Genomic DNA, 121,896 nt, shown 5'->3' with positions numbered 1-121,896 from the left:
ATAGGTCATAATAGATAACCATATATATTAAAATGGAAACATGAAAAAGTCTTAAGGAATTTTGAATAGATACAATCCATTTGTTCACTCAAGGTATCAGGAAGTTTGGCATTATCCTGGTAAAAGTGCTAGACCAGTAACCAAGGGTGGGGAGTTCAAAACTACTACATGCACCCTGGCTGAAAATATATGACAGTCTGTTCTATAAATATGTACAACATCAGAACTGCTACGAGGAAGTTCTATACAGTCCTATCTGTGGACTGTGAGGTGGCCACCATGCCAATGGGTTTTGGATCGAATCTACATTTTCCACTGGAGGAATAGAGTGGGTGACACTCATCATTCCTGTATAGCCACCTCCCTACCACTGCTCTCAATTGAGTCTGGCTCACTGAACTGCCTCATTGAAGGGCCTCATAGGGTTTACAAAGCTGTAAATCTGTATGGGAAAATATTTTCTAATCATTCTTCTACTGAGCAAAGGATAGTTTTGAAAAAACAGCCTTTCAATTATTAAGTCCAAAAGTAATTCAATAGAGCTGCTTCCTGTGCTGCAGAGAAAATATGACACTATATTTTCCAGGATCATGAAAATCAAGGGTTTCACAAGTAACTCTCTAAACTTAAGGATCAGTTTCTGTCATATAATGCTTCTCAGCTAACAAGTTTACTTAGGGCTTGCTTTATGTCTCTATTTCTAAGACTATAGATGAAAGGATTCAGCATGGGTGTGACTACAGTGTACATCACTGAGGCAATTGCAGTGGCCCTGGAGTTTTGGACAATAGCAGCACTAAGATAAACCCCTAAAGCTGTACCATAGAACAAGGAAACCACAGAGAGGTGAGACCCACAGGTGGAAAAGGCTTTATACTTCCCTCCAGCTGATGAAATTTTCAAAATGGAGGACACAATATTCATGTAAGAGAAAAGGATCCCAGTGAATGGAACAACACCCAGCAGAGAAGTTGTAATGTACATCACTAAGTCATTGAGGAATGTGTCTGAACAAGCAAGTTGGACTACCTGGTTGACTTCACAGAAAAAATGGGAGATTTCCAATTCTGTACAAAATGTCAGTCTCAAAACCATCAAACTTTGTAATAGAGAGTCCAGAAGAGCCAACAACCAGGAGGCCAGAAGCAGAAGGCCACAGGATCTTGGGTTCATGATGACCATGTACTGCAGAGGGTGACAGATGGCCACAAACCGATCATAGGCCATTACTGTCAACAGTAAGTTGTCTAAGCAACCAAAAAGAATGCAAAAATGCATCTGGGTGATGCAGTCTTCATACGTAATTACTTTGGTCTGCATCTGGATGTTCATCAGCATCTTTGGGACGGTGTTGGAGGTGAAACAGATGTCAGCAAAGGAGAGGTTGGAGAGGAAGAAGTACATGGGTGTGTGGAGGTGGGAGTCTGTGGTGATGGCCAGGATGATGAGCAGGTTCCCAGTGAAGGTGACCAGGTACATGGAGAGGAACAGTCCAAAGAGGAGGGGCTGCAGCTCTGCCTCCTCTGAAAGCCCCAGAAGGATGAATTCTGGAACATGAGTGTGGTTTCTTGGTTCCATGTGGCTGATAAAATTACTGGGAAAGAGAAAGAGCATTGCAAACTCTGCCATAAGCTTGTAACGCCAGTTTAAGGGATCTGCTGTCATTTCTATTTTAAACAAGTAAGTAATTCATCAATCCCTCTTTATATTGTTAGCCCTCGTATTCCTGAATCCCATGTGCTGAGCAATCTCTTTGATGCTAAAACTGTCTACTTGTTCTTTCTTCTAATACCATCTTTCCCCTAAAATATTATATTTCACTACAAATTCCTTAAAAGTTTGATTGTTCATTCGACAAATATGTTTAAGTAATTATTTTATGCTGAGTATTCTGGAAATTTGTGGATATTTCTGTAAAAAAATAATATTTTCCCTTATTTGACAAATAGTGAACAACTGCAGTTAGTGAACAGCACAAGATGCAACTCTTGGGCCCTTCCCTCCCAGATGAAGAAGAGTGATGGAGCTGAAAGCCACATGGAAGCAATGGGTCCAGTGGACTGGTGGAGCAGGCCAACATCTGTCATGTCTTCAACTGAGCTCTCCTCATTGCAACAAGAATCAGCCACACAAGATTAAAAGGGCAGGACTTGCCCAGGAACAAAGTTAGAGGGTTAGGAAGAGGGGGAAATGAGAACAGGAAACACAAAGAGGAAGTGGGATAAGCTGTGGTACATCAGGGAATTGCAATGCACGAGTTAAATCAGAATGTGTGGGATTTGTTGAGTGAACTGCTGAATGTTGGTCAGATCTGTAAACCTTCACTTAATTCAGAGTAAGACATAATAGAGTTATGTCTTAATAGAGTTATGTTTTACTTATAACAAGAAATACTACTTCGTATCATCACTTCTGATAAAGAAATTTCGAACAGGAAATTTGTGGAAAGTTAGGATGTTAGTGATGAGAAGATTATTTTAGGCAGATACAGAGGTTGTGCTGCTCCCCTGACACAGAAGTATTCCTCACCCCAATGGACAACAAGGTGCACGGTGCAACTGATGTGCAAGAAAGGAATCTGGTTTGAGGTTGTAGTTAAAAGTGATGGGAATAGGAAATCAGATGGTTCTGAGGTTTTAAAAGACTCCAATATAAGGTCCTTAGACATATATTATTTTAATATGCATTATTACATCACTCCACATCACAACATGTCCTATCGTATTACACTGAGACCCTAGGTGGTACAAATGAGCAAGCCCCGTCTGACCAGCTAAAAGACTGACTTGTATCATCAATCAGAAGAGCTTCTAAAGGCAAGCCTGTTGATCTGCTTCCCAAAGGTCACAGCCTCAGAAATCCTCTACCAAGTTCTACTCTGCACATGTGGATTCATCTAGAGTTGGAATTGACTTGCTGACAGCTGACAACCTCAATAGTGTCCCCATTTGATATATTAGATGGCAGCTTAAGGTGTCTGCTCAACGTGTGTCTCATTTACTGATAACTGCTCCTGCTCTCTCCACGTTCATCCATGATGGTGTCTTATGCCCCTGAGGCTGAGCCAAATCAAAAACATAAAAGCACTAAAAGAAGTCAATTTTCCTCTCCTATGAGAACTGAGTTTCGTGAGTCAATAGTGCAAAACCAGGTGTTTGGGTATTTCAAAGATCAGTATTTCCTTGACCTGAGATTTTATTTGCGGCCAATTTCTGCCATGTGATAGAAAGTCAGTCTTCTGAGTGGACGGAAGGAAGGAAGGAGACAAAAGGGGAAGAAAGGAGTTTAGTACAAGCTATGTAAGAAATAGGGAAAAGAAGGTTATATTACCTTTTTCTAAACCCTACAATACCCAGAAAAGTAAAAATAGTGGAATTACCCAACTAGACAAATATTTTAGCATGCATGATTTAAATTAATTCCTATGCTCACATTATAAATATATTAAACTATTACTAAGTTATTGAAATATTTACATATAAAAATGGAAGAGAAATCAAAGAATTTCAATTAATTACTTTTCCAAAATTCTGTTCATTTAGGAGTCATTATGAAATTCAACATAGTGGTTGTTTACTATGCTAGTGACATGCTCGTGGATTCTACAAGCTTTAGAAAAGTTATGATATAAATTCTCTATAATCTCTTTCAGAAAGTAAGAGCAGAGGGAGTATTTCCTAACTCATTCTGAGAAGCTAGCAGTACCCTAATATCTAAACCAGGAGTCCTGATAGGGTAGTAGATTACTCACTGGCCTGCAACAGCAAAGTCAGCAGTTTGAAACGACATGGAAGAACGATAGACTTTCTACTCCATAAAGCCTTGGACACTCATGGGGAGAGTTTATGCCTGTCCTGTAGGGTCTCTATGAGTCAGAATAGATTCAAAGGCAGCAAGTAATATCACAACCAGATACAACTACATAACAAAAGAAGATGATCACTCAATAGTACTCATGAACATAAATGCGAAAGTCTTCAACAAAATACTAGCTAATTGAATCCAATAATGTATGACAAGAATAATATACTACAACTAAGTGGTATTTATTCCAACCATGAAAGTTGTTCAAAATTAAAAGTCAGTTCATGTAATATCCTATATCAACTAGCTAAAAGAAAAAAAGACAATACAGAAAAATTTAACATCAACTAAAGAATAAACATACAACCAAATCACAATAAGCATGTGAGAGCATTCAAAATTATCACTTACATTTTAATGTCCATCCCCCCAAAAAAAGTTTTAAAAAGTTTAAAGAGTTGACTTGATAGAGTACATCCATAAAAACTTACAGTTAGGGTCGTGTTTAAAGCTGAAAAATTACACATTTTTCTTTGGTTTCATAACAGAGCAAGGATATTCTCTCTGAACACTCTTATTTAATTGGAATTCCTAAGAAGCACAATAACACAAAATAAATGCATAAATGAATGAATATATATATATATATACATATATATATATATATACAGATTGGGAAGAAAGAAATAAAGCTGTGTTGGTTCATAGTAGACATCATTGTCTATGTAGAAGAAATCATATCATCTGTGAATGATAGCTTCATCTCTTCTTTCCCCAGTTGAATTCCTTTAATATCTTTCCTTTTACTTATGCTGTTAGCTAGGACTTCCAGTATGATGTTGAATAACAAAAAGGGTAAGTGGCATCCTGTCTGCTCCCCCTTTTCAGTGGGATTGTTTTAATCTTTTCTCCATTCACTAATACATGGTTGTTGGTATGACTTACATTCTTTTTTTTAAAAAAAACATTTTATTAGGGGCTCACAGAACTCTGATCACAATGCATACATATACATCCATCAATTGTACAAAGCACATCTGTACATTCTTTGCCCTAATCATTTTCTTTTTTTCTTTTCTTTTTTTACATTTTATTAGGGGCTCATACAACTCTTATCACAATCCATATATATACATACATCAATTGTATAAAGCACATCCGCACATTCCCTGCCCCAATCATTCTCAAAGCATTTACTCTCCACTTAAGCCCTTTGCATCAGGTTCTCTTTTTTTCCCCTCCCTCCCCGCTCCCCCCTCCCCCACGAGCCCTTGGTAATTTATACATTGTTATCTTGGGTATGACTTGCATTCTATTGAAGAATTTTTCTTCCATTCATCTGGTCTTAAATGTCTTACACAGGAATGAGTCTTGGATGTTGTCATATGCTTGTTCTATAGCTACAGATATTATCAGGTGGTTCTTATCCTTTTCCTTGTCAGTGTGGTCAATCATGTTATGGACCTTTGAAATATGAACCGTCCCTGCATCTCTGGAATGACTCCCACTTGGTCACAATGAATTATTCATTTTATATACTTTTGTATTCTATTGGCCACTATTTTGGCAAGGAGTTTTGCATTGGTGTTCACTAGAGATATTGGTCTGTAGTTCTCAATTCTTGTGGGCTCCTTGCCCGCTTTAGGTATCAGTGTTATACTAGCTTCATAGAAAGTGCTCGGAAATGTGCCATCCCTTTCTGTGTTCTGGAAGAGATTGTGTAGGATTGGTGTCAGCTCTTCCGTGAATGCTTGGTAAAATTCTCCTGAGAATCCATCTGGCCCATGGGAATTTTTTAGTTGGTAGTCCCTAGAGAACCTTATCTATTTCTTCTATTGTATGGCCTGTTGAGGTTCCCGATGTTTATCTGGGATAAGCTGGAGAGGGATAGTTTTTCCAGGCATTTGTCCATGTCATCCAAGTTGTTAAATTCGTTGGAGTACAGGCCTTCATAGTACAGTGTAATTAACCTCTTAATTTCATTAGGGTCCATTGTCAATTCCCTTGTTTCATTTTTCTTTCTTTCTTTTTCTTTTTTTTAAGTTGTTAAGGATTTTATTTTAATTGGATACACAATTAACATTCATGGAAGCAGCAGTCAAGGAATCAAGCAATCTTACATTGGACCAATCTTCTGCCTAAGAACTATTTTAAGCAGTAAAGAGCAAAGATGTCATGTTGAGAACTAATGCGTACTCGATCCAAGTCGTGGTGTTTTCATATACCTAATATGCATGCAAAAACGGGACAATGAATAAGAAAACTACATTTGAATTATCTTGTGAAGAATATGGAAAGTGCTATGGACTGCCAGAAGAACAAAACAATTCTGTTTTAAAAGAAGTATAGCCAGAAAGCACCTAGGAAGCGACAGAGGCAAGACTTTGTCTCATGTACTTCGAACATGTTGCTATCAAGGCAGGACCAGTCCCTGGAAAAGGACATCACGCTTGGTAAGCTAGAGGTCGAGAAAAGAGATGGAGACCTCAGTGACACATCAGCAGCTACAATCACATGAATATAACAATTTCAAGGAAGGTACAGGACCAGACAAGGTTTAATTCTGTGGCACATAGAAGTGCTAGGAATTGGAGCCTACTCAACAACAGCTCTAAGGAAAAACAGCTCCAAGGAAGATCCCGTAGTGAATAACCACTTGGCTAAAAGTCAAGGAAGAATAATAAAGAAAGAAGGTTATTAGTACCTGCTGAGCCTTCATAACCAGTTGTGCTAACAAAATCTGTCCAGTTTTACCTGCATTTCCGCTATTGCCTTCTATTTAACACATGGTATTATATCATTTGTTTTTTATTTCAAGGTGACCATTACTACACTGGTTCAAATTGAACAACATTCTATTTCTCACAAATAACTTCAAATTGCTTTTTCTCAGTTCAATAAAGCCCTTTGAATTTTAATCTTATTTTCTTCCTTTTTTTAAAAATTTAATCTTATTTTCCAGGGCATTTTACAAACTTGTACAGGAAGTACCATATCAGTCTCCATACAAATGAACTTTTATCATCTGGACTCTTGTTCATTCTTGCTGTCTTGCTTGAACATAAATGTTGGTAATGAATTCAGTAAAATTCACAGACATTACATGATTAGGTGATTAAAATATATAATAGTGCATAACTACCTTTACTTTTTTCCCCAATGGGTGTATTCTTTATTATATTTTCTAATTCATCATTTTGAAACCTCCAGCACATAACATGATTAGTTAAATCAGTATGCAAATATTTTGTGAACTATGCTAACCATTAAAAAGTACTTAGAGTATTTATGATTGATACGGGTAATACAAAAAGATACGCTTGCTGCTGAACACAGGATGGAAAGAAACAATTATCAGAGTAATAGGAAAAGAACAACAAAAAACAGTTTCTAGCATTTATCTTGCGGGTTTGTGCTATAGACCATATATGCTGAACACCTGGCAAAATGCTTTTGATACATGAATAGAGTTAGTGCTCATATAAATTCCTGGGAGATTTCTTTGAACTTGCCAAAAGTCACAGTGCAAATGGTAAAGCCAGGCTATCACAAATGTGAGCAGTCTGACTTAAGAGTCTACTACCTTATCCTTCTATAATTTTAGGAAGATTGATCCTTGTTATTATTTTTTAATAATATTATTTTTTAAAAATTTTAAAAATCATTTTATTTGGGGCTCGCACTACTTTTTAAAATCATTTTATTATGAGCTAGTATAACTCTTACCACAATCCATACACACACATCCATTGTTTCAAGCACATTTGTACATTTGTTGCCATCATCATTCTTAAAACATTTGCCTTCTGCTTGAGACCTTGGTATCAGTCCCTCATTTTTCCCTCCTTCCCCACTCCCCCTCCCTCATGAACCCTTGATAATTTATAAATTATTATTATTTTGTCATATCTTACACTATCTGATGTCTCCCTTCACCCACTTTTGTCCATCCCCCAGGGAGAAAGTTATATGTAGATCCTTGTAGTTGGTTCTCCCTTTACCTCACCCTCCCTCCACCCTCCAGGTATTGTCACTCTCAGCACCGGTCCTGAAGGGATCCCTGTCCTGGATTACCTATGTTTCCAGTTCCTATCTGTACCAGTGTATATCCTCTTGTCTAGCCAGATTTTAAAGGTATAATTGGGATCACGATACTGTGTGTGTGTGTGTGTGTGTGTGTGTGTGTGTGTGTGTGTGTTGGGGGGGGAATTGAATAACTAGAGGAAAGTTGCTTGTTTCATTAATGCTACACTGAACACTGACTGGCTTGTCTCCTCCCCATGATCCTTCTGTAAGGGGATGTCCAGTTGCCTTCAGATGGGTTTTGGGTCCCCAATCTGAACTCCCCCTCATTCACAATTTGATTTTTTTTGTTGTTCTTTGATGCCTGATAACTGATTCCTTCAACACCTCGTGATCACACAGGCTGGTGTGCTTCTTCCATGTGTGCTTTGTTGCTTCTGAGCTAGATGACCGCTTGTTTACCTTCAAGATAAGATCCCAAATACTATATCTTTTGATAGCTGGACACCATCAGTTTTCTTCACCACTTTGGCTTATGCACCCATTTGTCTTCAGTGATCATGTCAGAAAGATGAGCATCGTGGAATGCCAGTTTAGTATAACAAAGTATTCTTGCATTGAGGGAGTACATGAGAGGAGGTCCATTGTCCATCTGCTACCTTAATGCTAAACCTATAAAACTATACACATAGATCTATATCCCCATCCTCATATATAAATATATTTACATATGTGCATGCCTTTATTTAGGCCTCTACAAATGCCCTTTGCTTCCTAGTTCTTTCCTCTATTTGCTTTTACTTTCGTCCTGTCCCACTATCATGCTCAGCCTTCATTTGGGTTTCAGTAATTCTTCTTGGTTACATTACCCTTGATGACGTCCTACCAGGCCCCCCACACCCTCATCACCACCTATTTGGATCACTTGTTGTTCCCTTGTCCCTGGGTTTGTTAACACCACTACCTTTCCCTCAACCTCCCCCTCTCCCACTTCCCCCTGGAACCATTGGTACTGTTGTTTTCTCCTCAAACATTTGTACATTTGTTGTCATCATCATTCTCAAAACTTTTGCTTTCTACTTGAGCCCTTGGTAGCAGCTCCCCATTTTTCCCCTTCCTCATGAATCCTTGATAATTTATAAATTATTATTATTATGTCATATCTTACACTTACCGACATCTCCCTTCACCCACTTTTCTTTCTTTTTTTTTTTTTTTGGTTTGTTTTGTTTTTAAAGAAAGATTTATTTGACAAGTTTCATTTAGCACAATAAACCTAAAAAGTAAATCACAGAATAATGAGATTTCAATCATGGCCTCAGAATGTCATATAAACACCAAAACCAAAATCCTAAGAGTATTTGTATTGTATCTAATTTTTCCTATAAACTTAAAAAAAGCCCAAACACTTAAATTTACATGCCTTGCAGATTATTAATGAAACTAGAATTAAAACATGCCACCTGTTTCACTTTTTAATTGTAGACACAGCTCCTATGCTTGAGTTTTGTTTACAAAAAAAGGCATGCCTTTCAACGTGCACTCAGTGCTCAATGGCATGTGGTCTCCGAGCAACATCTAACACACCTGAACTGCTTTCACCTGCATACGCTACTGCTTAGGCTCATTTTACAACTCACAAAAAGCTGAAACTTGCTTAACAGTTAGAGTTTACTCAGACGTGGTTGTTACACCTAGATGCATGTTTTGCGTTCAAAAACAATCCTTATTTCCATTTAGAGTAAGCACAAATCACAAGCTTGTACTGTGAAACTATTAAACTGACCACAAGTCAGCGATCAGGATTACAATTCCCACCCACCACTCCTACTGGACATGCTAGACATCCCTTCCTTTCCTCCCATCGAGACACAGCTTCCATGACTGTAGTAGCTGCTATTCACAGTGGCAGTGGGTTTGGTGGCCGTCAAGTCTACTTGGACCCATCCTGACCCTGTGAATCCATCTGACTCTGACTCTGTGATTCGTCCTGACTCTGTGAGTCCATCTGACTCTGACTCTGTGAGTCGTCCTGACTGTGAGTCCATCTGACTCTGACTCTGTGAGTCGTCCTGACTCTGTGACTCTGTGAGTGGTCCTGACTGTGAGTTCATCTGAATATATGACTCTGTGAGTGGTCCTGACTCTATGACTCTGTGAGTCTGTGAGTCGTCCTGACTCTGTGAGTCCATCTTTACAAGATCAGAGAGCACCACCTTTCTCCAGAGGAGCCGTTGGTTAGCAAATCAGTTCATTGCTTCTCTCTCTCTCTCTCTCTCTCTCTCTCTCTCTCTCTCTCTCTCTCTCTCTCTCTCTCTCTCTCTCTCTCTCCGTTTTACACCACTCCCTCCACACACACCCATGACAGGGCTGAACAAATTTTGTGGGAAAATAGAATTAAAGCATGTCAAACTGAAAACCAATTCCCTCTCTATTTATTCATTCATGTATTCCTACTATGTGACTGCAAGTTGCGCCATGGGGACAGCTCAGTCTCAGGAGTGATGAGTGTCTAAAGGATACAGTGCCCAAAGTCTCTATGAGATCAGTAAGCCCAGATTACTAAGAAAGTAATTGTGAATTTCATTCCACCTTTGTCTCTTACTTTACCCAGAACCTCCTCTTGTGATTCTATTTGGTCTGGAGGGGGACCTGGGCCCCATCTAGTTCTTCTGGCCTCAACCTTATGGAGCATGAGGTTTGTGCAATTGGTTAGTCATAATATTTTTCATGTGTCCCACATATATCTAAATCTACATTTATATATTTACTGTATATATCATATAGTACCAGATTTTATATCTATAGTTTGTACGTATCTAATCTATCTGTTGAATTGTCTGTCTATCAATCTCTCGGTCATGTATCTATCATGTGTGTGTATCTGTGTGTGTGTGTGTGTGTGTGCGTGTATGGGTACGAAGAGTGTATATGGCCTGAATATAAGAAAATATTTACTACATGATCTTTTACCGAAAAAATTGCTGACTACTTTTAGGATAGATAAATGGCACTGGAACAAGGACATGGACGGGGAAGAAGCTCAGGAGAGAGAGGGATCACTGGTAAAGGCCTCCAAAAACATCAGACAGGGTGGGATCTCAGCACGGATGCAGGAAGAGGGCCTTAGGAAGGGAGGAGCCCTTGGCCCTTGTGGAGAGCAGGGCAGGAGGGCCATGTGGACGGGTGGGGGAAGTAAGCAAGGATGGCTATGAGTGTGAATGCATTTATAAGGGAAATCAGGACGTTGAATTTCTGATTGCTGGTGGTCATTTTTCTCTTTGAAGTAGAAGTCTTTTGCCTTACATCAAGGGAACGGTGATGAGAACTGAGGAAGGAGGGGACATTTGGAAGTCCTCGTGTGGGAAGTTGACTAGGGATAGGATCCGAGATCCCCAGGGGGCACGGAAGGTTTTGTTAGAGCAAGAATTTGTGTTGATTCCAAGATGAAGGATCTTGGGGTCTCATTTACCTGGAGGAAAGGAAGAATGGAGAAGAGACAGGGTTGGTTTGCTCATAAGAAAGGATGCTTTGGGCTTTGAGCAGCAGATGCCTTAACTCAAAATGTCTTAATAATGGTCGTCTCGTGTAGCATAAAGTCCAAGGCTTAGTTCAGCAACACAGCAATGTCCTAAAGCCTCAGATTATTCTAGTCTTTCTGTTCTTTCTTCTTTCATTTTCCCAATATGTCTTACTTCCATGTATCTTATTGCTCTATGACAGCATCCCAGAATAGGAAATCCTGGGCTGCTCCTTGGTTTTATCTTTGTCTTTCTCAACTGAAGAAATATTTTTCAGCAGATGTATCTTGTATCTCATTGGCTAGAGCTTGTCCAGATGTTCACCTTCAAGACATCTACAGAAAAATGGAAAATCACCACGGTTAGCTTAAACCAAAGTCACATGTAACATATGGCAAATCTGCTGCACAAAACCTAGTGAAAATGTTCAAGAGCAAAGATGCCTCTGTGAGGACTAAGCTGTGCCTGCCCCAGGCCTGGGTGTTTTCAATCTCCTCGTAGGCATGTGAACGTTAGACAGTGACTAAGGAAGACCAGAGAAAAGTGAATGCACTTGAATTACGGTTGGGTGAAGAACATGGAGAGTATCACGGACTGTCAGCAGAGCAAACAAATCTAATTCCGAAGAAGAAGTACAGCCAGAGTGGGGGTAGCCTTGGAAGTAAGGACAGCGAGCCTTTAGGGCATATATTTTGGACATGTGATCAGGGGGAAGCAGCGTCTGGAAGAGGACACCGTGCTGGTAAAGGAGAGGATTAGTGAGCAAGAGGACGACTAGGAGTGGATGGACACAGTAGGTGCAACATTGTGCTCGCACAGCCATTGTGAGGACAGCGCACTATGGACAAGGGTTCCATTCTGCTGAACATTCACTATAAGGCAGAGTCAATGGGATGACTCACAGCACCGGCTTAAACTGGGATTACTCAACCTCAACACTGTTGGTGTTTGGCGATGAATACTTGCTTGTGGCTGGGAGATGGTCCACATTGTAGAATGTATAACAGCACCCCTGGCTGTCCCACTGGATGGAACATTGATCAACTCGATGCCAGTCAGGCCACCATTCCCAGTCATGGCAACAAAACAGCTCAATGCCAAATGTCCTTGTGTATTTTCCCTGTGGGCAAATCACGTCCCATTGATAACTGATGGCTTAGACCAATCTCAGTGGACCCTTTTGGCCCAGGCACTTTCCTGTCCCACCTAGGAGACTAATCAGGGTGGCTGCCAAGGTGACAATCTGCAGTGCTTGCCATTGTCAGATTGAACTGAATGGCTGTAAGTGATGCTGAAGATGTAGCATGGTCCGAAGGTAGGAAACGGAATCAGAAAAGGAAGCAAAGAAGGTGGACATATAGCAGTGAGTTCCTTGCAGTGGTGGATCATGTGATCTAGGGTGAGTAAGAGAGGAGGTGAAGTCAAGAGGAAGCTCATAATTTGGGTGAAATTGATAGTTCAAGGGGCTGGATGAGCCTGCAGAACACGTTTAGGAGAAACGTCAGAGCGCAAAGAAAGCCTGAGCGGTGGGCTTCCTATGTTACAAAAAGATGAAATATTCACAATGATCCAGGTTCAGCATTGCCTGAGCACAACCTGCAGTGGGAGCCTGCAGCGGAGAACAAACTTCTATGGAGGTAAAGATCGACTATTTCCATCATGCCTGATATGTATAGTGAATTCATTCATTCATTCATTCTTCATAGCTCCAATTTAGGACTTCCCTCCAGGAGTTTATGACTCACTGTCTGGCCCTTTCCCAGAAAAGCATAATTTTTACCTTACGTGTTGCCTGTTTACACAGCTGACTTTCCTTCTATATCAAGTTTCCAGAGGAACAGAGCCAGGAAATTAGACAAAGGTCAAGTTTGCCTATAGAGAAGGAGAAAGGATTCCGCTAACTCTTTATTCACAGACTGTGCCTAGACAAACAAAAAACCCTTAAGAGATTCTTTTAATTAAAGCTCATGTATCTATTTTAGGGAGACTCATAGCTTTTTAATATCTCCCCCTTTCAAAGATATACTCATCTCTGAGTTTCCCAAGGTGAAGCAAACCTAAAAAAGAAACTTCCTTATTTCTTAGTGGAGAACCAGCGTGTCAGTGGAGAGTGGGCAGTTTGGGGAGTGATTGCGGATTATCGGGGGGATTTTTATCAGCTACAGTCACTTGTTAGCATCTCTGACAATTTCACCCTAATTGAGAAGCACTAAGTCCGATAGTCATAAATGAAATTGTCTGATAACCTGACAGGATCTCAACCTTTTCTCCTGGCACCTCTTCCCCATGGTCCTCATGGACTCATAATGAACGCATGGTCCCTCTGCTGCAGCAGTCCAGTGCTAGCTCCTAGCTGTGAAGCCAGCGGTTGAGTCAGCAGTGACAGTGTCAGAAAGGAGCCGGTGAGCTGCTGCCGTCAACACCGAAGCCTGGAAAACCGTCCAGAGCGCCCAGAGTGTCTGTCCTACAGTGTCGCTGTGAGTTAGAACAGCTGGATGCTGCACAAAACAATGACTTTCTTTTTCATTTATTAAACGATCATTTTATTGGGCGCTCTTACAAGTCTTATTACCATCCACACATCGATTGCTTCAGGCATGCTTGTACCTATGTCGCCATCATTCCTTTCCAGACATTTACTTTCTATTGAGTCCTTGGAATCAGCTCCTCCTTTAATCTACCCCTCCCCCCCACCCTCATGACCCCTTGATAGATTATAAATTATTATTATTTTCATATCTCACACTGACCTCTGTCTCCCTTCCCCCATGTTTCCTGTTGTTCTATCCCCTGGAGGGGGGTGTATGATTATGTGCTAATCATTTCAATCAGCTCCCCTTTTCTCCCCTTCTTGCCCCTACTACCTACTACCCTTCTAGTAATGCTGTTTGCCCTCCTATTCCTGGATTCCATGTGTCGTGACCTCCCATCTTTTTTCTATACCTGTGTTCATGTTCCGGTCTAGTCTGAATTGAGAAACAGACCTGGGGTCATGACAGTGTGTGTGTGGGGTGGGGGTGGGGGGTGGAAAGCCTCAAGGAACCAGAGGAATAGTGTGTGTTTCATCTATGCTTTACTGCACCCTGGTTGACTCATCCCTTCCCTGTGGCCCCTCTATGAGGGAATGTTCCATTGTCTACAGATGGGCTTTGGGTCTCTGCACTGATCTCTCTCATTCTCAACAATATGTTTTGGTTTGTTAGCTTGTTGTGTGTCTTCTGACGCCTGTTACCTGGTCCTGATGCCTCCTCATGACTGTACTGGCTGCTGTGCTTCTTCCATGCAGGCTTGTTGCATCTCTGCTGGATGGCTGCTTGTTTAACTTCAAGCCTTTAAGACCCCAGATGCTGTGTCTTTTAATAGCCGGGCACCATCTGCCTTCTTCACATTTGCTTATGCACCCATTTCGTTTTCAGCGATTGTGCCAGGAGGGTGAGCATCTCAGAAGGTCAATTTGTTAGAACAAAGTGTTCTTGCATTGAGGGAAGTTATGAGCAGAGGTCCAAAGTCCACCCACTACTCAGTGTATTGTCATATACAATGCTGTCATAAGTACATAAGCCAATACCTATATTTTTTGTGGATTATGTATTTACATATAAAGCAACCACTTTCTAAAGAAGGAATAGATGTTGCCACAAAATGACATCAATGTAGCTTTTCACTGCTGAGTAAAATCAATTCACCAATTATCTTAAGAAACATCGAAAGTGGTTGATTAGACTTCTCCATGTGCACAAAGTATTCTATGGTGAGCAACTGCGGTGAGCATATACTCAGAACACAGGAAATCAAGCTTTTTGAAAATTTTGGCAATGTTATGACCTTTTCTGTGGAGATTTTATGGATTTGGACATTTGGAGCTCTGCTTGCTCATTCACACATACCTTGTTTGAGGTATTTTATGTTTCCTCCCCAAAGGGCAAATAAGAAAAAAACTGTGGGGAGATGTCTCTTTCAGAGCAGGCTGAAAAGTCATCCCTTGGTACATGGAGTTTGAGTTAGCTCAATGGCCGAGTGGACAAATACAAGCAACAGTTCCAGTGGGGTCCCTTTTCTAAGAGGGCTATTTCTTCTCAGGAAAGCCTCACTGTTTGCTGCATGCTTCCCCTCTATGTAAGTAGAACATCTGTGATGGGATCCCTTTCCATGATATCCACTGCCTCCCCTGGGCTCACACCCACCTTTCTACAGGATACTGGGGGTCTGGAGAAGAGTATTTTTATGCTCTGCTACCTCTAGGCTTAAAACCCCCACCCTGTGGGGGGTCTACTTTAAATGGACACCGCACAGTGTTGGTCATCTATTACCTCTGTCTCTTTGTATCATGGAGACGTAAACACAAGTCAGCATACTGTTACTTAGCATAAGTACAAGGGAAATACTGGTAGTTAGTGACCCGGGAGACTAACTGAGCATCTCCATGGTAACAGTGAGAGTGACCGACCAGGGAGGTGTTCAGGACAAGAATATAACTCTCCCTTTTCCGCTTTGTGAGAGGGGCTCAGTACTGAGAGACAACATCAGAGGCACCAAAGGGGTGAAACACTAAGCTAAGTCACAAGTCCTCTTACCTTGCTGGGTTTGGAGTCAGGGCAGCTCTGCTGGAAAGCGTGTTGATCTCCATCTCAGACTTGGATTCCACGATCCTGCTAAACCACCCTCGGTACTGTTTCCAGACCTAGAGAATCAAGGGAAACACCCACAGCGTCTCCATTAACAGTGGTGAAGATGAGAGAAGCCAGCGAGTCAAAAAGAGAAGAGACTTATTATTTAAAAAACCCACTTTTATTATATTACATAAAGACCCCTGAGTGGTGTGAACTGTTTGGGCTGGGCTGCTCCCTGAAAAACTGGGGTTTGACCCCCCCAGAAGTTCTTCTGAGGAAAGACAAGTTTGCTTCCAGAAAGATTATAGCCAAGAAAACCCCATGGAGCTCGATTCTACCCATCCACACATGGGCTTTTCAGGAATCCGAGTGGACTCCGCAGCAATAGTTTTTTATTGGTTTCATATTATATAATACAAAAATATATATAAATATAAAATATATAAAAATTATAAAATACAAAAAAATCTACAAAACATGCAGATGAAAAGTAGGAAAGCAGAAGTAATATGTTGTAGACGCCATTGGGTTGGCTCCAACCCACAGTGAACTTCTACACAACAGAACAGCACACCGTGCGGCCATGCTCCATCCTCACAATTGTTCCTCTTCCCAAGCCCGCTGCTGCAGCCGCGGTGTCCATCCATCTCCCTGAGGGCCTTTCTCCTCTTCGCTGCCCCTCTCCCCGACCCTACGTGATCTCCTTCTCCAGGGACCGCTCCCTCCTGACAATATGTCCAAAGTATGTAAGGCGAAGGCTTGCCATCCTTGCATCTAAGGAGCCCTCTGGCCATATTTCTTCCAAGACAGTTCGGTTTGTCCTTTTAGCAGTCCATGGGACTTTCAGTATTCACCTCCAGCACCACAGTTCAAACGCACCGATTCTTCTTCAGTCTCCTTTATCCAGTGTTCAACTTTCACATGTATATGAGGCGATGGAAAATACCATGGCTTGGGCCAGGCACACCTCAGTCCTCAAAGTAAAATGCTTGCTTTTCAATACTCCAGAGAGGTCCTGTGTAACAGAGTTATACAATGTCACACATCTTTTGATCTCTTGAGTGTTGCTTCTTATGAACAATGATCGTGACACAATCCATGACAATGTCAAACCTTTCACTAGTGACCACAATGGTCCAGTTGCGAGGTTGTTGGCCTGTTTTGCATGGAGTTGTCATCCATACTGTGGATTTCACATTGAGGCTGCGATCCTGGAGCTTCATCAGCAAGTGCTTCCAGTGCTATAGGGTTGTGATGAGTTGGAATGGACTTGATGATGGTGAGCATTTCTGAGTGCCGAGAGGTAGATTTTGGGGGACACTTGGAACAAGGTGGTGCTGGGGCTATGAGGGAGAAGAAAAATGTCTGGGAAAAGAAAGGTGTGTGTCCTTTCAGGCTGTCTGAGATGTGTCTGTCCTTTCAGGCTGTCTGAGAAATGCATGTAAGGAACTTGAATAAAGTTGTATAAAACATTAAAGAGAAAAAAGGAACTTGAGTGCTTTTATGTTTCTTTTGGTTGCTGGATGATGTTTATTTGGCCCCTCTACCTCCTGGTTGGGGCTGTGTGAATCCCCGCTTCATAAGGTTTCAGTCTTTATAACATGATTTTTAATAGTTGCATTGTACCAGGTTCTGTACAACACACTCATAGCAACACTAAAGACAGAGTCGAACTATGAGTTGCTATGAGTTTGTAGTTTTTCAAGACTGTAGTCTTCATGGAAGCAGACTATCACATGTTTCCTCCATGGAGAAGTTGGTGCGTTCCAATCACCACTTAACCACTGCGCCTCCAGCGTTCTGTTCTCATTCTGCAGAAGTTGCGTAATATAATGAAATTTAAGTTGAGGTGTGCCTAGGAAATCAATAGTATACATTGGAGTTCCATTTTCCTTAGGGGTTAAATTTCAGAGCCAGCATGTTGTCCAATTGATCTGGGCCTGCCCCTCAGGAAGGAACTATGTTTTTAGGAGCCTGATCCCAATGAGTCCAAACAGTAAGTATTTCATGAGTGTTGGAACTTATGGTTTCTTTCTGTTATTTGCTGCAGACAAATGAATAGGCCACCCGTTAGCCACATAGAACCAGAAATAAAAATACACATCTTTAAAACCTAGCTGCTTCCCCGATGTGATGCCTTAGAAAGTGGAAGAAACCGAGGGAAGAGAAGGAGTAAGTCTTTTGCATAGTGCTCCCTCAGGTGTGTACACTGATGGAGAAGAGCTGCTTGCACGTTTCTTTGGCTGCTCATGTCAGATATAATTGCTTGTAAAGACATGCATGAGTGGATAGAAAGAAGCATGGATAAATGGATAGGTATGTAATAATGTAAATATTTTGGAAAACCACCATCGCTTCAGGTCAATTTTGACTCACAATGACCCTGTAGGGGGGTTCCGAGGCTCTAAATCAGGGGTCCTCAAACTACGACCTGTGGGCTACATGTGACTCACTGAGAACATTTATCTGGTCCGCCGGGTGTTTTTCCCCCTTTTGTTTTTTTTACTTCAAAATAAGATATGTGCAGCATGCATAGGAATTTGTTAATAGTTTTTTTTTTTTTTACCATAGCCTGGCCCTCTAAAGAGTCTGAAGGACAGTGAACTGGCCCCTGTTGAAAGAGTTTGAGGAGCCCTGCTCTAAATCTTTACAGATGCAGAAAGTCGCACAAATATGGCACCTTGTTAATTATAGCGTCTTGGAGATTATGACACAACTTTGTTGCCTTTCTTTTATATTTGAAAGTAAAGATAATAAAATTCTGGGAATTAGCTTATTATATGATTTCACTATAGAACAAGTAGAATGTATTAGTTAGAAGATGATACCAACACTTGAAAATTTGTTTAAGAACTCATGTTACTGAAATGTTCAAAAGTTTATGCCCACACGATTAAATTGTATGATATGAGTTAAATGTTAGTACAACTGTTGAAATTGAATAATATGTCAATACAACCATTAAAATGATAAAACACACATTTAGTCCTTCTTCAGGTGTGAACTCATCATCCTGGCTGAATTTTCAGCAAAAAGTAGACAAGGGAGCAATAATCCTAGGGAAGTATGTACACCTTAGAAATATCAACCACTTGAGATAGAAAAGGCAGCATTTGCCCAAGGACAAAGTTCAGAAGGGGTAGAAAATAAATAGTAATGGAAGCAGAAAAAAACAGGGAGAAAATGGAGTAAGTGATGTTACATCACGGGGACTGCAATCAATGACATGAAACAAATGCTATACGACACGTTGAATGGAAAACTGACATGCTCCGCAAACCTTAACCCAACTCATAATAAAATATCTCAAAAACTAGTTTTCTGAAAGTAAAAAAAGAATTCATGTTTAGTGCTGTGGTAAATTGCCTTATCGATCTTATTCCTTCACATTTCTGTAGCAGTGGTACACTTGTGTCCTAGCTGCATGGTGGGTGGAACGTTCTTGTCTTTTGGGTACTGAAAGACCCCTGGTGGCAGACGGGTTACCCATTGGGCTGCAGTCTGCATGGTCAGCAGTGAGAAAGCACCAGGAGCTCCATGGGAGAAAGAAAGGTTCTGAGACAGTGACAGTCTCAGAAACCCATCGGTGATGGCTGTGTGTCAGTATTGACTCTGTAGCAGTGCGTTTTGGGTTTGGTTGATTTGGGCTTGATCATGTGACTTGCTTTGGCCAACAAGATATGAGTAGAGGGGATGGAAGCAAAATATTGAAATGGCTGTCCCCAGTAGGGCCTGTCTCCTTGTAAGCTAAGCCAGGCCAAGCTCAGCCAAGATCAAGATTGAGCCCCAACCAACCTGTACACCCAAGAATGAGAACAGTAAAATACCTGTCATTTAAGCCATTGACATTTCGAAGATTCTTGTTACACAGCAAGAGTGATTATTACAGATAGAAAAGCTGAAGGCAAGCACGACATTTCTTGATACAGCAATTAGTTACTTTCTGAACACATCTTACCATCAACAGCATCTTAAATTAGAAGGAAAACAGTAGCATCTTATAGAAAATAGTGCTTGCATACTTTTTTTCAAGCCCATTTTACAATTTAGAGAACACAGCTTTAAGTGTTTCATTGATATCTGTAACTCCAAACTTTTATTAACTTTAAAGAAATAGAGGTCAATATTTACTTGCTGGCTGAGGAGGCAGTAGACCAGGAAGACGAAGACTCCTTGTAGGCTGTTGATGATGGTGAAGACGTAGGCCATGACCCGGGCAGCTGGGCCCACTTGCAGGATGCCCAGAAACCAGGTGCAGCCCAGAATGAAGAGCTGAGCTGTCGCTTTGAGTGTCAGCATCCTGAGTGGAGTCAGAAATGATGACGTAAAAAACCTAATACACTTAAACATTAGCTACGATTAGCTAATTATTGGCTGAGTTAAGATATTCTTCAGAAGCTCAATTCTTGGGATTCTTATAGAATTTAAGGGGTCATAATTGGTGTATTAACAGACCTGAGTTGGCTATTTTTTACAAAGAAAGAGCGCTCCTGTTGGGTAGCAGAAACTTCGGATTTTGACATTCCCTCCGCACTCCCCACCTTCTTTCCAGTGTTAAGTCCCTTCTACCTCTTAGTTTTATTAGAACACATAGTTTCCATGTGAGAGATGACTTTTCCCAGACTCCTTTGTAGTTAGGTGTCGCCATGAGACTAAGGTTGACTAACGTGGCCTGTGCAATGTTCATGTCATCTCTGCCATGGATGAGATGCGGACAAAAACAGTACTCCGGGCTTTAGCAGAGCAACAGTTGGAAAGAACCCCCTGAGCGAGTCCCTGGCACCCTCTGTGAAGCCGTGTCCCTACCAGTTCGGAATACTCCCGTCTCGATTTGTAACATGAGAGTGAAAGAAGCTCCCATCTCACTCTTTTGGGGCCTCTTTGCCATAGTTGCTTAACCTGTATTCTCGTTTGTACAGCTTCTCATTAACTAGGACCGTGGGAGACTATAGTGGGAGACTATAGTGACCTTGCTTGCCTCTGGCCTGGCTGTGGGGGGCGTGTGTGTCCGGAAATGGAGGAGGGAGAAGCATCGAGGAGGCTACATCAGAAAAGGGGTGCGGGGGGAGAAGTAGCATCTGTCTCATCTTACTTTGTGTTCTGGATGGTTGAGACTTCACTGTTGAGAGAGGAAAGCTTCCTGTGTAAAATCCACAGGACCAAGAGGAACAGTATGAAATTCACCTGCACGGGTGATAAAGAGCGCAGAAGGCAAGTTAGATCTGCACCATGTCAATTGGCAAACGTTTTCAGATGCATTTATAAAAACAAATACACAAACAACAAAGCAGTACAAAGACTTCTTATGTACAACCAATCACCTCATGGGATTTAGCTTCTTGATTTAGCAGCTTAGGGTCATATCGCAGTTCCAAGGGGGGCCACTTAGTTAACTGCTCTAATGGTGTGTTTAATGATCATGTTCTACATATCAGTCCCTTCGTGGTGCTTGTGGCCTTAAAAGCTCAAAAGAGGCCATCCAAGCTATAGTGCTCTCCCTGGTGGCACAGAGGTTAATGGTTGAGCTGCTCACCACAAGGTTAAGCCATTTGAATGCAACAGGCGCTCCAAGGGAGAAGGGCTTTCTACTCCCAGAAAGAGCTACAGCTTCAGAAACCCACTGGGGTGTTCGGTCCTATCCTATGTGGCTGTTTTGAGTCACCAGTGACTCTGTGGCAGTGAGTTCTGACTGAGCCACCTGGAGCAGCAGCAGATGAAGGTGAACTAGGGGTTGGAGATGGAACTGGACTGCAGATCTAATTGCCTTCGTGAGCGACCAGCTCCTTCGCCAAGAGGCCAGACTGAATGGTGCCCAGCTATCATTGCCAAACATTTTGATCAATGCTATCATTACCGAATAATCTTGATCGAAGGGAGGTGCTTGTGAGGGGGAAATGTAGAACAGAGTTTCACATTTGAAATGGAATCCACGCTTTCTGGAGCCACAGAGTGAATGAACTGAAACAATTCCCCAGAGATCATCTTTAAATCAAACTTATCCCCTGGGGTCTTCTTAAATCCAAGTAACAATTAATTTGAACTCTTGAAGAGTGTCCACCTTGAGTATTGAGCTCTTTTAAGAATTATCTATGTGGGGTCCAAATGACAGGAGTGGATCGGGAGATTAGGTGGGAAATTTGGGGGTCAGTGAGTTTAAGTTAGTGGGGGAGAAACATATCAGAAAACTAAGGGGGGCAGAGAATAGTTACATAATTTGAAAAATGCAGTCAACATCACTGAATTGTTCATGTGGAAATTATTGAATTGGTCTGTACACAGTGTATACACTGAAGTCTGGTGTATATTCTCAACAACAGCTAAAATATATTTTCATAGTACCATGTCCATAGTGAGTTCACACACTTGAACATGGGTTTGAATGGTAGTAGGTGGAAAATCATACCATATATTTGAGAACATTTGTGTCCCTGATACAGCCCTGCACCCAGAACGCGTGGAAGCCACATACTCACTCACACAGATAATGGCCAAGACAGGGCCAAGGAAACCCCAGATGAATCCTTGGTCCAGGTGTAGCCAGCAACTGGGAAAAACGAGAAAGTGACCAAGGAGAAATCAGAGACTGTGCATGAACTGAACCTAAAGTGACAACCTTCCCACGGCGGAGTACTGAAGACAGTGGTTCACACTCCCACGTGACAAAGTCAGCTGTTATCCAGGCAGCGCAGCTCACGGAGACCCATGGTGTCAGGGTGGGATGCTCCTCTACAAAGTCAGCTGTTATCCAGGCAGCACAGCTCACGGAGACCCATGGTGTCAGGGAGGGATGCTGCTCCACAGGGTTTCAACAGCTTACTTTTCAGAGGTACATCAGCAGGCCTTTTTTCCAAAATGCCACCAGGTACCGACTTTCCCTTCAGCAGCCGAGCCTGCTAACAGTTTGCACCATGCGGGGACTCAGTATCTGTACTGTGCTAAGTGTTGTGTGGTGAAGTCCTCGTGATGGATTGGCTTGTGTCACTTTATAGGTTGATGTTCCTCATTTCTATAAGTGTGAATGTGCCCTTCTTTGGAAACACGGACTTTGAAGATGTCACCAGTTAGCATAAAGCCTTTCTAGAGAAGCATGGACCTAATCCACTGTGAGCGGTGTCCTTATAAACAAGGAGAGAAGACACCGATGCGCCATGTGACAAAAGAGGCAGATATATTGATGTAGCTACAAGATATGCCAAGCATGGTCAGGAACCACCGGAAGCTGGGAAAAGCAAGAAAGGATCCTTTTCTAGGACTTTTGGGGAGAGTGCGGCCAATACCCTGATTTTGGCCTTCGGGCATTCAGAACTGCGAAACAGTGCATTTCTCTTATTAAAAGTTGCTCGCTTATTTGCAACAGCAACTTTAGAAAACTAATAGAGTCGTGTGAATTCTCATAGCAGCCATGAGAGGCTGGGCCAATGCGGGTAAATTATTATCCCTCTCTCTCACGTGAGGGGGCTGGGATTGAGAACTCAGGGCTTCAGAGCCTGGGAAGGACAGAGCTGAGATGTACATCAAACTCTTCCTTGAGGACCCCAATGGTGACCATCACCTGAGCTGCCCCCTTTGGGAAAGGGCTTAGGGCTTTTATAAAGGAGAATGTACATTGGAAATACACGTACAGTCCAGTGACCGTCATTAACACCACTCCCCAAAAGCTTCAGGCAATATAAGGAAATGTACAACTGTCCATAGCCCAGGGTGGAATTGCTTTTACCGGGCAGAAGTTCCATAAAGGTGAGGCTTGGACGCTGCAGAAATGGCCACAATCATGGCTGGGACTCCGTAGCCCACAGGGAACATGAGCTTCCTCATGAATCTGCTCACACTGGAGTAGTTGACCACCGTCAGGTTTCTCGCAGTGAGGAAGAGGTTCAGGCCCTCCAGTAGCATCCAGGTGAAGGCAGCCAGGTAGAGGTAATGTAAGGAACCAGCGATGATGGCGCACAACACCTAGGGGAGGAGGGAGAGTCATCAGGGGGGTCTATCATGGTGGGATGCAGCCCAAGAGCCTCTCTTTCACCTTGACATTGACCTTAGAACCCTTGACATTAGACCAAGGTCTTCAAAAGTAAAGGTTGTTGATAGTTAAAGCAAACATTTCCCACCTTGGCATGAACCTTTCAACTCTCCCTGGACTGAGGAACGCTTACCAGGGCATCAAGAACAGCACGACTCCATGGGCCCTGCATCTCATGGACAGGACAGGGAGGCCTTTGGGACATTGCCGTACCTCAGACTCAGTTTGGTCAATCCCAGTGAGGAAGAGGAGGTGGGCCAGGAAGAGGCAGAGTGAGAGCTGCAGGTGGATGGAGGTGCTGGTGTTCTGGATGGCTTTGCACAGGAGGAAGGTGAGGGCTGCCAGGAGCAGGCAAAGCAGGGAGAGGCCCAGCCCCACGTAGGTGATCACAGTCAGCACAGGATCCTCCTCCTGGGAGCAAAAAGGCATTCGCATGTAGCCTCCTTGCTCTGAAATGATGGTTCCCCTCGTAGGATAACTCACTCAAAAAACCCACACCCCATCAAGTGCATTCTGACACATATCATCCTTATAGGACAGAGTAGAACTGCCCCTGTGAGTTTTGAAGGCTCTAAATAGCTATAGGAGCAGAAAGCCTCGTCTTTCTCCCTGGGAGTTGCTGGTAGTTTTGAACTGGTGATCCTTGGGTTAACGGCCAATGTGTAACCCACTGTGTATGCCACCAGGGCTCCTTGTCTCTCAGTGATGTATCCCAAACACAGCAGGGAAGCTTGATGATGGAGTGTGTGAGAAAAGTCTTTTGGACTAAATTTTGCTCCCGAAGAGATTTTGAAAGAAAGCCCTATGGAGTAGGACCATTCCATGATCCTCTCCAAGTTCCACCCATTTCTCAGCCACCTAGACTTGGACTTGCCAGAGCAAGCCAGAAGTGTCCCTGAAAGCTACACTCAAGTAATAACAGTTGAGAAACTGGTAGAAAAGTACTCCAGCAACCTTGCTCTCAGGTGAGATGACACTGTGGTGCATGGTCTGTTCTATGACCAGAGTGATTCAATGGGATGAGCCCAGTTACATAGGATGATGTTAAGTGTGTGTGTGTGTATACACACACATATATATGGATCAAGAGTTAAAATGGCTTTGCTAAGCTAAGAGCCAAACAAAAATCCGTCATAAGGTTGTGTACAAGAAACAATAGGTGCAAGTAGAATCAAAACTCTGGCAAGTTTTCCTTATCAGCACCAAGTAGCACTTGTCAGCAATACTTATCCGTAATACTTGGCAACATTCATCCAATTGAGCTTAGATTTCAGTGACCAAATTCCCCCAAACAAAAGGAAAACAAAATGTCATTAATGAGCCAAACAGTGTAACCTTCATTTTTGGGGGTGCCCTCTGTTTAGGAACAGCTCTCACACAATACATCCTGGTAACCCCAGCAGACTTACTGGTCAAAGCTTTTCTTTGACGGTGGTGACTTGCCCTTTCACACTCTCTCCACTTCCTTCGGCTCCATCTCTTCCCTTCTCTTTGGCTGATAGGGTCTGGGATCATTTCCCAGACAGACTACTTGCCCTCAAACTTACAAAAAATGGAAGTTTGTTGCTTTTGAGTCAATTTTGACTCATGAAACTCTAAAACCAACTCACTTCCTGTGGTAGTTGCATAATCTGGTGCCAATTTGAGACTATTAAGGGCAAATGGGTGGAATTTAGCCTGTCAATCAGGTCACAATACAGAGATAAATAGCTTGCTGGAGGCTGGGCACACAGACTCTTTGCTTGATATTCCTGCTGCCATGACACATGGAGCTATGCTAGCGCCATGGAGTTGGAGGAGCCACGAAGACCCACACCAGCACTGAGATGCTAATACTGCCAATGGATCCACAAGACCTTCCACCCACTGGCCTGTGATCTTCGTGTATTTGACTTCATTGACTGTATTTTGTGAGTCTGAAGAGGACTTTATAGATTGGCATTGGACATGTGGCCTAATTCCAGACATATGGACTTGATCTGGACTGGGCTGGGATGTTTTTTCTCAATGTTCAACTGCTCTTATATATAAAGCTCTTTCTTATACACATATGCATGCTTGTGAATTTTTTTCCTAATCTACCCAGAATGACACACCAACCCTATGTAGAACAGAAGAAAGCACTATTCTATCCAGCACCATCTTCACCATTGTTCTTATGTGTGAGTACTGACTTAAAAAATTCAAATATTTCAAAATAATTTTTAAAAAGGAGCTCAAATATTTAGTTCTTAGAGAACCCTACTCTGGTTACATGATATAAAGTTATATATTTCCCCCGTCACTCTAGTCACTTGCTTTTAAAATTTATTATTATTTCCTTTATAGTACTTACTGTTTTCTCAGAGTTGCTCACAAAGTATGTAACAGAAGAATTAAGCATTTACACTTTACCTGGCTTGTGATGGCAATGAGGACAGCGAAGCTGGACAGGTGGGTGGAGTTACATACAGTGTGGCTCTCGTTCACGGCTATCAGGAAACAGCCATCCGTGGTCCAGTGGCCACCTTCTCCTGAGCTTTCCCAGTAGACACAGAAAACCTTCTTGCTATTGGGCTTCATCTGAAAATAAAATGAAATAGAATCTTCTTCCATAGGAGGGATGATTCTCCAAGTCCACGTCTGCCTGGTTGCCCCGTTGAACACTGTGGACGAGGTGTCACCCGGGTGATTTTGATTTCAAGTGAGCCTGCTGTTTTGGCTCAGACGCTCGCCACTGTAGGGGCAGCTCTGTTGGGGTCTGCATAACTGGAAACACGGCTACAACTTTCTTGGAGCCAGGATTTTAGGTTTCATTGATTGTAGCATCTTCTCCCCCAAAGATTCTCTCAGCCAGCCCGATTTCCCTGGTCTCTGTACACCTACTGTGATCCCGACACCCACAACACAATATTCAAGGACACAAGGACAAGGTGGTATAGGGAAGAAAGGTCCTGAGGAAAGAGAGTAGAATAAGCTTCCATCTGATGTCTTTGTTCCCTGGCCTTCCAGAGCATCAGTCCAGAGGGCCCAGACTACGATCGGATGCTCTCTTGTTTGGGGCCTGATTTCCTTTGATCACCCACTGGGCCGTTCCCAGATTACTTATCAGGCAGCAAGTCTGATGACACACAAGAAAAATCCCAAACCTAGATTTTATGTTCTAGGGAGAGGAACCCTACATGTCTCCAGGGAACTGTTTTTAACAGAGCCCAAGGGAAACGAAGCCGACCAATTCTATCGTATATGCGTCTGGCTGTTCTAAGAGATCAGACAGAGAAGGAAAAAGGGAAATGGATTAAATGAAAGTTTTTTTGGTCACTGAGTTTCATCTCAAAACCCACTGCCATCAAATACATAAATCCTGACTCAGCAACCCTACAAGACAGATGAGAACTGCTGAGACCATAATTGTTGACGGGTGTAGAAAGTCTCATCTTTCTCCGCACAGTGGCTGCTGGTTTTGAACTGCTGACTTTGTGGTTTGCAGCCCAATATGTAAGCTGCTATGCCACCATCAGGCTTCTCTGAATCTCAAGTTAAATCACACACATTTATGAAGTACCTGTAGACAGAATAATTGCATCTACTATGTTTTTCAAACAGCATCATGTGAGCCACCTATTAATTTAAAATGTACACTGGCCACATTAAAAAAGGTAAGAAGAAACTAGTGAGATTAATTTTCAGAGTACCTTTTGCTTAATCTGCAATCTTCAAAGTATTCTTTCTAATGTGTAGATAACATTTAAATTATTAATGAGTTATTTTACATTCTTTAAAAAATATATTTGAGTTTTCAAATCCGGGGTGTGTCTTACACTCAGAGCCTATCTCGGTTTGAATAGCTATGTTCCAGTGCTCCAGAGCCAGAGAATTTGTGGTTGCCATTCTGGGTGGTGTAGTTCTGGAAGCACTCTCTGAGACATGTACAAGTTTTCAGTCGACCTCCCTGAAACCCCAGCAAGACCACACTGCAGTTCTGACCCACCTTCGTGTGCCGGAAACTCAGAGTGACAGACTTGGAGGAAGAGGTGTTTCTTTGGGGTCCAATGGCAGCACTCACTACCTGGGAGTTCAGGGAGAGTCGACTGCTCTCATTCATCTCTTTTGAAAACGTTGCATTGATGATGTCCCCCAGAGAAGCATATGAAATAAAGGCAACTGCATTGAGACCTGAGGAAAGAAACAGTGGTTCACCTTTTCATCTGTCCTTCCTGTCCACCACCCCTTAAACGGGACCTGGATACTCTACACTTGCCAAGCCTCCCCGATCTCCTTCTGTGCTTAGGGGCTGCCCACGAAGTTCAAGCTTTCGTGCATGCTCTTCGTACTCAAGTCCACCTCCTCCTACAAGACGGGGTCAAACCAGTTCATCAGCTCTGCTGCTCCCGTCTCTGAATGCCCACATCACTGACCGCCTATATCACTGAATGCCTATATCACTGAATGCCTATATCACTGAACGCTCATATCACTGACCGCCTATATCACTGAACGCTTATATCACTGAACGCCTATAAAGCCTGTATCACTGAATGCCTGTATCACTGAACACCTATATCACTTTCTCTGAATGCCTGTATAGCTGTGCCAACTGACTGCCTCATGTAAACTTAACCCAATTTTCCCCACAGACTATAACCCTCCTCAGGGCCGTGACTGGAGAGGAGACTTCATTTTGGGAGGACAGGGCTGCCAGCATAGTGCCAGCCATACAGTAAAAGGTTAATTTTAAACAAACACCTTTTCTCTTCTTCAAACAGTTTAAAGGATGCTTCAAGCATGCAGAAAAATATACCAAACAAATTTAGACATTCTATACTCAGATGTAAGGATATTTACATTTTGACGTCTTGTCTTCAGAATTCTTTTCAAAAGAATTGTTTTAGATATGAAATGTTTAGAAGTGAAATGTTTAGATATGGCTCCTATTACTTTGTTTCTCTTTCTTCCTTCTCCAGAGGTAAGCATAGAATTCAAATTGGAATTTAGCCTGTGCATGAATGCTTTCATAATTTTACTATGTGTGTTTACAAAATGACACATAATGCTTTATGTGTTTCAAACATGCCCATAATTTTGTGTATCCTTTTGCAACTTGCCTTTGTCACGTTAACTGACAATGTCATCAGGATTTGGCCCTACTGCTACAAGCAAATGTGGTCCATTTTTTCAACTCCTGTGGAGTCGCACATGGCTTGCTACACCGCCATTTATTATCAAATTAAATTAGAAAATTTGTGTGATAGAAAGAACAAAATGAAATTCCACAAGTCTTATATAATTCAGCTACTGTGAGATAATCGGTGTTGAACTGGATGTAAAACGCTATATAAATCAATATACATTTCCAAATATACATTATACATTACATATAGGGAAGTCATCTGAGATCTAAAAATGGGGAGACGATGTCACTGGGTGTCTTCGATAGAGAACAGAGCACTGTCCAGTAGGCCTCCTGGGAGGATCAGATTCTGTCGGAGTTTTCACCCTTGATTTTCTATTGCCAGGTTATAACTCTGTAGGCACGGAGGCGGGTGTGTAGGAAACTAATAGAAGTGTGAACAGTTCTCTCTGGAGGTGCAAATGCATTTTGCTTGGTAGATATGTATATGGTTTCTTTCTGTTCCAGAGAAAAGGTAACACCAAATATTCCATTGTCCTACAGAATATTAATCAGTGTTGCATCAGTTAGCGAAGTATCTCAACAGTCCTCATTGTCTCTCTATGTATATATATGAATATGTATTTTATCTGTTCTTCAAATTGCTAGTGAATTATTCTTTTTAAAAAAAACATTTTACTGGGGGCTCGTACAGCTCTTATCAAAATCCATCCATCCATCCATTGTGTCAAGCACATTTGCACATATGTTGCCATCATCATTTCCAAAACATTTTCTTTCTACTTGAGCCCTTGGAATGGGCTCCTAATTTTTCCCCTCCTTCCCTCTCTCATGAACCCTTGAGAATTTGTAAATTATTATTACTTTTTAATGTCTTACACTGACCAACGTCTCCCTTTACCCACTTTTCTGTTGTCCACCCCCCTGGGAGGAGGTTATATGTAGGTCACTGTCATTGGTTCCCCCTTTCTCCTCCCACCTTCCTCTTACCCTCTGGTATCGCTACTCAAAATTATTCTTAACATTTTACTGGTTGCCTCATTAATCGGTGAGTTGTCCATGAATATTGACATGCAGTTATTTACATTTTCTTGAGATTCATGGTTTTATCTTGTTGTAGAAGGATATTTAAGTGTAACATGTTGCTGTTGTGAGATGCCATTGAATTGGTTCCAACTCACAGCTACTCTGTAGACAACAAAGCAAACAATAGTCCAGTCTGGCACCATCCTCACATTTGTTTTTATGTTCATCGTTGCAGCTACTGTTTCAATCCCTCCAGTCGAGAGCCTTCCTATTGACCTTCTCTATGTTGCCAAGCCTGACGTCCTTCACCAGGGACTGATCCCTCAGGATACCATGTTAAAAGTATGGGACATGAAGGTTTTCCATCTCGCTTCTAAAGAGTATTCTGGCTACGCTTCCTTTAAGACATGTCTCTTCTTCTGTCATTCCATAGTCAATATTCTGCACCAATACCATCATTCAAATACGTCAATTCTTTATATATTGCTCATCTTTTACGTGAACATGACGTCATTGAAGATACCACATCTTGGTTCAGATGCACCCTAGTCCTCAAAGTAACATCTTTGCTCTTCAACACCTTAAAGAGATCTTGTGCAGCAGATTTTCCCAAGGGGATGATTGATTAATTTATTGACTACATTTACAAGTGTTGATCATCGTGGATCCAAGTGAAATGAAATCCCAAGCAACCTTAATTTTATCTCATGATCATGACCTCACGATCATATTACTTATTGGTCCAGTTGTGAAAGCTTGTGTTTTCTTTATGTTGAGGTGCGGTCCATACCGAAGGATGTAGTCTTTGATCTTCATCAGTAAGTGCTTCGAGTTCTTTTTGCTTTCAGCAAGCAAGGATGTGTCATCTGCACATTGTCAATGGGGCGCCTTCCAATCCTGATGCTGTTTTCTTCATATGGTTCAGTTTCCATCTTATTTGCTTAGCGTACAGATTGAATAAGGACAGTGAAAGGATACAACCCTGACACACACCATTCCTGATTTTAAGCCATGAGTACCCCCTTGGTTCTGTTTGAATGACTGCCTCTTGGTCTATATATGAGTTCTGCATGAACATAATGAAGTGTTCTGGAATTTCCATTCTCTTCAATTTTATCTATAATTTGTTATGATCCATAGAGTCAAATCCCTCTCCTCAGTCAGTGAACCCCAAATAAAAATTTTTTTTCTGGTGTTCTCTGCCTAAAGCCAAATTCCTTTGGAGGTCAGCAATAATCTCCCTCATTCCTTCTGAAAATTTCTGACACCTCCATGTCCTTGGACTGCTGTGACTGTTTTAAAATTATCTTCAACAAAATTTTACTTGCAGGTGTTATTGTGATATTAATGATAGTGTCTAATAATTTCTGCATTATGTTGAGTCACCGTGTGATATATGTCAAAGCACTTCATGGAAAAATTGAATGAAAACAAAATGTAATTTCCTCACATACTCTCCTCATCTCTATGTATGTATGTACGTTGCCGATATTTGCTGCCTTTGAGTCAATGCTAACTCAGGACAATCCTATGTGTGTAGAGTAGAACTTCTTTACAAAGTTTTGAAGATTATGAGTCTTTGGAAGCAGATCACCGGGCCTGTTGTTTGAGACACCTGTCAGTGGGTTCGAACTGCCCAACTTTTGGCTTAACTATTTGTAACACCCAGGGTCCAGGTGTATAATATATATTCACACACTCTCTCTCATTCTCTCTCTCTCTTACACACACACTTCTATAGGGAGAGTTGTTTATCTGTAGATGTACATAACAGACACACAGTGTATTGGTCAACATATGTAGAGGTAATCATAGTGTCTCTCCTTCTCCCAGATTCTGAGTCAGACGTTGTGTAGCCGTGAATGGGTTTTGACCCTGAATGAGAAGTGGAAAAAATGAAGTGAGACTAATTTGATTTACAGAAGAAAGGCCACAGATCTAACCTTACAAAAACAAACAACACCCCACCCCCCAACCAAACAAAATTCAATGCCATTGAGTCAATTCTGACTTGTTGAGGCTCTATAGTGCGGGGTAGAACTGCCTCGGTGAGTTTCTGAGATTGTAACTCTTTATGGGAGTAGAAAGCCCATCTTTCTCCTGCAAAGGCACTGGTTTCAAATTGCAGACTTTGCAGTTAGTAGTCCAAACCTAACCATTCTGCAGCCAGCGCTCCTTCCAAGGAAATGACAAAGTGTTGAGAGGAGGGGCAAGAGAGAAGCAGATGGAATTTTGAGGGAGGAAAAGAGGCGAGATGCGTCAGCTGTAAAGGGGGTTTGTAGGAAGGTGGGTTAAGTCTTGTGTGATGCTGTCCCATCCTTCTCCTATGCTGCCTCTTGAAGAGACTTCAATAAAGACAGACTTGTTTTTTGAGACTCATAGAGATGGTTTTGCATTTCACTTGGATTAAATATAATGCTGAGTCTGGACACGAGGAAAAATCTATTAATGTTGGCTTACATGTATCTTTCTATGATCTATTTATCTAATAATTTCTGTTCTATACACACTTATATAAATCCAAACTGAAAAGAAATAATCTATTTGGAAATAACAAATATAGACATCGTTTATTCAACACTGTTTAGAATCTAAGGTCATTAATGTTACAGGCACTATTCTAGGGATACATTGTGAGGGAGGGCAAAACAAATTGAGTGTCTCCTCTTATGGATATTCCACTCTGATGCAGATAAAAATACTAAGACAGGTATAAATAAATAAAGGCATATACTGTATATCAGTGAGTGTTTATTTCTATTGAGAAAAGTAAGCTGGGGAAGGGGACAGAGCTAGGCGGGAGGCTGCGGTTTCAGAGGGTTCTCAGATGTTGTATGCCAGGGAATCAATTTTGACCCCTAGAAACCACAGAGGATGCAACAGAGCTGCCCATGGCCGGGGGAGAATCGGGGAGCAGCAAGGAAGCCTGTGTGGTCAAAGCAGAGCAAACCAGGGGGAGAGTGGAAGGAGACGAGGGCAGTGAGGAGATGGGGCAGCTGAGGCAAATGTCTCAAGGGCTTCTAATTTAAGCTCAGAGGGAAGCTATTGAGGGATTTCAAGCAGAGGACTGCCCTATTTTGATTTATTTTAATAGCATACAATATTTATGTACATGATATTTTAAATCATATACTACTACGTAATTTTCTTTTCCTAAGAAAAACAGTTGTTTGCAACTTCATCCACACAGCATGCAGTTCAATAGTTCAACCATAACAAGAAGAGGTGTACAATCATGACCACATTCAATTTTAGAACATTTTCTTCTTCCATGTACTCATTGTTAGTTGGGTAATATTTTTTAAAACTGTGGCCAAAATATACACAACAAAACAGTCTCCAATCCAAAACTACTGCATGTATAAGTCAGTGTCAGTGATTATACTCTTCATATTGTACAAACATTATTGATATCCTTTCCACCACCATTAACATAAACTCATGACCCTTAAGCAAGGACTCTTCCTCCTTCACCCATGTTAATAACCACGTGTCACTTGGCTTCTTTTGTAGTACATTTCTTGATAGAATATTCTCATCATACATGTCCATAGTTAAATTGCTTTTTAAAAGAGTTGTAGATCCATCATCAGAATCAGTTCTAATGACCCCTATCCCTTCCTGCATTCATGGTTTGCTCCCCAATTCCCCTCATTCCCTGACCCCACCTCACTCCCAATAAACCATCACATCAGTTACTGTCTCTATGCAGCCACTCCTTCATAAACCGGGAAGCCTAACAGAAACAATAACAAAGCAAAAGCAAATTGAAGCAGAAATAATAATAATATAAAGATAAAATAAAAAATAAAGACTAAGAGGAAAAAGACCACCAACAACATTTTAAAATCTAGAGAAGTAATTTCTTTCAGCGAACAAGCAAGAAATATTTAATCCTAGAGCAAATTCAGGTTGGGTCAAGAGGGAGGTCAACTGACCAAGGATCATATTTTACCATGGTTTGATTCACCATAATCAAATTTATAGTAATTTCTGTCTGATATGAAATTACTGAGTCTCTTTCTTCTTGTCCCTGGGTTATGAATGACTAGTTTACTTTGGTGGTCATATTATGACAAAAACCAAAACCAATATCCAGACCAAGAAGAAGAACAACAAAAATAAAGAAAAAACCAAACGATGCTATTGACCTGTGTGAAGAAAAAGCATCTGTCACATGTACCTTGCACGTTTCCCTGGACCACGTCATCGCACAGGATGTCCAGTGTGTTCATCTGGGTCTGCAAGCTGAGGGTCTTTCTTTCTTCAGAGCAGTTATTCCCAACAACTCGAGTTTCAATGGCTGGTAAGACGAGCAACAGGCCAGTTACTGATGCCACAAAGAGCCTTAAAACTGCATCACCAACATGAACAGCCCACATCTACTGAACATCTGGGATGGGCCAGGTTCTTAGTGAAGGGCCATATATGTGTCAATCTTATAATACTTCTAAAATTCCATTTCACAGATAGGAAAAGTGTGGTCCAGAACTTCAGAAAGACTTTACTTCCAGGAACCGTCCATTGTTTTCTACATAGCACCTTTGAAGCAATGCCTTCATTTCTAGGGCCTTACTTCAGAAAGCAATTAAAGACAAGAGGACAGACATCGCTACAAGAAGGGTCATGGCTGTGTAGACAATGGTGAAACATGGGAAATTACCTTGATGTAGGATAAGAAGGAATTGATTAAGCAAACAATGCTGTATCTCAATCCTGAGAATCATGTTTCTAGCATTCTTCCACCCAAGGAACGCCCTGGGTAAGGATAGGCACCAGAGTTTCAAAATCCTACCTTCAAGCCAAAATTAGAGACCACAAATGGGACGTATTGGTGGCCTTAAAAACATTTTTAAATTAAAGAAGACATGGCTAGTAAGCTGTAATTTAAACGTAACAATGTGCACTTAATTAAAGTGCACATTATGATAAGTTCTGTGATGTGTATTCACCCAGCAACTTCCACACAGTCAAGATATAAACATTTCCCTCATCAGTTTCTCAAATATTTCTCCTGCCCCTTTGCCATCCTTCTACCCTTTCCTATACCTGACAGCTACTGATCTGCTTCCTGTCACTATAAATTAATCTGTGTTATCGAGGAGTTTATATAAAAGGACCCATCCAGTGTATTTGTGTGTGTCTGTTGTGGTAATTGCTTATCCGGAGTCCTTCTACTGACAGTGCCCATTGTGCACCAGGCTCGATTGTTATCTTACCTATTGAACTGCTGTGGATGTTCTGTACTTTTTTATCTGGGGAGTTCAGAGCAGTTTCCAGAGCACGTAATTCCACATTTTGGAGAATGGATGTGGCCATGGATGCAACTTCTGTCTTCTCTCTTTTGTCCCACAGAGTGTTATTAGTGACAAGTACTTCGGCTTGGTTAATTACCCGTTGTAGCTTTGAAGACAAAAGAATAAAATAAATCCACTCTGCTATGATCCCCGTGCTGAGGGACAACAGAAAATAAGAAAGCAGGCTCTGGGAAGCTGACCTGGACTTAATTTCTGGGTCTACCCTTCACCAGTGTGTGATCTTAGGCAAGCCATTCAGTCACTCTGGGTCTCCGTTTCCTTATTTTGACATAGGGGCAGTAATCCTACCTTGTGGGGTTTGGGGGAGAATTCAGTGAGTTAAGAGATGCTACACAGCATTACATGTACACATAAAAAGGAGGAGAGGCTTATGATTGATACACTGGCACAAAATTTACACCAACTAGAGTGGAGTCAGCAAGAAAATCCAACTAACAGAAAAAGAAAAGAAATAATAAGAACTAGATCTGAGATTCAGGAGAGAGAAAATAAGAAAACTATGGGAAAAAATCAATGCTGTTAAAAGTTGATTCTTCGAATGGATAAATCGCATCGACAAACCTCTCGCGAATTTGATCAGAGAAAGGAAGGAACATATTTCAATAGCAAGGATGAGGGATGAAAGAGGGAATATTACAATGGACCATAGTGAAATCAAAAGGATAATTAACAGTACTATGAAGCACTGTACTCCAATTAATTAAAAAACTTGGAGGACATGGATGAATTCTTAAAAAGACAATCCCTCCCTAAATTATCCCCAATGGACATCAAGAACCTCAACAGACCCATATCAATAGAAGAAATAGACAAGGCTATCAAAGAATTACCAACCAAAAAGTCACCAGGACCAGATAGATATACTGGTGGATTCTTTCAAACATTCAGGGAAGAACTGACACCAATCCTACACAAACTCTTCCAGAACATAGAAAAAGGTGGCAAACTTCCAAATTCCTTCTATGAAGCCAGTGTAACTCTGATACCTAAACTGGGCAAGAATTGAGAACTACAGACCAATTTCCCTAATGAATATTGATGCAAAAATCCTTAACAAAACACTAGCCAACCAAATACAATAGTATATAATTCACCACGACCAAGTGAGATTCATTCCAGGGATGCAGGGATGGTTCAACCTATGAAAGATCATTAATATTATTTGTTACATTAAAATGAAAAAATATAAGAACCACATGATAATATCAATAGATGCAGAAAAAGCACTCAACAAAATCCAACACCAATTCATGTTTAAGACACTCAAGAAGATAGGAATGGAAGGAAAATTCCTCAATATAACATAAGCTATATATGAAAAACCAACACCAATGTGGTAGACATGTAGAAAAGATGAGATCAAGTCTTCTGAAAAAGCGGACTAGACAAGGATGCCTCTTGTCCCCACTCCTATTTAACATTGTGCTGGAGGTCCTGGCTAACAATATAAGGCAAAGAAAGGACATCAAAGGTATTCGTCTGGTGAAGGAAGAAGAAAAACTATCATTACTCCCAGATGATATGATATTATATATGTAAAATCCTAAAAGTTCCACAAGAGTACTGGAAACAATAGAGGAATATGGCAGAGTAGCAGATTACAACATCAACAAACAGAAGTCTATTGCACTACTATACACATCGGCCAAGGGCACAGAACCAAACACAAATTGAAATATCTAGGGATATCCCTGACTCAAAAAACAAAAGATCTGTATGAGGAAACCTACAAAACACTATTAAAAGAAACCAAGGATGACCTCAACAAATGGAAGGAGATCCCATGCTTGTGGATCAGCGGACTCAATATTGTAAAGATGTCAATTCTATCCAAGGCACTATATAAGTTCAATGCTATCCCAATCCATATTCCAGCATCTTTCTTCAAAGAGTTGGAAAAACAGATAACCAACTTCATATGGAGAGGGAAGAAACCGGGAATTAGCAGAGAACTCCTCAAGAAGGACCAAGTCGGAGGGCTTGCTTTACCCAATTTCAGCACCTACTACACAGCCACAGTGGTCAAAACAGTGTGGTACTGGTATAACGACAGATATTCAGACCAATGGAAGAGGATTGAAAACACAGAAATAAAAATCATCAGCATACAGACAACTGATCTTTGATAAGGGGCCCAATATCAAATGGGAAGCGGATGCCCTCTTCAATTCATGGTGCTGAAAAAAATGGATACGTAGCTGCAGAAAAATGAAACAAGAGCCTTCCCTCACTCTATACACAAGAATACACTCAAGGTGGATCACAGACCTTGAGGTCAAACCCCAAACTATTAGGGCCATCAATGAGGGAATTGGGTCTAACCTGAGAACCTTGACACAGGGATTACATAGGCTATCAGAAATCTGGAAGGACACCAACACGGAGGAGGCACAAATTGACCAGTGGGACATACTAAAAATGAAATACTTATGTACATTGAAATAATTCACCAAGAGAATGAGACACCACAGAATGGGAAACCATCTTTAGCAATGACACATCAGACAAAGGCCTTATTACTAAAATCTACAATACTCTGCAAACCTACAACAAGAAAAACAAAAAAAAGAAAAAAAACAATTGTCCACTCAGGAGGTGGGCAAAGGACCTGAGCAGGAGTTCCTCAAGGGCAGAAATCCATATGGCCAATAAATATATGAGAAAATGTTCCAGATCTCTAGCCATAAGAGAAATGCAAATTTAAACAACGATGAGATACCACCTAACACCCTCAAAGATAGCCCAATTCAAGCAATCAGAAAGTAACAAGTGTTGGAGGGGATGCAGAGAGATAGGAACTCTTGTCCACTGCTGGTGGACCTGTAGGTATGTACAGCCATTATGGAAATCGATTTGGCGATATCTAAAACAGTTGGAAATTGAGCTACCATATGATCCAGCAATCCCCTTATTGGGCATATATCCAGAAGAGACAAAAAATAAACCATGACCAGACATTTGTGCCCCAATGTTCGTCGCGGCACAGTTCACAATTGCAAGGAGTTGGAAATAGCCCAGATTCCTATCAACAGACAAATGGATTAAAACACTCTGGTACATACATACAATGGAGTATTACGCATCCCTAAAAAGCAGTGATGAACGCATGAAGCACATCGCCGCATGGGAAGAACCGGAGGAAATTACGCTAATTGAAGTAAGCCAAGCACAAAAGGACAAGTACTACATTAGTCCGCTGAGGTAAACTAAAAAAATTAAAAAGGGGCATAGGGAAGATGATGCTATACATCCCTGGGGTGAGGTCCAGGTAATATGGCAGGGGACAGACTAAACTCAGGGATACATATGGTAGCCCAGTAAAAGTGAGGGGGAAAGAAAGATGTTTGATGCCTGGGGAACAGGGCACTAACCCACACAGGGGGAGGGTGTTGATTGTCTCCACAGGGAAAGAGGGACCAGACTAAAACCCGGAGCTCCAAGACAAGAACGCAACACACTGACATGAAGCAAGGAACACTTAGAGAAGCCTGAGGGGCTGGCCCCATTGCCAACTAAGTGGACAGCACCATTCTTCCCCCAAGAAGAATTCACTTCAGAGGACAGCACTGAAGCTACAGCTCAAGATGAGGGACTGGTCTGGTCAGAGCACACAGGAGCCAATGAAGGAGGATAGGGGGGAAAAAAAAGTGAAGCACAACCTGGCTCACCAAGCTCTGAGGACAATGTTCCTGCACAGAGATGACCACATGGCCGGCCTCACCTCGGGAGCATTCCTCATTGACCCATAGCACCATTGGGGACAACACTAGAGACACACGGCAGGAACTGTGCCTGCCCTGAGCTCACTACACTGAAGCCAGCCACTGGGGGTGTGCAGCAGAGCAGCTGGGGGAGCAGAGCAGTGAAGTCCCCAGGGATAGAGGTGGTGCCAGGGCATGGCACTCCATCAGACTCCACTGGAAAACACTTGTAAAGGACAACAAATAGACCCTGAACTATTTATGTTTTTGTGTGTGTGTTGTTGTTGTAGCTATTGTTTTACTTTCTGTTGTTGCTTCATTGTACTCAGTCTTGTGATGGTACATAGCATGTCTACCTGGAAGAGATAGGCAGAATAAACAAGCCAGAAGAGAGAACAACGGGATGACACTTCCAGGCATACATGGGAATAGGGGAGGCGGGGGAAAGGAAGTGGGTGTTAACAAACCTAGGGACAAGGGAACAACAAGTGATCCAAGATCAGTGTCAACGAGGGTCTGGGAGGTCTGGCAGGGCTGGATCAAGGGCAATGTAACTGAGAGGAATTCCTAAAACCCAAATGAAGGCAGAACTTGATAGTGGGACAAGAGGAAAGTACAAAGAAATAGAGGAAAGAACTAGGAGGCAAAGGGTAGTCATAGAGATTTAAATACAGGCATATAAAGATGTAAATATATTTATATACAATGAGGGGGAAATAGATCGATGTACATATATTTATAGGTTGAATATTAAGAAAACGGATGAACAGTGAGCCCCTGCACAAGTACTCCCTCAACACAAGAACACTTTGTTCTAACAATTCGGCAGTCTAAGATGCTCACCTTCCTGGCACAATTGCTGAAGACAATGGATGCACAAACAAATGTGTTGAAGAAAGCTCATGGTGCCCGGCTACCAAAAGATATAGCACCTGAAGTCTTAAAGACCTGAAAATAAACAAGCAGTCATCTAGCTGAGAGACAGCAAAGCCCACATGGAAGAAGCATACCAGCCTCTCCGGACTCGATTGCTGAGGAAAAAGTGGGTGCATAAGTAAATGTGGTGAAGAAAGTGGATGGTGCCTGGCTGCCAAAATATATAGAATCTGGTGTCCTATAGGCTGGGAGATAAACAAGGGGCCATCTAACTGAGAAACAACAAAGCCCAAATGGAAGAAGCACACCAGCATGTGCTATCACAAGATATCGAAGGGATCATGTATGAGGCATCAAAGACCCACCTAAAAATCATAGCATTGTGAATAAGGGGGACTGTGGAGTGGGGATCCAGGACCCATCCATGGGAAATAGGACATCCCCTTGCACAAGGGCTGCGGGGAAAAAACTAGCCAGTCAGGGTGCAGTGTAGCAATGATGAAATTTAAAATGTTCCTCTAGTTCTTGAATGCTTCCTCCCACCCACTGTCATGATCCCAGTTCTACCTTACATATCCAGCTGGACCAGAGGATGTACACTGGCAGAGATAGGAACTGGAAATACAGGGAGTCCAGGACAGATGAACCCCTCAGGACCAGTGGTGAGAGTGGCGATATCGGGAGGGTGGAGGGAAGGTGAGGGAGAAAGAGGGAACAGATTGCAAGGTCTACATATAGCCTCCTCCCTGGGGGACAGATAGCTGAGAAGTGGGTGAGGGAGACATAGGACAGTGTAAGACATGACAAAACAATAATAATTTATAAATTATGAAGGGTTCAGGGGGAGAGGGAGCGGGGAGGGAGGGGAAAAATGAGGAACTGATACCAAGGGCTCAAGTAGAAAGCAGGTGTTTTGAGAATGATGATGGCAGCATATATACAAATGTGCTGGACAAAATTGATGTATGTATGGATTGTGATAAGAGTTGCATGAGCCCCTAATAAAATGATACTTCTAGAGGGAGCAGTCATGGTTCAGTTGTAACAGTTTTGCTCTTCATTCGGGAGACCCGGGTTCAATCCTGTACAGTGCACCGCAAGGACCACCACCACCTGTCTGCCAATGGAGGTGTGCGTGTTACTATGATGCTAACAGCATTCCAGGGGAGCTTTCAGACTAAGACAGACCAGGAAAAAATGTTAATCTACTTCCCCAAACCAGCCAATGGAACCCTTTGGATCACAGCAGTCCCATCTGTATCCAGCCATGGGGATAGCACATGACTGGGCAGTGTTTCATTCCATTCTGCACGAGGACACGGCGAGTTAGGGGTGAATCTACAGCAGTTAACAACAACAACACTAGGACAATGTCTGTGCGTGGTCAACATTATATAAAGGTTAAATGTTAACGATGTCTTTTACCAAGAGTGAAGGGGCAAGGCTGGTGAAAATAAACCAGTGGTCCTCATAAGGACCATGGCTAGACACAATTTTAGATGTAACAACTGGGGTGGGAGTGCTCCTGACACCTAGGGGTAAAGGCCAGGGGAGCTGCTCCATGCTCTTCCATGCACACGATGGCCTCATCACAGAGAACTATCGAGTCTGAGCATGAGTAATGCTTATATTTAGATTGAGAAACTCTGAAACAGAGCTATAGTAATGAAGAAAGTCTATATAGATTTCCTCTTAATTTGGGGAAATATTTGCCTGCCCATTTTCAACCCAGAAATTAGTCTGTGAAAGAAAAGAAAAGGCAAGCCAGTAGCAGGAGAAAGATGAAGGGCTAAAGGGAAGTTTATATCACTGTGATACAGGAAAATCGAAAGACTTTTTATGCAGGTTCTCATGTCCTTGTATTCAGAACGTGTCCTGGAACCAGCACAGTCAGCATCACGTGGTAGCCTATAGACGACCAGGAACATAGCCCCTGCCCAGGTGGACTGATTCGAACTCTGCACTGTAACAAGGTCTCCTGGGAATTTGTGTGCACACTGAGATGCTAGACAGTAAGTCCCATGAATGTGGGAACCATGTTTACTTCTCAGCTGTTTCTTAGCAGTTACATTAGCCTGAAGAATCCCTGGTGGTGCAATGATTAAGTGCTCAATTTGCTCCCGGAAAGATGAAAACCCACTGCTGATGAATTAATTCAGACTCATAGGCAACTCATAGTGACCCTCTGGGACAGAGTAGAACTGCTCTCCAGGATTTCCAAGGCTGCCACATCTTTCTCCGCTGGAGTCGGTGATGGATTGGAATCACTAGCCTTTCAGTTGGCAGCCAAGTTCTTAGGCACTGAGTAACCAGACTCCTCTGTAAAGATAACAGCCATGGAAATCCTACAGGCAGTTCAACTCAGTCCCATAGGGTTGCTGTCAGTTGGAATGGACTTGATGGTGTCCAACAAGCACAGGGCTGTCCTTGGCAAATAGTAGGTGCTCAATAAATAATAATCAATTGAATGAACACATATAAGAGAATATGCTACCACACCAAAGAGTTATTAAGTGAATAACATTTTGAAGAGGTTGGAGGAACTTCTGGAACTGAGGTTCAAGTATACCTTAAAATAGTTTGAGTAACATGCAATTCACATATTATACACTTCATTCATTCAGCCATATCAAAATAATTGTTCAATCATCATCACAATCAGATCCAGACCATTTTCTTTCTTCTTGTACTCATTACGACTAGCTCCCCTGACCCTCCAACCACCCCTCCCACACTCCTAACAAGCCATTAATCTAGTTTTTGTCTCTATAGATTTGCCTATCCTAAATTTTACATCCTGGAAAGCATACAAAAAACACAGCACCTCCCTCCCCCCAAATAAACAACCAAATGCAAACAAACAAACCCAACAATAACAAAATAAGCAGAGAACAAATTCAACTGGAAGGAATTGAGGAAATATTCAAAATCAGAACAAATTAAAAATGGGTCAAAAGGAGAACACATAATAAGGTGTTAGATTTTAACCTCACTGATCCTGCAGCAATCCGCTTTCCATTGCACGAGAGCCAGGTCATTCCCATCCCTGGACCACGGCTAGACGGGATCCCCACCTACAAGGATTTCCCCTTCACTTACAAACAAAAGTGGACTAGCTTCAAAATGAGTCAAAAGGGAGATCAAATGATGAGGCATGACATTTTAACCCAACAACATCTTCTATTACCAAGTTCACAGTGCTCTCCGTCTGCTAGGAAGGTTATTCACATCCCTGACGGTGGTCAGATGGGAGTCACAGAGGCTTAATACATACAGGGACACTGCAAATGGATTTGAGCCTTCCATTGTCATCCATAGTCTTCTGAAAACTGATACTCATAATTTAAGCTCTGATACCATTTCCTTCTATGAACCTAAATTTTATTATTTATAAACATTGGCTGGTGTGCTTCTTTCATGTGGACTTAGTTAATGCCTTGCGCAAATGGCTGCTTGTTTGAGGACAAGTCTTTAAGGCCCCAGACGATATTCATTTTTTAAAAAATACTCATTTTGTTGGGGCCTCTTACAAATCTTATAACCATCCATTATTCCATAGTATAAAGCACACTTGTACATACATTGCCATCAACATTTCCAAAACAATTTATTTCTATTTGAGCTTTTTTGTATCAGTTCCTCTTTTCCCCTGCTCCTTTCCCTACTCTCCCAACCTAGTGAATCCTTGATCAATTATATATTATTATTCTTATTTCATGTCTTACACAGTCCATTATCTCCCTTCACTCACTTTCCTGTTTTTCCTTCCCATGGGGGTTCTACATCCAACATTGTGATGGGTTCCCTTTTTCTCTCCCTTCTTTCCTTGACCTCCCCTCACCCCGCCCCCACTGTCATGATATCGCTACTTCCACTTCTGTTCCTGAGGAGTGGGAGTCCTGAATTTCATGTCTTGAGAGCTCTTATCTGTATCGATGTGTGTATTACTCTGCTCTCTCCAGATTTGTAAGGTAGAACTGAGTCATGATGGTGGCAGGGTGGAAGAAGTTGGGAGCGAGAGGAATGATCTGTGTTTCATCAGAGCTATACTACATCCTGGTTGAATTGTCCATTCCTTATAACCCCTCTGTGGGGATGTCTAATCATCTACAGATGAGCTTCCAGATGTTATTCTTTTTGATAGCCAGGGACAATATGCTTTCATTACCAGACTTCAAGTATACCTTTTGAATGTTCTACTCTTTAAATTCACCAAGGTTTCCTGGAAACTTTGCCTTGAAATTTCTATTTTAAAAGTACTCTCCCTGCTTTTAGCTGATATGTAAGACATATCTCTCTCCTCAAAGTGACTACTGATGTATTCTTGACTTATAAGCATTTGTACAGAGTAAGTGCTGAAAGAATTGCCATTCAGAATTACAACTGTAGTAGCTGACTCAGCACAATGACTTTGGAGTGATATTTTCTTGACAAGGCATTTTTATAATGAAAGATTCACATTAACCACATGGTTGTATATTAGACATTACTTCCATGAACATTTGTTGATCTCCTAGTGTGGGCTTATTGTTGCCCTTGCCCTCAAGGGGCTTGCATCTTGTCAGTGTCTTCATTCTGCAGCAATTAGTAAGAGATAATGTGGGTGGAACCTTTACTCTGGATCAGGCACTGTGCTGAAGCCTTACATTATTTCCAATCCACTCAAGGAAGGGGACACCATTGTCATCCCCACGTTATAATTCTAGAGAAGTTAAGTCATTTTGCCTAAACGCCACTGGCTAATGAGGTGCAAGGATTTGTCTCCCAGCAAGAAGGACTCCAGGATCCTCACTTCTAACCTCCATGTTGCCCCATCTTAGGGACACTATATACGGGGTGTTAACCCAGATGAGGGGAGTGTGAACTGAGGTGTGAACAAAGAAGAGTGGAAGGCAGGTAGTCAAGTGAGGAACTGGAAAAGGGAGTTTTAATAGGGAACCATATGTATAAAGGCCTGGAAGTTGGAGAGGGCAAGGCAGGAAGAATTTCACTGGAAATGTGCAACTCAAATGATGCATTACATTGAATAATTCTGTTTCTTTACTCTTTAGAATGGTGCAAAGCAGGGGGATTACTTTGATGAATAAGGTGTGCTTGGCCCAAGTTTTGGTATTTTCACTTGTTTCCTTTGCATGTGAAAGTTCAAAAATGAATAAGGAAGACTGAAGAAATACATTGAAAGTATCATACACTGTCAAAAGGACAAATAAATATGTCTTGGAAGAAGTACAGCTAGAGCATTCCTTAGTGGAAAAGACGGCCAGACTTCACGTTACATACTTTGGACATGCTGTCTGGAGAGACAAGTCCGTGGAGAAGGACATCATGGTTTGTAAAGTAGAGGGGCAGCAGAAAGGGGGGAAAGCCTTCAAAGAGATGTATTGATACAGTGGCTAGAGTAATGGGGTCAAGCATAGGAACAATTGTGAGAATGGCACAGGTCCTAGCAGTACGTAGTTCTGTGTGCATAGGGTCACTATGGATCCAAATCAATTCAATGGCACCTAAAAACAACAACAACAACAACAAGTGCAGTGTGAGGGTAGAGGGTAGAGAGAGGAGGAGACAAGCTCAGTCTATTAGGCTGTAGGTTCTTGGAACCTTGGATCAATCTGCATATCTAAAATCCAGGGTTGCTTTACGACCTGCCTCTAAGAAAACTATTGTAAAATTGTTCTTGTTAGTTGCTGTACAGCAGATTCCTACTCACATACGAACCATGTGTTCTTGAGCACAGCCATTCCATAGGGGGTTCTTGGCTGTAATCTTAACAAAAGTAAATCATCAGGCATTTTTCTCCTGTGGTACTTTTAGGTGGATTAGAAACTGAGCACAACCTGTACCACCTAGAATCTCATACAGTGAGTAGATACATCCCTTCTCTCCACTTTTCTATGCTCAGCATTCAATCTGCCAATGGACTCCCTTTCCCAATAGCAACCATGTTCTGATCACTCGAGAACAATAACCCAGGGGATAGTGGAACAACAGCATGGGAAGAACTTAGGTCCCTTCATGATGCTCAGAACCAAATCCCTCTACCAATCCAGACAGTTAACTTCTAAACTGTTACTAGAGAAGAGAATAAATGTTCATTTTTGAAAAATCATCGACTATTTAAGTCTCTTTGCAGCTGTAGCTTCACATAATCCCAATACACCTTTTCTTAGTTTACCTTTCTTGGGCTGGTGTTAGAAAGAAGAATGAGAACAATCTGGGAAGCTATTCAGTGGCTTGACTAATACAATTGTTAATTGACTTTTCTCTGCCTTTCTATTGTAGCCCCGTCTTTAAAGAGTCGGTATCCCAGGATATATGCACTCTGCCCTATATTTTTAGTGTTTGTTACCTAGCTGTGTTCCACTTACCTCTTTCTTGGCTTTGGTTGGTGGTGTCTTTAAGGAGGTGCTTTCTGTAAAAGATATTGAAGGTGGTTACTACTGGAACTGAGAGTTAAGGTTAAAGTGGTGGGCAAGTAAGTTGGGTCAATTTTTCATCCAGACAGAATTGATTTCATGTGACCTCATTTGTCTGTCATTTTGTCATACTGTGGTGGCTTGTGTGATGCTGAGATGGTGGAAGCAATGTCACTGATACTTCAAATGTCACCGGGGTCACCAGAAGGGAACCAGTTTCAGTGGAGTTCCTAAATTAAGAACAGCTTATGAACAAGGAAGTGGATGCCCATTCAGAAGTGTCCTTGAAAACCTTATGCACACTTTCCAAACATTGTCAGTGCCCGAGGGTCTAATGAATGGAAGCAGAACATTATCTGAGATCGTACTGGATGATGGGTCCTCCAGATTGAAGGCCACTTGAAATGTGACTGAAGAGGAGCTTCTTTGTTGCAGTGGACTTGACCAAGGCTGTGAATGGAGTAAAGTCTGTGGAAGTGGAGACTTTGGGATCTTCATTTGTTGATAGGGCACAGCTCAGCGTTAGAAGAAACAACTACAAAACTCTGTCAGTGCCTGGATCTTGGGATGTGCAGAGTATGAGTCTAGGAAAATTGGAAGCTATCAAAAAGGAAAAGGGACACATAAAAATAGATCTCCTAGGCATTAGTGAGTGGAAATGAACTGGTTTTGACCATTTTGAGTTAGAAAATAACATAATTTATTAAGCCAGGATTAGCACAATCATTAGAAATGATGTTACATTCATTTTCAAAAAGGACATTGTGCTGTTGGGGCAAGCTGGCAATCAGGTAGGAGGTTCACATTGTGAGCTCCGTGGAGATCGGTGAGTGGGGAATCTGGGGGCTGAGTAGGGGTTCTGGGGCTTTTGGTTAATTACCTTGACAGTTCAGGGCACCTCCCTAAACCAGAAGCTGAATCCCACCCTTTTACCTGCACCCACAGAAACAGGTCAGACCCCAGCTGACATGAGGTTGACTGCTATGCCTTGGTGGGCTGCAGTGTCCTGGTTGCCAGCTACCCAGAAGTCACAGTTTGATACCTCAAATAGCAAAAGGCACTCCTGCTGCGTGTTGGTGGATCCTTTCTCCAAGGCCAGCACTTTCTTTCCTGCCTTTTCCTTGCCCTGTGTGGTGTTCCCTGCCTCTCTATTTCCCTATTTCCCACCCACCTGTCTGTCCATAATGCCTTTAGCTGGGCGCAGGATCCAGCCCACCACCATCAAATACCTACCCTCTGAGCTATGTGCTTCCACACCCAGGTCAGCATTTTCCTTCAGATGTCAGCCTGCATAGCTGCAAATGACCCTTACAGAGACCTAAGGATTGCTAGAGAGCAACACAGGATGATCTTAGAGACTGACAAGTTAGAGGGTCATCCAACTTTCCCTCCAAACAATAGCTTCCTGATAGGCTAGGATGAGAGTGAAACTCCAATGGGATACAGGTTAAATACAACCCCACAGGGCAGTTGGCTATAGGCAGCCTGCAGAAGCATTAATACCAACATCCCAAAGAGTTAGCACAGGGTTTTTTGACCCCCAGGAAAATTGCACTTAGTTCCTCAAAATGACACATTTTTTTAAAGCTGCTTCAACAAGAAAATAAGAGAAACAAAAACCTGGACATAATAGCAGTCATCAAAGAGGCAGATGTTGACCTGCTGCAGAAAGAAATTTCAGAATTGTGCTTAGAATCATACAGGATATGAGGAAAGCAATATAAAAAAGGATGAAATGATCGAGGATATAAAGGCCACTCACCAAAGGGAAATACAAGAACTAAAGGATGAGATTACAAAAACCAGTAGCAAATTCACAGACTTCGCCAACAGACTAGAGGAAGAAGAGAATCGTACCAGTGACCTAGAGGCTAATCAGATAGACTTCAACAAACGGGAAAGTCAAAGAAGGTAATTAGAAAAACTGATGAAAACTCGAGAGCTATGTCTGATGCTATGAAGAAGAACAACACCAGAATAATTGGATTACCAGAACAAGACACAATGAAGAAGTCAACAGCAACAATAGCGAGGGAATCCTTAGAGGAAAGCTTTCCCAGCATAATGAATGAAAACCAGACAACCATTAAGGAGACTGAAAGAACACCAGCTAGACCGAATCCCTAAAAGAAATCATCAAGGAATATAATAGCTAAACTATCCAACGTTGGGGAAAGGAGAAAATCATAATCGTAGCTAGGGGGAAAATGTAGTCACCTATAAAGGTACACAAATAAGACTATGCTCAGACCTATCAATGGGCAATATGAAGAAGAGGAGAGTGGAGTAACATATTCAAAAATTGAAGGACAATAACGCAAAACCAAGAATACTCTTTCTAACTAAATTATATATCAAGATAGATGGAGAAGTAAGAGTCTTCCCAGACAAGTTAAAAAAGAATATGTTAAAAGAAACCTAACCCTACAAAATATTCTTGCCAAACCACTATGGGCATAACAACACTCGCCAAGCACAAATAAGAGACTTCAACATAGAATAACTCCACTCAGAGGTCAACAAAGAGAAAACAGCCCCCAAGCTACCATTTGCTGAATGGTGGGAAAAGGCAAGAATAAAACACACGCACGCACACACGCGTGCGCGTGCGCGCACACACACACACACACACACACACAATGCATGAAAAAAAAGGCAGGTTGGAAAACACCCAACATAAAAGGACAAGAAGAAATCAGAGTTCACAGATGGATGTAATAATCCAGAATATCAATGGACTGAACTCAGGCATTAAAAGGCAGAGGCCAGCATACTGGCTTAGGAAATATGACTCGTCTGCTGCCTACATGAGACACATTTTAAGATTACAGACAAAAAAAAATGGGCTGAGAATCAAAGGCAGGAGAAAAATATAGCAAGCAAACAGCAATTAAAAATAAGCGAGGGTTGCACTCCTGGTCTCAGATAAAATTGATTTCAAGGTGCAAGCCATAACAAGAGATAAGGAGACGCACTATATAATGTTCAGGGGAGCTGTAGACCAAGAATCAATGAAATAATAAATGTATGCGTGCCCAATGAGAGACCCATAAAATTCATTAATTAAACACTCCAAAGATGAAAAAAGAAATCACAGGCTCAATAATTATAGCAGGTGACTTTAATCCACCACTCTCTGAGAAAGATAGATCACAGGGAAAGAAGATTAACAAGGAGGCAATTGATCTAAACATTACTATTAGAAAACTTGACCTAATAGATATTTCCAGAGTTCTCTACCCAAATGCAAAAAAATATATATTCTTTTTAAGCCCAAATGGCACATAAACAAAGATAGACAACATTTTGTGACACAAGTCAAATGTGTGTAATTTCAAGTACATAGAGATCATACAGACTTCTCTCTCCGACCACTATGCCGTAAGGCTGAAAATCAACAAAAGGACGATTAAGAAAACTATGGCAAACAATTGGAGGTTGAATAACTCTCTATTGCAAAAGAAGTGGGTCCTGACCCAGATCAGGGACGAAATTTAGAAATTTCTAGAAACCAACGACATTGTGAATATGACACACCAAAACCTTTGGGACACAGCAAAGGCAGTTATCAGAGGTCGTTTGATAGCAATACATGCACATATGAACAAGGAAGAGAGACTTATAATTGGCAAGCTGGCACAAAACTTACAGCAATTAGAGCAGAATCAATAGGACAATCCTACTAATAGCAAAATGAAATAAATAATTAAAACAGGGCTGAGATTCACAAAAGGGAAAACAAGAAAACTACGAAAAAAGTTAATGCTGCTAAAAGTTGGTTCTTTGAAAGGATTAACGGGATCATCAGACTGATGGTAAACATAACCAAAGAAAGAAAGGAACTAATTTAAAAAGCAAGAATGAAAGATGAAACAGGGACATTATAATGGACCCTAATGAAATCAAAGGATAATTACACAGTACTATGAAGTCCTATGCTCCAATGAATTCAACAACTTGTGCAACATGGACAAGTACTTGGAAAAACAATCCCTCCCTTGACTATCCCAGATGGATATCAAGAATCTCAACAGACCGATAGCAATTGGGGCCAGATCATCTAACAGGAGAATTTTACCAAGTATTCAGGGAAGAACTGACACCAAACCTACACAAACTTTTCCAGAACATAGGAAATAAAGATGACAAACTCCCAAACTCTTTCTATTAAGCTAATATTACTCTGGTACCTAAATCAGGCAAGGATCCCACAAGAATCTAGAACTACAGACTAATATCCCTAATGAACACCAATGCAAAAATCTTTAACAAAATACTGGTCAATAGAATACAAAAATATTTAAAACAAATAATTCACCAAGACCAAGTGGGATTCATACCAGGGATGCAGGGTTGGTTCAACATACGAAAGATCATTACTTTTGAAAATGATGATGGCAACAATGGACAAATGTGCTTGACACAATGGATGTGTGTATCTATTGTGATAAGAGTTGTACGAGCCCCCAATAAAATGATTAAAAACAACAACAATCTTGTGGCACATAAATATAATGGAGGACTACACATCCCCAAATCGCAGCTGTGAACGCATGAAGCACATCATCGCATGGGAAGAATTGAAGGCCATCATGCTAAGCCAAGTAAGCGAAGCACAAAAGGACAAGTACAGTATGAGTCTGCCGAGTTAAGCTTAAAAATGCAAAAGGGGCATATGGGAAAAGCTACTATATACATCTATTCCTGGGTTGAGGTCCAGGTACTATGACAGGGGTCTGACCCAATCCAGGGATACATATGGCAGCCAACTAAAAGGGAGAGGAAAAGAAAGAAAGAAAAAAAGAAGAAAGAAAGAAAGAAATTTAGTAGTGGGGGAACAGGGCACTAACACACCCAAGATTAGGTACTGTTTACATCTCCACAGGAGAGGGAAAGAGGGACCAGACTTCAGCCCAGTGCCCCAAGATGTGAATGCAACATACCAGCATGAAGTAGCAAACTAACAGACAGGTCTTCAGGGACCGGCCCCAATCCCAACTGTGAGCACTTCCTGCCAGGAATAATTTACATCAGAGCAAAGCAGTGAAGCTGCAGCTCAGGGAGAGGGTTAATCTGATCAAGAGCACATGAACAGGGAAGAAGAGAGAGTGTAACACATCATGGCCCACCAAACCCTGAGGAGATATTCTGGCTCAGAGCAGCCAACGAACAGAGAGGAATATAGGGTCAGCCCCACCATGAGACATGAAATCCCTCCCTACCCATAGCACTATAGCAGACAACACTGGAGACACAGTGCAGAAAAACACTAAGGGTGTGCAACAGAGCAGCAAGGGGACCAAAGCAATGAAGTCCCGAGGAATACCAAAAATAGACTTTGGGTCCAAGGCATGTCACCCCATCAGACTCGACTGGAAAACTCTCATAGAGGTCAAGACAGGCCTGGAACAATCTACAGACTTTTCTTTTTTGCTGTTGTTGATTTGTTATTATGTTTTCCTTTGCCTTGTTTTTGTGCTTATTACTGTCTCTGAATATTTTTCTAGATAAGTTAGGCAGGATAAACAATCTGGAAGAGAAAAAAATTGGACTGACAGTTCCTGGGGGACATGGGAGAAGGGGAGGTGCGGGAAAGGAAGGAGGGTGCCATCAAACCCAGGGACAAGGGAACAATACGTGATCTAAAATTGATGGCAAGGAGGGCGTAGGATGCCTGCTGGGGCTTGATGAAGGGCAATGTAGCCAAAAGGAAGCATTGAAACTCAAATGAAGGGCAGACATGATAGTGGAACAAGAGGAAAGTAAAAAGAAATGGAGGAAAGAACTAAAGGGCAAAGGACATTTACAGAGGTCTAAATATAGGCATGTAGATATGTACATATATTTATATATCATGATATGGAAATATATCTATCTCTTTATATTTATTCATTAAATATTAAGGCAGCAGACAGGCCTTGGGATTTCACTCAAGTACTCCCTCAATGCAAGAATACGTTGTCCTAATAACCCAGCATTCTGTGATGCTTACCTTCCCTCACATGATCATTGAAGACAAAATGAGTGCAAAAGCAAGTATGAAGAAAGCTGATAGTGCCCAGCTATCAAAAGATATAACATCAGGGTTCTTAAAGGATTGAAAATAAACCAGCAGGCTTCTAGATCAGAAGGACCAAAGCCCACATGGAAGAAGCACACTAGCCTGTGTGATCATGAGGTATCGATGGGTTCAGGTATCAGGTATCAAATATCCCAAACAAAAAATCATACTGATGTGAATGAGGGAGAGGGTGGAGTGGAGAACCAAAGCCCATTTGTAGACAATCGGACATCACTTCACAAAAGAGCCACAAGGAAGGGAGGAGCCACTCAGAATGCAGTATAGCACCGATAAAATACACAAGTTTTCTCTAGTTTTTACTGCTCACCAAACCCACAACCACTCTCATGACCTAATTCTACCCTAAAAATCTAGCTAGATCAGAGCATGTACACTGGTACAGATAAGAGTTTTCAGCAACACAGGAGTCCAGGACAGATAAGCCTAAGCACCTCAGGACCACAGGTCTGTCTGAATAGGACAGGCTGGATGAACTATCTGGAGGAAAAACAACGGGACCTACAGTTCCGGGGGGACATGGGGTGGGGGGGTGGGGGGGTAAGGAAGTGGTGTTAACAAACCCAGGGACAAGGGAAAAACATGGGACCCCAAATGGTAGAGAAGGGGGAGTGGCAGGCCTGGTGGGAAATGATCAAGTGTAAGGTTGCTTAGAGAAGAGGTATACTCTAGCCCAGGTGGCGACGAAGCATGGTAGTAGGGCAGGAGGAAAGTCAAGGGAGATGGGGGAAAGAGCTCGGAGTCAAAGGGCATTCATGGAGGTCTAGACAAAGACAAGTACATGCAAATATACATAGGAGGATGGGGAAATAGATCTATGTGTCTATATTTATAGTTCAAGTATTAAGGTGGCGGAAGGACCTTGGGCCTCTACTCAAACACTCCCTCAATGCATGAATACCTTCTTTTATTAAATTGGAACTCTATGATGCTCACTCTCCCGACACAACGGCTGGAGCCAAAGTGGGTGAACAAGTAAATGTGGTGAAGAAGGCTGATGGTGCCTGGCTATCAAAAGAGATAGTGACTGGGGTCTTAAAGGCTTGAAGATAAACAAGCAGCCATCTAGCTCAGAAGCAACAAAATCCACATGGAAGAACACACCAGCCTGTGTGATCAAGTGGTCCCAAAGGGATCAGTTATCAGGCATCAAAGAACAAAAAAATCATATCATTGACTGCACACCTCCATGATAGGATCGCTGAAGACAAATGGGTGCATAAGCAAATGTGGTGAAGAAAGCTGATGGTGCCCGGCTATCAACAGAGATAGTGTCTGGGGTCTTAAAGGCTTGAAGGTGAACAAGCGGCCATCAAGCTCAGAAGCAAAAAAGCCCACATGGAAGAAGCACACCGGCCAGTGCGATCACGAGGTGCCAAGGGACCAGGTATAAGGCATCATGCAAAAAAAAAACCCAAAAAAACAACGATATAAGTGTGAGTATGTATGTGTATATATGTGTATATGTATATATATACCATATTAAATGAAGGGGGAAGTGCAGAGTGGAGACCCAAGGCCCAAGTGTCAGCCAATGGAGATCCCCTCATAGAGGCGTTTAGGAGAGGAGATGGGTTAATTAGGATGCGAGGTAGTATCGATGAAGAACACAGCTTTCCCCCAGATCCTGGATGCTTCCTCCCCACAACTACCATGATCCGAATTCTACCTTGCAGGCCTGGATAGGACAGAGGCTGTACACTGGTACATATGAGGGCTGGAGGTACAGGGAATCCAGGGTGGATGATACCTTCAGGACCAAGGGTGTGAGGGACGATGCTGGGAGAGTGGAGGGTGAGTGGGTTGGAAAGGGGGAACTGATTACAAGGATCCACATGTGACCTCTTCCCTGGGAGAGGGACAGCAGAGAAGGGGGGAAGGGAGACTCCGGATAGGGCAAGATATGACAAAATAACGAGGTATAAATTACCAAGGGCACATGAGGGAGGGGGGAAAGGGGAGGGAGGGGAAAAAAAAAAGAGGACCTGATGCAAGGGGCTTAAGTGGAGAGCAAATGCCTTGAGAATGATTGGGGCAGGGAATGTATGGATGTGCTTTATACAATTGATGTATGTATATGTATGGATGGTGATAAGAGTTGTATGAGTCCCTAATAAAATGTAAAAAAAGAAAAGAGGAGAAAAAAATGATTAGGGCAAAGACTGTACAGATGTGCTAAAAAAAAAATAAGAGTAGCAATAACAGGAGGGTAAAAGGAAGGTATGGGGGGTGGAGAAAGGGGGAGCCAATAACAATGATATACATATAACCACCTCCCAGGGGTATGGCCAACAGAAAAGTGGGTGAAGGGAGACAGTGGCAGGTGCAAGACATGAAAAAAAATAATTTACAAATTATCAAGACCTCATGAGGGAGAGAGGGAAATGAGCTTATACCAAGGGCTCAAATAGAAAGAAAATACATTACCAATGATGATGGTAGCATATGTGCAAGTGTGCTTGACACAATGGATGTATGCATGGATTGTGATGAGTTGTATGAGCCCCAATAACTTTTTTAAAACAAACCTCCTGCCCCTAAACCAAAGAGCATAACAAAATCAATCTTGAATGCTGTGTGTAATAGGATTATATCTATCTGCCTTCAAGTAACGCCAATCAATACAATTATTATTCAAATTAATGAAGAAGTCCAATATCAGCAGCTAAAACCTGGCCAGGGCTGACTATGGAGAAGGTCACCAATTGCTTATGTGTAAGTTCAGGTTGAAGGTGAAGAAATTGAAAAACAAGTCCACAAGAGCCAACATATGACATGGAGTTTATCCCACCTGAATTTTGAGAATCTCTCAAGTGCAGATTTCATGTACTGAACACAAATGACAGATGATCTGATGAGCTATGGGGGGACATCAAGGACATTCATGAAAAAAGCAAAAGGTTATTAAAAGATAGGAAACAAAGAGAATATCAAAGTGGATGCCAGAAGGGACTCTGCAAATTGCTCTGAACGTAGAGTAGCTTTGGCACGTGGAAGCAATGATGAAGTCAGAGAGCTGTGTAGAAAACTTAAAGGGAAACTCGAGAAGACAAAGTCAAATAGGAGATTTGTCTTCTTGTGCTGCTCAGAAATAGAGGGGCAGCCAAAGCGAGGAAGGACTTAGAGAAGATGGATTCACCCAGTGACTGTAGCAATGGGCTCCAGCATATGAAAATGTATGAGGATGCTGCAGGACTGGACCGTGTTTGGTTCTGTTGTGCACAATAAGGTTGCTCCTATAAGGTCCATAAGGTCAGAACCAGCTCCACAGTACCTGACAACAGCAAAAGTCTCAGACAGACCACCACCTGGTAACGAAGCTGCAGAGACTCTCAGGACTGAGGGCATTTTTGATTTAACAAAGGCACTCTAACTCAGGCAAGCGTAGCTATCTTGTGTCTGCACATATCTATCTAGAGTGTGCCATTTAGCAGATGTATGATCAGTATCCTGCTATATCCCCTTGATATGCCCCTTATCACATGATTCCTGCCAATACCTAGAAGCCTCTCTGGCTGCTGAAACCCACTCAAACGACACTCAGGACAAGACAGAAGTAGTGGGCAGTTCATTTTCCATAGGGATGTTACTCGATGAGACCTGTTGACACAGTGGTTAAACCATTTATGTGTTCACCAAAAGACAGGTGGATCATACCCATGGGAAAAGCCATCGGGAGAAGATCTGTCGGTCTATTTCCACAAAGATGAACAGCCTGGGAAACTCTGTGAGGCAGTTTTATGCGTTTAGAATCCCCGATAGAAATGGGTGGTACTAGTAGCCACACATCGTCCAGCTATGTTGGTCTCAAGTTAGATAAGTTTATGGTCTCTGCAGACTATGAGTCCTGTACAACGCTTTCTTCTTTAAGTCTTTGGCTTCCTTATTCTGGTTTGTTACAGACAAGTAGATACCAATAGTAGCATGTTAGAGGGCCACTTGTAAGCTTTTACAACCCCAGGCAATATTCACCATGTTGGGACATAGGGCATACACGTTATGAACTATATTTTGCCAGTTAAGCTGTCCCAGTTACTTAGTTGATAAATTAGTTTTGTATGTGTGTGTGGAATAACAGCAACTACTTTAAAGGATTATTTTAAATGAAATAATTCATGAATAGCATTTAGTGCAGCAACTGACTACTAGTATAATCATCGTATCATCTAACGAGCTTCCTAGAATTTAGCTTTAAAGCTTCTCTCTTGTGATTCTGACTGTAGTCAGCACCTAGTGGGTTTCTGCCACATGCATGCTATATATTTTTTTGTCTATGGACTTTCTTCATTCCTATCGTTTCTGTGAGAGTGGCCATGTTCATGCATCATAGAACCACCCTTCCCCCACCAGATACAACTGCAAAGATTTGTATAGAACTCTAACTGAGTCACTTGGTCCATTTCCAAAGCTGAAGAGAGAGTTGATTAATCAAACTTGGGTGGCTGGATCAGTAATAAACATGAGATCTGGAGCTGTTGGTGGCCACTATTTTTTATTTTCTGTCCTGTGGGATGAGAAAGCAGAGGAAGCCAGCCCGCAGAAAAAAGAGGGGAAAGGAGCAGACTCAAAGAGGAGGGGTGACTGGGGGAAGAGGGTGAACATAAATGGTGGTGAGTTCCTAGGTCTAGTTCACCCCAGAAACCCTGCTGCAGTTTTGTGCTTGAGATCCATGACATATTCATACATTCTCACCACAAACTCTTACTTTCTGGTTAACTTGTGGTAGTTACACAATCTGGTGTCAATTTGAGGATTAGGAGTGAAGGGGTGGAGTCTAACCTATCAATCATTGTATAGCCAATTAGGCCTCTGTGTGGGATGACCTTCCCCTGAGGATTCTGGGAAATCCTGTATTCCTCCTTGGAGGTGGGAGACTCTCTCTTGGCTCACTCCTTGTGAGACATTCTTGTGGAGCGAGGCTGATGGAACCAGACCTCTGGATCCTGTGAAGCCATGTGAAATCCCCAGCCAGTGCTGAGATGCTTACAATGCCACTAGATCCATACGACTTCCCACCCACTGAAAGGCCTGTGGTCTTCCTGTATCTGGAGTCATTGCATGTGTTTCATGAGACAGAAGAGGACTTTATAGATTGGCATTGGACATATGAGCTAATATCGGATTTATGGTCTGGATCTGGACTGGGCTGGGATGTTTCCTCAATATTCAATTGCTCTTATATATAAACCTCTTTCTTATACACATGAGTGTGTCTATGAATTTCTTTCTCTAGTCTGCCCAGGCTAACACACTTTGTCGGTGAGGGGTTTTTTTGGTAACCCAAAGAATCCTCTTTAAATTGCCACCTCATCACATTCTCCACTTCCTAATAGGACTTGGCATTCCTCACATAATTCTTTCCTTGAAGTTTATTCTTTTTTGGCATCCATCATCCTTTTCCCTCCAGATAAAAGGAACGTGTTCTTGTTCCACAATGAGATAATCTTTTCTGATGTTTGACTCAACAACGACAATAAAGGAGAAAATCAATGACAAAGTTTTTCTTACTCTGACAAGTGTTCTCATTGGAATCCTTGAATTGTGTATTCCCAGAAAGGAATCCGTATCCAGAAACACATTGACAGTGAAAGTCTCCTAGGACATTCTGGCATTCAGCATTTAATCCGCAGTATACACTGATAGGTGGTTCACATTCATTAATATCTGGAACACAAAAGATAAATTTAGTTATTCAGTCAACAAATAATTTATTGTGACTCTACTATGTGTAAGAAGTTGTGTCCCTTTTGGTGGTCTTTCCTGACATCCCAAGAATACTCGGCTTAGGTAATGGTTACCTTGTTTCTTTCCTTTGCTTATTGACTTTGGTTGTGTTCTTCATTGAGACAAAGATCCAAGTGCAAGTACTTTACCTGGAAGGTGGTTCCAGAAAATGATAGTTGGTAACAGGTAAAGTGGACCAGAGAGGTAATGGCAGAAAATAAAAGGAGTGCTATTCACTGAATTTCCATTATGAGAAACTGAGGTGCAATCCCTTGAGAGATCTCTGAGAGGAGGGGTAGAACACATATTTCAGTGTGACTGTACTTGAAGAGGGAACTCATCAACTCTCACCATTTGTTGGTTGAAGCATACTCCCAAACAAACAAAAAACCCAAACCCACTGCTTTGAATTCAATTCAGATGCATAGAGATGTTATAAAAAATTAAAATCGCCTCGTAGGATTTCAAATGATATTTATATAGCTATATAGATATATAGATATATTCATATATCTCGAGTATAAGCTGACCTGAATACAATCCAAGGCACCTAATTTTACCACCAAAACCTGGGGGAAGGTTTCTTGACTCACGTATAAGCCTAGGGTGGGAAATGCAGCAGCTGCTGGTAAAGTTCAAAATAAAAATAGATACCAATAAAATTACATTAATGGAGGCATCAGTAGGTTAAATTTTTTTGAACATTTATTTCATATGAAAACAGTAACCTAGCTCTGTAAGTGGAAAAGAGGTTCAATAAAAATAATATAATGTCAACAATAACTTTAAAAGTACAAAAGCAACCAAACCAAAACACAAGAGTAAAAATCCTTCAAAACTGGATTCCTCCTCCTCATCTGATTGTCCAAACAAAGCTTCAGCTTTAGCTGGTGTGAGGTCATCAGCATAGCCATTGTCATCATCACTGAGTTCACAGTCATGACCATCACTGCTGTCGTTCTCATACAAAGTGCTTGTCCTCACTGACATTCATAGCCTTACTAATGCCACATGTCTTGAAGGCGCATTGCACCATGTTCTCTGGAATCTCTTTCCCATGCACCATGAATCCACTTTCCTATCAGTTCTATGACCAGCTTCATCAAATTTCCTACTTTTGTCAGTCTGGCTTGACCAGATGACATTTGTGTTAGTCTTGGTACTTTTGAGAAACAAAGCCACAGAAACTCATATGTATAATACAGAGTTTTACATAAAGGTGAAGTGCACATCAAGAAAACATCCCAACCCAGTGCTGCCCAAGCCAAGTCCAACATTAACCCACATGTCCGACACCAATCCACAAAGTCCTCCTCTATCTCACAAAACACACACGTTGACGCCAACTGCAGGAGAAAAGCCAAATCAAAGAGCATGTAAGCATCTCAGCGCTGGCAGGGGTCTCCACGAGACTGCTCTCATGCCCAGGGCTACATCAGGGTAGGCCCTTGTGGCTTCTCCTTGAGGATGTCTTGTAGGAAGTGAGCCTTTATAGCTGCAGCAGGGAACTGGCTAAGGCAGCTGCACCCTGGTCCGACCATCAGAAAGCAAGAGACCCAAGAACTAGAAAGGTGAGGCTCACCAAGTCATTTATCCCTCCACCCTTCAATTAACCCTCCATGTTTATCGGCCAGGTTGGCACAATAAACTAACTACCTAAACATCCATGTATGCCACATATTTCTCATGTGGTATTTGAAAGTTTATTTAAACACACATCTAGGGACTGCAATACAGGTGTAAGCCCACCTAGAATAATGGCCAAAGTAACTTGAGAAGATTTTACCAATTTCTTTCTTTTTTTTTTTTTTAGGTCATCAGATGCAAGGGTTCTGAACATATCCCAAACTAGCGATGATGGTTTTTTCTTTAAGGCTGCTCCTGGTCATCTGTTCTAAATTTCTTCCAGCCATTTTTTGTCTGTCTTAATCCATCCAGCCTTTAATATGTGTGTGCACTGTAATTTGTGGTGGGAATTTGACCTTTTTAGGCAAGGTCTTTCTTTTAAAAATAATGACAGGCCGCAGCTTAGTTCCATTAGCTAAATAAGACAGAATGACTGAAATGGTTTCTTTCATTTCCTGTGCTTCTGAGTAAAATAGTAGTTTTGTCTCCCAAACTTGCCACAGTTCTGTAGCTTGGAAGATCAAAGGTCATAGTTGTTTCATCCATATTCCCAATATCTTCTAAGTCATAGTTATGGATCCTTCTTTGGTTTATGGTGAATGAATGGAATGACACATCACTTTTTCATCAAGGTCTTTTGGCAACTTCTGTGAAATCTTTGTTCTTTGCCACAAACATAGGGCAAACCTATTCACGAAGCAGGTACACCATGCTGATGACACAACAAAATGTTCAATGCCTGGTGCTTTCAATTTGTCATCTTTAGCCATTTGAAGGGCATGTAAGCAAATTCCCATGTGTGTTGCACAGTTACCATTTTTATGACACTCCATAACTCATTTATGTAATTCAGTTTCTAAAGACCCGTATGAAGTTGCCATACCACGTCGAGTTTTTTTGTTTTGTTTTTTTGCCTTTGGAATCTTTCTCAAGTCAGCTTTCATTTTATGCCACGCCCTCACTTGTTTTTGTCAATGCAGAATTCCCTACTTACAAAAAAACTGTTATTGCTCTCTTCTGCTCTCGAAAGAACCTAAAGTTTGAAACCAGTTTCATATGATCTGTGTTTTTGTTTTGGTCCAGGATTAGAAGTATTGTATCCATTTCTAACAGAATTAAAAAAAAGACTTTGAAAAAGAATGCCGTACAATAGTGATTGAATTCTCAAAATATACCATAAGCCCTACACCAAAAATAAGTCTAGTTATAGTTCTTAGAAGAGGTCAATTTACATATACATATACATATAAACAAGTAAACTCAATTGGCAATAGAATGGAGCAAGACAGACAGACTTCACCTTGGAAAACAGACACCCCCTAAAAGAATGGCATTCAAAAGACACCATGAGACCCCAAATATTCTGGATCACCAAGGGAGCTGACAGTAATTCAGGGCTTGGAGAGTTTGCTATGGTAATATTCCAGAATGTGATGATGTAACTATGTTTGCATAGAGCAGCCTGTGTTAAGGCTCACACTGCACATGCTGTTACTGCATGAACTGCATTACTACATACGCTGCCTTACTGCATGCACACAATGCAGCTGGTATAGATTGAGACCTAACGCAGGCTGATGATATTCCAGAATGTGTTCACATGACTGTCTGCATAGAGCATGTGCTACGTTACTGCATACGCAGCGTTACCACATATGTATGGGAAGTGCTAAGGCAACACATGCACTAACACAGTGTATACACAATGTAGCATGTATATTATAAGCCCTAACACAGGCTGCTCTATGCAAACATAGACAACACTGGGTTCAGAAAGAGTTAATAAGAAAATAAAAAATATATATAGCAGACTAAGTATTGTAAATAAATGTACTGTCTATCCAAGGCCGGAGATATATTGGTACTTGTATTCAGCAATGCTTGGGCGGAACAAGGGGGTGTGACCAAGCACAGGCAAGACTGTAAAGGCCACATCATTGGTCACAGCCCTGGAGAAGAGCAGGAGAAGAGCAGCTACATCCGACATTCATCTGACGAGGATGTGGTGCACCCCAGGTACCAGCGCACAGAAGCCAGCAGGTTCTGGGCCAGTACAGCACAGACAACACAGAGGCTGCTGGCTGCGTGCAGGAGAAAAGAACAGTGGGGATTGGCCTGGGCTTTCCAACTGTTTTCTCCTGGCTACAAACAAGTAGCTTGGTCCTATTTGTTATTTGCTTGGCTTTCTGCTCATGTCTTGTATTGGTTCTCCTACTGGCCAGTGTTCCTTTTGCCAAGACTTTTCAGCTCAACTCCTTTTGGCCTCTGACCTCTGGACCATTTACGTTCCTGATACAGTTCCTCTGTGACAGTATGTGTCCTGCTAAGGGTCCCAATTTCCCTAGAATGGATGATTGTACCCTGAGCCAATGGATAGGTCTCTCGTCCCCTTCTAAGGTTGTGGAAGGGCCACTCATAAGTCAGTGGTTGCCTTTCTTTGAAGGCTATTGAAATGCCACTCCAAGCAGTGGGCCTGCCTTCGGAGGTTCAGGTGAATTTCTCATGCCAGTACTCATACCTGTGAGGTCACTCAAAGAAACCATCAGGGCTCAGTTTGCTGGCAGAGACTGGGTCCCCCGGCCTCTTCCCTTGAACAGGGGTGCCTGCGCAAGGCTCCGGTTCCATGCACCACATTTTGATGTGGCGCACACTGGGACTTCAGTTACGACCCCAGGGCACTGGGCTTTCCTAACGTCTCTGTTGTGTTTTCTAGATGGGTAATGACTAAAGAGGGATCTGTCCCCAAGTGATCGGCGCTACCTTGTATCCTGTCTATTGGCCTAGATTTGACCTGCAGATGCTAGAGAAACAGAAGTTGATATCCTTCTGCAACACCATCTGACCACAGTACATTTTAGGCGATGGTAAATCCTGGCCAAGGAACAGCACAATTTCCCATCCGACCTTCAGCTAAAATGTTTCTGCAAAGGGATGGGGAAGTGGGTGGAGCTCCCCTATGTGAAAGCATTTTTCCTCTTGAGAAGCAGTAAAGACCTTTCTTCCAAGTGTGCCAAGGACCCTCCAAGGGGTCCCGAAGCTGAAGAGTACTCCACCCCCAGCCCCGCCACACCACCCTCAGTCTCTGAACCTTTAGAATCTGGGGGACAAGTGGCCCCGCGAACCCCGCGAAAGTTCTACTCTTAATAGAGGCATCTGGGGAATTTGAATCCCAGGCCATATACAAACTTTTCACCCTGAGCTCAAGCAGATTAAGAGTGACCTTTGAAGTTATTCACAGTCCATAACAATACATAGAGACCTTTCAGCACCTCACCCTACCCTATGACTTGGCTTGGAAGGATGTAATGACCATTCAGGGACAGACGGACAGACTTTGAGAATGAACAAGCGCTGAAGGGAGCTAGGAAGTTTGCAGAAGGTTTATATAGGATGAATGTTATGTGTCCAATAGGAAAAACAACTGTGCCTCCAACTGACCCCACCTGGGATTATAATGATCCCAATGACAGGTGGGTATGGGAACATTTTCTGGTGTGGATAAAAAAATGGACTAAAATCAGGGTCGCCAAAGATCATCAACTACATCAAAGTGACAGCAATTAGCTAAGGTCCTGATGAAAGCCCTGTACATTTCATAGAGAGGCTGAGAGAGCACTGAGGGATCACACCACTTTAGACATAGACCCATATGAAGGGCAAGTCTCACACAGGCCACACTGGACATTGGGAAACAGCTCCAGAAGTTAGTGCCAAAGCCTGAAGGAGATGGTAACTAGTGCCAACACAGCCTTTGACAATAGAGACAAGGAGTGAGAAGTTCAGGCTCAGGAGAAGGAGAGAAGGAAGAACATTAAGCATGTGCAGGTACTGGCCGCCATTGCTAACCAATACTCCTCAACTGCTTCCCAGGTTTGCAAGACCTCTGAACAAAGGACCAGGTGTCATGTGTGTCAGTGCCTGGGTCTTTGGGCAAGGGAATTATTCTAACTGGAATAGGCCTCCACAGGGCCATGCTACCACTGCAAACAAACTGGCCATTGGGCAGAGCTCTGTCCTAGGGGAGACAACCAGGAGGAGAGGTGACCTCAGGCTAGTGTGCAGCTGCTAACTGAAGATGGAAACGCCCAGCCCCAGGTGGCCAAGCAGCAGTAGATCCCTGTTACTGGTCTGGAGTATTGAGTAAGCATAGATGTGGCAGGCAGGTCAGAAAGTTTCCTCCTAGATACTGGGGCCCCCTATTCTGTCCTTGGCTTCTTCCCTGGACCCCTGGCACTACGTACTTGCATCATGAGAGTGTTGAAATATTTCAATTGGTGTTTCATCAACTTCTTACATGAAAAAAAGTAGTCAAGAAATCAAATGCCGAATTGCATCTAGCAACTCTACTGCACAACTTCTGTTTAAAGTGTTGAAGAGCAAGAATGTCACTTTGAGGACTACTGGGGGGCTTGCATCAAGCCATGGTATTTATAATGCCCCCATATGCATGTGAGAGATGGAAGACCACAGACAAATTGATACATTTGAAGACTATTGAAAGTACAATGAACTACCAGAAGAACAAAGAAATGCATCTTGGAAGAGAGTCCGAATGCTTCCTAGAAGCAAGGGCAGTGGGATATCATCTCACATAGTTTAAACAAGTTATTAGGTGAGCCCAGTCACTGGAAAAGGATATTATGCTTGTCAAATATTCAGTTGAAAAGAGGAAGACCCTTGGCTTAATGGATTGACACAGTGTCTTCAAAAATAGCTTCCAAGTAGCAACAATTGTGAGCATGGTGCAAGATGGCGCAGTGTGTCATCCTGCTGTACATTTATGTCACTATGATTTAGAATTAATTGGAAGGTACCTAACAACATCAAGACCATGCTTGTGGTTATAATCACATTTCTACATGGGTTGTGCTTGCTTTGCTAATGAGACAAGATTGGCGTAGGGTATTTCTTGCATCATTCTCTTTTGAGATATGAAAGTTATTCAACAGGTGCTGAGATGGCTGAGGATAGATGCCAAGCCACATGGATATCTCTACACATGGAGATCTGCAAACCGAAGCTGAAGGGACAAAGGCCTTCCTTAACAGATAAAGGCATTCCATAAGAGATAACATAGAGAGAGTGCCTTCTTCCAGACCTTTCAATTTAGATGATAATCTCCAAAAGTGTAGAAGGAAATATTTCCACTTGTGGTATTTCGGTTATAGCTGCACTAGATCGACGAGCTGAAGCATCACATGCATGTTTCTGGAGTGTGGCTCCCTTACTGACTTGTTCATGTCTGGAGACACAAGTAAGATCAGGCCTTGTCCTACCCTTCATCAAGTACCCTCTCTTCTGGATGTCCCTTTGCTCTGGTATTTAGTCCTTCCCCCATCCTCACCCACTTCATGAGATGATGCCACCTTGAGTGGACATGGTGAGGACAATGGAAATATAGGACCGAGCTCCTTACCTTCACAAACCGTGGTGTTTGGGCCCTGGGGAGAACCAGGTTTCGGCTTCCAGCCAGGCCTACAGAGGCATGTATCACCTTGTTGCAGCAGTGGGTGGTGTCATGGCAAGGGTTTTGTTTCAGGTTACATTCATTCACATCTGAGCATAAAGCCAGAAAGTCAGGTCCTACCTAGTCTTGCTGAAGCCTACCCTGAACTCACCACACCCAGTTCTCCATCTTCTTACAGTCTGGAGCCTCAGTCAAGACCTGCCATTATTGACAGTGACCTACAATTTCTATCCCAAAGACCCATGATGGCCTCCACCCAAGATGGGTGCAACAGGGACCATGGTGTCCAGTTTATGGAGGAGGGAATCGAGTCATGGGAACAGAACTTGCTGACAAAAGGCTCCTCTGTGCTCCTCCCATAGCTCCAAGCTTCATTCCCCTGCTTAGAACCACAAGTGGCACCTCTCTCTCTCTCTCTCTCTCTCTCTCTCTCTCTCTCTCTCTCTCTCTCTTCTCTCTCTCTCTCTCTCTCTCTCTCTCTCTCTCTCTCTCTCTCTCTCTCTCTCTCTCTCTCTCTGTTTGCATGAGAAGGATTAGGAAGATCTGTGGGCTGTGCTCAGAAGCAGGGGAACCCTCATTCTAGAAAGCTCTCAGCCTGTACCATGAAAAAGCCACAAACTTTGGGTTGTCTTGGGTAGAAAGCTTTCAGAGCAAATAGGTTTCCCATTGAACAATTCATGGAATTGTTTTGTTTGGGACATCTCCCACTTCCTCCCTATACTTACTGTTTCCATTTGTCTTGTTCCCCTCCCTTCCTGCCCCCTGGGAAAATGCTGCCCTTTCAGTCTCCTGTGTATGAGTGATTGCTCTAAGGAGTCCTGACTCCCCCAGGTTATTGTCTATCTGGCTGATAGTTGTTCTGCCATGGTGAGTTCAGTCCCAGGCTTAAAGGGTGACTAAGAGTCACAGTCATGGGGTTTTTTTAATAATCTCTATAGACTAAGCAACTCTGGTCTTTTTTTTTTAATCTTTGATTTTGAGTTTTGTCCACATTTGTCTTCCACCTAGTAGGATCCCTTTCACAATGGTTGGCAGTGGTGGCTGGGCACCGTTTAGTTCTTCCAGGTTTCAGGGTTGTGAAGGCTGAGGTTCATGGGGTCCCTCCGTCATTTGGATTCATTGATTTCTATGTTTCTTGGATTGTCTTCAGTCTTCTTCAGGGTGGGACCAATAGCTGCCTCTTAGCTGGCTGATCATGAGCCTAATGAAGCACTTGCTGTGAACTGGGTGCCATCAGACCCCTTTGTGACCTCATTTCCATCTTTGGGGTAAACTGAGGAACAGGGAAGTACAGTAAATAGTTTAGGATCACACAGTTAACCAAAGGCACCCCAGATTTTGCTTTATCTTGAAAATTAGTGCCTTTCTGCCTCTCTTTTTTAGAAAGGAAAAATTACAATGGTGTGATCCTATCTCCCACATGAATATATTTTATGACTAAGCACCACTGACACACACATACAACTATCATGTGGCAAAGGCAGGATATGGACCCAGGCACCTGGTCTCTGGGCCTGAGCCCGTGGCACACACAACCTGCTTCTCTGCTACTGGGAGGTGACCTACAGCATACCTGCCCTAGCTCAGACCCCAAAAGCACATGGTGGCCAGAGCACTGCTCCTGGAAGCCACATAAACAGCCCTGGTAACTCACCTCCTAGAGGAGGGGGAGATGGAGGCCTGTGGGGGTCTTACCTTGACACGTGTTCTCACTTTCATTCTTGAATTTTCTCCCCCCAGAAACGAGCTCAAATCCTGGGTGGCACATGCAGTAGAAACTCCCCTCCACATTCTCGCACTGGGCGAAACTTCCACAGTTCTCCTCGTGGGGCAGCGCACACTCGTTGACATCTGGGACACAACAGGACACAGTCACCTTCTATATATGTGACTTCTCTGGGGGCTGACTTCCTGCCTCACCTGATCCAGCCAGACTCATGTCCTAGACAGAGCTCTAGTCATGGGGGCTCTCCTGGCCTGGGGTCATTTGCTCCGGAAGGTCTACTGACCAATTCAAACTCACTCTGCTTTCTTGCAGGGAAGAGGGCGTCTTGACCAGACAAGTGGGCTCTGCCAGGGTTGGAAGTCTAGGACAAGTGGACAGAGGCACCTGCTCAGGATTTGGGTCCTCCTTGTGCTGCTGTCTGAGAGTCACCCTTGCGGGTGAGCTTAGCTAGGCAGGCAGCATTGATATGGCCCCTCCAGGAGCAGGTAGTTGGGGAATCGTGGACCTAGTGCCACCAGACTCACCTCCCACCCCACTGTCCCTCTCCCTCAGCTTTCTCCCTCTCCGTTTTCACAAGGCACCAGCACTAGCCCGGCTCTTGTATTAGGGCCTGCCTTTGCTCCCGTTATCAAATGCAGGATACAGGGCACATGGTGGGATTTTTCAGATGCCTTTTGTCTTCATAAGAGAAGGCGAATATCTTGCTATTTCCTGTGTTGAGGAAGATGTGGGCGAGAAATGGGGAAGTCGCATGAAAGTGATCACAAGTCTGATAAACGCGTGTGTTTTCTGATATCTTATCTTTTCTTGTTCTCGAAGGGCCAGAAGTTTTACAGGAACCAGTTGTGAAAGGAGAGGGTGGAAACAGTTGGTTAAGAAAGAAAGAAAGATAACACCAGAGAAACAAACCCAAACAATAAAACCAACAACTGCAGCTTAATAAGAACCAAGGCTATGACTCCTTTGCAGGGTTAGAACACTTGTTCTGCTTATCAGATCAATTCGGAGCCAACTGACCCCCACCCTAGAAGTATCTGCTACAAAGAACAACACTAAGTCTACAGGTTGGGGAGAGGGGCCAGCATTCCACGCCCACACAGAAGCAAACCAAGAAGGAAAAAGACAGAGACTGTCTAGACCCCATACTGGCACATCAATCCCAGAGAACAAAGTCCCTGCATGGAGCTGCTAAGGCACAGAGAGGACTGTAGGGCTGACAACAGCTCAAGACATGTTGTCCCCTCCCTGGAGCACACTGTGACAGAGGACAATTCCAGGGACACAAGGCGGAGAATTAGTCCAGTCTGAACCCCCCTCAGTGGAGTGACCTAAGAAGGGAACAATAGAGACCCCTCACAGAGGGGTCACAGGGAAGGGATTGCTCTGGTTACTTGAGTATTCCTAACCACTCCCCGCACCCCTTTATCATGACCCCAGTACTTCCTCTTACTGTGGCCTAGATTGGAGCATGTGCACAGGTACAGACAAGAAATAAGAGCTTACAGCGCATGGAATCCAGGAACAGGAACGGGGGTAGTAATACCAGGAGTGTAGGGGGAAGGTGAGGAGAAGAAGATAACCACACACACCCTTCCAGGGGGACGAACAAACGAAATGGTGGGGGAAGGGAGACAGAGATTGGTGTAAGATATGAAATAATAATAATAATTTATATTTTATCAAGAGGTCATGAGATTGAGGGTGGGGTGGAGAAAGAGAGCAGGGAAAGAGAAGCTGATACCAAGGGGTCAAATTAAAAGGAAATGTTTAGAAAATGATGGCAACTTATGTATAAATATGCTTGATACAATTGATGTATGGAGTGTTATAAGAGCTATAAGAGTTTCCAATGAAATAATCTTAAAAAAAAAAACCAAAAAGATAAGCACTTTAGATTCAGGAATCAGGATTCAGAAGTTCCTTGGAATCAAGGCAGACGTTCAGCAATTCTGGGTATAGGGTGTCTTCTTTGACCTACCTTCCCTCCTGGACCATTCCCACAGGCCAGGAGAAGCAGCACTCAAACCAGACATGGATAGGAGGATGAAGGTTCATGTCCACCTGGGCTGTAGAGTCTATCTGGTGATGATACCTGGGGAGCTGACCTTGAGGTTGATGGGATAGAGTGAAGTGTAGTAGGAGAAATTGGAAGTGAGGTGCTTGAGAGAGGAGCACAAAATGAAGGAATGCCCTTAACCTGATAAGTTTTTTTTAAGAAGGAAGATGAATCTAGGTCCATTTGCAGCAGGACCTTCCCTCCACATCACCAGCCTGCAAAGCACCGCAGGCACACACATGCTAATGGACAGAATGACCTCCAGGAATATCTCCAGGGTCACACAGTGACCTTTTCTCAAATATTAATCAACACACCAACCACTTGCCACTAAGTCAGTTCTGACTCATGGAAATCCTTGTTGTCAGAGTACAACTGTGCTCTGTAACGACACCTGTGCTTTCAGTAGCTACTTTGTCATAAGTGGATCACTCAGACTTCATTTCCATGTGTCTCTGGGTGAGCTTTAATCACTTGTCCACCCAGGGATTCTTGGAAAGGAAACAATGAGAACAAAAGCCATAATGCTATCACACAACTACTATAAAACTTTAGGGATGTTCCTTTTCATCTTCCCAGCCATATTCAGAATGTTTCTCCTTAGCAATCGATTAGGAATCTAAAACTACTTTGAGTGGATGAAAAGCATTTCCTTTTATAAAAGTGGTCTAATTTCCTTGAGCATCCTCTATTGGGGAGAACATTGGTTCTCGTCCCGTATCTTTGTTCTTTCACCTGGATATTTGGGTGACCTTGGATAAATCACTCCACCTCTCTTAGCTCAAGTTTAGTCATTTACCAAACTGTGCTGGCTCAATGTGGTGGAGTGAAATTTCCCAAGAGGATTCTTCTAGACATGTCTCTATGACTCCCACCAAACAGTAAGAGAGGGGATGGGTCAGATTTCTTTACCCCCCTGCTGGCAATAAGGATGTGACATTTTTGAAGCAGAAGCAGAGAGAAAAAGCCTAGGACCATCTGAAGAGTGCATTCCAGGTCTCTGTCTGAAGTGGTGGAGGCCGAGCTCAGAGGCACCATTCATTGGCTGTGTCACAGACACAATGGAACAAAGCAAGAGGAGCAGAGCCAAGGCCATAGGACTGTGAGACAGAGCTACAGGAGAGCTTCATGGTGTACAGAGGCCAGGGCCAAGGGAGCACATGACTGAGAGGCTGAGGACCAGAGAGAGACTTGGTTGCTGGCTAAGGAGAGGTAGTGTTGCTGTGGACCAATGATTGTATCTTTACTGTTTCCTGATTCTGACTTGTGGTCACCTATTAACTTCCCTAAGGAGCCCCCTGAATTGTGAGTATTGTGTGGCTAGCACAGAAGCAGAACGTTGTGGGAGGTGTTATCATAGGCAAAGGAGGATGGAGCGTGGAGGTATGTCTGACCCCTGCCTCTTGACAATCACGATGCCAGAGGAGGTCCAATATGGCCACCTTACATGCCATTTGCGCACACATTTGGTCTCTTGGGGGTTCTCTGAGGGTCTCTAGGGGCACATTTGTGATGCCCCTGTGAACCTAATTATTGGCAAATGTGAGATGGGAAACCTCTAGGCAAATGTCCTCCAGCTGGACTCTATAGGAGCTGTACCCTATAGGAGAGTTCTGACCATGCAGATCCTGGGCCGTTTTCTCCTCCTGTTGCTTCCACTGTCCATCCCCTTTATCTGTCCTATGGCAAAAATAATAGCAGCAGTAGTGATCATACCTAATGCTTATTGACAATTTTTTAACGTTTTATTAGGGGCTCATACAACTCTTATCACAATCCATACATACATCAATTGTGTAAAGCACATCTGTACATTCATTGCCCTCATCATTTTCAAAGCATTTGCTGTCCACTTAAGCTCTTTGCATCAGGTACTCTTTTTTTTCCCTCCTCCCTCCCTCCCTGGTCCCCCTTCCCTCATGAGCCCTTGATAATTTATAAATTATTATTTTGTCATCCTATTGACGATTTAAACTCGACTTGTCCATTCACAGGAGCAGGTCTACCCTATTCTACAGGGTCACAATGAGTTGGCATCGACTTGATGGCAATGAGTTTGGTTTGGCTTGAGTCTTATCCTGCACTTTACACAGTAAATTTAAATCTCTCCAAATACATAGGATTGTTACAATGACTATGCCCAATTAATAGGCAAATAGAGGCAATGAGAGATCAAATTATTTCCTAACGGTGGAGAACTAGTTGGAGGTAAGGTCTGATTTTGAATTCCAGTAACCAAGGTCCACTGTGAATTCTCAACATTTGCCTGCCCACTTCCTTCATCATCTACCACTGTCTTGTCTCTTCTCTCTTGCCCTCAACAGAATCCTTCACACACATCCATACACAGAAAGGTCTGCTGATGCTCCCAGGATTGAGGCCTCTGAAAGTCCCAGGTATGGCCACTCTCATACCTGGAGGAGGAGACATGGAGGACCGTGAGGGTTCTTACATGGACATATGTTGTCATTCTCCTTCCTCACTGTTTCTGGGTTGAGAAGCTAGCAGCGGTAACTCCCCTTCATGTTCTCACACTTGGTAAAGTTTCCTCAGGACCCTCTCAGGCATGGTGCACACTCATTGGTTTGTGGGACACAACAGGACAAAGAGCCATCTCCAGTGATGTAACTGTCCTTGGGTCAAGACCCCACCCCCACCTGACACCCAAACGCAGGACCTGAAACTTAATGACTGAAGGACAAATGGAGGCACTTCTGGCAGTCTGACTTCTCCACAGGAAGCCATGTTTATCCATATGTTATCCACCCAATTCATTACATTTTCCTTTCTATTTTCTCTGCCCTTGATGATGGTCCGAGGACCAAGAGTTGAGATACATGTCTCCAGTCATCATGGGTGATGCCCCAGCATCCCTGGTTTCCCCTCCCCCACATCCCGAGCCTCCGTACCGTCACAGAAATCCAGACGGCTGGTGAGGATTTCCCCAAATTCAGAAATGAATCCCGGGTTACAGCGACAGGTGGTGGCATTGATACATATAGAGTTTGGGGGGCACCAAGAGGCACACTCAGCTGTGGGCACAGAGACCATAGTTAGAAGGGAGGGCTGAGCCAGGGGATGGGTGGGCAAGGTGGTCCCAGAGGAGGGAGTGCTGGGCATGGGAGACAAATGTTAACCTCCTTCTCCCTGGGCTGCGGGTATGGAGTGGGGGTTCAGGCCGTTTCCCGGGCTCTGGCTGTGGCTGTGTTGCTCCCACAAACTCACCCCTGCGTGTTTTAAACTCAGCTCCCAGGAATCTGACTTCGATCAGTGTTAACAGGAGGCAGAGGCCTGGAAGAGAGGGGCAGGGGAGTTAGAGGAGGCTCAGGTGATAGGCACATTTGAGGGTGCTGATCCCCCATGTTTGGACCTTTTTCTTGCACAAGGAAGGAGAGACCACACCTTCTTTGGACTCAGTGAGTCACAGGAAATAAGGAATTGGGAAGGAGTTTGTGTCTTCTAGCACCTGCTTCCCTTCCATGAAGGCTATGTGGGAGGTAGTTCCAAACACAGACTGGTAGGTGGAACCACCTTCAGAACACCACACTTTCCTCTTCTCTGTACCTTCATTTTCCCTTCTATAGAAGGGGAGTGGTGATAAGGAGACCCACTATCATTCAGGTGAATTCTACCTGGTGTGATTTCAGTGTACTTTTTTAAATAAAGGGAAGATTGACCATGTGTTCTACCATCTCTACCTCCTCAGCTCTCATTACCCACTCTGTTGGTCCTGATGGCCTATCTTGAGACAGGTGGTAATATTAGAGGATGATGCTGCAGCCTTGGGCTAACACATCCCCTTCTGAGCCTAAGGAGGTCTCTGCTCCCAGAATGTGACCTTGAGTAATCCTCCTCATGTAGCCAGGGATTTTGGAGGGATAGACGGCTGTGCCATTCACCAAAGAGATAGACAAGGAAATAGAGATGGGGAGAGACTAAAGGACAAAGTTGGGGACAGCATGAGAGACACAGAGAGATGAAAAAAGAGACTAACAGAATCAGAGTTAAGACAGTGGAAGATGGAACTAGAGTCAAGGAGAAATATAAAACCCACAGATAGAGAGAGACAGAGATGGGGAAGATGGTACCACGAGATGGAGAGAGAAATGCTCGTGACACCAAGAGAAATAGAGACAGGCGGGCAACAAGAATCATAAAGGGGAATGGATGAAGGAAAATTGGAGAAGGGAACCCAGGAGGAGCAGGGAGGTTTGGAAGATGGTTTGTGGGAATCATTTTTTGTTTTCTAGTTTATATCATCAAGATGATACCATCTCCAAATATGCCTGGCTGTATCCTCCTGGGCCTGGACTAGGTTATAGATGACACCAGGGAGCCTTATTTTTCATTCTCTTCCTGCCCAGGCTTTTACAATCGACACTTCACTAATGCTCATGCCTGGGACTTTCCCCACATTGCATTTTCCACATGAAGTCACCATTTCTTCTTCTCCAGCCCCAAGTCATTTCAAGCTGAGCTCAAATGCCTTCTCCTCCATTAGCTACAATGGGAGAAATTGGAAATCATTTTGGTTGCTTGAGTCTTGTTCACTGATGATGACAGGGCCATCTGTGTTAGAGTTCTAGGGTTCACTGACGGAGGAAGTGGACCAGTGGAATGTGTTCTTATGGGGTGGGGGATGGGGTTGGAGATGATGTGAGCGGTGAGAGGAAGTGGCAGTGTGCTGACATGGTCATTGTTTTTTGGATGTTGGGCCACTGGTAAGTATCACACTACTTGTCCAGCTTTGAATCACATTCCAGCACTTAATTGGGTGCCCTCGGGAATGTATTGAACTTCTCAGTGTTTCAGTTTTCTCATCCATAAAATGGGAAGAATAAGAACATTTATCTCATTGACTTTTGGGGAAGGTAAGTAAGTAAATGTCTTAGATATTAAATGCCATATCTGAAAATAACTCTTGTTGAATAAACATAAATTGCCAATAATAGCACATCATCATCATCATCCCCGAAGGTACACTAATATGAATCCTAGGTCCATTATCTATCTTCTTTTAGCTATTGAGATTTATGACAAATTTGTATCTCACTAATACTTTTTATTTCTTAAACTTTTAAAAATACTTTTACTGGGAGCTCTTACATCTCATCACAATCCATACATTACTCCAATGTGTCAAATACTTTTGCACATATGCTGCCATCATCCTTTTCAAAGCATTCTCTTCCCACTTGAGCCCCCTGATATTAGGTCCCCATTCCTTCCCCCTCCCTCCCCTGCTTACCCTCCCTCACAAACCCTTGATAAGTTATTGATTATTTTTTCCATATCTTACATCATCCTCACCCTCTTTTTCATCCATAATTCTTCCCCCTGAGAGGGGGTTCTAGATTGATCCTTGTGATCAATGCTCCCTTTCTTCCCCGATCCTCCCCTAATACTCCAAGTAACTCTACTCTCCTTGTTGGCCCAGATGGGTTTATCTATCCCTGATTCCCCGTGTTGTGGGCTCTTAGCGGTAGCAGTGTGCATGCTCTGGTCTAATCAGACTAGCACTAATACTTTTAAAATCGTCCCATGTTCCTGTTCATATCCTGATTTTCTTTAAGTATTTATTTTCCCTCTGCTGGTTGTGCTTCTATTTTCTATAATACAGCATTCAGAGTAGGAGAAAGCACATGATGCCTACTGTCTTTGTGCATGGACAAAGTCCCTGAGTGTTTTAGTATGTTATATATACACACTGTCTTACTTAATGCTTTTGTGATAGACATATCAAAGGTAGATGGGCTTAACAAACAGAAATGCATACTAACTCTAAGAAGACACCATCTTTCTCTTGGCCCTGGGGAAAAGTCTTTGCCTCCGGTCAGTATCTGCAGCCCTAGCCAACAGGATTGAAACAATAGAAATGAGACTTGGTGATCTTGAAAAAAATCTTTGAGACTACACTATAAGAATATCAAGCTATTGAAAAAGACCAAAATAGCTGAGACACACATAAGAACTTTATGAAATACTATGAACAGGAGCAACATACATTTGATGAACATCCAGAACAGACAGAAGAATTGGGAACTATGGAGAAACTAGTTGAAGATGTGCTAAAGGAAAAATTTGCCCAACATTATGAGAAAGCAGACAGGTAGTCTCCAAGAAGGGCAGAGAACCCCAAACAGAATTGATCCCTAAAGAAAATCACCACACCACATCATCTATAGACACATGATTTTTGACAAAGGACTACAATGAATGGTGTTGGCAAAATAGGATGTCTACTTTCAAAAAAGTGAAACAAGACTCAGACCTCACAGTATGTACAAAATGAACTCAAAATGGATTAAAGACCAAAATATAAACCCTCGTACCAGAAAGATCATCAAGGGAAAATAGGGACAACAGTAAGAATCCTAATACAATGCACAACTACTCTATTAAACATAATAAAACTCACCCACGCTACAAAGGACAAATTAGGACTGAGACCTTCTAAAATATGGCACTTATGTGCATCAAAAGAATTCATCAAAAGAGTAAAATGAGAACCCAACAATTGGGGAAAATATTGGGAAGACTACTTTTAAAAATCTACAGAAAACTACATCTTAATAAAAAAGTACAAATAACCCAATAATAATGGGCACAAGAAAACTAGGCAATGTACTAAATGTTACATCCAGATGGCCAATAAGCATATGAAGAAAAGCTCACATCCATTAGCCATAAGAGAAATACAAATGAAAACATCAATGGTATCCTTAGCAAAATTCAAAACTCAGGAAACCACAAATGTTGGAAAGGATGTGGAGAGATTGATCTGCTCATACAATGCTGATGGGATTATAATACTGAGATACTGTCATTGTCACTGCTAAGATGGTGCGGCCACTATGGGAAACAGTATGCTGCTTCCTAAAACAAATAAAAGTGCCTTATGATCCTTCAATCTCCCTTGGTATAGACTCTTAAGAAATTATAAACAAAACAAGAACAGACAGATGCACACATTTATGTTTATTGTAGCAATTTATATAATAGCAAAGATGAAAAAATTAGGAGGAATGGATAACAAACTCTGATACATATATACAATAGAATATTATACATCCTTTAAAAACAATGAGGATGGTGGCAGCAATTTTTCAATTGCATTTTATCTATTTGAATTATAGATTGTTATAATATCTGTAAGAGCTCCCAGTGAAATGATTAAACAAACAAACAAACCCAATGATGAGTTTGTCATGACATGGACAAAATTAGTCATTCTCAAAAAGAGATGATTTTATGAAAGTATTATTTAAAAAGGGAAAAGATTCCACACCTAAAGAAAGGGAAAAAATTCCACACCTAAAGAAAAGAATGAAGTGATGATGAGGCTAGGGCTGGTGGGGAGGGGTGAGGGAGAGGACAGGGAGGCAAGAGGGAGGGTTGATGCAGAGGAAAAATAAAGAGGAGGAAGAGAAAGAGGAGGAGGAGGAAGAAGAACCACATGGATGGGAGGTTTACTGGAATACTTTCACTCTTATCATGAAATGGACTTTGTAACTACATAGAGTATGTTTTTATGTGAAGGTATTATAAGTTCACAAATAAAAGGGAAATAAAATGGCTAAAATATTAAATATATATAGAGAGAACGAATAGTCTTAGCCTTAAAAAACTTCCAGATCCCAGAACCATCAGACCCAAATACTGATTTGAGTGGTTATCAAAGGAGGAAAAATAAAATGTAAACTGACAAGCTACTTTCAAAGAGACCAAAACATTTTTAATAAACCTAAATGTATTTCATTTAGTGTGCTTTGTCCTACATTTCTTTTAGCAATAAAATCAAAATTTATTATTGACTTGTGATGTTAAACTAGAGAATAGGAAAGTGTGTTAAAGAGCAACTCGACCAAAACTAAACTGTGTGACCCAGAGAGAAGTAAGATAGTCTATTCCACTGTACTAGTGCTACCCGGAGCAGGACGACCAATAGCCACCAGAGCAAAAACAGCATGTAAAGAAGACATGATGTCTACTGAGAAGTACCTCAACCCTAGTTTCAGCACTGCAAGTTCTTCTCAGGTCTCCCTTTGTTCAATTACATAAAGGTCCCCACATTTCTCTGTTTGGGGAGGCAGCTAGAGAAATCTGTCCCTCTGACTCCTTGTGTTATTAATCTCACAATGAAATTATCTGATCCTTGCCAAAAGTCTGTGGTGGAATATTTTGGTTTGGCTACAGTGGCCAAGATGATCAGTGGTTTGGTTTAATAATCCTCCATGATATGACCTCATAATGCAATCAATTCCATGATGGTATCTGCTGGGAGTAACCAAGCAGTTGTGTCAGGACTGAGGTGGTGTGTGCAACACCCCTACTTAGGCCTTACATGGTCCCGATGCAATTGAAAGGAACTTTCCTTGAGGGTGTGACCTAATACCTATATAAGTAGACACTGTGGAGGAGGTTGCTAGCTTCTTGCTGTGTCTGGATAGTGCATCTGACACATTGACCTCAAGCTCTTTGTTCACTTGAGCCAATGGCCCACCATATTGCCTACTGACCCTGGGAGCCATAGGCAGTTTGCCATTGGACCTGCCACATGACATCCTGACCTTGGATTCAGCTGCCTCTAACATCCACCAGTCTGTAGTATTTCTGCTCCCTAGTTCATGTTTTTGCTTCTTGGTCAGTCTTCCTGCTTCTTGGTTGTTCTTTCTGCATCCTGTTTCACTAACATCCTGCAGTTAGGCAATCTGAGAAATCTCCACCTTAACATTTGACCAACAGTTTTGAGCCAGACTAGACTTACCCAGTCTTTACAAATGCATGAGCCATTTTTGGCTATACTTTATCTATTTATACATACATACATACACATGTACATGCATACATACATACATACATACATATTTGTTTAGCTTTTCTAGAGAACCCAGCTTAACACAGACCCCAAGATCCCTGTATGTTGGAACCTCCTCCACATAGAGCTGTGTTGCCAGAAGAGCAACAGAGAAGTGATGGAAGCAGAGTCAAGAGAATAAGACAGAGTGGCGGGCTTCTTAGCCAACAGAGTGAGCAAAGCTGAATGTCTCTGGCAGGAGGCTCATTTGCAGCTTGGAGTTTCTCCAGGTACTTAACTGGGAGAGCTAGGTTTTCTGACCTATGGAACCAGAGCAAAGCATTTTGGGACTATGGCATATAGTGAAGTTGAGTGGGTTCCCTCTGTGCATCTATCAGCAGTGTTAATAAATGTGCTAATGTTTGAGAAGCACATAGGCCAAGGGGGCTCATGGCTGAAAGGCAAAGGAGCAGAGAGAGGGGTATGGTTGTGGGAATGACTGAAAATAAATGTATTCTAAGAATTTCTAGTCCTGAATTGTAATTTGTTAACTTCCTTAGTAAACCCTAACAAGTGAGTATAGTCTAAGTTCTGCGTGGTTATTTCAATGCATTTTTGAACCCAGGAGAGCAGTAGAGAGTGCCACGGGAGGGATGGTTGGTGTCAAAGTTGGTAAAGAAAGTTCAAGAATGGAGGCATGTCAGATTTCTGCTTCAGAAAAATCAGACTTGAGGGGATGTTGAGTGTGTTTCTTCTCTCCTCTTGTGAAGTCAGAGAAAGTCAGATGCTGCCCAACACCATTTTTTATATAGAACTTAATGACGAAATGAAGACATTTTTCTTGCATTTTAAAATTTCAGAAATAAGTTATCTAACCTTTTAACAAAACTGCCAACTTATTAGGTGCTGTTAAATATAGGTGCTAAAGGGGAGGGAGCACTAACACTGATTGGGATTACATAACTTTTTTAAAAGGTGATTAACTGGTGGCACGGTGTGTGGGGGGAGAGAACGGTTCTAAGATTGATGTGATGGTGACGGTACAATGCCCCGTGATATGATATGGACGATATGTAAATTATGTGCCAATAAAACCCTTGAAAAAATATAGGTAGTGAAGTAAGAAATTCTCATTAGATTTCAAAGTTTACCCTAGAAATCAGTTTCATTATCTTATTCATATGAGAACCTAATGCAAATGAACTAACACCTTCATATTTCTTTCCTCCCGTCTCTTACAGAGATGTTGTTGTTGGGTGCTATTGAGTTGACTCCGACTCATACGGACCCTATCAGAAGGAAACATTGCCTTTTCCTGTGCCATCCTCACAATTGTTGCTCCACCGTGTCCATCACACTGACAGAGAGAGTGGACACAATTCAAGAAGCAAGCAGAGGAGAGGAAAAGATACTCCAACTGGATAAACGGTCCCAGATCACTTAAGTCTCTTCCATTGTTATCATAAGTTTCCTACCTTGCAGCCACTTCAGCATTCCCCTGCTCATGGTGTGGAGGTCAGCAAGCCAAGAATGGAGAAATGCTGCTCTCGGCTTGCCTCAGAAAGACTTCTGGTGTTAAATAGGACTCGTGACCAAGCCAAATAAAGGAAACAGCTGACCAGAAGATTTCTTCCCCTTAATATGACCACAATAAACTTCTTAGAACTCTCAGATATATTCTAGAAATTTATTTAGCATTACCAATATTTGCACCAGATGCCTCTATGAGGGGCAGGGGATCTTTGACATTTCGATAAAGGAAGTTGTAATCGTGTGCAATGTAGGTCCTCCTCAAAATGGATTAACTCTATTGATCTTTGATTCTCTACATGGAGCTTGGTGGTGTCGTGGGCTGCATGTTGGGAACTGCCAAATCAGCAGTTTAAACCCAACAGCTACTCTTCAGGAGAAAGATGCAGTTTTCTGATCACGCAAGTATTTATGAACTTGGAAAGCCAACGGGCACATTTCTATTCTATGAGATCACTTATTTGGAATTCACTTGGTGGCACTGAGTTTGGCTTTTGTGCTGACTGTATCTCTACATGGGCATTGCAAGAGTCCTGTTGTTCAGAATAAGTGGACTTGTTTATTATCTATATATTTAGTTTTGAGGTGATGTAAATATACAAAAACCCTGAACTCAACAGTCATCCAATTGAGTCCAACTAATAGCGACCCTATAGGACAGGGTAGAACGTCCCTTGTAGGTTTCCCAGATAGCAGCTGTTTATAGAAGTAGAAAGTCTCGTCTTTCTCCCACAGCGTGGCTGGTGGATTTGAATTGATGACCTTGTGATTAGCAGCTTATTTTGTCAGCTTATCTTGGAAAGTGGATTATTGCAAACAGAGTTAGGTTAAATTTGTTCTAGTTTTTAATATTTTTTGCTTTCTTTTCAAGTGGGGTTTTATCTATTTTACTTTGCTATTCTATCTTGCTCTTCCAAACCCCAAAAACCTGAACCCCAGATACTGCTAATCACACTTAGGAGCTCATTTCCCAAGAAGCAGATCCTGAGAACAAGATGTTTGTTTTGGTATTGTATGTGAATGGATATTTTGGACGTGTAAGATATGGAAACAGGAGCAAACAAAAAAACCCAACCTATCATAGGAGGGGAAAACATAAAAGTCTTGGCTACTGGGGGTAGGGTGGGGAAGGGTGGGGCTAAAGGGAAGCTGTTATCAAGGAGTTCAAGAAGAAAGAAAGTGTTTTGAAACTGATTGTGGTAGTAATTGTACAATATTGCTCTATGTGATTAAACTATGGAATGTTATATGATATCTGTAAGAGCTCTCAACAAAAGGATAAACAAAAAATAAATAACTAAAAATATTTTTCTGTATATGAAATCCATGATAGGTGAATATTTTGAGACAGTAAGTGGATTAATTATTTCTTGGCCGCCTGTCAGGGGAAGTTGGGGGGAAATACGGGGCTAATTATGAGTATAAGAAAGAGGAAATGTTCTAAAACTGAATGTCATGATTATTGCACAACTATTCTAGATGTGTGTGATTCAACTATTGAATTTTATGATATGTGAATTATATGCCAATAAAATCATTTTAAAAATGAAAATAAAAATGAAGCGAGAACCAATATCAACACTTTAACATAGAAATTTCAACAATTAGAAAAGAGAACCAAAATAAACAGTCAAAAAGATAAGAACAGAAATATTTTTTAGAAAAACAATAGAAAAAATCAATAAGAAAAGAAGTTGGTTCTTTGAAAAGATTAACAAAATTCAAAAACCACTGGAGAAATTAGCAAATATCATGAATAAGCCATGAAATGGGTGACATTACAACAGAACTAGATGAAATAAAAAATAACAGCACATTACTATAAAAGATTAATATGAAGTCCAACTAACTTGAAAATCTAAATTAAATGGACAAATTTCTAGAAACACACTATTAAAATTACACAGACTGGCATACAAGAACCTCAACAAACCTATAATAAAAGAAAAACATAGACCTAGTTATTAAAACTTCTAGCAAATAGTCTGAGGTCTTTGCATGAGAATTCTGCCAAGTATCCAGTGGAGAGCTGACACCAATTCTACACAGACTATTTCAGAGTATAGAAAAGGACAGAAAACCCCAGAACCCATTTCCTGAAGCAAACATAACCCTGATACCCAAACCAGGAAAATGTACAAGATAAAAAGCCTAAAGGTCACTATCTCCTCTAAGTATAGATACAAACATTCTTAACAAAATTCTGGCCTGTAGAATCCAACAAAATATCAAAAAATAAATACATCACAAGAGCAAAGAAGGAGGCCTCTCACTCCTCGATTTTCCAACCAATAAACAGCCACAGTAATCAAAATAGCTATGCATTGGCACCAATATTATAGATATGTAGGTCAATGGATTGAAACAGAGAATCCACATATACACCCAAGCACCAACAGACACCTAATTAAAAAAATACATTTATTGGGGGCTTTTACATCTCTTATCACAATCTCTACATTCATCCAGTGTGTCAAGCACATTTGCACATATGCCACCATAATCATGTTCAAAGCATTCTCTTCCCACTTGAGCCCCTGATATCAGCTCCCCATTTCTTCCCCTCTCTCCCCCACTCACCCTCACTCACGAACCCTTGGTAAGTTGTGGATTATTATTTTCATATCTTCCATCGTCCTCCATAACCCCTCACTCACTTTTCCATTTTTCACCCCCCTGGGAGGGGGGTATAGGTTGATCCTTGTGATCTGTTCCCCCTTTCTCCCCCCACCCTCCCCTAATCCTCCTGTATCTCTACTCTCCTTGTTGGCCCTGAGGAGTTTATCTGTCCTGGATTCTCTGTGTTGTGTGGACTCTTATCTGTAGCAATGTGCATGTTCTGTTCTAATTCAATTTGTAAGGCAAAATTGAGGTCATGATAGTGGGGGCAAAGGAAGCACCAAAGAACTAGAGGAAAGTTGTGTGTTTCATTGGTGCTATACCGTACCCTGACTGGCTCATCTCTTCCCTGTGCCCTCTCTGTGAGCAGATGTCCAATTGTCTACAGATGGGCATTGTGTCTTCACTCCATGCCCCCCGCCCCTTTCACACTGGGTATGATTTCTTCTGGGTCATAGATGCCTGACACCTGATCCCATTAACACCTTAAGATCACACAGACTGGTGTGCTTCTTCCACGTGGGCTTTGATGCTTCTCAGCTAGATGACCGCTTGTTAATCTTCAAGCCTTTAAGACTCCAAATGCGATCTCTTTTGATAAATGGGCACCATCAACTCTCTTTACCACATTTGCTTATGCACCCATTTGTCTTCAGTGATTGCAGACACTAAAGCACTAAAACATATTAAGTGGGGAAAAAAAGATCTCCTTTTCAATAAATGGTGCTGGAAAAATTGCATCTCCACCTGCAAATATATGACACAGGACCAATACCTCACCGCATGGACAAAATGAACTCAAGATGGATTAAATACCTAAATATAAACTCTAGACCTGTAAAAAGCTTGACTATCTAGATTACTCAGCATGCAGATTGGTAAGGCACAGTGAAGTAACGTAACTCTTGACACACACCTTTCTGAATCTTAAACTTCAGTGTCCCCTTGTTTTCTTCAAATGACTACTGCTTGGTTTATGTACAACTTCCCCATCAGCAAAATTAGAAGTGATGGAATACCCATTCTACTTAAAGTTATCCATAGTTTTTCTAATCCACACAGTCAAAGACCATTGCATAGTTGATAAAACACAATCAAACATCTTCCTGATATTCTCTGCTTCCAGTCAATATCTGGGGGGAAAAAAATCTGGATTATAGGAAGAACAGCTACACAAAGGAACTTACCTGTGTGGGCCATAATAATCTATGGATAATCTTTTTCTTTCTTTTTTTTTTCTTTTTTTACATTTTATTAGGGACTCACCCAACTCTTATTAAAATCCATACATATACATACATCAATTGTATAAAGCACATCCATACATTCCCCTCCCCAATCATTCTCAAAGCATTTGCTCTCCACTTAAGCCATTTGCATCAGGTCCTCTTTTTTTTCCCCCTCCCTCCCCGGTCCCCCCTCCCAATGTGCCCTTGGTAATTTATACATCGTTATTTTGTCATATCTTGCCCTATCCGGATTCTCCCTCCACCCCCTTCTCTGCCGTCCCTCTCCCAGTGAGGAGGTCACACGTGAACCCCTGTAATCAGTTGCCCCTTTCCAACCCACTCGCCCTCCGCTCTCCCAGCATCGCCCCTCACACCCCTGGTCCTGAAGGTATCATCCACCCTGGATTCCCTGTGCCTCCAGCCCCCATATGAAAAAGTGTACAACCTCTGCCCTATCCAGCCCTGCAAGGTAGAATTCGGATCATGGTAGTTGGGGGGAGGAAGCATCCAGGAACGGGGGGAAAGCAGTGTTCTTCATCGGTACTACCTCGCACCCTCATTGACCCATCTCCTCTCCTGAGCCCCTCTGTGAGGGGATCTCCATTGGCCGACACTTGGGCCTTGGGTCTCCACTCTGCACTTCCCCCTTCATTCAATATGGTATATATATATATATATATATATATATATATATATATATATATATACACACACACAATATGAGGAAGTGGCATCAGGATGGAGGAAGTTTCATTAACAATGCAAGAGATGCAGATGACACCACTTTGCTTGCTGAACGCTAGGAAGATTGAGCCACTTGCTGAAGAAGTTCAAAGCCCGAAGCCTTCAGTACAGATTACCGTAGAACCCTGGTCCTCAACCACACCAGTACGCGACATAATTGGGAAAGTTTTGCACCTGAGCTGGAACAAAACATTGGAATCCGACCCATGTGGTTTTGGGAAACAAAAGCAGTTTGTGTTTTGGTCACTCAGCGTTAGTTGGTATTGCCAGTACGCGTTGTTTAAAACTTTTGTGGCTGTGTTCCAAGTGTTTTGCTATCATTCTCTTAATTTTCGTGGTGTTTTGTACTGTTTTTAGATGAAAAACCTGGGTCCTATAAAAGAGAAGCAACAAAGCCCACATGGAAGATGCACACCAGCCTGTGTGCTCACAAGGTGCTAAAGGGATCAGTTATCAGACATCAAAGAACAAAAAATCATATCATTGTGTGCTCACCCCCTGATACGATCGCTGAAGACAAATGTGTGCTTATAAAGTGTGGTGAAGAAAGTTGATGGTACCCAGCTATCAAAAGATATAGCATCTGCAAAGGGCTTAATTGGAGAGCAAATGCTTTGAGAATGATTGGGGCAGGGAATGTATAGATGTGCTTTATACAATTGATGTATGTATATGTATGGATTGTGATAAGAGTTGCATGAGTCCCTAATAAAGTGTAAAAAAAGAAAAGAGGAGAAAAAAAAAGAGAGAGAAAAAGAAAATGATTAGGGAAAAGAATGTACAGATATGCTTTATACAATTGATGTATGTATATGTATGGACTGTGATAAGAGTTGTATGCGCCCCTAATAAATTGTTTTAAAAAAAAGATATAGCATCTGGAGTCTTAAAGACTTGAAGGTAAACAAGAGACCATCTAGATAAGAAGCAACAAAGCCCACATGGAAGACGCACACCAGCCTGTGTGACCACAAGATGTCAAAGGGATCAGGTATCATCAGAACAAAAAAATCGTATGATTGTGAATGAGGAAGAGTGCGGAGTAGAGACCCAAAGGCTATTTGTAGGCAATTGGACATCCTCTTAAGGGAGGGTCGCCGGGAGGAGACTAGCCAATCAGGGTTCAGTGTAGCAGCAATGAAACATACAACTTTCCTCTAGTTCCTAAGTGCCTCCTCCCACCAACTATCATGATCCCAATTCTACCTTACAAATCTGACTAAACCAGAGGATGTACACTGATACAGATAGGAACAAAAAACACAGGAAATCCAGCGCAGATGACCCTTTCAGGACTAGTGGTGAGAGTGGTGATGCCGGGAGGGTGGACGAAGGGTAGGGTGGAAAGGGGGAACCGCTTACAAGGATCTACATATAACCTCCTCCCTGGGGGATGGACAACAGAAAAGTGGGTGAAGGAAGATGTCAGACAGTGAAAGATATGACAAAATAATAATTTATAAATGATCAAGGGTTCATGAGGGAGGTGGGAGTGGGGAGCGAGGGGAAAAACTTAGGAGCTGATGCCAGGGGCGTAAGTGGAGAGCAAATGTTTTGAGAATGATGAGGGCAATGAATACAAATGTGCTTCACAAAATTGATTCATGTATGGATTGTGATAAGTGTTGTATAAGCCCCTAATAAAATAATTTTTTAAACAGAGATTTTTAAAAACAATCATCTTGATAAGGAACTGGTTAATCATGTTATTGATATTGTTCATGATAATTTAGTAAACCCTTTTCGAAAACACTTAAGGAAATGCCAACAGCAGACTACATTAGATAGGTTTGTGTTCTTTTGTTTTTGTAGAGAAAGTCAGCCAAGTCCTAGTGAGAAAAGGCAAAGAAGGGGGAAAAACTCCTGAAAAGCAGCTACCAGTTGATTTTACGGAAGGGTTCCCCCTTCCAAACAGTGACTCTCTCTGCACACCTCCTCTCCACATCCATGTCCACAGATCCTCATCAATCTCAAGGTACGGGCCTTACTGTAGTTGTTAAAGATGTTTTTAAAATGTGTTTCTTATTTAAATTATATTATTGAACTCACAACTTATTTACTTTGAAATTTCTGTATAATGTTTTGTATGAAAAGGCAAGGGTAGGGTAAAAACTTGGTGGCCGAGAACAGATGAATCTGTTCTTAATTATTTCTTATGGAAAAAAATTGATTCAGAACCTAACCGTGTTGCATCTTGACACTCCTAGATCAAATTAGTGTCAAGGTCCAGGGTCCTACCAATGTAAAGAAAATAAGAATTCTCACAAGTGGACCAGTAAATAGCATCATAAGTAATGACAAAACATTGAAGTGGTCAAGGATTTCATTTTACTTTGACCCATAATCAATATTCATGGAAGCAGCAGACAAGAAATCAAAAGCCTGTCGAATTAAGCAAGTCTGCTTCATAGTACCCCTTTAAAGGGTAGAAGTAAAGACCTGTCTTGGAAGAAGTACAGTTAGGCTGCTCATTAGAAGAAAGGATGGTGACTTCATCTCACAAACTTTGAGCTTGTGATCAGGAGAGACCAGTTCCTGGAAAAGGACATCATGCTTGGTAAACTGGAAGGGCAGCAAAAAAGGGGACGACCTCTGACTAGATGGACTGACACTGTGGCTGCAACAATGGACTCCAATATCATCACCCTTGTGAGGCTAGAGCAGGACAGTCAGGGCTTCCTTCTGTTGCACACAGGGTTGTTACGAGTCAGAAATGACTCAATGGCACTGACTTAACAACAGCAAAATCACTAGTTTGGCTCAAATAAAAATATATTGACCTAGACAAGGAGGAGCTTTAGAGGGTTTTTATTTCGTGAATCATTCACTAATTAATGTACTTATTTTATTTTCCCATCACCTTTTATTTATAACTTACAAGTATAAAGGGAAGTTAGAATGCATGAAAGAGGAGGACAGAGAGAACAAGAGCAAGGGAATGACGGAGTACATAAACAAGAGGGATTAATTTTAAGGGTGTGAGGGTCTGGCAAGTCCAAAGTGTGTAGGTCAAGTGACTGGAGATTCCTACAGGTCAGAAGACGGGCAGGATACCCCCAAGGAAAGCGCTATGTTCTTCAGATTTTCTGCTGCTTGAACGAGGTTCACGGACAGTACAGAGGGCATTCCTCTTACTTAGGGCAATGGATTAGGTCACATGTAACAGAGTCATAACATCATGTCGACCAGGGTTTGATCAAACAACTGGGCCTTCTTCCTACCAACTGATACATGAAATTAGCCATTGTATATAGCCTCCCCTTAGACTGAGTAGTAATTAACATAACCCAAACCAAAAGCCAAGCCCACTGCCACTGAATCGATTCCAGCTCATCGTGACCCTGTCTGGGGTTCCTGAGGCTGCCAGTCTTTATAGGAGCAGATAGAGGGGCTGGTGGGTTTATGCCGCTGACCTTGTGGTTCAATGGTTATCCGGATAGTGCCACAGAGGTTATATTAGAAACACCTCTACCATCCTTATAGTTTATGTATACATTTCCTTGATAGGTGGACATTGATTTCTAAGTATTTCATTAATAAATTCTCAGAATAAGAATGTTTTCTATCAAGTCACAGAACTATTATTATACTCCAAAAGATGAAAAACTATCCCCTAATAATATTTCAATCCAACATACATTCAAATTATTCTAATTATCTTCAAAACATCTTTTACAGCTGTAAATCAGAACCAGAGTCCAATCAAGCTTATCTTACCAAATTTGATTGTTATGACGTTTTTGTCTCTTTAATTTAGGCCAAAATCTGGTCACGTTATTGATTTGTGAAGAGATCAGGCAGATTGTCTCGTTAAATACAAGGAACTTGCCTCATTGCTTCTTCGTGATGCATTTGTTCATGATTCCATTTCTCTGTATTTCACACAGACTAAAAGTTAATGTTCATAAGTTCAAATATCAAGCAACATTTTCCAGCTAGTAAGACCATTTGTCTTTGTGGGTCAACAGCTATTAAGTTAGCTGTTGTAGTGCGAAAGCATACATAGAAAATGCATCATCTTTTTTAAAAAAAGAAAGAAAGAAATACAGCCTACATGGAGGCTACATAGAGAAACAATAGCTCCATGTTTTGATATTTTTGTTTAATAAAGTTTTCCATTATTTTGTAGCAATACTTTTCCTACATAGATTAATAAAAAATAAAAACAGTAAAAAAAAGAGAAATGCATCATCTAATGTGTGTGGTTGTCTTCCAATAAAACTTTATATCGATGTAAGACAGTGGCCTGAATTTGGTTTGCAGGCTGAACTTTGCCAATCACTGGCATAGAGGCTGGATACACTTCAGTTTATACCTATTTGTCACGAAACTCTATATTTACTGCAAAGATGTTGTTGTGATTTCTTGTCTTAATAGAAGAAATAAATTGATGTGGACCAAGTAGTGAGTATGTTAAATGTAAGCATTAAATCCAAATAGTTACTGTCAGACCTCCACATTGTAAAAGTCACTTTACCTTGTAGAATTAACCAGTGTCTCTGAAATGATTCTTTGATACCTGGGACTAACTTGTTCTCCATCAGCTTTTTGCCTGGTGGTTTTCGTAGCTATCTTGTGGACTTTGAAATGAATAGTTCCCTATTTGCATCAGCTTCAAGGGAAGGTCCTCCATAGGATGAATTGCCGCAGTGACTTCAACAATGAGTTTACACATAAGAACAATTGTGAGGCTAGATGGCGGAGGACCTTGTAGTGTTTCGTTCTGTTGTGCACAAGGTCACTTTGAGGAGAAACCAGCCTGACTCACCTAACAACAATAACAGCAGCAATTTGTATCACATCTTTTTTTATTATGTGGCATTTTCTTTTTAATATTTTTATTACATGCTTTTATTGGGGGCTCTTACAGCTCTCATCACAATCCATACATTCATCCATTGTGCCAAGCACATTGTACAAATGTTGCCATCATCATTTTCAAAGCATTTTCTTTCTACTTGAGCCCTTGATTTCAGCTCCTCATTTTCCCCCTCCTTCCTCCACCTTCCTTCCCTCATGAACCCTTGAGAAATTATAAATCAGTCTTTTTTTTTACCCCTCCCACACCCTCTTCATATTTCACACCAATTGCTGTCTCCCTTCCCCCATGCTTTCTGTTGTTCTTCCCCCTGGAGAGGTGTGTATGGTTATGTATTGATCATTATGTTCAGTTTCCTCTTTCTTCCTTCCTCTTCCCCTCTTTCCCCTACCCTTCTGGTATTGGTATTCCCACTCCTGTTCCTGGATTCTGTGTGTTGTGAGCACCAATATTTTATTTATACCTGTGTACATGTTCTGGTCTAGTCTGAATTCAGAAGCAGCACTGGGGTCATGGTAGTGGGGATGGGGGTGGTGAGGAAGCCTCAAGGACCCAGAGGAATATTGTGTGTTTCATTGATGCTTTACTGCATCTTGGTGACTCATCCCTTCCCTGTGCCCCCTCTGTGGGGGGATTTTTCCATTGTCTACAGATGGGCTTTGTTCCAACCCCTTTGTCCTCAATAATATGGTTTTGTTTGCTTGTTATTGTTGTTTGTTATTGTTTTGTGGTTTGTGCTTCCTCCATGTGGGCTTGTTGCTTCTTTGCTGAATGGCGGCTTAGGTAACTTCCAGCCTTTAAGATCCCAGATGCTCTATTTTTTAATAGTGTGGCATTTTGATGATCACTACAGAGACTCAGGGATTTTAAAAGTTATTTATTATGGTATAATCATTTACATATTATGAGAGTAGCTTCCTCCCCATTCTCTACTCCTCCCCCCACACACGTTCAGGTAACTTCTGTTAGGAGAAAATGATCTTCAATTAGATATTGTACAGATCTGATGCTTAAGATAAAAGAAGATACTGTGTATTAATACATCTTAACAAATTGCACATTAGCAAAATATACACACCCTAGTAGATAATCTTATAAAATGAAAGGTTTAGAAGCTATATATAACAAGACTCAGATTTAACTGTAGTTGGGGAAACATTTCTTATTGTGAAAGAAGGAATTACCATATATACTCGTGTATAAGCCGAGTTTTTCAGTACAAAAAAGGTGCTGAAAAACTTGAGTTCAGCTTATACATGGGTCATTGGTACCCCAGCAAGGTGTAACATCTCGCTGGGGCCCCGAGGTAACAGGGTCCCCTGAGGTAACGGGACAAGCGCCTGTTATCTTGCAGGTGATTGCCGTTTCTCCGCTGTTCATTCAAAGCCCCGCTGACACTGCAGGGCTTTGAATGTTTGTGTACTAACCAATCAGAGCCGTCCCATGATGTGTATATTTGAATAATCCTTTTAAAGACCGTGTGTGAAGGATGTGGCATGAATGGATGTCATCTGGTCAAGCCCGACTAACAAAAGGAGGAAATTTCATGAAGCCTGACATAGAGTTACGGGTAATAGCAAAGTGGGTTCGAGATGCATGGGAAGACATTCCAGAAGACATGGTGCGACGTGCCTTCCAGAAATGTAGCATTAGTAATGCTATGGATGGCAGTAAAGACTGCGCTTTGTATGAAAATAACAGCAGTGATGGTGATGATGGCGATCTCAGTAAGGACAGCGTCTATGATGACCTCACACCAACTGAAGCTCTGCGTTGGGATACAGATGATGATGAGGAATCCAGTTTTGAAGGATTTTAACTCTTTACATTTTAGCTTGGTTGCTGATTGAGCTCAGGGAATATTACTCTTCAGGTATCATTGTTGATACCTTATTCTTTTTGTTGAACCTATTTTCCACGTACTGTGCTGGTTTACTAATGTTAAATGATTTGTTGTCCTTTTATTTATGTTTTTTATTTAAAATAAATATTTAAATATATTACCCAACTGATGCCTCAATTTTTAGTAAATTTATTTTCATTTGTTTTAATTATTGAAACTCACCAATAGCTTCTGCATTTTCCATCCTAGGCTATACTCGAGTCAATCAGTTTTTCTGATTTCCCAGGTAATAATTAAGCACCTCAACTTATACTCAGGTTGGTTTATATTCAAGTATATACAGTATTTCTTTCTGGGTATGGCACTTGGTGAATAATAAAAATATCAAGTGAATAAATTAGTAATTTTTTATAAATTGAGAGAAAAGAAGGTGAGACATGCAGATAAAAAAGTACTAGTCGAGGTTTGCCTAGAAGTAAGAAGTTTCCTGGGATGTAGAGCCTTCTGTACTAAATCCATTAAAGTGTTGGGCAAGCCACGATGAGTTATCCACTGTACTTGAGGGTATTGTATTGGGTACTTCATTCCTCTCTTGCATTGTGTTATGAAGGTACTGTGAGGGTGATTTGGGGGTTACATAAATTCATCTTGAAGAAGTGTCTTTGTAAGGAGTTTGAAGCAGAAGACTTAATCCATGGGATCAGGTCAGGCTTCCTAGGCTGTGCTGGAGTTAGCTGACCATGCCCTATGATGCAAAATCCCCCAAATCTTCAGTAGCTCAGTGCCATGTATTTCCTTCACATTTTCCCCCACAACATTGCCACCAAGAGTTACTTGTAAAAGGATAATTCAATGGGGGGAAGAAAACTCTTTTAACAAACAGTACTGGGGTAACTTCACATCCCTATGCACAAGAATAAAAAGATACTACCACCCCCCACTCCACTATATAAAACAAATCAAAATGGATTATAGATTTAAACGTGAGCACTGTGCATAAGCAAATGAGGTGAAGAAATCTGACAGTGCCTGGCTATCAAATGATATAGCATCTGGGGTCTTAAAGGCTTGAAGATAAACAAGCTGCAATCTAGTTCAGCAGCAAAGCCCACATGGAAGAAGCACAGCAGCCTGTGTGACCATGAGCAGTCAAAGGGATCAGATATTAAGCATCAAAGAATAAAAAATCTATCATTGTAAATGAGGGTGAGTGCAGAGTGGAGACTCAGATTCGAGACTCAAAGCCCATCGGTAGGCAACTGGACACCCCCTTACTGAAGGGTTGTGGGGAGGAGATGAGCCAGTCAGGGTGAAGGTTAGCAACAATGAAACATATAACTTTCCTCTAGTTCTTAAATGCTTCCTCCCCCCTCCCACCCCACTATCATGATCCCAATTCTACCCTGCAAATCTGGCTAGACCAGAGGATGTACATTGGTACAGATAGCAAATGGAAATACAGGGAGTCCATGACAGATGACTCCTTCAGGACCAGTGGTGAGAGTGGCGATGCATGGAGGGTGGGGGGAATGTGAGGTGAAAGTGGGAGCTGATTATAAGAATCTATGTATAGCCTCCTCCCTGGAAGGTGGACAGCAGAGAAGTGGGCAGGGGGATACGTCGGACAGTGTAACATATGACAAAATAATAATAATTTATGAATTATGAAGGGTTCATGAGGGAGGGGCGAGGGGGAAGAGAAGGGCAAAATGAGCCAATATTAAGGGCTCAAGTAGAAGGCAAATGTTTTGAGAACGATGATGGCAACACATGTACAAATGTGCTTGACACAATAGATGTATGCATGGATTGTGATAAGAATTGTATGAGCCCCCGATTAAAAAATTTTAAAAACCTATACAACTCATAGAAGAAAAATAGGATGGAACTTGTGAACTTGGGTCAGGTAATTAATTCTTAGATATGAAACTTATTGCTAAACAAAGCAAAACAAAAATAACAAATAGATAAGTTCAAATTAAGCAAAATTAAAATTTTTGTTCATCAAAGGACAATCAAAAAAGTCAAAAGTTACTGAACCCAGCACAACTGGTATATCAGGAAATATCAGAGTTATTCCTTATTGGTGGTAATGATATCTAACCAGATCACCCCAAATTAGAAACTTTTTTTTGACCTACAGTTCCTAGAGAATAAAATTGAAACTCTGATATTTAAGATTTTTGCTGGCCTGTCAAAAACCTTAAATTTCTTCTTAGGGAATATAGGGATTTTTTTTGTTTTATTTTTTGTTTGCCACAATCTGTAGAGAGTGGTATAGGTAGAGTGCTTAAAAATGTATTTAAATACTTAAAGCAAGGCAAGACAAATTGTGGTCAGTGGCACTGTAGATAAATGAGTTCTGGATATGGAGATGTTACAATATGAACTTTCTGGACATATAGAAAGGTGGCACATATATACTGTTTGGGAACACGGAGGCAATAACATTCCTTATTCAATATCATATTCTCAATCAACTTTGAATTTCTGCCATATCCTGTAGATGTACTGCTTATGTACTATTTTGAACAATGCTTTCCTTGCAATTTAGGAGAAAGTTTATAGAACAGATCATTAGTTCTACATTTAACAGCTCATATGCATTTTGTTCCTTCTCTTTCAATCCTTTCCACGTACCATAATTTATTCCATCTCTTCTCTGTGTTCAGTTTCCATTTTTCCTTTTCTAACCCTTTGTTCTTCCATAAACGCTACCCTCCTGCTCAGCTCATTTTCACAGGGATACGTTCAGTTCCAGTCTTGAAGGTGACTAAAAGCCCTCTATATAGTCAGGGTTCAAAGTGTCACTATCCAACCAATAAGCCTAGTCTCTTATGGTTTTTCAGTTCTGTTCTCTTTCTGTCCAAGACCTTCTAATGTGATCCTTTTCAGAACTGCTGGCAGTGGTAGTCAGGTGCCGTCTAGTTCTTCTGGTCTCAGGATTGTGGATACTGATGTTTCCGTGGTTCATTAGTCCATTAAGCTAATTGTTTCCATGTGTCTTTCAATTCTCATCACTCTTTTCACTCAGCACCCTAGCTGGCTGCTCCAAATAAAAAATTAAAAAACTTTTCTTGATAATACTAATGATATTGTTGAATAATTCTGCATTCTGTTGGATCACCTTTCTTTGGAATTGACATAAACATGGATCTCTTTCAGTCAGCTGGTCAGGTAACTATCTTCTAAATTTCCTAGCACAGACTTGTGAGAACTTCCATCATTACATCCATTTGGTTGAGACATATGAATTCATATTCCATCAGTTCCTGGAACCTTGGCTTTTGTCAATACTTTCAATTCAGCTTGGACTTCCTCTTTCACTACCATCAGTTCTTGGTTACATCTGACCTCCTGAACTGGTTGAATGTCAATGAATTCTTTTGTGTGGAGTGACTGTGTATTGATTCCATTTTTTTTGATGCATTCTGTGATGTTCTATATTTTGCTCATAGTATTCTTCAATTTTGAAACCCAAGGCATGATCCTTTTCTTCAATTATTTTATCTTGAGCAATGCCAGGTGTTTTTAGTTTTTTAGCTTCCGGTCTTTGCATATGTCATTCTAATACTTCACTTCACCATCTTGAGCCACACGTGAAATCTTCTGTTCAACTCTTTAATTTCAATTCTTTTGCTTGCTTCAGCCACTCTGTGTTCAAAAGCAAATTTTGGAGTCTTTTCTGACATCCACTTTTATCTTTTCTCTCTTTCCTGTCTTTTAAATGACAATTTGCTTTCTTCGTGTGTACAGATGTCCTTGATGACATCGCAAAACTCATCTGGTCTTCTGTTATTTCAAGTAACTGAAGTATATTGATCTTTATACATTTCATTTTTTGTGAATTTCAATTTTCAAGATTCGTATTCTGAATATCCCATGCTCTAATTGTTAATGACTCTTGGTCGCTGTATTTTCTTATTTACGGTTGTATATTTATGGTAACAACAATGGAATGTAGACAGAAGGTCAGGGTTGCTAGTTGATGTGACAAAAAGTCTATTTTTTTCTGTGAAAAGTTGATGAGAACACTTTCTGGGAGAGAGGAACTAGAAAGATGAGTGAAGCATGTAGGAAGGAGCACTGTGTCGGGATGAACTAGCAGATGATCCAGACGTTATGACAGGACTAACTGAAGCTGGTCGTGAGAATGAACAAACTGCACAATTCACTCCCATGAACCTTGCTTTCCTTCCAAATAGGAACGTTTAGGGATAACACTCATCTCCAAATGCTTATGTGATGAGCCTGTGAGCAAAAATGTGAAGAAAGGCTTTGTAAATCTGAACATAAAAGTTTGTTATCTTCTGCTCTCTGTTTCTCCTCTCTGGTTTTGAAAGACACATACCAGCTGAAAATACCAGGAACTACAGTAGATTTCAAAATGAAGTCCCACAGTGATACTTTTCTTTCCATTAATGACTATATACATACACTGCATAGCTTGCTCTTCAGTTAGGGGATGTCATGAAGTGACTGTGACATAAAGGGTGATGCTGTGACTCTGAGGGTCTGTGCATCACCACGTCAGATTCCTAGTCCCTGATTATTCAGTTTAATATGACATCGTTCTAAACTTATATGTGTTTTGCATCTTTTGACCCAATAAAATTAAAACATATAAGCACCATTTGGGGTCCAAGTGGATGCCAAATACGTGCACTGATGCAAACATGATTGTGTGTCAGGGTCCAGTAAGCACAGCCCTGTCTGAGTGAAAGTAGAGGAAGATGTTTGTGAATTAGAAATTCCTGAGGGAGACAACGAGTGGGAACAGCAATGGAGTCTCACTTGTGGTGGATTCGGGTTTCCGGTGTGACAGGTACATGTTACTCAAGGGGAGCAGTTAGTAATATGCTTTGTGAAGAGCTTACCAGGTTAGGTTTGGAGGCATCAGACAGAACTCTGCTGGAGAGACTGTGCATCTCAGATCCAACGTTCAATTTTCTGATCCCTCAGAACCATTTCCTATATTCGTCCCGGTCACAGCCAATCTTAGTGAGCATAGGTAAATTTTTTCTCTTCTTTCTCTTTCTTCTCTTTTTCTTTCTTCCTTCTCTCTTTCTATGTTCTCATCTCTCTCTGCTTTTATGATTCTCTCCTCTCCATCTCTTTCCTTCCATATTCCACTGCTGGTTTCCAGATCCCTACCCTCTGCCTAGGGCAACTCTGCCCACCCAGTGGGGAGAGTTACAGCCTGACTAGTAAGACAGTGCTGTAAACAGCACGACATAGTGCTACACACGACACAGGGTTCCACTATCTCTTTATTTTTTTACTTACTCTTGCCTTTGCTCCCCCATTCTTTTTCTTTCTTTATTTTGTTTTTCTTTCACTTTCCTTCTTTTCTCCTTTTCTTTGATCTCTTCTCTATTTCCTACAACAGTCTAAGCAAATTCAGTTCTTTTTTATAGTTTTCTTTTAATTTTAATTTTTCATTTCTTTTATTATTTATTTTTAGCTGTTCACACTTTTGTTTCGCCTGTGAATTTTATTTGTGTGTGTGCGAGTGGGTGCTAGTCTGCTTGGCATAGTTGCTCCAGTCTTTGTTTTCTCTCTCTATTTTTCTTCTCTTCTCCCTCTCTTTCCTTTCACAAACCATTAGCGGCCTCTAGGCCACTCTCTTCAATTTTGGGCAACTCGGAATGCCCAACTGGTGCAGCTCCCACCCACAATTTTTGGCTTCACACACAGCTGGGGAAATCACGTTGGTCCTCTTCCATACACCAAGCAGTAGGGGTTCTCCCCTTCAAATATTGGGGGAACTCCAGTCTAAACCCCAAGGCCATATAAGTGGCTTGGGGGAAATTCCTGTCCACCACTGGCGGGGCTCCATGCCACTGCAAGAACATCCACCAAAACTTCAAGGGGATCTCTCTGACTATGGTAATTACCCCTGCCATCTACAGTGCCCTACACCAAGGAGGATACATCCACATGACCTCCTTGGCACTCCAGTTGAAGAGGGAAACACCACAGGTCACCCGAGGTGCTCCAAGCACCGTGAGGCTTACTTAGATATCAGCCAGTGAAGCAATGCCCTCATGGATCCATAACAACCCAACCCGTGTCCCATGAGAGGACCAGCCAACTCACATCCCAAGTAATGGAATACTGGTTGGATAGGGTACGAGTGAAGTAATAGGAAGATATAGCAAAAGCCTGACTCCTCAGTACAGCTACCGGCAGGTAGAGCCTAGTACTTTTTGACTCTGGAAGATGGCTCCAGGCCCCTCTAAAACAATACATAAATAGCAACCAGTCCTAACAGCCTCAACAAAAAAGCAGGAGAAACAGAAGACAGTGCCAGAAGAAGTTATGGACATAAGAATGTGCATAGAAGAAGCAGATACTGACCTGCCACAGCAATAAATTTTCAGAATGCTGCTTGGAGTCATACAGGATATGAGGGAATCAATACAGAAAATGGATGAAAGGATAGAGGAAATAAAGGCAATGTACCCATGAGAAATATAAGACTTAAGGGATTAAAACACAAAATCTCATGACAAATTGACAGACTTTGCCAACAGAATTGAGGGGGCAGAGAATTGCACCAGAGAGGATAACCAAGCAGACCTCAGCAAACAGGTAAAGCAGTCAAATAAGATAATCAGAGAAGCTGAAGAAAACTTGAGGGCCATGTTTGATGCTATGAAGAGGAACAATATTAGAATAATTGGACTACTGGAACAAGAAACAACAAAGAAGTCAACAGCAAAATTATCGAGGGAGTTCTTAGAGGAAAACTTCTCCAACTTAGTACATGAGAATCAGGCAACCATTCAGGAGGCTGAAAGAACACCAGCCAGACTAAATCTCAAGAAGAAGTCACCAAGACACATAATTGTCCAATTATCCAACTGTGAGGAAAAGGAGAAGATTATAAAAGCAGCTAGGAAAAAGCAAACAGTCACATATAAAGGTACCCTAATAAGAGTATGCTCAGACCTATCAATAGAAACGATGGAGAGGAGGGAATAGAGTAAAATATTCCAAAAATTTGAAGGAAAACAATGCAAACCCAAGAATACTTTACCCGTCAAATTATTAAGATAGATGGAGAGGTAAGAGTCTTCCCAGACAAGGACAACCTCAAAGAATACATAAAAAGGAACTCAGCCTTACAAAAGATACAGTATGGGCAGATCAACACTTACTGAGGGCAAATAAGGGGCCATCACATAGAACAACTCCACCCATAGGATGACAAAGAGAAAACAGCCTCCAGGATAGTATTGGAAATAGTGGAAAGAAGGCAAATATAAACCACACAAACAACAGAAGCAGATAAGATAGGTAGGTAGGTAGGTAGGTAGGTAGGTAGGTAGGAAGGAAAATACCAAAAACAAAAGGTGCAAGATGACATCATACAGACCATAGATGAATGTAATAACACTGAATATCAATAGCCTGAACTCAGGCATTAAAAGGCAGAAGTTTACAGACTGGCTCAGAAAACATACCTAATCAATCTGCTGCCTACAGAAGACACATCTCAAGCTTGCATATAGAAAAACAGGTTTAGAATTAAAGGCTGGAAAAAATATACCAAGCAAATGACAATACAAAAAAAAAAGCAGAGTTAGCGTTCTTAATATCTGACAAAATTGATCTCAAGATAAAGGCCATAACAAGATACAAGGAAGGGTACTATATAATGCTCAAGGGAATATTAGACCAAGAACCAGTGAGCATGATAAATATATATGTGCCCAACAAGAGACTTGTGGTATTTGTAAATCAAACACTACAAAAGATGAAAAAAGAAATCATAAGCTCAACAATTATAGTTGGCGATTTAATACATCACTCTAAGAAAGACAGATCATTGAGAAAGAAACTCACCAAGGAGGCTACAGGTCTAAACAGCACTATTGGATGACTTGACTTGATAGATATTTTCAAAGCTTTGCACCCACATGAAAAAAAAAAATCAGATTCTTTTCAAGTCCAAATGGCACATATTCCAAAATAGACCACATGCTGGGACACAAGTCGAACATGAGTAAATTAAAGCACATAGAGATCATACAGACATCTCTCTCTGATTACTGTGCCATAGGCTGGAAATTAACAGAAAGACGGTGAAGAAAACAAGGGCAAACAATTGGAGGATGAACAATGCTTGATTGCAAAAGGAGTGGGTGTTGATCCAGATCTGGGATGAAATCAAGAAGTTTCTAGATACCATTGAGAGGGAAAAAATGACATACCAAAACCTTTGGGATACAGCAAAGGCATTTATCAGAGGAAAGTTGATAGCAATAAATGCACACATGATAAAAGAAAAGAGACTCCTGAATGATATGCTGGCACAAAACTTATACCAATTAGAGCAGAGTCAACTGAACAACCCTACTAATAGCAAGAGGATAGGTATAATAAAAATAAGAGCTGAGATACAGGGCAGGGAAAACAAGAGAACTATGGAAAAATTAATGCAGCTGGTTCTTTGAAAGAATTAACAATTCATAGACCGCTGGCAAACCTAAGCAAAGAAAGAAATGAACAAATGATAATTGCAAGGATGAGGGATGAAACGGGACATTACAATGGACCCTAATGAAAACAAAAAGATAAGTACACAGTACTATGAAGGCCTATACTCTAACGAATTCAATAATGGAAGCCATGGACAAATATTTGGAAACACAATCCCTCCCTAGGCTATCCCAGATGGATGTCAAGAACCAGCAACAGACCCATAACAATGGAAGAAATAGTGATTACTAAACGAAAAATCCCCTGGACCAGACGGCTTCATAGGAAAATTCTACCAAGCATTCACGGAAGAACTGACACCAATCCTACACAAACTCTCCCAGATATAGCAAAAGATGGATAGCTAACAAGTCTTTTCTATGAAGCTAGCATAACACTGATACATAAAGAAGGCAAAGATCCCACAAGAATTGAGAACTACAGACTTATCTATTTGATAAAACATATAGGGAAATGAAAGGAGTAAATTTATGAAAATATTTTAGGCAAAACAAACATCTTGATAAAGGAGTCATAAAGCCTGGGGGATCAGAACCATCATCTTGGCTCACCAAGGACAACTGGCAGAGCAGAGTGAGCAAGGACAATGCTCTGTGTCCAATATGTACATAGCAGCTGGAATCCTAAGTGATCATAAGCAGCATATAATGTGAAAATATTTGCCTCTTTCTATCCGGAGAAAATAAAAGTGATGGAAACTGAAAAACACATGGAACCACACCAGTGGACCAAGGAACCATGAAAATATCAGACTCCATTTTCTTGAGAGTAGGATAATTTCCTGATAACAACACCAACTCCTCTGAAAATGCCCACTCTAGAAGGTACTTACATAAATTATAAATTCTGTAAATTACTATATAATTTGGATTAGAATGTGGAACACAGCTCAAAATCACAAAGCTTATTAGATGGAGAGAGACTGGTGGCACCACAAAGATCATAGTCCTTAGTGGCATGTAAGAACCGGAATTAAACTCACTCCATATTAGAATGACTAACAATTTAAGATCCTAAAGTAAGATGGGCTCACAGAGAAGGAGGAATGGAAATATGAACACAGGAGGAAATGCCATAAGCGACGGCAGGTACATTAAGAGGTTAGAAATGGATGAGTGGAAATAAACTGTGTACATTTTTTAAAATAAACTGATGATCCACTCTGGAAGACGATGTAATCACAAGGAGTGATGTTCATATTTTTTAAATGATTAATTTTATATTATATATTTTACCACAGTATTATTTGTCCTTAAAATGGGAGTATCTAAGAATACGTGGCAGAGTTGGACTGTGCTCCTCAAGGTGAGGTGTTTGAAATCACCAGCTGCTCCACAGTAGAAAGCTGGGACTTTCTACTCCTGTACAGAATTCCAGGTTTGAGAACCTACAGAGGAAATTTCATCCTGTCCTATAGAGCTGCCAAGCTTATATTGACTACATGACAGTGAGTTTTTGGGATTTTTTGGTTTTATCAAATACTCACTTCAAGCTCCACAAAGGATCCATTTTAAAGAAATCATGAACTAACTGTATATATTAGAATGAAAACATGGAAATGAGAGGGAACGTGGAACAGAGACCCAAAGCCAATCTGCAGACAATTGGACAACATTCTTACGTAAGAGTCACAAGAAAGAGACGATCCAGTCAGGGTGGAGTACAACACCAATGAAACATACAACTTTCCTCTAGTGATTTAATGGTCCCTTTCCCTCCCACCCAGCCCTACTATCATGGTCCCAATTCTACATTACAAATCCAGATAGATCAGAGGATGTACATGGGTACACACCAGAGGATGTACACTGGAAATGCAGGGAATCCAGGACAGATAAACCCTTCATGATTGAGATGGACGTACAACAGAAAAATAGATGAAGGGAGACATTGGACAGTATAAGACATGGAAATAAACAAATCTGTAATATTAATGGGAGCATATTGTCTCATCTTTCTCCCTCTGAGCAGTGGATAGGTTTGAAAATACAAGCTCTCAAGTAGCCCAAAGCTTAACTTAACAGAGCTGCTTCCTGTGTGAAGAAAAAATATAGGGAGCTGTAATTTCCAGAATCATGAAGACAAAGAGATTCACCTGTAATTATTTGAGATGTTGATCATGTTTCAGGGAATAACTCAGGAGCAAAAGTGAGGCAGATGCTTTGATGAAGATAATTCTGTGGTTAAGCAAAATTGGAGAGCACTGGGTTCTTTTGAAACAATAAAGGCAAATTTACAGTAATTTCATTGAAGTCAAGATGGGATACACATAACTTTGCTAAACAAATTGAGGTGTAGGGAGCTATTGTAAATACTGGTCTTAAACCAACAATTACAACAAAAATGCCTACTATCTGCAAGGCAGGTTTGTCATGTCCAGGAAGTTAGTGACATCGGTCTTACGGATTCCACCATATTTTTGATAATAGAACAGGCATCAGCGTGCTCAGCTGGTCTGGTTTTCAGTGTTGTCTGGAAGCCGTTTCCAATATTTGAACATACCACCTTTTTGCTTTTCATAATTTATTAGGAACAAGTTTACAGACTTCATGCTCAAAATATTCAACAGGACTTCAGTGTAAAGAAAATAACCCAGGGGGGGTTGAAGGAGTCATGCCAGATGTAATCACAAGAAAAACATTTTTCGAAATAGGAATCAGAGCATTTCTGTGCCAATTTTTAATGGATCAGGATGACAATGAGCACTGGTCCTTTGTGATAATTGCATGCTATTCCTCTACGGCTAGTGATGAAAATCTATTTCCTAATGAAAGCTAAAGGCACCCTGAAATAACTGGCCATTCAAGGGAGGATATGATTAAAGGAAATACATTTAAGTATGCAGGAATTCCATATTTTGTCTTCAATCTTTTGTATTATATCTTAAATATTAAGAAGATTGATTTATGTGTATAGGCACATAAAGAACTGAGGAAAGTATAATACAGATGGTTGTGATTTTGAATTTTGTTTTCCAAAAGTAACTCTCTAAATTTAAAGATGCATTCTTGTTATATAGAATGGATCTCAGCTGAAAAGTTTTCTTAGGGCTTGCTTTATGTCTCTATTTCTAAGACTATAGATAAAAGGATTCAGCATAGGTGTGGCTACAGTGTACATCACTGAGGCAATTGCAGTGGCCCTGGAGCTTTCAATAGCAGCAGAACTGAGATAAACCCCTAAAGCTGTACCATAGAACAAGGAAACCACGGAGAGGTGAGACCCACAAGTGGAAAAGGCTTTATATTTGCCTCCAGCTGATGCAATTTTCAAAATGGAGGACACAATCTTCATGTAAGAGAAAAGAATCCCAGTGAGTGGAACAACAGCCAGAAGTCCAGTTGTTAAATACATGACTAAGTCATTCAGGAAGGTGTCAGAACAAGCAAGTTGGATTACCTGATTGAGTTCACAGAAAAAATGGGAGATTTGCAATTCTGTACAAAAAGATAATCGCAAAACCATGAAACCATTTAATAGAGAGTCGAATAACGACAATAACCAGGAGGCCAGAAGCAGGAGGCCACAGGATCGTGTGTTCATGATGATCGTATAGTGCAGTGGGTGACAGATGGCCACAAACCGGTCGTAGGCCATAACTGTTAATAAGAAGTTGTCTAAGGCCACAAAAAGCAAGAAAAAAAACATCTGCATGATGCAGTTTTCATACGTAATTACTTTGGTCTGCATCTGGATGTTCAACAGCATCTTTGGGACAGTGGTGGAGGTGAAACAGATGTCAGAAAAGGAGAGATTGGAGAGGAAGAAGTACATGGGTGTGTGGAGGTGGGAGTCTGTGGTGATGGCCAGGATGATGAGCAGGTTCCCAGTGAAGGTGACCAGGTACATGGAGAGGAACAGTCCAAAGAGGAGGGGCTGCAGCTCTGCCTCTTCAGAAAGCCCCAGAAGGATGAATTCTGGAACATGAGTGTGGTTTCCTGGTTCCATGGAGCTGATGAAACTACTGGGAAAGAGAAAAGAGCATTGCAAAATCTGCCATGAGCTGTTAAGAACATTTTAAGAAATGTACTGTTATTTATGTTTTATGCAGTTAATTAAGTAATCCCTACTCATTTCTGTGTATCTGGTCTTGAATCTCATGTGCTCAATATTGTCTTTGATGCTGAAACTGTCTACTTGTCATTTCTTCTAATACCATCTTTTCCCTAAAGCATTATATTTCTCTACAAATTCATCAAGACACTGATTGCTCATCCAACCAATGTTTTTCACCAAATATTTTATGCCAAGTGTTCTTTAAAGTTGTGGGAACATCGGTGAAAAAAAATGAAAGCCTTACCCTTATTTGATGTGAACAGCATAAGATGCAACTATTGGGCTCTTCCCTTACAGAATTAGGAAGAGTGATGGAATTTGAAAGACACAAGGAAACAATTGGACCACTGGACTCATGGAGCATGCAAACAGCAGGCATGTGTTGAACTAAACTCTCCTCAATGTACCAATATTCAACTCTGTAAGTTCAAGAGGGCAGCACTTGCCCAGGAACGAAATTCAGAGGGTTAGCAAGGAAGGCGGAATGGAAACAGGAAACACTAAGGGGCAGCGGGATGAGCTATGACACATCGGGGAATTTCAATGGATGAATTAAATCAGAATGTGTGTGATTTCTTGAATCTTGGTCAGTTCTGTAAACCACGTAATTTATAAGAAGACATAAGCCAGTTACAGAGTAAAAAGAAATGCTTCTTAGAATAATCAGTTGTGATACAGAGGCTCACAGCAGAAACCTGAATGCAGTCAGGATGCTAGTCACGAGAAGAACACGTTGTACAGAGACAGCGCCTGTGCTCCCCCAGACACTGTACTATTCCTCACCCCTCTGACACCACTGTGGATGGTGTACCTGCGGGGCAACAAAGGAATCTGGACTGAAATTTTAGGTAAAGTGATGGGAATATGGGATCAGATGGTTAGATGTTGTAAAGACCCCATGGTAGAGAACTGAAAGATCATTTATAATTGTTCTATGTATTATTATACCACACCACATCATATCATATCCTATTGCACTATACTGAGCAATCATTTGACTGCTAGCTAAGAGTTTGGCATTTACAATCAACACCGAGGAATCTAAGGGCAATCCTGGTGATATGCTTCCCAAAGGTCACAGCCTTGAAAATCCCAAAGCACCTTTCTACCCTGCGCATGTGGATTAATCCAAAGTGGGAATTGACTTGGTGACAGCTGAAAACATCAATATTGCTATGAGATACAGTATAGTGTTATTTGTATATACTAATATAATGTACATAAATGGTATATAATTCAGCCTTTCACAAAAGTTACTCTTCCCTCAATTTCTATGTCATATAGTATTTCCCTTTATGGACTGTAGATGGCAGATTAAGTTATCTGTCAATTTATATCTCATTTCCTGATAACTGTTCCTACTTTCTCCACATTAATCTACGACGGTGTGTTATGGAGGCTGAGCCAATTCAACAACAAAAAAGCACTAAAATTTTTAAAAAGTCAGTTTCACTCTTCTATGAGAACTGAGATGAGAGTTAATAATCCAAAACCAGGTCTTTGGGATTTCAAAGACCAGTAATCTTTGGGCAGAGATTTTATCTTCTGCTTTGTGATAGAAAGCCAGTTTACTGAGAGGAAGGAATGAAGGAAATAGACAAAAGGGGAGGAAGTAGACATAAGGAGCGGAAAGGAGATCAGTATAAGAATCAGAGAAAGGAAAGTTATATTACCAACTTCGAAACTTCACAATACCCAGGAAGGTAATATTAGTTGAATTACCCAACTAGATAAATATTTTAATATATATGATTTAAATGAATTCTTATGCTAACATTAGAAATATAAGATTAAAACATTAGTAATTAATTGAAATATTTATATATAGAAAAATGGAAGAGAATTTTTAAAGTGCTTTTCTCATTCCTTTTCCAAAATTCAGTGCATTTAGGAGTTATTTTGATATTAAATGCAGTGATTGTTTAATATACTAGTGACATTCCATTAGAGTCTATAACCTTAAAAATAGTAATGATATAAATAGCCTATAATAATTTTAAGAAAGCAAGAGCAAAGGAAATATTTCCTAACTCATTCTGTGAGGCCAGCTGTGCCCTAATATCAAATCCAGGAGTCCTGGTGGGAGAGTGGATTACTCATTAAGCTGCAACAGCAAGATCAGCAGTCTGAAATCACCAACCACTGCATGGGAGAGAGATGAGGCTTTCTGCTCCATGGGCATTAAAAGTCTTGGAAACTCATGGGGACAATTATACTCTGTCCTATAGGGTCTCTATGAGTCAGAGTAGGTTCAACGTCAGTGAGTAATATCAAAACCAGGTACAAATATATAACAAAGAAAGACTATCATTCAATATTAGCCATGATCATAAATGCAAAATTCTTCAACAAAATACTAACTTATTGAATCCAACAGTGTATGACAAGAATAAAATACTGTAATTATGTAGTATTTATTCCAGCAATGAGAGAGTGGTTCAAAATTTGAAAATCAGTCTCGGTAATACCCTACATCAACTAGTTAAAGGAAAAAATTGAAGTAAACATTGACTACAGAAAAAAATCATAAAGTCAAATCATAATAAACATTTGATAGCATTTAAAAGTATTACTTACATTTTAATTTCCCCCCAAAAGTTGAAAAAAGGTTAAAAAGATGGTTTGATAGAGTACATCTATAAAACTTACCACTACAGTTTTGTTTAATGGTGAAAATTCAGATATATTTCCCATTGGATTCATGACAGAGCAAGGATATCCCCTCTAACACTCTTATTTAAATGCAAGTCCTAACCAACACTGTAATTCAAATTAAAAAAATAAAAAGCGTACAGACTGGGATGGAAGAAGTAAAGCTGTCTCTGTTCACAGAAGACATCACTGTCGATGTAGAAAACCCAAAGAAACCGCCACAAACAGAAAATACTAAAACTAATAAAGAGAGCAAAATGATAGCTTGAAAAATAAAGATAAAATCACCAATAAATTCCCACATAACAATAATGAGCAGTAACTAACCAAAATGAAGTCTGCAGCCATGGCAATAATAGATCAAAGTGCAAACAAAATTAATGGCCTAAAAACTACATAACACTAGTGAGAAAAATGAAAGGACAAAATACAGATTCTTTGTTCATGAATTGGATTGATCACCAATACTGTGGATTGTAAAATCTTCCCAACTAGATCTATATACTTAATGCACTTCTAATCAAGATCAAAAATAGTTTATAGCTATTGAAAAACATGATAGATGAAGTTGATACTTAGCCCTTGTGATATTCTTCCCTAAACCAAGAAATTAAAATAATTTTAAACTCCGTAACTCTAATCTCATCATGAGATTGGACATCAGACAAATATCAAGTGAGAGACATTTAACAAAAAAGTTCACCAACACACGTCAACACTTGCATGGTCCTCAAACAAGGAGAAATATCAGGGAACCTGTCACAGCCACAGGAGTCCAGGAAGTCTGACAAACAAATGTAGGATTCTGGATAGAGATCATAAAAGGCATCTATGTGAAATTTTTATGGAAATGTATTTTCTGAATTGTAAATGTTCTATTAAATAAAACAAACTAGCTCCAGAGCTTCACCCATGCTGGGTTGTATGTCGCAAAGAACATAAGAAAACACACAACCAAGAGTCATGAAAATTACCAACAATGAAAAATTCAACAGAGATAAATCCCATTATGAAAAAAATAGAAAATACTTAAAAATATTAACAGCCAGATCGAGCACAAAGTAGAGAGCTCTCATGACAAAATTTCAACCCAACCATTGAAGTCAAATTTATCATTTCAATCTACTATGGTCATCGCCAAAATATACTACTGTTGGATAACCAGATTATTCCTCTATCTTAATCATAGTCTCAGAAAATCACTAGAATAAGAGTTCTTGTTGGAGATGGCAGGGGAACTAGATAGGGGCAGGGAAAAGGATAAGAGGGATTTTAGATCCAGAAATACAAGAAGGAAAAAATGTTTTGAAGCTGATAATGCACAGCATTGTTTGCTATGGAATGATATGATGTCTGCATTGGGTCCTAACAAGATTATTGAACAAAAAGAAAAATGCATTACAATAGGTTAGTATTAGAAAAATTGTTGAAAGAGTAAAGTTAAGTAAAAATTTTAAAACCAGTCCTATGCAAACATTTTGAAAACAACGAGATATAAACTTGACTCAGAGTTCACAACCTGCCTTGGACTAGAAAAAATCACAGCTTTAGCTCGCATATTCTGCATCTGTGAAACCAAAATTCTGATGCCAACTGTACAGACAAGTTTAAAAAATAAATAACATTTTTAAAATTTTAAATGAATAAATAAACAGTTTAAAATTTCAGGCTGCCCCATATTACTTGGATGTATTATTTTGGGTATATTATAACTAAAAATCTCACAGATTCATCTCCCACTTCTGTGCTTTTTCCACTTTTCATCTCTCTATGGTTTACCCAGGAGCAGTCGTCTGCTCTGCACATGGACCAGAGCAATGTCTCCAAAGGCAAGTCTGACTGCAGACAGACTGTACTGCAAATTCTGCCTCGATTCTCCGCTAAGTTCAGAGTTGTCCTTCCATAGGCAAAATATACAGCTGTGTGTTACATGGCTGCTGCCTAACTGTCAATATTCATGTTTCACTTTCCATTCCTTGCTTTAATTGTACATCAGTTATTATTATGTGCAATTTCCAATGAATACTTTATGGTTTTCATAGTCCCAAATTACTCCCCTCCTGTATCCTCCTTCAAAGTTCAGTGTGACCATCATCTCTCTGTGAAACCTTCACTAAAATTCCCCAGGAAGGGCAACAATAGGACCCATGTCAGTAGGATTGCAGAGTCGGGATAAGCACGCACTTACTGTCTGTTACCTTACGTAGAATGTAGGATACTTTCAAGAAGGGAAATGTCTACTCATTTAATTGTGTCCAGACTATAAGTTAATGCTTAATAAGAGTTTTGTGAGTTATTATGTGAATAAGTAGTTGAATGAGGTTAACCGACACATTAATGCAGGGAAGCAAGGAAGGCTGTTGACAGAAGGAGGTTGCAGGAATGAGAGCCAGCACCAGGGAAGACAGAGCAGAGAAAGAAGACATTGTCATGAAGCCAGAATCAGGGACTCCAGAACCAGAGACACTAACTCATCAGGACTTTATCTATTAAACTTGCTTTTATTTGTTATACCTGTTGATCCGCCTACAGACACTACCAATAAGAGAGGGCCATCACGCATCACCACTCTCCAGGCACCTGCAATGATGTTGTACCTCATCCAGAGAAGACTTCACCAGTGCTGCTTCTCCCATGTGTCACTGCTAAAGTTAGAGGTCGTGCCCCCACGAAGAACATGGAGATGCATCCACTTATGAGGTTTCTAGAAGGTACAACTGAGTTTTCTCATAACCTTAGATGAATCAAATAGATCTGAGTCTCAGTGTAGAGGAAATGTTAACAATCCTTTGGCTCTAGTGGATGAAATCCCTTGTGCCTCATTAATGAAGTACTTTTTTGTCTTACATTCCCTGATAATTGTATTTCTCCAGAGCTAAGAGAACAAAATTCAAACGTGTGCCAATTTGACCCTTTGGGAGACAATGTGGAGCTCCATGCACCGCTTTCTCCCACTGGACTACTTCTTCCCAGAAGGTGGTCATCTCTATTGTGCTGTGTCTCCAGCATGCAGGGTAATGTCTACTGATCACTCTGAGATGCATTTCCTTCTCCAAAAACCCAAAGAACACAGATTGACATCATTTAACAAGATACCAGGGCTTTATGAAGCACTTCTGATCACACACTGCCCCACCACACCACTACTGTACTTTTCTATGTCTTTTATTTCAATTAATTGACAATAGACCCTGAGTAAATGGAATGTCATCCCTGTAGGGAGGGTGTTGGAAGATAAGATGATAGGATATTCACAGTGAGTGTCTACACATCTGCAGGTCATAATAGATAAAAAGCCTAAATGGCACAATGTCCATAAGATAGTTCATATATAGTATTGACATTTTATTTCATATTATCATATAATATAATGACAACATTATCATATAATATAATGATAACAATATAACATAATAACATTTCACATACCATATAAATATATTCATTGGTTTATGTCATTATTTTTAGAGTGATTTGCTAATTGAAATCAATGATACCTGTGGCATGTTAAGTGTTACTTAAAAGGGAATCTGTCCATCTGGTAGCTTTCTGTTCTGTGAATGGAAAGAGGTATTACAGAAGGATCCGCTCTAGTTGAAGATGTGAGAAGAGAAAAGGGAAATCTATCTGAGGAGGAGCCACTTAAGGCAATAAGTGGAGAATGGGGAGTGGAAGAATGGGCCAGGGAAGAGGCTCCTCTGGTCTAATTGGCATCTGCTTCAGAGGCCTTTGTATACATTTTACAGCTGAACTCCACCACTCACCGTTCTGGCTTGGCCTATTAGCATCAATTAAAACCATACTTACATGATCAGTCCACAGAATGATAAACATATGTGGATGGGCCGCACCCCAGAGCCTGAATGAAAAGTCCAATAGTAAAGGATACTCGGGATTTCTACATGAATACCCAGTGCATTACATTCTCTGTTGCTTCCTGTTCTGAAATTCATTTTTTGTCTTGCATGATTTTGTATATTAGTAATTACTAGTGTGCTTCAAAAATATGTGGAATACTTGAATTAATACTTAATGGAACTTTGCCACAACTTTTCCAACTCTCACATATAGCCCTCACGTATTGCTGATGTTGGGGAAGTGTGCAAGTATTGTGAAGAACAGATTGTTGCTTCCTCCAAATGCTAACCGTTAGTTCAGCAAGTGACCAGCAATTCGACTGTTAGGTACAAAAAGAATTAAAAATAGGTATTTAAGCAAATACTGGTATATGAATTCTGACAGAAGCAGTATTCACAAGTACTTACTGGTAGAAACAATCCAAATGTCAACAGAGGAGCACAATGTGGCATTTATATACACTAGATGATTGTTAGTCACTGAGAAGCCATGAAGCAGGATTCCATGATAGGGAATGGGTGATTCTTGGAAACTTACGCCTAGTGAGAACAAAGCGTATCCAACTCACTGTCCTGCAGTCAGTTCTGACTCACAGTGACCTGTGGGGTAGAGCAGAACTCCACAGAGGTTCCCCAGGCTGGGATCTTTATAGAACAAACTGCCAGATCTTTCTCCCATAGAGGAACTGGTGACTTGAGACCTCAAAACCACTGAAATTAAATTAGCAACTGAGTACATTTGGTTTTATGTTAACTAGCTTGCGCCAGGATTCTTAGTATTATAGGAATTGGTGTTTCCCGCTGATGTGACCTAACATAAATAACTCCATGATGGAATTTACTGTGAGCCTCAAAGCAGATATAAGAGGATTAGGGAGGAAACACTCTAATCACCCAGGCCATAGCTGTGCTGCAATTGAAAGAAAGTTTCCTCAGGGATGGTGCCTAGTCTTCTGTAAGCAGACTTTGTAGGCAGACTTGCCACTTCCTCCTTGGTGGATCTGGATCTGACATCCTCCTCGGAGCCAACCGCCTGCTATATTTCCTCATAATCTGGGAGCTATCAATGACCTGCCTTATGATTGCCAACATTGAGGGTTTTTTTCTCTGCGGCCTGAAGTCTGACCTGTTTATTTTGACATTTTCTATCTCTCCCTGCATCAGCCTGTGATCTGTCTGCTTCCTGGGTGGTTTTCTTGCTTCCAGGTTTGCCAACCATGGCAGTTACTGGGTCATGTTAAGACTCCAGTTTAACATCTGACACACAGTTGTGAGCCAGATTGTGCTTACTCACTTCTCCATCCATCTATATGGCTATGGAGATACAGAGATAGAGATAGGAAATATAATATGTATCAAGGGAATTGCTCACACTTGTAAATGTGTGTTGTAGATATATAGATAGATGGATAAATAGGCAGTTATAGATATCAAGATATGATGGGTCGTGTCCCCACTGAGAATGCATTCAAGCACCCACATGAGTGTTAAACGTCAGTGTCACCAGCGTTCCATTGGCCTGTGTGGGTGGGGGAAGGGATGCCAAAGGCCATATATCGTGTACTCCATTTATATGAAATATCCCAATCCCCAATAATTATGAATCATTCTAAATTGCATGTTTATCCATTTCATCCTGGAAGCATTAGTAGAATCCTTCAATCACTTCATCACTAGCTCTCAGGGTGCGTTTATAATTTGGAACATTAGTTGCATTGTTTGATTTCCTTGAAGAAGGATAAATATAATCCTATCACAGATAGCATTGTACTTCAAGATAGATCTTGATATAGCCTTTCAGAGGGGCAAATGATCACAATGATCAATATTATCACCCTCAGGGGATCTGACAACAGAAATGTTGGTAAAGGGAGACAGCAGACAGTGTGAGTTATGAAAATAATAATAATTTATAATTATGAAGGGGTCAGGAGGGTAGGAGGGTGGGAGAGGGAGGGAAAAAGAGGAGCTTATACCAAGGACTCAACAGAAACAAAATGTTTGGAAAAGGATAATGGTGACATATGTACAAATGTGTTTGATACATTGATACATGAATTGTTATAAGCTTTGTAAGAGCCCACAACAAAATAATGTCGATTAAACAGGAAGAGAAATCCTTTCTGACAATGAAGTCACACTTTTCCTCATGAAGGTGTCATTCTTGGCATAGTGAAACTTTCAATTTTCTGATTGTAAACGGCCTATTTCAGCTCCTTCACGTCTATGATCTCAATCATTTTATGTTCCGTTACTTATTTTATAACTTCCTATTTGCCTAGATTCCTACTTCATACATTCCAAGTTCTGAATATTAGGTGATTTTTGCAGGCATTTAGTTTCTCGTGTTGAGTTGTGTCCCATCAGCCAATGAAGATCTGGAAGGCTCTGCTCTGCAGCATTGACACCGTCCCTGGCAATGTAGACGACTCTACTTGGAGAAGGCAGCTCTTCCTCTGTCACGTTCTGAGTGCCCTCTGACCTGAGGGGCTCATCTTCTGACACTCTGTCTGACAAAGCTCTCCTTCTGTTCATTAGGCCTTCAGTGTCTGACCGTGTCCTGATGCTGTGCACAAGGGGTTTAGTGGTTAATTTCTCTGAAGTGGACAGCTGCTTCCTTCCTTGTGTTCCTTTCTCAGTTTAGAAGCTCCCCTGAGAGAAACTTGATTAGCTTGTCTTTTGAAATTTCAGTAGCATGTCTTCCAGCAATACACAAGCCATGTTAAAAAATGGTAGTAGTACATTTGAGAAACATGTTTAGCCTTTAAATGGTAACATTATAAATCACCCCTCTAGGGTATGTGATACCTATATTGATAAATTAATATTTAGTGAAGGTAGTTGAATTTCAAATACTCTTTAGAAAAAGAAAGTATACATGTACAGAACAGCTTTTGGACCAAAATACATTGTTGGATATATTGTTGACCTGTACAGATACAATATTCAAGTGATTGGACAATACTTTTGCAAAACTTAAGGTTGGACAAAGGTCAATCAATAATGCTCATTCACTAAAGAAGAACCATGGCTGCTGATGATTCAGAGATGTCATTAAAGTAAAGAGAGTCTGAAATACTCCATGGCCGTGCTGACCTGCCATCCATCTGCTTCTTCTCACAGTATTGCCTTAATCCAAGAGAGTCGTTCAGTTTCTTAAATGCACTGCAGGTGAGTTTAAGACAAATTCCAGCTTACTGAGTGGGAGTTTCTAATCAGAACCTGTTGTGACCTGTGAAGGATATTGTTCTTGTGAACCTTAAAAGGACAGACTCTATACTCCTAGGTTACCAAAAACTGGATACAAATTGGCAAATTGGTTCAAAGTTGCTAATTAAAAAATAATTCTTGGCATATTCTTAACTTGGGTGGTGGTGGTGGGCGGAATTCTATGAGAAATGTTAATCAGTTTTCCCAATGGCAGATTGCCCCTCGAGGTTACTCACCAACAGATGTATGATTCCCTTCACCAACACAGACCTACCTGCCCTCCTCTACTTGAATTCCCACTGAGGTTCACTGAGCACCCTGGTAGGAGTGTCTGTTGATCTGGGGTGATCACAGAACAATGTCATATGACAGGAGATGATTTGTCTTCTCCTTCTCTCCTCATCATATGTAACTGACCGCATCTAAGGAAGACCTCTGTCAAAGTGGTTACAAAGAAGGACAAATAATCACACGATACATACACCGTGAGCATTAGGCAGACACAGAGTGGATTCAAAGATCACCTGACCTGAGAACAGAAGTCTCCCTTCATCTTATAGTGCTGGCCCATATAATAGTTCTTTTTTATGATTGATTAACCACTCAGCTTCATGGTTTTCCAGTTCATCCATCATCAGGACTTTCATGGATTCATCACTGTTTTTATGGATACGCAGTATTCCGTTGTGTTTATGTACCAGTTTCTTTATCAATGCTCCCACTGATGAACATTTGAGCTAGTCCCAGTTTATTATGAATCCTCGGTGATAAGCATAGGAAAGCATATATCTGTTTGTGTTGTTACTTCTTTCAGGTATCTACTCAGCAGAGGAATTGCTGGGTTGTCTGGTATTTCTATTCCCAGCTTTTTTGAATATTGCCATATCAATTTTCATAATGTTTGCACACGTTTACAAGCCCACCACCCAATTAAAAATAAACTAATCTAGAGCATGTCATTCCAATTTTCTGCTCTGAGATAGTAGAAACTGTGCTTACAAGGCAGCAGAAATAAGTCCCTTAGTTTGTCATATGACAGTGGGCCATGGCACATCTCCAGGAGTGCTTTTCCTCTTGAAATAACAATTAAATTTTTTAATAGTTTTTATGTGGTCTTCCAGAAAGAACAAAATATGAGGTTATGGCCAATGAGTCCAAAATAAAGAAAAATATTACTTTTCATATATACTCAATTATTTTTATATATAACATTTTTCAAATGTTCATTTTACATCTCCCTGGAATAGTTCAACTGCTACATTCGATGTGTCATAATTTAAAAATCATTTTATTGGAGGCTATTACACCTCTTATCACAATCCATACATACATGTGTCAAGCACATTTGTACATATGTTGCCTTCATCATTTTCACAAGTTTCTTTCTACTTGAGTCCTTGATATCACCTCATTTCCCCCTTCCCAACCTTACTCTCCCTCATGAACCCATGATAATTTATAAATTATTATTTTTTCATGTTTTATACCATCACCAACTTTTTTTGTTGTTTGTCCCCCTGGGCGGAGTTTATATGCTGATCATTGGGATAGGTTCCCCCTTTCTTCTCCCACTTTCCCCTTAGCCTTCTGGTATTGCTACTCTAATTATTGGTCCTGAGGGGTTTACTGTCCTAGATTCCCTGTGCTGTGAGCTCTTATCTCTGCCAGTGCACATGCTCTGGTCTAGCCAGATTTGTAAGGTAGAATTGGGGTCATGAGAGTTGGGGGAAGAAGCACTAAAGAACTAGGGGAAAGTTCCATGTTTCATCAGTGCTATTTGCACCCTGACTGGCTCATCTCTTCCTTGTGAACCATCTGTGAGAGGTTGTCCAATTGTCTACAGATGGGTATTGGGTCTCCTCTAGGCCATCCCCCTCATTCACATAGATATAATTTTTTTCCTGGGTGTTTGATGCCTGAAACCTGATTCCACTGACAACTCATGATCACCAGGCTGATGTGCTTGATCTATGTGGGCTTCACTGCTTCTCAGCTAGTTGGCTGCTTGTTTATCTTTAAACTTTTAAGACCACAGATGTTGTAGCTTTTGCTAGCCAGACACCATCAGCTTTCCTCACTACATTCACTTATGCACCCATTTTTCCTTCAGTGATTGTGTCAGGAAATTGAGTGTGGTAGTTACATAATTTGTTTTCAATTTGAGACTTAAGAGCGAAGGGGTGGAATTTAGCCTGTCAATCAGATCACAGCTTTATGACCTCATTTGGAGGTGCTAAGGAGAGAAATAGCTTGCTTGAGATGGGACCCATGCTCACTCCTAGTGAGACATTACTGACAATGAGCTACATTGAGATATGCTGATGGCAGTCAGAGCCCTGGAATTCTGATCTAAAAATATATCGAGTTCATCACGAAGCTCAAAAACACAGTTTAACACTTTTCCTCTTGACTATCATCTCACTTCAGTGTGAAATAGCAAAGCATTATTCGGCGCATCCAACTCATTTCACAGTTGCGATAACAGTTGACTGTTTAAAGTGTTTGCCTTTAATAAATTGACAGAGCTTATCACACTTTTAATTACTTCTCATAACTCTGGTAGCAGCATCTTCATTGCTAATATTTGCAATGAACCATACAGTGAGTTCCAGTGACTTTTGGTGACTCACTCAGTACTAAACTTTGAAATCCAGATCAACTTCCTAGTATAGCTGGAGCACCGTCTGTGCAAACACCACAAGCCTTTTTCCAAGAGATCTAATGCTCTTTCAGGAATGAATCAACTGTGTCAAATACATCACGTGCAGTTGTTTTCGTTACAAAAGGTGTGAAAAAAAGAAACTCATCTATAACAGCAGCAACATTAATATACCTCATGGAAACACATAACCGTGAACAGTGTTCAATGTCATGAAGCTGGATGCTAATTATTGGAAGTGGATCAGATTTAATTTCCTGGATTACCTCATCCAAAATATCAGCACACATGTCATCTATTCTTCTGCAGACAGTGCTCTCCATTTTGTAACAAATTTGTCTCCAATCATAACTTGTACAATGTCTTTGGCCTCTGACAACAGTAAATCCTCACCAATGGTGTGAGGTTTCATAGCTCTGGTGATTCTGAGTGCCACCAAAAATGAAGTTTCAACATCTGCTACGTTTGTTTGTGGTATTTGCCACCAGTGTCAAGTCTGGTTTTCTTGAGTCCATCAGCGTCGCTTCTAAATAGTTGGTCTCCTGGCCAGCAAAGCTCAGATGCTCGCTATCAAAATGGCATTTAGTTTCTTCAGCTTCATAGAATCGGCTGATAGAACTTCACACAAATTACACATTGTGCTTTCTCAATTCCTGCTGTAATTATTGAGGTAACACCATACTGTAAGAAATCCTCACTTTCTTTTCTTTTCTTAGCGTTCTTCTCTACATGATCCATTGTCATGGGATGGTTTGCTAATGAAAATAATATATAACAATAGCTTTAGTAATACACACACACACATACATATCAGTAGTTGATGATTTTACAATACATGATTTTACTTTTACCCAGTAATTATTATTCATGACTGAGGGGACCAATCCTGTATTGTGACGTCGAAGATAGAGTTGAATGACGCCTGACCCAGCTTCAGAGAAGCTGGATGGTGGGAGTTGGCTGCCCAAACTCGCTCTCGACATGTATTTGGACTTGTTTTATTGGCCTTGCCATAATTATTTGGAAGCTTTTGTGAAAGATTCTAAAAAAGTTTATCATCCTCTTCCCACGGTTTTTCCATTTCCTTATTTTGGTTACGGCATATGGGGCAGAATACAGCATCCCCCTCCAGGAAATAATCCAAAGAGAAATAGAATTCCTGGCCTTGATTTACCTTATACGAGGGCTTACAATGAAAATGGCATAAGAATAGTTAACAAAGAAATGTGTACAAGTTCCTTTTAGTAGTGTAAGTTTTATGGAACAGTTAGCAAGACGAGGGCCTCCGTGATGTTTGAAGTCCACTGCAGCAAAGCTACCTATTTGAGGCAACTTGAAGTCCACTGAAGCAAAGCTACCTATTGTGAGGCAACTCATACCTTGGTACAGAAAGACTTTGGGGAGTTTATTTATGGGAACTTAGTGGAAAAGTAAAAACAAGAAATGAAAGCCCTAGAAGAACAGCCCAAGAAAGAACAGAAAGAACAGCCAAAGCCTGTCAAGTAATATTGATAATGAAATGTATTAATGCTTTATTGATTTCATAGTTAGAACAATGAGCTTTAGTTGGATGAAGCGTGTTCAGTTATTGTTAGAAGGTTTATGTCTATCACCCTTGTATGAGAAAGGTATAGTTTCAAGATGTACCAATTTTTAACGAAGAATCATGATGTGATTGATGTAACTTGTTACGGTCTTGTGGCCTGAGAATTTCCTAATGTATGACCTCAGGCCATAAGCTTTAAGCCAAGAAAAAGAATATATAAGTTGAAGCTTTGCATGAATAAAATTTGAAGAGTCACCACAACCTTTGAGTCCTGTGGTTTCTGTCTCCCAATGATCGACGCCTTACCCATCTAGCCTGGGACCTTCACCCGCTGTGGCTGGACCATGGCACATCACATGTTGTTTTACTTCAAATCCTGCTACTTTCAACACAACAACTGCTTTCAACCCAGTGACTGCTCTCAACACAGTAGCAGCTCTCTACACCTGTGTGACTGGTCCACATAAGAACATTATGGTGCCAACCCTGTCACATACACCTGTATTTGTAAAAGGTATATGTCATGGAGCTGGTGCGTTGATGTCATCATATGGAGTAATCATATATATCTGCATGTGGACGGAACCTCCTAGAGACGGATAGAGGAGCAGTGTTTCCATTGATCATAGGCAACCCCTGTGAAATGGTCATTCGAAGTACGAAGGGTTCACAGCCAACAGGTTGAGAACCACTAATATAGAATTTTCAAACAAACAATAATATAAGTGTATCTGTATCTCACAGCATAAACCGAAAATGCACACAATTAGAAAATGTGCCACCCTCATTTAAATATAACATTCTATGAGTGAACAAAACACAACTATTCTACAATTATGGGACCCCCTACTTCATAATCCTATGAGCATACTCCCCCACCTATGAAAGCTGTAAGTCAACCACTTCATGCCTTTATCCCTGAATTTTGGGTATCCAATTTCTGTGCTGCCAACTTTTATCAACCCAGTGCTCTGAGGAGACAATCCTAATCTGTGATGTGAAGACTCTGCATTCAAGATGGAACCTTGTGACGTCTGCATCCATAAGCAAAGTCAAATTGGAGCAGGCCATCCATAAAGTCCATGACCATATGCACCAGTTCACAGGCTCAAATATCTGCTCTTCATCTTGTCAGTTTCTGGTCAGCTCAATGTGGGCTGCTTCACTTCCTCTCACCAGGATGCCCCATTGGCTGCCTTGCCTTGAGACCATGGGTGCCATCACGAATCCTCAGCAACTCTAGCCCTCTGGTGCTCAGAAATGAACGTGAGACCAGTCACCCTGCTCTCATTTCCTCCTCTGGTCCCTGTGAACCAGCTCCATGGATGGCAGTGGCCAGACTCAACCCATCTCTTGACTGCTGCATTTCTCTCACTTGTACTCCACAAGTGGATCCAAGTGGTCACCTAGCAAGCCTATCATCCTGCTCACAGGTGCCCTTTAACAGTTCAATCCTAGAGCAGAGGGTTCCTTTCACGTGCCAAATTATTCTAGCATTAGTCCAAAATGCAAATAGCCAAAAAGATCCTTTTTTAAAATCTGTCAACAACCCCCTAGGCATGTCTTTTCACCTTGAAATGCCCCAAATACCCTGTGATGTACTAGTGAAATAAGGCGATTTATTGACAGGTCTAGGAGTCTTGGAGTAGACCATGAATACATATAGATGTGAGACAGAAAATGTACGTAAGCGTATTTAACCATTGTTACAAATATATCTTTACATGTGGAATATACTTTTTAAAGTTTGGTCCAGCAAGTCCTCAACTTCTCTCTCACCTTGTGCATCTCCCATGGGTAGTCTCTGTGGACGAGGAAACAATGGAATATGCCCGAGTCAGCCCTCTTTCCATTGCTGCATTTCCCCTACTCCCACTCAGCAAGTGAATCCCGGTGATTTCTAACATGAACACACCAAGTTCAGAATTCCTTTAACTTTCTCTCCTAGGAGGGTGGTTATCTGCTGGGCAAAGATTTTCCATCTTTGATGAAACATATAGGGACATGATCAGAGTAAAGTTATGGAAACCTCTTAGACATGAGCAAACACCTTGAGGAAAGAAGACCCTGAGCTTCGGCAATCAGAAACATCATCTTCGACTCAACAAGGTCAACTGGCAGAGCAGAGCGAGAAAGTACAATGCTCTGGATTCTGATTTGGTACCAAGTAGCTGGAATCGTAAGTGCTCATAAGCAGGCATATCATGTGGAAATATTTGTCTCTTTTCATCTGGAGAAAATAAAAGTGATGGAAACTGAAAAACACATGGAAACAGACCAGTGGACTAAGGGACATTGAAAATATTAGTCTCTATGATCTTGAGAGTAGGATGGTTTCCTGATACCAACACAGAACTCCTCTGAAACTGCCCACCCTAGAAGGTACTAACATAAATTATCCATTATATAAATTACTACAGAAGTGTGAGAAGAATGTGGAACAGAACTCAAAATTATAAGGCTTATTGGTTGGATAGAGACTGGTGATAGCACTAAGATTATAGCCCTTAGTGACCCATAGAACTGGAATTAAACTCCCCCCATATGAGAAAAACTAACAGTTTAAGATCCTAAAGTAAGAAGGACCCACAGAGAAGGAGGAATGGAAATGGGCACACAGGAGGAAATGGCATAAGGGACAGCAGGTACGTTACGAGGTTAGCAATGGATGAGTGGAAATAAACTGTGCAGATTTTAAAAAATAAACTGAGGAACCACTCTACAAGACTTGATATAATCTCAAGGAATGGTTTTCAAAATGTTTTAAATGGATATTTTTATATTATATGTTTTTCCACAGTATCATTTGTCCTAAAAAGAGAGGGTCTAAGAATGTGGGGCAGAGTTGGACTGTGCTCTTCAAGGTGAGCGGTTAGAAAACGCCAGCTGCTCCACAGGGGAAAGATGGCACTTTCTACTCCTGTAGAGAATTCCTGGTCTGAGAACCTACCGAGGTTGTTTAATCCTGTCCTATGGAGCTGCTGAGCTGGTACTGACACCATGGCAGTGAGGTATTTTGGGCTTTTTTTTTGGTTTTATCACTCACTTCACGCTCCACAAAACATTCATTTTAAAGAAATCATAAACTAACTGTATATATTAGAATAAAAGCATGGACATGAGAGGGAACGCGGATCTGATACCCAAAGCCAATCTACAGACAAGTGGACAACATCCTTACATAAAAGTCACAAGGAAGAGATGATCTAGTCAGGGTGGAGTCTAGCACCAATGGAACATACAACTTTCCTCAAGTTCTTTAATGATTCTTCCCCTCCCCCCCTTACCCCATTATCAGGTTCCCAATTCTACATTACAAATCCGGCCAGATCAGAGGCTATACATGGGTACAGAGCTTAGGATGTACATTGGAATTACAGGCAATCCAGGACAGATAAACCCTTCAGGACCAATAATGAGAGGAGAAATACCAGGAAGGGAAGGGGAAGTGTGGGAGAAAAGAGGAACTGATCACAATGATCTACGTATAACCCCATCTTTGATGGACGGACAACTGAAAAGTGGATGGAGGGAGACATTGGACACTATAAGAAATGGAAATAAACAAAGCTGTAATCTCAATGGGAGCATATTGTCTCATATTTCTCCCTCTGAGCAGTGAATAGGTTTGAAAATTCAACCTTTCAAGTAGCCCAAAGCTTAACTCAACAAAGCTGCTTCTTGTGTGCAGAGAAATATAGGGAGCTGTAATTTCCAGAATCATAAAGACAAAGAGATTCACCTGTGATTATTTGAGATGCTAATCAGGCTTCAGGGAGTAACTCAAAAGCAAAAGTGAGGCAGATGTTTTGGTGAAGATAATTTTGTGGTCAAGCATAATTGGTGAGCACTGAGTTGTTTTGAAACAATAAAGACAAATTTCCATTAGTATCATTGAATCCAAGAAGGGATATGTATACCATTGCTAAAAAAAATTGAGGTCTAGGGAGGTATTGTAACTACTGGTCTTGAAGTCACAATTACAACAAAAATGCCTACTATCTGTATGACAGAAGGTTAGTCATGTCCAGGAAGTCAGTGACATCAGTCTTACAGATTCTCCCATCTTTTTCATGGTAAAACAGGCATCCACGTGCTCAGCTGGTCTGGTTTTCAGTGTGGTTCTGGAAGCCGTTTCCAATATTTGAAAATACCACCTTTTTGCTTTTCATTATTTATTCAGAACAAGCTTACAGGCTTCATGCTCAAAATATTCAACAGAACTTCAGTGTAAAGAAAATGTCCCTGGTGGGTTGAAGGTGTCATGCCAGATGTAATCACATTTCAAAATATTTTTGACAATGGGAATCAGAGTATTTCTTTCCCAGTTTTTAAGGGTTCAGGATGATAATGAGCACTGGTCCTTTGTGATAATTCCATGCTATTCCTCTATGGCTAGTGATAAAAATCTATTTCCTAATGAAAGTTGAAGCACCCTGAAAGAACTGGCCTTTGAAGGGACGATATGATTAAAGTAAATACATTTAAAAATATGCAGGAAGGAATTTCATATTATAGCTTCAATTTTTCTTATTATGTCTTAAATATTAAGAAGATTGATTTATGGACATAAGCACATTTAAAATTGAGGAAGTATAATACAGATTTTTATTATTTTGAATTTCATTTTTAAAAGGAACCCTCTACACTTAAGAAAGTGTTTCTGTGATATAGGATGTTCCTCAGCAAACAAGTTTCCTTAGGGCTTGCTTTATGTCTTTATT

At 41.2% G+C, this 121,896-nt stretch overlaps 4 protein-coding genes across 4 annotated transcripts in view; all 4 read right to left on the bottom strand.

Annotated features, from left to right (window-relative positions):
• Positions 1-657: 657 nt before the first annotated feature.
• LOC142432111 (olfactory receptor 7C1-like) lies at positions 658-1,578 on the bottom strand. Its single transcript, XM_075537206.1, has one exon. The coding sequence runs from the start codon at positions 1,576-1,578 to the stop codon at positions 658-660; it is 921 nt and encodes a 306-aa protein (XP_075393321.1).
• A 2,503-nt stretch (positions 1,579-4,081) lies between these two features.
• Positions 4,082-72,154, bottom strand: LOC142450047 (adhesion G protein-coupled receptor E3-like). The gene is given in 18 exon segments (XM_075551557.1): positions 4,082-4,111; positions 15,923-15,945; positions 15,948-16,029; positions 20,090-20,258; positions 21,051-21,142; positions 22,436-22,502; positions 23,676-23,911; positions 24,192-24,389; positions 26,373-26,540; positions 27,949-28,133; positions 34,298-34,417; positions 35,334-35,517; positions 46,378-46,421; positions 58,013-58,168; positions 65,271-65,351; positions 65,354-65,410; positions 67,017-67,172; positions 72,013-72,154. Coding segments are annotated over 18 exon segments (2,190 nt in total).
• A 30,065-nt stretch (positions 72,155-102,219) lies between these two features.
• On the bottom strand, positions 102,220-103,170 carry LOC142432104 (olfactory receptor 7A5-like). The gene has a single exon (XM_075537193.1). The coding sequence runs from the start codon at positions 103,138-103,140 to the stop codon at positions 102,220-102,222; it is 921 nt and encodes a 306-aa protein (XP_075393308.1). The 5' UTR covers positions 103,141-103,170.
• Positions 103,171-121,854: 18,684 nt separating this feature from the next.
• LOC142432098 (olfactory receptor 7A5-like) overlaps positions 121,855-121,896 on the bottom strand; it is a 921-nt gene continuing 879 nt past the window's right edge. The window contains exon 1 of the mRNA XM_075537181.1: positions 121,855-121,896. This exon is cut by the window's right edge and continues 879 nt beyond it. Within this exon, the coding sequence (XP_075393296.1) occupies positions 121,855-121,896 (42 nt within the window).

The sequence above is a fragment of the Tenrec ecaudatus genome, chromosome 1 (assembly GCF_050624435.1).
Source record: "Tenrec ecaudatus isolate mTenEca1 chromosome 1, mTenEca1.hap1, whole genome shotgun sequence".
Taxonomy (NCBI): Eukaryota; Metazoa; Chordata; class Mammalia; order Afrosoricida; family Tenrecidae; genus Tenrec; species Tenrec ecaudatus.
Note: the sequence above shows the minus strand (reverse complement) of the source record. Positions and strands in the feature narration are given on the sequence as shown.

Coding starts and splice junctions, on each gene's coding strand:
- LOC142432111 (XM_075537206.1), bottom strand. CDS start 1,578: ATGGAACCAAGAAACCACACTCATGTTCCAGAATTCATCCTTCTGGGG.
- LOC142432104 (XM_075537193.1), bottom strand. CDS start 103,140: ATGGAACCAGGAAACCACACTCATGTTCCAGAATTCATCCTTCTGGGG.